At 41.2% G+C, this 119,370-nt stretch overlaps 4 protein-coding genes across 4 annotated transcripts; 2 read left to right on the top strand and 2 right to left on the bottom strand.

Annotated features, from left to right (window-relative positions):
• The first annotated feature begins 21,565 nt into the window (after positions 1–21,565).
• On the top strand, positions 21,566–61,069 carry senp5 (SUMO specific peptidase 5). Its single transcript, XM_060834427.1, has 10 exons — positions 21,566–21,706; positions 27,789–29,292; positions 35,437–35,542; positions 36,926–37,073; positions 39,186–39,233; positions 39,875–39,952; positions 40,556–40,693; positions 46,528–46,611; positions 53,241–53,291; positions 58,681–61,069. Exons 1-10 carry the CDS (start codon positions 21,566–21,568, stop codon positions 58,789–58,791), a joined length of 2,409 nt encoding a protein of 802 aa, XP_060690410.1. The 3' UTR covers positions 58,792–61,069.
• A 2,361-nt stretch (positions 61,070–63,430) lies between these two features.
• Positions 63,431–74,464, bottom strand: ncbp2 (nuclear cap binding protein subunit 2). The gene is made up of 4 exons (XM_060834097.1): positions 74,302–74,464; positions 70,021–70,202; positions 64,482–64,620; positions 63,431–63,771 (listed from the first exon to the last, which is right to left on the bottom strand). The coding sequence occupies exons 1-4, from the start codon at positions 74,374–74,376 to the stop codon at positions 63,673–63,675; spliced, it is 495 nt and encodes a 164-aa protein (XP_060690080.1). The 5' UTR covers positions 74,377–74,464; the 3' UTR covers positions 63,431–63,672.
• Positions 74,465–74,589: 125 nt separating this feature from the next.
• ncbp2as2 (NCBP2 antisense 2 (head to head)) lies at positions 74,590–75,586 on the top strand. The gene has a single exon (XM_060834096.1). It carries the CDS (start codon positions 74,827–74,829, stop codon positions 75,115–75,117), a length of 291 nt encoding a protein of 96 aa, XP_060690079.1. The 5' UTR covers positions 74,590–74,826; the 3' UTR covers positions 75,118–75,586.
• Positions 75,587–81,021: 5,435 nt separating this feature from the next.
• Positions 81,022–103,339, bottom strand: LOC132821719 (GPI mannosyltransferase 4-like). Its single transcript, XM_060834426.1, has 3 exons — positions 103,267–103,339; positions 91,697–91,826; positions 81,022–82,628 (listed from the first exon to the last, which is right to left on the bottom strand). The coding sequence occupies exons 2-3, from the start codon at positions 91,812–91,814 to the stop codon at positions 81,022–81,024; spliced, it is 1,725 nt and encodes a 574-aa protein (XP_060690409.1). The 5' UTR covers positions 91,815–91,826; positions 103,267–103,339.
• Positions 103,340–119,370: the final 16,031 nt, after the last annotated feature.

The raw sequence follows: 119,370 nt of genomic DNA, 5'->3' as shown, positions 1-119,370 counted from the left end.
GGGAAGCGAAAATCATGGATGAGGTGGAGGGCGTGGGTGGTGTCCCGAACGTAGGTGGGGAGTTCTTGGACTAAAAGGGGCAGAACCGTGTCGAGGTATGTGGAGATGAGTTCGGTGGGGCAGGAGCAGGCTGAGACAATGGGTCGGCCGGGGCAGTCAGGTTTGTGGATTTTGGGCAGGAGGTAGAAACGGGCGGTGCGGGGTTGTGGGACTATGAGGTTGGAGGTGGTGAATGGGAGATCCCCTGAGGTGATGAGGTTATGGATGGTCTGGGAGATGATGGTTTGGTGGTGGGAGGTGGGGTCATGGTCAAGGGGGCAATAGGAGGAGGCGTCCGTGAGCTGGCGTTTGGCCTCAGCGGTATAAAGGTCGGTGCGCCAAACTACTACCGCGCCTCCCTTGTCTGCCAGTTTGATGGTGAGGTTGGGGTTGGAGCGGAGGGAGTGGAGGGCTGCACATTCTGAGGGTGAGAGGTTGGAGTGGGTGAGAGGGGTGGACAGGTTGAGTCGGTTAATGTCGCGGCGGCAGTTGGCTATAAATAGATCGAGGGCGGGTAAGAGGCCAGCACGGGGTGTCCAGGTGGATGGGGTGTGTTGGAGGCGGGAGAAGGGGTCGTCAGAGGGTGGATGGGAGTCTTGGTTGTAAAAGTAGGCACGGAGGCGAAGGCGGCGGAAGAATTGTTCAATATCTCTCCCCATAGCTCAAATCCTCCAACTCTGGCAACATCCTTGTAAATTTTTTCTGAACCCTTTCAATTCCACAACATCTTTCCGATAGGAAGGAGACCAGAATTGCACGCAATATTCCAACAGTGGCCAAACCAATGTCCTGTACAGCCGCAACATGACCTCCCAACTCCTGTACTCAATACTTTGACTAATAAAGGAAAGCATACCAAACGTCTACTTCACTATCCAAGCTACCTGCAACCCCATTTTCAAGGAGCTATGAACCTGCACTGCAAGGTCTCTTTGTTCAGCAACACTCCCCAGGACCTAACCATTAAGTGTATAAGTCCTGCTAAGGTTTGCTTTCCCAAACTGCAGCACCTCGCAATTATCTGAATTAAATTCCATCTGCCACTTCTCAGCCCACTGGCCCATCTGATCAAGACCCTGTTGTAATTCGCTGTCCACTACACCTCCAATTTTGGTGTTATTTGCAAACTGACAAACTGTACCTCTTATGCCCATATCCAAATCATTGATGTAAATGACAAAAAAGTCGAGGACCCAGCACTGATCCTTGTGGCACTCCACTGGTCACAGGCCTCCAGACTGAAAAGCGACCCTCCACCAACACCCTCTGTTTTCTACCTTTGAGCCAGTTCTGTATCCAAATGGCTCATTCTCCCTTAATTCTATGAGATCTAACCTTGCTAACCAGTCACCCATGTGGAACCTTGTCGAATGCCTTACTGAAATCTATATAAATCACATCTACCGCACTGCCCTCATCAATCCTCTTTGTTACTTCTTCAAAAAAGTCAATCATGTTTGTGAGACATGATTTCCCACACACAAAGCCATGCTGACTATCCCCAATCAGTCCTTGCCTTTCCAAATACATGTACATTCTGTCCCTCAGGATTCCCTCAACAACTTGCCCATCACCAAGGTCAGGCTCATTGGTCTGTAGTTCCCTGGCTTGCCCTTACCACCCTTCTTAAACAGTAGCACCATGTTAGCCAACCTCCACTCTTCCGGCACCTCACCTGTAACTATCAATGAGACAAATATCTCAGTAAGAGGCCCAGGAATCACTTCCCTAGCTTCCCACAGAGTTCTTGGGTATACTTGATCATGTCCTGGGGATTTATGACCTTTATGCGTTTCAAGACATCCAGTACTTCTTCCTCTGTAATATGGACATTTTTCAAGGCGTCACCATCTAATTCACTACTTTCTATATCTTCCATATCCATTTCCAAAGTAAGTACTGATACAAAGTGCTCATTTTGTATCTCCCCCATTTTCTGTGGCTCCTCACAACAGCCGCCATGCTGATCTTTGAGGGGCCCTATTCTCTCCCTAGCTAACCTTTTGTCCTTAATGTATTTGTAAAAACCCTTTGGATTCTCCTTAACTCTATTTGCGAAAGCTATTTCATGACCCCTTTTTGCTCTCCTGATTTCCCTCTTAAGTATACTCCTACTGCCTTTATACTCTTCTAAGGATTCATTTGATCTATCTTGTCTATACCTGGCATATGCTTCCTTCTTTTTCTTAAACAAACCCTCAATTTCTTTAGTCATCCAGCATTCCCTATACCTACCAGCCTTTCCTTTCACCCTGACAGGAATATACTTTCTCTGGATTCTCATTATTTCATTTCTGAAAGCTTCCCATTTTCCAGCCATTCCTTTCCCTGCGAACATCTGTCCCCAGTCAGCTTTTGAAAGTTCTTGCCTAATACCATCAAAATTAGCCTTTCTCCAATTTAGAACTTCGACTTTTAGATCTGGTCTATCCGTTTCCATCACTATTTTAAATCTAATAGAATTATGGTCGCTGTCCCCAAAGTGCTCCCCCACTGACATCTCAGTCTCCTGCCCTGCTTATTTCCCACGAGTAGGTCAAGTTTTGCACCTTCTCTAGTAGGTACATCCACATACTGAATCAGAAAATTGTCTTGTACACACTTAAGAAATTTCTCTCCATCTAAACTTTTAACAGTATGGCAGTCCCAGTCGATGTTCAGACAGTTAAAATCCCCTACCATAATTACCCTATTATTCTTACAGATATCTGAGATCTCCTTACAAGTCTGTTTCTCAATTTCCCTCTGACTATTAGGAGGTATATAGTACAATCCCAATAAGGTGATCATCCCTTTCTTATTTCTCAGTTCCACCCAAATAACTTCCCTGGATGTATTTCCAGGAATATCCTCCCTCAGCACAGCTGTAATGCTATCCCTTATCAAAAATGCCACTCCCCCTCCTCTCTTGCCTCCTTTTCTGTCCTTCCAGTAGCATTTGTACCATGGAACATTAAGCTGCCAGTCCTGCCCATCTCTGAGCCCTGTTTCTGTAATTGCTATGATATCCCAGTCCCATGCTCCTAACCATGCCCTGAGTTCATCTGCCTTCCTTGTTAGGCCCCTTGCATTTAAATAAATGCAGATTAATTTATTAGTCCTACCTTATCCCTGCCTACCCTGACTGTATAGACAATAGGTGTAGGCCATTCTGCCCTTCGAGCCAGCACCACCATTCATTACGATCATGGCTGATCACCCTCAATCAGTATCCTGTTCCTGCCTTATCCCCATAACCCTTGATTCCACTTTCCTTAAGAGCCCTATCCAACTCTTTCTTGAAAGTATCCAGAGACTTGGCCTCCATAGCCTTCTGGGGCAAAGCATTCCACACACTCACCATTCTCTGGGTGAAGAAGTTTCTCCTCAACTCTGTTCTAAATGACCTACCCCTTATTTTTAAACTGTGTCCTCTAATTCGGGACTCACCCATCAGCAGAAACATGTTTCCTGCCTCCAGTGTGTCCAATCCTTTAATAATCCTATACATCTCAATCAGATCCCCTCTCAGTCTTCTAAACTCAACCGTATACAAGCCCAGTCGCTCCAATCTTTCAATGTAAGATAGTCCCATCGTTCTGGGAATTGGCCTCGTGAACCTACACTGCACTCCCTCAATAGCCAGAATGTCTTTCCTCAAATTTGGAGACCAAAACTGCACACAATGTTCCAGGTGTGGTCTTACCAGGGCCCTGCAGAAGACTGCAGAAGAACCTCTTTGCTTCTATACTCAATTCCTCTTGTTATGAAGGCCAGCATGCTATTAGCTTCCTTCACTACCTGCTGTACCTGCATGCTTGCTTTCATTGACTGATTTACAAGAACACCTAGATCTCGTTGTACTGCCCCTTTACCTAACTTGACTCCATTTAGGCAGTAATCTGCCTTCCTGTTCTTGCCACCAAAGTGGATGACCATACATTTATCCACATTAAACTGCATCTGCCATGCATCTGTCCACTTACCTAACCTGTCCAGGTCACCCTGTAATCTCCTAACATCCTTGTTTGACTCGCCTCTGTTCTCAGCTGTACCAGTCTCAGATTGATCTCTTTCCTCACTGTCTCCCTGGGTCCCCCCCCCAGCCACCTTACTAGTTTAAATCCCCCCGAGCAGCTCTAGCAAATCTCCCTGCCAGCATATTAGTCTCCTTCCAATTTAGGTGCAAACTGTCCTTCTTGTACAGGTCACTTCTACCCCAAAAGAGATTCCAGTGGTCCAAAAATGTGAATCCTTCTCCCATACGCCAGCTCTTCAGCCATGCATTCATGTGCTCTATCCTCCTATTTCTGCCCTCACTAGCTCGTAGCACCAGGAGTAATCCAGACATTACTACTAAACTTCATTGATTAGATTACTTACAGTGTGGAAACAGGCCCTTCAGTCCAACAAGTCCACACCAATCCTCTGAAGAGCAATGCACCCAGACCCATTCCCCTACATTTAGGGGAATGGGTCCGACATGAACCCGACATATCCCTCATTACACCCAGTGGAAACCCACACAGACATGGGGAGAATGTACAAACTCCACACAGACAGTTGGCTGAGGCGGGAATTGAACACGGGTCTCTGGCACTGTGAGGCAGCAGTGCTAACCACTGTGCCATCGTGCCATCCACTCTCAAGGACCTCCTTTTAAAATTCCTGCCTAACTCTCTGTAATCTCCCTTCAGAATCTCAACCTTTTCCCTTCCCATGTTGTTGGTTCCAATGTGAACAATGACCTCTTGCTGGCCCCTCTCCCCCGTGAGAACATTCTGTACCCTCTCTGAGACATCCTTGATCCTAGCACCAGGGAAGAAACACACTATTCTGATTTTTCACTGCTGGCCACAGAAATGTCTGTCTGTACGTCGGATTAGACAGCCCCCTAACACAATTGATCTCTTTGAACCCGACATATCCCTCATTACATTAGAGCCAGTCTCAATACCAGAAACTTGGCTGTTCGTGCTACGTTCCCTGTGAATCCATCACCCCCTACATTTTCCAAAATAGCATATTTGTTTCAAATGGTAATAGCTACAGAAGGCTTCTACACTAGCTACCTATCTCTCTTACCTTTCCTGGAGTTAACCCGTCTGTATGACTGTATTGGAGATGTTCCCCCCTTCCTATAACTGCCATCCATCACGTACTGTTGCTGTTGTAGATTCCTCATTGCTTCTGTCTCTCCAACTGATCCATTCAATCTGATAAGATTTGCAACCAACAGTATTTATTGCAGATATAATCCATAGTAACCCTTAAATTCTCTTTCAATTCCCACATCTGACAAGAAGCACATATCATTCTACTAAAGGCCATTTTTGCTCCTTCACAATCTACAGACCCAGAAAATAACACCATTTTATTCCTCTACAAAACACTGCCCCAGGTTAAATTAATAGTTATGGCTTATATTTTAAGTTTAATCAAAAGACATATCTCAAAAAGCATATAATCAAGAAAGAACCCATTCTACTCACTATTGCAGACTTTCTGTAAGTCCCACTTAAAAACAATACACTTATCTGCTTCTGTGCTGTGAACTTCGCCCAAACAGTTCCTCCGAGATCAGTTGTGAATTTCACTGTTTGTTCATTTTCCCAGAAGCACTTTGATGTCCAGCAATACATGAATTCAAACAGCAAAGACAGTGACTGTGCAGGTTCACTGCTATGTCAGTTTCTTTCTCTCTCTCTCTCTTGCACTGTCCTCACCAAGTGCTTCCTTTGTCTGTTCTTCTCCCTTTTAAAATTGCTGATGTTTTGACTTTATTTTTCCAAAGTTCCAAAACAATGCAACAGCATATAAAACAGTAATTGCTGCTCCTGGAATTCGAGGAAATCACCCCTACACCTAAAATACTTCAAAAAAGGCGTAGCTGTTACAGCCAGAAATTTTTCCTGTCCTCCATCTTGGATTACCCATCTGCAAGGAGACACAACACACCCTTCAAATTTCTCAGTTCTAAGGAGAACAATGCTACCTTCTCCAAACCATCTACAGAAGTGAAGTCCCTCACTCATGGAAACACTCCCAGTCAATTGCTACTGTACTATCTCTAAGACCTTCATGACATTACTATAATGTGGTGCCCAGAACTGCACACACTATTTCAATTGTAGCCAAACTAATATTTGCCATACGAGTACAGACTTTGGATTACCTCACTGCATGCTACATTTTCATCCCAACAAGGAATGCCTGTTTGTTGTCACTTGACCAATTTTGTATTCATACTGCCATTTCTCTTTCTTTCTTTTTATAAAGCCATATAGTATGGAAACAGATCCTTTTGTCCAATTCATTCTCGCTGACCAGACATCCCAATCTGACAACCACATTTGCTTTGAACCCATAACCCTTGAAACCCTTCCTATTTGTGCACCATCCAGATGCCTTTTAAATGTTGTACCAGCCTGCACCATTTCCTCTGGAAGCTCATTCCATAGGTGCACCACCGTCTGTGTGAAAACGTTGCCCCTCAGATCCATTTTAAAACTTTCTCTTCTCAAGTTGGACTTGCCCATCCTAGGGAAAAAGATCTTGGCTGTTCATCAATCCATAACCCCACCCCACCACCATAATTTTATAAACCTGATCATCCCTCAGCCTCCAACTCTGTAGGGAAAAAAGTCCCAGCCTATTTAGCATCTCCCTATAACTCAAACACTCTAGTCTCAGCAATATCCTTCTCCATCTTTCCTTTACCCTCTCAAGTTTAACAATGTTCTTTCTAATAGCAAGCTGACCAGAATTGTACACAGTATCCTAAAAGTGGTCTCACCAATGTCCTATTTGTTTGCAAAGTTGAATCCAATCATTTGGCACTTTATCCAGTACCTTTGGAAGTCGATAGAGGTATGTAAAACCATATCAACTGCACTATCATCATTACCCTTCTCTGTAAACATCTCAAAAACTCAAGATTCTTAAAAATGATTTGTCTTCAACAAAGTCTTGCTAGTTTGCATTAAACATTATTTATTTTGTTCATCATCAACAATGAAAATAAAACCACAGTCTGTTTGAATAGCACCATGTACACCCACATCTCAAGGCTTGGCTGCCAACTGTACATAAAGAAAAACATGACATCAAGTCAAAAGGTGGCGATATTAGTGAGGATACTTAAAAGATTGGTTATAGATGATTTTTAAGGAACTGAACACCTAAAAGTAAAGTCACCATATTTTTACCAGACCTTGGGGCTGTTCTCTCATTAGAGAGAGATGACTAATCAACACACCCTCAGGGAAGGGAGAGGTTAAGTCCTTCGTAGTAACCTCAGCAGGTGTAGAATTGAACCTATGTTATTAGTATCATTCATGCATTAGCACCTAGCCTATCAGCCAACTGAGCTAAACCAAACCCCATTGAACTGGTATGTGATTGGGAAGGGAGCAGAAGGCAAGGAGTTTCAATTTGACTGAGTATGGGTGAATTAAGAAATTGAGAAGACAGTGCTCCCAGTGAACCCTCCTCAAGATATTTGAAATAGAAATATTTGTTAGATACTCAGGCCAAATATATCAGAAGTGGATAGTTTAACATATTATTTGGAATATACAGTATTCATAATATGCTATTTTGTTGTGGATTTGTTTTATTAGTGATTAATAACTACTGGTACATTTAATTTGAGTGACAGAACATGACATTGTTAGTGTTTATATATTTGTCCAGGGCCTATAAGTGTTGTGCCTCTAATGTGCAGAAAATGCCTGCCTGATCTTTGAAGTGCTCAAAGTTCTGATATCTTTTCCTCTATGCCTATTTCATGCATGGAAGCATTCTGACAATAAATCCATTTTCATAAATTACAGACAAAAATATAACTAATTGGCAAAGGTACACTTCTGAAGCAAGAAAAAATAAGGTGATTGAAATTGTTTGATAGAATGGGAAAGATAAGTGAAGTATGCAGCACAGCAGCGGTCTGGAATGTTGTCACTTCACCTCGATGGTTTACTGCTACAATTCTCTTTAAGTGTAACAAAGTTTGCTTGGTTCGCATGTTTCCCTTTATTGATCAGTGCATTGAGTAATAGGTGTTGGGAGGTCATGTTGTGGCTCTACAGGACATTGGTTAGGCCAGTTTTGGAATACTGCATTCATTTCAGGTCTCCCTTTTTTCTGAAAGATGTTATAAAACTTGAAAGGATTCAGAAAAAAATTTACAAGCATGTTGCCATGGTTGAAGGCTTTGAACTGTACAGGGAGAGACCAAATAGGCTGCGGCTAATTTTCCTGGAACATCAGAGGCTGAGGGGTGACCTTATAGAGGTTTGTAAAATCATGAGGGGCATGGATAGGGTAAATAGTCAAGGTTTTTCAGCGACAGTTAGGAATTGGGAGGAATGACAGCGAGGACCAGAGGCCCAAGGGGAAGGTAAATTTAAAGTATATAAACTTACCTCGTGTGTAGGCAGAGTGCACACTGAGCAGGAACGGACACAGAACTGCTGGTTAAGTGTGGTTTTATATTTGGGCGGTTGCTTTACCTGAAACATTACTCAGGTAGTGTCTCCTACCCATCCTCCTCCTCCTCTAACCAAAGAAAAGGTTCTGTGGTAAGTGGATTAGTTCTTTTATTTTAGTTTTCAGCAGTCTCGTTGGGAATTTAGAATAGTAGGAATAGTGGTTACGACAGTTGAATGTTCCTCCTGCAGAATGTGGGAAGTAAGGGTCACTACTAGTGTTCCTGCTGACTGCACCTGCGGGATGTGCACCCAACTCCAGCTCCTTGAAAATCGCATTAGGGAACTGGGGCTGGATGAACTTTGGATCATTCGGGAAGCAGAGTGGGTTATTGAGAGGAGTTACAGGGAGGTAGTCACACCTCAAGTACGAGAAGAAAGTAGATGGGTTACTGTCAGTGGACAGAAAGGGAACTGGCAGGCAGTGCAGGGATCCCTTGTGGCCATTCCCCTCAACAACAAGTATACAATTCTGGATACTGTTGTGGGGGGGAAATGTCTTATCGGGGTAAGCAATGAGGCACCGGTCTCTGACACAGAGTCTGTTCCTGTTGCTCAGAAGGGAAGGGGCAAGATGAGCAGAGCATTAGTCATTGGGGCCTCCATATTTCAGGGGACAAATAGGAGGTTCTGTGGGAACAAGAGAGACCATGGTTGGTATGTTTCCTCCCAGGTGCCAGAGTTCATGATGTCTCTGATCATGTTTTCAGGATCCTTGAGGGGGAGGGGGAGCAGCCCCAAGTCGTGGTCCACATAGGCACCAAAGACACTGGTAGGAAAAGAGATGGGGATTTAAGGCAGAAATTCGGTGAGGTAGGGTGGAAGCTTAGAGATAGGACCAACAGATTGTTTGTTGGTTTGTTGCCCGTGCCATGTGCTAATGAGGTGAGGAATTGGGAGAGAGAGGAGTGGAACACATGGCTGCATGGATGGTGCAGGAGGGAGGGTTTTGGATTCCTGGATTATTGGGGCTCTTTCTGGGTTAGGTGGAACCTCTACAAACAGGATGGTCTTCACCTGAACCAGAGGGGCACCAATATCCCAGGGTGGGGGGAGTGAATTTGATAATGCTCTCCAGGTGGGTTTAAATTAATTCAGCAGGGAGATGCGAACCCAAATTGTAGTACAAGTATACAGGAGGTTGAGAGTAGTGAGGTCCGAAATAAGGTTTCAAGGTCATAAGAGGGCACTGGCAAGTAAGAAGATGGTTTGAAGTGTATCTACTTCAACGCCAGAGCATCCAGAATAAGGTGGGTGAACTTGTAACTTGGGTTAGTACCTGGGATTTTGATGTTGTAGCCATTTCAGAGACATGGAAAGAGCAGGACAGGAATGGTTGTTGCAGGTTCTGGGATTTAGATGTTTCAATAAGAACAGAGAAGGGTTAGTCAAGGACAGTATTATGGTGGCAGAAAAAATATTTGAGGAGTCGTCTACTGAGGTAATATGGGCTGAGGTTAGAAACAGGAAAGATGAGGTCACCCTAATGGGAGTTTTTTATAGGCCTCTGTATAGTTCCAGAGATTTAGAGGAAAGGATAGCAAAGATGAATCTCGATAGGAGCAAGAGTGACAGGGTAGTTGTTATGGAGGTCTTTAACTTTACAAATATTGACTGGGTATACGATAGGTCAAGTATTTTAGATTGGTCAATTTTTGTCCAATGTATGCAGAAGGGTTTCCTGACACAGTATGTAGACAAATCAACAAGGGGTGAGGCCACATTAGATTTGGTACTGGGTAATGAACGCGGCCAAGTGTTAGATTTGGAGGTAGGTAAGCACTTTAGTGATAGACCACAATTCGGTTATGTTTACTTTAGCGATGGAAAGAGATAGATATGTACTGCAGAGCAAGAATTATAGTTGGTAGAAAGGCAATTACAATGCAGTTTGGCAAGATTTAGGATGTATAAGATGGGGAAGGAAATTGTGAGTGGATGGATACTGAAATTTGGAGCTTATTCAAGGATCAGCTACTGCAGGTCCTTGATAAGTATGTACCTGTCAGGCAGGGATGAATATGTCAAGCGCGGGAGCCATGGTTTACTAAGGAAGTTGAATTTCTTGTCAAGAGGAAGAAGAAGACTTATATTAGGATGAGATATCAAGGCTCAATTAGGGTGCTTGACAGTTATAGGTTAGCCAAGAAAGGCCTAAAGGAAGAGTTAAGAGGAGCCAGGAGGGGACATGAGAAGTCATTGGTGGATATGATCAAGGAAAACTTAAAGGCTTTCTGTAGGTATATCAGGAATAAAAGAATGGCCCTAATCTTACTCTAGTCCATCAAGGATAGTAGTGGGAAATTGTGCTTGGAGTTGGAGGAAATAGGGGAACTACTAAATGAATATTTTCATCAGTATTCACACTCGAAAAAGGCAATGTTGTCACGGAGAATACTGAGATACAGGCTACTAGATTAGATGGGATAGAGGTTCACAAGGAGGAGGTGTTACAATTCTAGAAAGTGTAAAAATAAATAAGATCCCTGGGCTGGATGGGATTTATCCTGTGATTCTCTGGAAGCCAGGGAGGAGATTGCCGAGCCTTTGGCTTTGATCTTTATGTCGTCATTGTTACAGGAATAGTGCCAGAAGACTGAAAGATAGCAAATGTTCCCTTGTTAAAGAAGGGGAGGAGAGACAACCCTGATAATTATAGACAAGTGAGCCTTACTTTGGTTGTGAATAAAGTGTTGGAAAAGGTTATAAGAGATAGGATTTATAGTCATCTGGAAAGATTAAGCTGATTGGGGATAGTCAACAGCATTTTGTGAAGGGTAGGTCATGCCTCACAAACCTTATTGAGTTCTTTGAGAAGGTGACCAAACAGGTGGATTAGGGTAAAGTGGTTAATGTGGTGTATATGGCTTTCAGTAAGGTGCTTGATAAGCTCCCCATGGTAGGCTATTGCATAAAATACGGACACATGGGATTGAGGGTGATTTAGTGGTTTGGATCAGAAATTGGCTAGCTGAAAGGAGACAGAGGGTGGTGGTTGATGGGAAATATTCATCCTGAAGTTCATTTGCTAGTGGTGTACTGCAAGGAGCTGTTTTGGGGTCACTGCTGTTTGTCATTTTTATAAATAACCTGAATGAGTGCATTGAAGGATAGGTTAATAAATTTGTGAATAACATTAAGGTTGGTGGAGTTGTGGACAGTGTGGAAGGATGTTGCAGGTTACAGAGGGCTATAGATAAGCTGCAGATCTGGGCTGAGAGGAGGAAAATGGAGTTTAATGTGGAAAAGTGCGAGGTGATTCACTTTTGAAGGAGTAACAGGAATACAGAGTACTGGGCTAATGGTAAGACTCTTGGGTAGTGTGAATGCACTTGGTGTCCATGTGCATAGATCCCTAGAAGTTGCCACATTGGTTGATAGGATTGTTAAGGCATACACTATGTTATCCTTCATTGGTAGAGGGTTTGAGTTTCAGAGCCACGAGGTCATATTGCAGCTGTACAAAACTCTGGTGCAGCCGCACTTGGAGTATTGGTACAGGAAAAAGTGATTCCATTTTATGGAGCATTGGCATCAGTTCTGGAACCAGAGAGGATCAGTAGTGTTGGGACAGTCTCCACCTGAACCAATCTGGAACCAGTGTTCTAGCAAATAGGGTGGTCAGTCTGACTTTAAACTTCTGACTTAGGAGAAGGGAAAGTGAAAGCAACAGGGAGCATGGAGTTAAATGGAAAGACAAGCAGCAGGAATAGAATATGTGCAGGTGGGTTTAAGCTCGAGGCAGACTAGGAATGAAGCAAGAAGGAAGGATAACTGAGGACATCTTATGATTTCCAATATCTCGAATAATGATAAGAAAGTTAGCTTTAAAGCGCTTTACCTGAATGCTCGTAGTATTCATAACAAAGTAGAATTAATGATACAAATCATTGTGAATGATTATGATGTGGTAGGCATCACAGAGATGTGGTTGCAGGGGGTTCAGGACTGGCAGTTAAACATCTTATTTACAACTTATTGAAAAGACAGGGAGGTGGGCAGAGCGGGCGGGGTCCCCTTGTTAGTTAAGAATGAATTTAAATCTATGGCACTGAATGACAGATGATGTAGAGTCTGTGTGGGTAGAGTTGAGGAACCACAAAGGCAAAAAAAAACCAAAATGGGAGTTATGTACAGACCTCCTAACAGTAGTCAGGTTCAGGGGCGAAAGATGTACCAGGAAATAGATAGGGCATGTCAGAAAGACATGGTCACGGTGATCTTAGGGGACTTCAATATGCAACCAAGCTGGGTGAATAATGTTGCCGGTGGATCCAAAGAAAGGAAATTCATGGAATGCTTACAGGATGGCTTTTTGGAACAGTGTGTGATGGAGCCCACAAGGGGACAGGCTAATCTGGACTTAGTGCTATGTAATTAGCGAGACTTTATAAAAGATCCTAAAGTAAGGGAACACTTAGGAGGCAGCGATCATAATATGGTAGAGTTCAGTCTGCAGTTCGAAAGAAAGAGGGCAATATTGGATGTAATGGTGTTACTGTTAAATAAAAGTAATTACAGGGGCATGAGAGAGGAACAGATGAAAATTGACTGGAAGGAGAACCTTGCAGGGAAGACAGTAGAGCAACAATGGCAGGAGTTTCAGGGTGAAATTGAGGACACAGTACAGAGTTTCATCCCAAAGAAAAGAAAGATTATCGGGGGGCGGGGGGTGGGATTAGACAGCCATGGCTAAAAAGGAAGTCAGGAAACATCTCAAAGAAAAAGAGAGAGCCTATAACATGGCGAAGAGCACTGGGAATTCAGAAGATTGGGAAGACTACAAAACCAACAGAGGATAACAAAGGGAAAACTAAGGAAGGAGAGGATCAAATATGAAGGTAAGCTAGCCAGTGATATTAGAAATGATAGTAAAAGTTTCTTTCAATACAGAAGAAACAAATGAGAGGCAAAAGTAGACATTGGGCTGCACCAAATTGATGCTGGAAGGCCAGTCATGGGAGATAAGCAAATAGCTGAAGAACTTAATAAGTACTTTGCGTCAGTCTTCACAATGGAAGACATGAGTAATAGCCCAACAATTAAGGAGAATCGGGGGTCGAGTTCAGTATGGTAGCCATGACAAAAGAGAAAGTGGTAGAAAAACTAAAAGGTCTAAAAATTGATAAATCTCCTGGTCCCAATGGGCTATATCCTAGAGTTCTGAGGGAGATAGCTGAGGAAATAGTGGAGGCATTGGTTGTGATCTTTCAAAAGTCCCTGGAGTCAGGGAAAGTACCAGATGATTGGACAATCGCTGTTGTAACCCCCTTGTCCAAGAAAGGATCAAGACAAAAGATGGAAAATTATAGGCCGCTTAGCCTAACCTCAGTTGTTGGTAAAATTCTAGAATCCATCGTTAAGGATGAGACTTCTAAATTCTTGGAATTGCAGGGTCAGGTTAGAACAAGTCAGCATGGATTTAATAGGGTCATGCCTGACAAACCTGTTATAATTCTTTGAAAAGGTAACAAATAGGTTAGATCAGGGAAACTCAGTGGATGTTATCTATCTAGACTTCCAAAAGGCCTTTGATAAGGTGCCTCACGGGAGGCTGCCGAATAAGCTGAGGGCCCATGGTGTTCGAGGTGAGCTACTGGATGGATTGAGGATTGGCTATCTGACAGAAGGCAGAGAGTTGGGATAAAAGGTTCTTTTTTGGAATGGCAGCCAGTGACAAATGGTGTGCCACAGGGTTCAGTATTGGGGCCATAGCTGTTCACTTTATATCTTAATGATTTGGATGAAAGGACTGTGGGCATTCTGGCAAAGTTTGCCGATGATATGAAGTTAGGTGGACAGGCAGGTAGTACTGAGGAGGTGGGGAGGCTGCAGAAATATTTAGGAGAATAGTCCAGGAAATGGCTGATGAAATTCAACGTGAGCAAATACAAGGTCTTGCACTTTGATAAAAAGAATACAGGCCTGGACTATTTTCTGAACAGTGAGAAAATTCATAAAGCCAACATGCAAAAGGATCTGGGAGTGCTAGTCCAGGATTCTCTAAAGGTCAACTTACAGGCTGAGTCCGTGATTAAGAAAGCGAATGTAATGTTGTCATTTATCTCAAGAGGGTTGGAATGTAAAAGCAGCAATGTGGAGATTTTATAAAGCTCTAGTTAGGCCCCATTTAGAATACTGTGTCCAATTTTGGGCCCCACACATCAGGAAGGACATACTGGCATTGGAGCGTGTCCAGCGGAGATTCACATGGATGAGTCCTGGAATGGGTAGGCCTAACATACGATGAATGGCTAAGGATCATGGGATTGTATTCATTAGCGTTTAGAAGGTTGAGGGGAGATCTAATAGAACCTTACAAGATAATGCATGGCTTAGAAAAGGTGGACGCTGAGAAGTTGTTTCCGTTAGGCGGGGAGGCTAGGACCTATGGGGCACAGCCTTAGAGGGGGTAAATTTAGAACGGAAATGAGGTGACATTTTTCAGCCAAAGAGTGGTGGGCCTGTGGAATTCATTGCCATGGAACGTAGTGGAGGCTGGGACGTTAAATGTCTTTAAGGCAGAGATTGATAAATTCTTGATCTCACAAGGAATTAAGGGCTACAGGGAGAGTGCAGGTAAGTAGAGTTGAAATGCTCATCAGTCATGATTAAGTGGTGGAGTGGATTCAATGGGCTGAATGACCTTACTTCCTCTGTCTTATGGTCTTATTGTGTACAGTTCTGGTCGCTGCATTATAGGAAGGATGTGGAAGCATTTGAAAGGGTGCAGAGGAGATTTACCAGGATGTTGCCTGGTATGGAGGGAAGATCTTATGAGGTAAAGCTGAGGGATTTGAGACAGTTTCATTAGAGAGAAGAAGATTGAGAGGTGTCTTAATAGAGACATACGAGATGATCAGAGGATTAGATAGGTTGGACAGTGAGAGACTTTTTCTTCTGATGGTGATGGCTAGCTCTAGGGGACATAGCTTTAAAATGAGGGGTGATAGATATAGGACAGATGTCAGAGGTAGGTTCTTTATTCAGAGAATAGTAAGGGCGTGGAACACTCTGCCTTCAACAGTAGTAGACTCACCAACTTTAAGGGAATTTAAATGTCCATTGGATAAATATATGGATGATAATGGAATAGCGTAGGTTAGATGTGCTTCAGATTGGTTTCACAGGTCGCAGCAACATCGAGGACCAAAGGGCCTATACGGCGCTGTAATATTGTGTTCTATGTTAAGTAGTTCTCTTGTTAGGTTGCTTCACTTTAAATACAAATCTAGTTCTGGTGAGAAAGACCTGGGACATTCACACTGAGTGAGATTCTGCAGTGCACTCCAGTAAAGGACTGAATAACGGTGAAATATAGGAATTGAAAACTCAGAAGGAGCAATTGGGTCATGGCTCCAAAAGTCATAATGGATAGTAAACAGTATTAAAACACAAAACAGGCTGGGATAGGACAGGATGGGATAGGAGCATGTCTGTGCTGACCGTAATGCCATTCTAAACTTATCCCATCTGACTGCACACGGTCTGTATCCTTCTATTCCCTCCCTGTTCACATGTCTGTCCAAATGCCTCTTAAACATTGCTATCATATCTATTCCTACCATCTCCCCTGACAGCATATTCCAGACACCAACACTCTCTGTAAAATAATTTGTGTTGCACATTTCCTTTAAACTTTCTCCCTCTCACCTTAAATCCAATCCCCTGGTATTTGACATTTCTAGTCTGAGAAAAAGATGCCGACTATCCACCTGATCCATTCCTCTCATAAATTTATACCTTTCTACCAGGTCAACCCTCAGCCTCAATGATCTAGGGAAAACGAGGAAACAAAAAAGAACAATTTCTGAAGGCACTTAGGTGGCATGGCTGGCAAATTGTTGGAAACGGAAACTCACATTTGTACATGTATTGTTACTTTACATCATATCTGTTTGATCGACTGTCATTGTAACTACAGTACAAGTTCAAACAAAAATACTATGGGAGCATGTCAAAGGCGCAGTTAGGATTGATTTTTTTTTGTTCATGCGCAAGACGTGAGCATCACTGACTAGGCCTGCATTTATTGTCCGTCCTTGTTTGCCCCAGAGAAGGACGAAATGAACCACTGCAATCTTTGGGTTATAGGGAGACCCACAGTGTTGTTAGGATGGGAGTTACAGGATTTTGACCCAGTAACAGTGAAGGAACAGCGATATAGTTCTATGTCAGGAATAAGTGTTACTTGGAGAGGAATTTGCAGGGAATTCCATTGTTCCTTTTTGGTGATAGAGGTCACAAGTTTGGAATATATTTTCAAAGGTGCCTTTCTGAGTTACACCAGTGAACCTTATGGATAGTACATATGCTGCCACTGTGCATTGGTGGTGAAGGGAGTAAATGTTGATGGTAGTGGATGGGTGGCAATCATCCCAGTAGATGGTGGACAGGTACTGGGGAGAGAGATAGTTATATTTGCAGCAGGTCACAGGCTAGGAATCCTCTAACAGGTAACTCACCTCCCACCTCCCCCAAACCAGCCAGCATCTATTAGGGCTAAGTCAGGAATATACCAACATGCATGGGTGAGGGCAGCTCCAACAAAACTCAAGAAATTTAACATTATCCAGGCCAAAGTAGCCTGCTTAATTAGCATTTCAACCTTTCACTTCCTCCACCATCAATGCATAGTAACAGTAGTGTGTACCAACAACAGAGTGCACTGTAAAAATTCGTCAATGTTCCTCAGGCAGGATTTTCCAAATCCACAACTACCGCCTTCTAGATAGACAAGGGCAGCAGATAAATGGAACACCCCCATCTGCAAGTTCCCCTCTGGGGCACTCACCATCCTGAGTTGAAACTTCATTACTATTCCTTCATAGTCAGTGGGTCAGAAGTATGGAATTCCCTTCCTAACAGCACTTTGGATGTACCAGTATCAAATGGACAGCAGCTGTTTAAGAAAACAGCTCACCACCACCTTTTCAAAGGTAATTATGAATAGGCAATAAATACTGGCACAGCCAGAGAAGCCCAAATCCCCTGAATTATTACAAAAAAAAATTAATTTTTAGCCTCTGACGTGCTCATGTAGCTACAGTTCTGGTCAATGATTAACCCCTAAGGTGTTGATAATGGGAAGATCAGTAATGGAAATGCTGATGGAAGACAGGAGAATGGGTTGAGAAATATATCAGCCACGATTGAATGGCAGAGCAGACTTGAAGGGTCAAATGGCCTGATTCTGTTCCTATGTTTTATGGTCTAATGTTGCTTGCCATTTATCAGCCCAAGACTGGACATTGTCTGGGTCTGTTTGCATTTCAACATGCACTGCTTCAGTGTCTAATGATTCACCAATGGTACAATCATCAATAGTACAGCAAACATCCCCACTTCCAATTTTATAATGGTGGGAAGGTCAGTAATGAATCTGAAGATGGTTGGGCCTAGAACATTACTCTGAGAAATTCCTGCAATTATTAGTGTTGGAAAATGTTCAGAAACATGCATTCAAGACATTTAATTAACTTGACCTTGAAAGCTATGAACATAGAATCTAGAGTTGTTTTGAGAGGATGAATCATAGTTACAATGTAATATCCTTGTTCTTGTAAATGTTTAATAGGGATTATCTGTTTTACAGCACCTCAATAACGGATCACACGAGGATAGCATTTTAGATATTGCAGCCTAATTTACAGATGGTATCTAAAATCTGTAATGATAAGTTTTATCTTTTGAAGAATATACCTCTAGGTTTAGTGCAGAGCCAGTGCTTGAATTGGTAACCTCTGATTGCAAGTTGCAGATTTTGATAGAAATAATTTCCAAATGCAAGATGGCACATGGAGGGCAAGATAGGAAGAGACTAGTATGGAACACAGGTACAGATATAAACTACTTGTCCAAAATAGCCTATATCTGGTCTTTAAAATTCTGTGACACTTGCACCTTCTGTTATGTTTGAAGATCACACCAGAAAGGAGTGTGAAAAAAAGGAAGATACATTTTGGGAGCTAAGGAACATAAGTGATGTTACATGCTGATAAAGCACAATATTTTAAGCTTACAACATTCACACTAGAATTGCAACTGTACTCCACATATCTCAGGACATTATGTGCAATAATGTCCTTTCTTATCATGTTTATTGTTTGAGATCCACTATTGGCAGATACAATATTGTGGGGTCAACTGAGACGTGGCTTCAAGTGGACACGGCCTGGGAAATGAATATTCAAGGCTACACGTGCTATCGTAAGGACAGACTGATGGGCAGAGGGGGTGGGGTGGCCATGTTAGTAAGGGATGATATTCAGTCCCTTGCGTGGGGGGGACCTAGAATCAGGGGATGTAGAGACAGTGTGGATAGAGCTGAGAAATACTGAGGGTAAAAAGACCCTCTTGGGAGTTATCTACAGGTCCCTAACCAGTAGTCTGGATGTTGGATGTAAGTTAAATTAGGAGCTGAAATTGGCCTGTCACAAAGATGTTACTACAGTTGTTATGGGGGTTTCAACATGCAGGTAGACTGGGAGAATCAGGATGGTATTGGACCTCAAGAAAGGGACTTTGTGGGGTGCCTCAGAGATGGATTCTTAGAACAGCTGGTGCTGGAGCCGACCAGGGAGAAGGCAATTCTGGATCTGGTATTGTGCAATGAACCAGAATTGGTCTGGGACCTCGAAGTGAAGGAGCCATTGGGAAGTAGTGACCAAAATACAATAAGCTTCAATCTGCAATTTGAGAGGGAACAATCGGAAGTGACAATATTTCTGTTGAATAAAGGGAACTATGGAGCTATGAGGGAGGAGCTGGCCAAAATTCAATGGTGCAATACCTTAGCAGGGAGGAACAATGGCGGATATTTCTGTGTATAATGCAGAAGATGCAGGATCAGTTCATTACAAAAAGGAAGAAAGATCCTAGGAGGAGGCATGGGTGGCCGTGGCTGACGAGGGAAGTTAAGAAACATATAAAGTTAAAAGAGAAAAAGTATAACATAGAAAAGATAAGTGGGAAAACGGAGGACTGGGAAGCTTTTAAAGAACAACAGAGGATTACAAAGAAGGAAATATGCAGAGAAAAAATGAGGTACGAAGGTAAACTGGCCAATAATATAAAGGAGGATAGTAAAAGCTTTTCTAGGTATGTGAAAGGCAAAAAAATGGTTAAGACTAAAATTGGGCCCTTGAAGACAGAAACAGGGGAATATATTACAGGGAACAAAGAAATGGCAGAAGAATTGAATTGGTACTTCAGATCTGTGTTCACTGGGGAAGACACAAGCAATCTCCCTGAGGTAACAGTGGCTGAAGGACCTGAACTGAAGGAAATTTATATTTGCCAGGAATTGGTGTTGGAGGTTTGAAGGTTGATAAGTCCCGGGGGCCTGATGGTCTACATCCCAGGGTACTGAAGGAGGTGGCTCGAGAAATCGTGGATGCGTTGGTGATTATTTTCTAGAGTTCGATAGATTCGAGATCAGTTCCTGCGGATTGGAGGGTGGCTTATGTTGTACCACTTTTTAAGAAAGGTGGGAGAGAGAAAGCAGGAAATTATAGACCAGTTCGTCTGACCTCAGTGGTGGGAAAGATGCTAGAGTCTATTATAAAGGATGAAATTAGGACACATCTGGATAGTTGTAACAGGATAGGTCAGAGTCAGCATGGATTTATGAAGGGGAAATCATGCTTGACTAATCTTCCGGAATTTTTTGAGGAAGTAACTCTGAAGATGGACGAGGGAGATCCAGTAGATGTAGTGTACCTGGACTTTCAGAAAGCTTTTGATAAGGTCCCACGTAGGGGGTTAGTGAGCAAAATTAGGGCACATGGTATTGGGGGCAAAGTACTAACTTGGATTGAAAGTTGGTTGGCTGATAGGAAACAAAGTGTAACAATAAAACGGCTCCATTTCGGAATGGCAGGCAGTGGCCAGTGGGGTACCGCAGGGATCAGTACTGAGACCGTAGCTTTTTACAATATATGTTAATGATATAGAAGATAGTATTAGTAATAACATTAGCAAATTTGCTGATGATACTAAGATGGGTGGCAGGGTGAAATGTGATGAGGATGTTAGGAGATTACAGGGTGGCCTGGACAATTTAGGTGAGTGGATAAATGTGAGTTTAATGTGGATAAATGTATGGTTATCCACTTTGGTGGCAAGAACAGGAAGGCAGATTACTACCTAAATGGAATCAATTTAGGTAAAGGGGCAGTACAGAGAGATCTGGGTGTTCTTGTACACCAGTCAATGAAGGTAAGCATGCAGGTACAGCAGGTAGTGAAGAAGGCTAATAGCATGCTGGCCTTCATTACAAGAGGGATTGAGTATAGAAGCATAGAGGTTCTTCTGCAGCTGTGCAGGGCCCTGGTGAGACCACACCTGGAGTACTGTGTGCAGTTCTGATCTCCAAATTTGAGGAAAGACATTCTGGCTATTGAGGGAGTGCAGCGTAGGTTCACAAGGTCAATTCCTGGAATGGCGGGACTACCTTATGCTGAAAGACTGGAGCAACTAGGCTTGTATATCCTTGAGTTTAGAAGACTGAGAGGGGATTTGATTGAGACATATAAGATTATTAAAGGATTGGACGCTCTGGAGGCAGGAAACATGTTTCCGCTGATGGGTGAGTGCCGAACCAGAGGACACAGCTTAAAAATACGGGGTAGACCATTTAGGACAGAGATGAGGAGAAACTTCTTCACCCAGAGAGTGGTGGCTGTGTGGAATGCTCTGCTCCAGAGGGCAGTGGGGGCCCAGTCTCTGGATTCATTTAAGAAAGAGTTGGATAGAGCTCTCAAGTTTAGTGGAATCAAGGGTTATGGAGATAAGGCAGGAACAGGATACTGATTAAGGATGATCAGCCATGATCATATTGAATGGTGGTGCAGGCTTGAAGGGCAGAATGGCCTACTCCAGCACCTATTGTCTATTGTCAGTGGCAGTCCACTGAGGGTGTGCAGCTCCATTTCCCTTGAGCTTGCACAGCCAGTGCTGACTGTTACCAGCCGGTGCTGCAGGGGGCGCATTCACCGGCGCCGAAACCTGGACCATCATGCTTCCAGCCGGTGGTTCGTTGTTTGTGTGGATGACGCATGAATGGCGCGCCGAGGGGGCGGGGCGTGGACACGTGCGCGCGCGCCGGGGGCCGAGGGGCTGCAGGGCGGTGGGGCACATGGCGGCGGCCCCGGGGCACCGCCGGCGGAGGAGGCAGCAGCGCTAGCAGCTGTATTCAGGTAACGGCCGTGGCCGGGAGAAGGAGCCTTGTGTGGCAAGTGGCCCCAGAGCCTTGTCTGCTACCCGGCGACTGGGAGCTGGCCTGCGGCGACAGGATCCACAAGTAGACCCCTGGAGAATGGGGAGGGAGGGAGACAGAGAGCTGGACACTGAGAGGAACCCCAGAGAGAGAAAGGAGGATGGACAGAGTGTATACAGAGAGAGAAAGGAGGATGGACAGAGTGTATACAGAGAGAGAAAGGAGGATGGACAGAGTGTATACAGAGAACCACAGAGAGAGAAAGGAGGATGGACAGAGTGTATACAGAGAACCAGAGAGAGAGAAAGGAGGATGGACAGAGTGTATACAGAGAGAGAAAGGAGGATGGACAGAGTGTATACAGAGAACCAGAGAGAGAGAAAGGAGGATGGACAGAGTGTATACAGAGAGAGAAAGGAGGATGGACAGAGTGTATACAGAGAACCAGAGAGAGAGAAAGGAGGATGGACAGAGTGTATACAGAGAACCACAGAGAGAGAAAGGAGGATGGACAGAGTGTATACAGAGAGAGAAAGGAGGATGGACAGAGTGTATACAGAGAGAGAAAGGAGGATGGGCAGAGTGTATACAGAGAACCACAGAGAGAGAAAGGAGGATGGACAGAGTGTATACAGAGAACCACAGAGAGAGAAAGGAGGATGGACAGAGTGTATACAGAGAACCACAGAGAGAGAAAGGAGGATGGACAGAGTGTATACAGAGAACCACAGAGAGAGAAAGGAGGATGGACAGAGTGTATACAGAGAACCACAGAGAGAGAAAGGAGGATGGACAGAGTGTATACAGAGAACCACAGAGAGAGAAAGGAGGATGGACAGAGTGTATACAGAGAGAGAAAGGAGGATGGACAGAGTGTATACAGAGAACCAGAGAGAGAAAGGAGGATGGACAGAGTGTATACAGAGAGAGAAAGGAGGATGGGCAGAGTGTATACAGAGAGAGAAAGGAGGATGGGCAGAGTGTATACAGAGAACCAGAGAGAGAAAGGAGGATGGGCAGAGTGTATACAGAGAACCAGAGAGAGAAAGGAGGATGGGCAGAGTGTATACAGAGAACCAGAGAGAGAAAGGAGGATGGGCAGAGTGTATACAGAGAACCACAGAGAGAGAAAGGAGGATGGGCAGAGTGTATACAGAGAGAGAAAGGAGGATGGACAGAGTGTATACAGAGAACCAGAGAGAGAAAGGAGGATGGACAGAGTGTATACAGAGAGAGAAAGGAGGATGGGCAGAGTGTATACAGAGAGAGAAAGGAGGATGGGCAGAGTGTATACAGAGAACCAGAGAGAGAAAGGAGGATGGGCAGAGTGTATACAGAGAACCAGAGAGAGAAAGGAGGATGGGCAGAGTGTATACAGAGAACCAGAGAGAGAAAGGAGGATGGGCAGAGTGTATACAGAGAACCACAGAGAGAGAAAGGAGGATGGGCAGAGTGTATACAGAGAGAGAAAGGAGGATGGGCAGAGTGTATACAGAGAACCAGAGAGAGAAAGGAGGATGGGCAGAGTGTATACAGAGAACCAGAGAGAGAAAGGAGGATGGGCAGAGTGTATACAGAGAACCAGAGAGAGAAAGGAGGATGGACAGAGTGTATACAGAGAGAGAAAGGAGGATGGACAGAGTGTATACAGAGAACCAGAGAGAGAAAGGAGGATGGACAGAGTGTATACAGAGAGAGAAAGGAGGATGGGCAGAGTGTATACAGAGAACCAGAGAGAGAAAGGAGGATGGACAGAGTGTATACAGAGAACCAGAGAGAGAAAGGAGGATGGACAGAGTGTATACAGAGAGAGAAAGGAGGATGGATAGAGTGTATACAGAGAACCAGAGAGAGAAAGGAGGATGGACAGAGTGTATACAGAGAACCAGAGAGAGACAGGAGGATGGACAGAGTGTATACAGAGAACCAGAGAGAGACAGGAGGATGGACAGAGTGTATACAGAGAACCAGAGAGAGAAAGGAGGATGGACAGAGTGTATACAGAGAGAGAAAGGAGGATGGGCAGAGTGTATACAGAGAACCAGAGAGAGAAAGGAGGATGGGCAGAGTGTATACAGAGAACCAGAGAGAGAAAGGAGGATGGGCAGAGTGTATACAGAGAACCAGAGAGAGAAAGGAGGATGGACAGAGTGTATACAGAGAACCAGAGAGAGAAAGGAGGATGGGCAGAGTGTATACAGAGAACCAGAGAGAGAAAGGAGGATGGGCAGAGTGTATACAGAGAACCGGAGAGAGAAAGGAGGATGGGCAGAGTGTATACAGAGAACCAGAGAGAGAAAGGAGGATGTACAGAGAACCAGAGAGAGAAAGTAGGATGGGCAGTGTATATACAGAGAACCACAGAGAGAAAGGAGGATGGGCAGTTTGTATACAGAGGACCAGAGAGAGAAAGGAGGATGGGTGTGGTTGAAGAGAGAAAGGAAATTGGTGTAGTGTTGCTCTGCTGTGTGTATTGAGAACCCCAAGAGAGAACTGGCTGTACAGTCAATGTACAAGCCCGAAGAAAGGAGGATGCTATAATGTTTGTGTGTCCAGAACCCTGGAGAGAGGAGAGATATTAAGTTAGATAGGTAAAGTCATAGTTATTTTTAAAATAGTACCTTGTAGAAGGAGGAGAGTCATAGTAGGAGCATAAAGAGCCTGTGAGATAGAATAGGGATTCATGGTGTATCTATGGAAAGCCCTGAAGATGAGGTTGGTATACAATATGAGGTAGGAACAGTCCCATTTAATACAGGTGGTAGGAATCGGTGTGTACCAAGGAGATTCTGTTTTGATATGTTCCAGAATGAGTGGATAGTGTAGGCTGAATTGCCATGTCCTGTGCTGTACGATTCAAATATGAGTTAATAATATTGAATCATAGGTCTGGTTTCCACAACAAAGTATGAGCATATGGTCAAATTTGGGCAAAAAACTGAAATTCATTTTTGTAATTTTATAAATATAAGCCCAGTTTTCCAGGCCAATCAAATGTATAATGCTGGTTTAGATACTGGTTACTGGTACCTACCGTTCTGTATTTCTGATATATTGATTAAAATAAAATCCAGAGCTATATAATTTCTCATGCCAGCACTGCTTGATCTAAAGTTCTTTAACTTGCAGAATGTTGGTTTAAAAACTATAGAGTTTCAGTCCTCACAATTAACCTCTATTGCTCTGGCTTTCCTTCCAGTCACTAAGCCAAAGCAGAGTTTAAAATCTGAGCCAGATGCATGGGCTAGATGCGCTGCAAAAGGAAATCCTAGTGAACAGCACTACAAAATAAACCAGCTTCTACTCTAGCCTGCAAGTAAGGGTGGATATCTGATAACATGTTGGTATAGTATTTTCACAGATATTATTTTGTAAGCACTGTTTGCCAGTAAAATAGCCTATTTAGGATGTTATAGATAGTGGTCTCTAACAGCTATTAATTTCACAAACTAATATTGAATTTAAAAATATTTAAAATATCAGAATACCTTTCTTTAGTTAATGGGATGTGGGTGTTGCTGGCGAGATCAGAATTTCTTGCCCAACCTGAAATGATTTTGAAATGACTAGTAAACCAGTCATATTGCTGTGAGTCCAGAGTCATACATAAGTCAGACCAGGTAATGATAGCAGGTTTCTTCCCTAAAGGACATTATGAATCAGATGTGTTTTTAAGACTGATAGTTTTGTGCTTGCCATTAATAGATAGCTTTCAATCTCAGACTTAAATTAATAAGTTCCAGCAGCTACAATGATAGAACTTAAAGCTATGTCCACAGAGTATCAGCCTGAATCTCTGGATTACTAGTTCAGTAATATTACCATTATGCAATTGAAAGGTTAAGAGGGATTTAGGCCAAGTGCTGGCAAATGGAACTAGATCAGTTTCGGATATCTGGTCGGCATGGATGAGTTGAAACAAAGGGTCTGTTTCCATGCTGCACATCTCTATGACTATAAATAAGTATTTGGCATCAGTGCTTGATTAATTTGCAAATGAAAGAACAGCCATACTGTAATAAATCAAAATTAGTGTTCTGAGTAAACCACTGTATTGAGGTCTCATTGTACAGGTAATTTTGCTATAACCTGCACCGACGTGAATTCACTGTAATGCAGTTGACGAATTGGGGATGCTGTTTCTAAAGCACAAACTTTTAAAACGTGTGTTGATGTAATACTTACATTGCCAACACTTTAAGCGCTGCTTCTAAAGCGTGACACTTCTGTAATGCAGCGTTGCACAAGAATGCAACCATTGCATTATAGAAGAACTGTATCTGAATTTGAGAATAATTCTGGTTTAGTGAAAAAGGAAATTCTAGAAGATAGTTTCTCAGTTAATCACATTATGTAACATCTTTTTGCAAAGTTCTTTTATTCAATATCTATCTGGACACCTAGCTCTTACATTATTTCAACTTGGGAGTTAGACCAGATTTCATCCTATCAAAGAACCTACTGCACAGGAGGATGTCCACTCAATTTTTATATCTAAAAGCTTGCGGTGTGCAGCTTCCTGTAGCTGTTCTTTTGTCAGGGGCTGCTTGATTTGCTTCCTGTAACTAACAAAAACAAATGATATGTGCAATATCTGCTTTTGAAATTGGAGAAAGGTTATAGTGAAGTCTGTGGAGTGTTAATCTTCTGACTCTGGAATGTGTGTTGAAAAACTATCCAACATGACAGTTTGAAAGTCATCAATGATTGCCAGATATGAATCCCTTTTGAAATAAAGTTGTACTCGCTATCTGTTTGCTAATGAGTGCAGTCCTTCAACACAAAACTGCCTTTAATTTGGCAATATTAGTAACCTTACCTGGGAAAATGAGCTGGTACAGTAGATGATAGCACTTCTCAAGTCAGACAAGAATGCAGAGAACATTATGTTACTACTGACTGTTGCTGGAAATGACACTGGATACTTGAAAGACAGACTTCAAATCCCACTACTAAGCATCCACACTTTCCAACCAGGTGTTAAACTGTACTTTCATTTGCCCTTTCAGGTGGACGTTAAAGATCTAAGCCAGTAATTATCCCTTGCCAAACAGATTGGTAAAACAGATTGTGGAACTTGACTGTGTGCAAATTGTTTGTTTAATTTCCTTAATCACAACAGTGACTGCACCGCAAAAGCTGTGAAGCACTTTGAGACATTGAGAAAATGAAAAATGTATAAAAATGCAAACTTATTTTGTTCATTGAACAGAGTTTATCTCTGGTGAAATTTTTGCAGAACTGTAATCAACCGTTGTTAGCCCACTTCCCGCAATAGTTTCATAGAGTTCTTCCTATAATAGCCCTTCCATTTATTTAAAGAAGTGGTGAGTCCCTTGAACAGATAAAAGATCACGACAAGCTTTCCAGGATTCTTGTGGCAGAGTGGTAGTGTCCCTATGCCTGAGCTAGGAGGCTGGGTACAAGCTCCCCCTGCTCCAGAGGTGTATAATAACATCTCTAAATGGGTTGGTTTCAGAACAAAAAGCTATCCAATTAGAAATTGAAGAAAAATTAATGTTTATAAGACTCAGGCCATTTTCTGCCACTTTTAAAGATTGACTGAAACAGATTGTATCACTGTACTCTGGGATGAACAATATTTAGGCATAATTGATGAGCAGTGTAGGTAGGATGGGATTTGGGATAAATGATATTGGGAAGTGGTTAACTCTCTCAACTCACTCTTGAAATCTCAGACTGAGCTCAGTAAGCAGACCATAGAAAAGTAGATGAAGTTTTCAGTTGCCCAGATTAACGACTTTGTGAACTATATAGCAAATGTATCAAGTTTATCTTAAACAAAATGTACTATGGGGCCTTTGTTACTAAGATTTGGGTTGCAGTTATTAACGTGAGGTACTTATATAAGATCCAAGAAGCCAGTTTAAAAATGAGATGAGGCCTTCACTCTTTGGTTTGGGCTCAATTCCAGCTGAGGTTCATGATTTTAAAAAATCATTGTACCAACTTTCTGTTTCAAAACCAGATATTCAGACTGAAGCAATATTTAAGAATTTAATGTTTTTTTAAGCATTTTTATTTTGATTTTGTTTTCACAGCAAAACTGTCAGACTATGAAGGAGCTCAGCAATGGCAAATGCAGTAAAAGATTCTTAAGGGCAACCTTTAGAGAGCAACTGAGATCCCATCACAGCAAATGGAAACATTTCGATGGCTCGTTGTGCTCCCAAAGACAGTTTTATTATCAACAGAAGCAGCGTCTGTGGCTGTCAATCAGGAAAAAACGGGCCAAGTCTGCACTAAGGAAGGCCCTTTTGGATTGTCAACAGTGCAGATCTGTGAAAGACACCAAATGTTTGAAGGCAACATGGAAAAAAACTACGTTGTTGACCTCAAGAGTCAATGACACCCCAACCGAGGGAGCATGTACACCAACCTTGGTACCCCAAGCAGAAAGAGAGTGTAAGGGACGTGAAGTCAGTGAAGTTCGGAACAGCAGTGCTGTTGCCTCAGATACTGACTGTAAATCAACCATTTTATATTGTAAAGCAATCTCAAGAAAACTAACTGCAACTTCAAATGTTACTTGTCTCAAATCTCTACGGAAGAAGAAAAGTGGACTTCACGACAAGATTATAAATCAAAAACTATTAAATGGTTTTAAAAGAATAGACTTCCAAGGGAGCAAAGATTCTGTGTTCAACAGTTTACCTCGCAAGACAAAGCGTCAATTGAAAGGTCACAAAATCTGTCTGCTATACAGAAAACCTTCTCTCTTTAGCTTCCGTTATAGAATATTAAATAATCAAAATAGGTGGAAAAAATCTACCTGTCAAAAGCAAGAGAGGCTAAACTTGGTGCAGACTTCAAATCCGAAGAAGACTGGCCAATGTATGAATAAAATGGCATGTGATACGTCTTCTCTGTCTCCTCCCATAGACAAAGATTCTAGCCAAAATTTGGAGTTTGCATCAGATCAGAATAACAGTATATCAGAGACAATGAAGCAAGACAAGAATTCTTGCCTGATTAGTTGCTGTGAAGTTTCAGTTACACCTCGTGATGAAAGGATGGACATTTCGCAAATGCAGGAGACTGCATCTCATTTTGTTCAATCTAGTGAAAAACTTATTGAAAGTAATAATCAAGCAGTTGATGAAAACTCAGAAACAATGTTCCCTCCCTCAAGCCCTCTTGAATCTGATGCATCTTGTGCCAGTCAGCTTGTGGGTGCAGATAAATGGCCTAAAATTGATGGGGCACCCCAGACGTTTATTGTCTCTCAGGGGAGACTTAAGAACAAAACCCCAGTCTGTGACGGGGAGATGCAGGTCATCAATGTAGTAATGGATTCAAGTCCTGTATCATACAGATGTACAAACACTTCTCTAAATGAAACTGGCCAGTCAGTTTGTTTGCAGAGTGGTGAGCCATGTCCTGTGCTTCAGCCACAGCTATTAGATCACATTTATTATAGATCCACTAAGGAGCACGAATCGGTGAGGACTGAACCATTACCGAGAAGTGAAGCTGAAAAGGGAAAGGAGAATGAATCTCAGACCTCCTCTATTGCCAGCGAACAGTTAATATCCTGTATTCATGGTACAGTTGCTCGTTTAAGAAAATCTATTTCAATTTCTTACTAAAATTATATTACACTTTTTTTAAAACAATAGGTCAATGAAGTTTAATCAGGAGTGACCCAAGCTGTTGTACAGTATTAGTCCAATTTGCGGAGGCCTTGAGCCAATGAGAATGTCACTGTAAAAGTAAAGTGCTCCCCAAACCACCTTTATTTTAAGTGATGGACCTTTGGTACTTTTTAGGTGGATGTATTTATTGCCATTGCAACTTCAAGGATGCGCTCAGTGCCCATACAGTCAGTGTCTGACGTCACTGCCAGTGGGGCTGCTGGAAATAGCTTGCATCAAAGAATAGGATAAATAAAATAATTCAATTTTGCATGTTTTCAGCTAATTTAATGTACATCTGAGTTCATGGATTTCACACTGTCCCACTCGTGGCATTTGATTGCATCACTCCCAAATCTATGCTACCCCATTCTGTTATGGTTTTCTGTTCATCACAAGTGAGGGAGCAGGGTGGTCAGTGGTAGGATAGAGGGGGGGGGTTCAAATCAATGATTGGAGTGCTGAGTGGTGTGATAAATTACAGTGGCATATGGAAATCAGAAATGCATGCAGAAACAGCAAGTGTCATGTGACCAAGTATGGTTGGATGGACAACCGTTAGTGGCACAACACATGTGCCTGGGGTGGATTGGGTGCTGATTTCTGGTCCCAGACATGCATCAGTGGCATCAATAGTTCATACTTCCTCTTGCACTTCTGTGGCAGTTTGTTATTTATTTGAGTCTGAGGCAGCTGATTTCACTTCACTGCAGTTGGATGAACTATGTGCATGGTTAATTTATAGCGAGTTTTGAGAAGATTTGAAGCTCAGGCTAAGGTTCTGGATGTAAGTTTGCTCCTTGAGCTGGAACGTTTGTTTTTAGGCGTTTTCGTCACCATACTAGATAACATTATCAGTGAGCTCCAGAGAAGCACTGGTGTTAAGTCCTGCTTTCTGTTTGTGTTTAGGTTTCCTTGGGCTGGTGATGTCATTTCCTGTTCTTTTTCTCAGAGGGTAGTAGATGGAGGTCCAATTTGATGTGTTTGTTGATAGAGTTCTGGTTGGAATGCTATGCTTCTGGGAATTCTCATGTGTGTCTCTGTTTAGCTTGTCCTAGGATGGATGTGTTCTCCCAGTTGAAGTGGTGTCCTTCCTCATTTGTATGTAAGGGTACGAGTGAGAGTGGGTCACGTCTTTTTGTGGCTAGTTGATGTTCATGTATCCTGGTAGATAGTTTTCTGCTTGTTTGTCCAATGTAGTGTTTGTTGTCTTTGTAGAGAGTCTTTTATGTTCATTAGCTGCTGTTTTAGTGTGTTGGTGGGTTTATGGGCTACCATGATGCCAAGAGGTCTGAGTAGTCTGGCATTCATTTCTGAGATGTCGTTGATGTATGGGAGAGTGGCTAGGGTTTCTGGACATGTTTTATCTGCTTGTTTGGGTTTGTTGCTGAGAAATTGTCAGATAGTATGTGGTATTTTTTAATATGCTGTATAGGTGATTTTCCTCTGCTCTTTGTAGTTCTTCTGTGTTGCAGTGTGTGGTGGTTCATTGAAATCATGTTCTAATGCAGCTGCGTTTGTGCGTGTTGGGACACTTGTTTCTGTACTTCAATATTTGGTCCTTTTGTGTAGTTTTCCTGTAGACGCTGGTTTGAAATTCCCCATTGACTGTTTGCCCTACTATGACATCTAGGAATGACAGTTTGTTGTTGTTTTCCTCTTTTGTGAATTTAATGCCAGAAGGGACATTATTGATGGTCTTAAAGGTTTCTGCTAATTTGTTTCATTTAGTGATGATGGAGGTGCCATCCACGTAGCGGACCCAAAGTTTGGGTTGGATGGCTGGCAGAGTTGATTGGTCAAGTCTCTTCATTACTGCCTCTGCTGTGGATGTGGACGACTCCTTTGTCATCACTAGACAAAACAAATTAATGGATTATTATTATTACATTATATTAGCATATTATTGATAGTCCAAAGGCAGTAATGCAGAGACTCTAACAATCCACTCTGCCAACCATCCAACTCAAACTTTGGGTCCGCTACGTGGATGTGGATGACACCTTTTGTCATGACGAAACGAAACAAATTAGCAGATACCTTCAAGACCATCAATAATATCCTTACTGGCATAAAATTTGAAAAAGAGGAGGAGAACAACAACAAACTGCCATTCCTAGGTGTCACAGTAGAGCAAACAGTCAATGGGGAACTTCAAACCAGTGTCTACAGGAAAAACACGCAAACGGACCAAATACTGAACTGCACAAGCAATCGTCCCAACACCCACAAACGAAGCTGCATTAGAGCATTATTTTAACGAGCTGCCCACATACTGCAGCACAGAGGAAAATCACCTATACAGCGTATTGAAAAATAACTGGTACTGTCTGCCAATTTCTCAGCAACAAACCCAAACAAGTAGACAAAACATGTCCAGAAACCCTAGCCACTCTCCCCTACATCAAAGACATCTCAGAAATGAGTGCCAGACTACTCAGATCTCTTGGCATCATGGTAGCCCACAAACCCACCACTAAAACAGCAGCTAATGATCTTGAAAAATCCTATACAGACAATGAGCAAAATGAATGTCATTTACAAAATAACTTGGAAGAACAGTAACAAACACTACATTGGACAAACGGGCAGAAAAATATCCACCAGGATACATGAACATCAACTAGCCACTATAAGACGTGACCCACTATCACTAGTATCCTTGCATACAGATGAAGAAGGACACCGCTTCAACTGGGACAACACATCCATCAGAGATATACATGTGAGTTCCTAGAAGCATGGCATTCCAACTGGAACTCTATCAACAAACACATCAAATTGGACCCCATCTACCAATGAAAAGAACAGGAAATGACATCACCATCCCAAGGAAATCTAAATACATAAATAGAAAGCAGGACATAAAAACAGCATTCCACTGGAGACTCACTGATCTTACCTAGTATAGTGACGAAACATCTGAAAAATGAACCTTCCAGCTCAGCGACCAAACTACTATCCATGGTTAATGTATTCCTCACCTTATTTAAGGGAGAATGTTAAAGCCCTGGAGAGCGTTCAAATGAGATTTCTTAGAATGATATCAGGAATGAGGGATTTTAGTCAGATACAAATAAAAGTTAGAGACATTGGGCTTATTCTTCTTGGAGCAGAGAAAATTAAGAGGTGACCCTATTGAGGTATTTAAATTTATGAACAGTTTTGACAGGCTAAAGAAGGATATTCTGTTTCCACTAGTTGGAATGTGAGAAACTAGGAGTCACAATTTCAAGATTGTCAGTAAGAGAGCCAGGAGCAAAATGAGGAAAAACTCCTTTATTCAGTTTGTAGGATTTGGAATGCGCTGCCTGGGAGAGTGCTGGAGTTGTATTCCAAAAAAGGTTTCAGAGGAGCTGGATGTACATTTGAAAGTAATGAATTTTGAGGGTTGTGGAGATAGGGTTAGAGAATGGTCAGGCTGGGTAGCCCTTTTGGCAGCCAGATGGGTCAGGTGGCCGCCTTCTGTACCATAGAAGTCTGATTCTATCTGTTCTCCCACAGAAATATTCTAGAATGGGATTAGTCTGTATTGTTGCTGGTTCTCCACCTGCCAAAGTAGAAAACAGCCCTAAAATGCATCTAGGGTCTTGTGTGTGTGGGAGTGGGGGTAGAGATGGGAGAGAAATCTTTTCCTTGCATTATGCAGGTGGTTGGTGAAATACCTCTTGTATTTACACCATCCAGAACCCCATGCAGAGTTTAATATTGTGTGTCTATTTCTTGAAGATATTTTAATATGTTTGTTTTAATTTTGGCACTGATGGCATTGTGGAAGTAATTTAAGACAAGCTGAGAGGAGTTACTAGGGTTAAGTGCATTTGAAAGTTGTCTTGATACTTCAGATCCTGTTCAAATGAACTTGCTCTGGTGGGTACAGATGAGATTCACCAGAATGTTGCCTGGAAGGGAGCACTTTAGAGAGAGGCTGGATAGGTTGAAGTTGTTTGCTTTAGATCAGAGAAGACTGAGGGAAGACCTCATTGAGGTACATAAGATTGAGGGAGGTGGATATGAAGCAGCTGTTGCCTTTGGTTGAAGAGGCAATAACGAGTGGGCATACTTTTAACAGAAAGGGAAAGACGTGGAAGGGGATTTGAAGAGAAATCTTTCACCTTGGGGAGTGTCGAGAATTTGGAATGCACTTTCTGGGAGGCTAGTGTAATTGAGAAACTCCGCAATATTTAAAAAGTATGTGGATGAGCACTTGAACTGTCGTAACACTCAAGGCTTTGTCCAAAGTGTTGAAAAGGATTAGTGTGGATAAAATGGCACAGACTTTGAGCATCTTCTATATTGTATGACTGTTCACTTGAGTACTGCCTCAGTGTTACTTCCTATTGTTTAAACAAAAACATTTTAAAAGTGGAACAAGAATTGCTGTTTAAGTTAATCATAATTGCTTGTAACTATAATTTTTTTTAAAAATTGGATAGTGACCATTTTATTGTTAGCTTGTTTGAACAATTAGTTTTAAATGAAATTTCTGCCAGTTCTAATAATTACTGTCTCAGAATGAAAACTTGAAGCCTGAAATATCTTGAGCCCCGGTTCACTGCTAAACTTAGGAAGAGGGTACTTCAAACACTCATTCAGCATTGACATTGACCCCCATGTAAAATCTCAGAGCTGGACTCCATTACATGAAAAACATTTGTTTGGGTGCTAATGGTGGAGGCAGAGGATCTGGACAGCATTTCACCTCATTCAGTCAAAAACCACAACTTTTAAGTTATCTTTTTTATTGTTTTCTTAGTGTATTTGATTCCATAATGGATTGGTAAGTTTGTGAATCAAGTACACTTTTCAGAAAATATAGGTGGAATGTTGACTGGTTTGTGTTTGTGTGTGTGTGTGTGTGGGGTGGGGGGGGGGATGGCAGGATTTGCCATCCTGTTAGACTCACTCCTTTAGCTAACAGGCCAGAGGGTGTCAGGTGCATGATGTGTTCAACTCCTCATACTTTCTTTGTGTCCCTACGACACATACACTCTTGGGGAGCAAAGGGCAAAGATACAGCAGAACCAAATCATGCCCCAGTGCCTCCTTCAGAATGTAGAAATTTCAGAGTCATAAATCAGATTTGAGTAGTCTTAAGGTATTTCACTAGAGAGGCTAACTCCCCTTGCTTCCCCCCCCCTCATTTCCAAACCTTGATTCTTGACCAAAGGAATTTATTCTGCTCCCAAAGCAACTGATCTTCATGGTTCCCGTGGGCCATTAGTATTGAGATGTTTGAGAGCAGTTAAGAGTACCATCCGATCTACCATTCATGTGCTCATCCCTCGTTGTCCCCCTTAGCTGAAAACAATTCTTGCCCCACTTCTTAGCCAAGGGTACTTAAGGATTAATTATATTACCCAGCTGTCACTCAGGCTGTCATTGCGTTGACTGTGAGCTAAATCTTATAAGTTTGTAAGTACACTCGGGGCTTTTAATGATGGAGGGATCCCTGAAACCTTTCAGTTTAAAAATTGAATGGTGTTTAAGTTTGTCTTGATGGTTTTCAAAGTTGCATTTAAATCATTTCTCTTTCAGAATTGAGATGTGAGAAATAAGAGTAATCCATGTCTCTGAAAGATAAATCATAATTTTGTGTGGAAATGCGTGTATCCTTTTTACACTTGATATTTTTTAAGTCAAACAATCTTCGTCATTAGAGATCTTACAAGTTCTCACTCTGTCAGTTATGCCCTTGTGGGGGTATAGTTCAGGTATATCAATGCCTTAGTACCCAATCTATCTTCCAGTCTCACTACTGGTTCAGGTGAAGTTAAGGATAAAGTAGAACTAAACAGCATCTTTTAATGTGCAATGTACCATCTAGAAATAATGCCCGAGAAAACATAGCTACAAATTTGAAACTGTACTGAATGTTATCTGTCTCACTTCGGTCACAACCCAGTAAATATCAAGGTTTCTTTAACAAGTGATGAGTGATTTGTTAACTCTAGAAGTAGTTGTTTCTGTCACATGGTTTAGTGATTGATTGCTTCAAGACCTGAATAATTCTGGACCTTGTACTTCCCTGATCTGTATTTGGGTTTTTTTTCAGCTTTCCTGGATGAATTTTTGACAAAGTATGGGAGTCTTATCCCACTTACTGAAAATGATGTTCTGATGAATCTAGAGCAGATCTTCCATCAGGATTTCCATGACAGGTATGTGGGTAATATTAGGAAATCATTATGCTGGATTATTATCTTTTGTTAGTAATATTTTTCCCTTTCCATGTATTTCCCTTTTTTTACCTTATCTCCTTATCTTGTCAACTTGCCTTACAGACATGCTTTCTTGCTTGTTTTATTTCAACATTGATTTCAAATAACTCCCTCAACTCCCTTTCCAGACCCTCCAATTCTTTTGCACTCTTCCGATCGACTCTTCCTTCCATTTACCAACTGGATTCATTCTTCCCATCAACCAACCAGGTCATTCACCTATCCCTACCTTAACCCCCCGACCCGATTTTTTTTTCTCTCGCGCTCGCGTTCGCTCTTTCTCGTGCTCTCTCTCTCGCACAAACACACACACACCCAACCCCTTTATCTGCAGCTCCCCTTATACCCACCCCCAGTCCTGAAGAAGAGTTACATCTGAAACGTTGACTTCTCCACCTCCTGATGCTGCCTGGCTTACTGTGTTCTTCCAGCCTCCTACTTGTTTACCTTTTTTTGTGTCAATAGCTAGATTTTGTGCAAAATACTCAAAAAGTAGTAATGGACAGTTTTATTGGAATAGCTATATTCTGCATAAAGAAAAAGAAAATCACCTGTTCAGTTAAGATTTGCCTGAGATCATATGGCTCTCATTCTGTTATATGCAACTGTTATATTAACTGATAAGAATATATCTTATGATGAGAAAAGAGAACTTATTTACATCACACAAGCATTTGTTGTCTATCTTAATTGTCCTTGAACTGAGAGGCAGTTGAGAGTAAACCACATTGGAATCACATGTAGACTTTTCTCTTTCAAGACCATTAGTACATCAAGTGGATTTTTATGATAATTGATAAGATCATTACTGAAACTAGCTTTTAATTCCGTGTATACTGGTGAATGTATATTACCGCAACCATGGTGGGATTAACCTGGATATCTGGATTGCTAGTCAAGTGATACTGTCTCCCTCTTGTAAAATATGGCGCTATTTACAATTGCATCCCCGCCCTAACCTCCAAGCACAACAACCAATTGCAGCTGAAAAGTTGAGTTCTATTTGGCTGTGATTTTGTCCACCGTGAAACAACCTGGCATCATTTAAGATCCAGACTCCCACTTGTGTGAGATTATTGTAAGACTTCTGGTACCAGTGCAACTAAATCTTGGTGACATTTGGTGCTTTCAAGAAAGAAGAGATGATGTGGTTTTGAAAGAAAGACCCACTTTTTTAATGTATCCTTCATGCAAGTCTAGCAAACGACTGTTCTTTGTACTGCTGTTCTGGATATCTTTTAAATGCTCTGCTCATCCCAGATATGATCTTATGCAGTACAAAAGCGAAGTTAAAATGTATCTTCTGTATTCTGGGTGTTTCAGGAAAACCTTTATCCGGATGGAAATACGGAAGTATCAGAAAGCGCAGGTGAACAAGCCAGAACCCAGTTTCCAAGTAGTTTACAACAAACACGTTTTGACTTTGGATGACCTGGCTACACTATATGGAGAGAACTGGCTAAACGATCAGGTCAGAAAAGGGTCCAGCTATGCTCGAGATGTTTATCTCTGATAGATCGTTGCAAGGGTCACATGTATTTCAGAAAAGTGACAGCTACAGTGCTTTAATGCTGCAGTGATGTTGGGGTGTAAGCCTAGAAATGCGAGCTCTAAAGTAAAGTTTCAATAATCTTAGTCCTGCTTCCTGCAGACATTCTGTTCCATTATCTCAGTTCCTCCATCTGTCATATCAATCCAATGATATCACCACCACTATCCCACCAAGAATTAGTCTCCTTTTTCCTCAATGAAACTTTCCGCCTCCCTCAGCTGTCAGAGCCCTCAACCTGTCTGACCCATCTCCTGCAATTTTACCTTCACCCATCTCATTTCCTCCCCACACAATGGTTGGGTTTTCCTTGTCCTCACTTGCTACCCCCCTTCCCTTATTCAAAAGATCATTCTCTGTCATTTCTGCACCCTCCAGCAAGATACTGCCACCAAATGCATCATCCCCTCCCTTCTAGTATCAGCATTCTATTGGACTGTTCCTTGTCCAGTTCTCCATCTGTCCTAACATGTGCTCAAACACTACCGGCTGAAAGGCGGCTTCACAGAGGTCATGATTTGGAGGTACCAGTTGTGGACTGGTTTGGACAAAGTTAAAAAGCACACAACACCAGGTTAAAATCCGGCCGATCTGTGTGGAAGCATTTCTTTAGGTGATGAAGGAGCAGCGCTTTGAAAGCTAGTGCTTCCATATAAACTTGTTGGACGATAACCTGATGTTGTGTGATGATTAACTTCACAGAGATATAACACTTATCTAGTCACCACCTCTCTCTTCACTCTCCCAAGGCTGCAGGCACATCTTCCAGGTGAAGCAGTGCTTTGTCTGCTCTTTCAATCTATTCTACTGGATTTGCTGCTCACAATGCTGTCTCCTTTACAATGGTGAGACCAAACAAGGACTGGGTGATCACTTTGTGGAACAACTTTGCTATGTCTGGAAGAATAACCCAGAAATTGTTTGCCATTTCAAAAAGAGCCTTGCTGCCATACTAACACTTCCATCCTGGGCCTACTATAATGTTCCATTGAAGCTCAGCAAGAGCCAGGAGGAACAGCACCTCATTTTCCACTTGGGTACTTACACTCTCCAGGACTCTGTTCCACAACTTCAAAGCATGACACTTGTCTTCCATGAATTTCCACCCTATCCCCCTGTTAAAATCCTCAGAGGCCATGAATTGTTGACTTCATTTTCACAAGGGTGAGTCCTTGTCTCCTTTTTCGCATCTTCATTTACACCTTTTTTACATCCTTTTTTTTTCTTTACCACCATGAGCACTGTCTTTTCTAACTCTGTCAGAAGTCACATGACTCCAGGTTATAGTCCAACAGGCTTCTTTTAAATCACAAGCTTTCGGACTGCTGCTCCTTTGTCAGGTGAAATCAACTTGTTCACACTCCTGGTGTCATGTGACTTCTAATTTTGTCCACCCCTGTCCAACACTGGCCCCTCCACCTGAAAGCTTTTATGTTTTGGACATCCTCACTGTCTGTTCCATTTGTTCCTCCTCCCCGTGTATCAAAACATAAAAACCATCATTTTCCATCCACTTTCAGTTCTGAAGAAGAGTTCTGTTGGACTCTATGCTAACCATGTTTTTTGCTGAAAGGATGCTGCCAGATCTACTGAATTCCTCCAGCATTTTATATTTTTATTTCAGATATCTAGTATCTGCAGTATTTCATTTTTATTTAAGGCTTTGCTAACTTGCACCTAGGAGCAAGTGCTGTAGCAGTGAAAAATTTCAGATATATTTAAATAAAGATCTGATTAAAATATAATAGTTGAAAAATTAAATGAAATTGTAGAAAAAAATTAAGTAAAATTGAATTTATTTTTAAAATTTTAAAGCTAATTTTTCTAAAATCAGTGGTGAGCATTGCTGTCAGCATTTATCATAGGATTGTTGGTGTCAGCAGACATTTCATTTGTTTAGGTAACCACCACTACTCCCCATGTGTAGTTGTATAACTTCCACTAATTGGTATAATCTAGTTTCTATATTACTGTGTAGTGAAATCATCTTAGCCAACTGAAAGCTGTGGTGGTGACTGTTTGGTTTCCTTGCAGGTAATAAACATGTATGGAGAACTGATTGTGGATGCAGTACCAGATAAGGTAGGTTTATGAATCATAGCGTTAAGGTGGACCTTTGTTAGAAGGCTCATTATTGTATGTTTGATAGCATACCTCATTGTTTTAATAATTATTTATTTATATTAATTTCTTTAAATCATAGCAAAGTCATGTGTTGGAGCTGAGCTACTCAGCTAATTCATCTCCAGAAAATACCAAATATTGCCTTTTGCATTGGGAACGATGAGAGAAAAAAAAAACTTTTTTTTTGTAAAGAAAACACAGACCTCCCTTAGCTTTTGCAAGGAAAAGGCTTATGCAGAACAGGAAGGATCAACTCAAATCCCCAGTCTGTTTTGAGTTTGATCATATCTGGAGGAGTAGCTCTGCTGTTTAATGGTCCAGATTAAAATGGAGAAATCCACAAGTTTACCTCCCTTAATTGCCAGCCAACAGTTGCTGCTGGAAATGCATTTGTGTGGGTTTGTCTCTGAGGATTGGGTCAGGCTCAGCTGCCTTGCACTGCAAAAAATGGCCACTGAGATTACATTAGTTGATATTTGTATTGAAGTTTGGCTACTATTGATATCATCAGGAGGTGCATATCTGGCAGAAAGGTGAAGAGAGGAACATTCGTACTATACTAACTTATGCTTTTTAATTTTGCTTAATCTCCTCTCCAGGTTCACTTCTTCAATAGCTTCTTTTACAAGCAGCTTCAAACTAAAGGATACAATGGAGTGAAGAGATGGACAAAAAAGGTGAGTCCTTGAAAGAGTGGATTGTGGCAGCAAGGTGATGTTTGGATATTTAACAAGCTTTGGGATACAGCTGTTCATTCTTTGTGAAAGCTATTGATGTTTTGGTGAATCCTGTTCAGTACCCTTTGCTTTTCTTAAGTGTTGTAATGTGGTCTGGTATACATCTCTGCAAAGAGAGAATATTGCTCATCTGTATGACTGACTTGCCTTCTCCTTATGGAAGCATATCTTTACAAAATATTAGAAAGTCAACCTTCTCCAAAACAGATAAATTCGGATACAGGTGATTGTTCTGTCCCAAACCAATTCTGTAGGTAAAAATGAAGACTGCCACTTTGTTACATAGTCAATGTAAACTAGAGCTTCCATGTTTTAAAGTTTATGATTTTTTTTTTAAATCTCAAGTTCTCGTTATCCCTTCTATTTCAAAACAAGTTGTAGATCTTTGGTACCATTTTTGCTGATGCTTTTCTGCATTGTCTTCGCTTTTGCATAGCTTTTGTTCCATTATCTCTAATCTGTGTTACTCAAGCTGCCTATTCTGGTTTTCTTTTGATAGCTGTCTGCCTGACTGAAAGGTTCTATTTTTGTTTTTTTGTTCAGGTGGATTTATTCAGTAAAGCCCTACTACTAATCCCTATTCATTTGGAAATCCATTGGTCATTGCTAACAGTTGATCTTCCAAATAGGAAAATTTGCCTTTATGATTCTCAAGGCATCCATTTTAATTCCTGTGTTCAGGTAAGGCAATCTTTCAAATACTTTCTATTGTATTTTTTTGTCTTAGCCGTATTGTTCCTTCCTAAAGGCAGTGATGTGTTGCAATCTGGTTACATGAGTACTGATAGAAACCCTGAATAGTAGCAGATCATTTAGTCACAGAGCCTGAATCTCTCCACATATGCACGTTTTATGTTGCTGAATATTAACTGAATAGGAACTCTGCCTGACTTTTCATTCTTTTTCTTCTCATCCTAACATTGGAATTGAGGGCAGTTGTAGCATTCCCAACGTGAGCGTTTAGTCAGTGCAGGTAAGAGAGTGATGGCATGTCATTTCTCAGAGTAGCCATCTAGAATTTTCATTTTAAAATGGTGAAGTAGAGTTCTGACAAATGGGTGAAGTCTTTTCAGCTATTTGGATGTAGAAAATAGATGTTGATGCAATTTATGTGTGAGCATTTCATATTTACATCTAGGATGTAACTTCATTTGGTACTTTAAAATTTATCTGTAAGTTAAGGAATTTTACCAGACATTGCAAGATGCAATCAAATAACAATGTACCCTTGTTACAAGCACCATATAAAAGCCACTCAACAGAAAGTTAATATAAAATAAAATCTGCGATAGTCCTTGATGCATATACAGCTGCAGTTGGAGATTTGGGATCAGAGCACCTGTCAGATGGTTTAATGGCTAAAAGTCTTTGTTGGGCAATCACTGTTATGAATATATTATTAAATATACTGGCAATATTATAACTGAGGCTAGAACAGTGCATTGTTGCTCGAGTCCCACTAATCCATGACTCACTACATTTAAAAACATTTTTTGCAATGTTATTTCAATCACTCTTTCAAAACAAATTTGTTTTAACCTGAGCCCAACAAAATGATTTTCTTGTCAGAACTGAGAAGGATGGATGGGGCAGTTATGTTCTTTGCAAGTTTCCCTCCAACTTACCTTGTTCTTAGGGTTTTGCCCAACTCAGCCAAATAAAACAACTTTTTCCAAACCAACCCCAAAAAAGATCTACAAATAACATTGCCAGTAGCCTTGTTTTAAAAAAATTACCCATTTCAACAATGGGTACATTTTTTTAAAAAAAAGCTTCATGTATTTCCACAAAACTTGAAATAAATACATTTTCCCCAATTCTTCAAACTCTAGTCCCTCCAAGCAATATTAAAGTACCTTTTAATAATAATCCAACAATTTAATGTTATTTACTAAATTTTCTGTTGCATACTACAACAACAACTCAATGTTATGGTTCTTCTTTATTCAGTAAATGAACACAGGGTTTGTTCCAATTCAGTGCTACCATACAATGATTGATATTTATGTCAAACTTAATTGAACTTGCTTCTGAGTCATAAAGTTGTGGATTCAAATCCCGCTCCAGATTTTGAGCACAAAAGTCAGGCTGACACTTCCGCTTGAGGGAATGCCTCATTACTCATTTTTGCCTCTTGTCTAAATGGCCGATGTTCCTATCCAACTTTCAGAAGAGATGTTATGCCAAGACTGTGCTACCCTCTTAAGTAGAAGCAAAAGATTTAATGGCACTGTTTGAAAATGAGCTGTGAAGTTACTACCCAAATTCTGGCTGATGTTTTATTTGGAGAAAAATTACATTTCTATTTAGGGAAACTTTTTTTAAAACAATACATGACCTTTAGAACATAGAACAATACAGCTCAGAACAAGCCCTTTGGCCCTCAATGTTGTGCCGACCTGTGACTTAGTCCAAGCCCATCCCCCGACACTATCCATTCATCATCCATGTGCATATCCAGTGATTGGTTAAATGCCCCTAATGTGGCTGAGTTAGCTACATTGGCAGGTAGGGCATTCCAAGCCCTTACCACTCTGAGTAAAGAACCTGCCTCTCTGACATCTGTCTTAAATCTATCACCCCTCGTTTTGCAGCTATGCCCTCTCGTACAAGCTGACGTCATCATCCTATGAAAAAGACTTTCACTGTCTACCCTATCTAATCCTCTGATCATCTTGTATGTCTCTATCAGATTCCCTCTTAGCCTTCCTCTCTCCAATGAGAAAAGACCCAAGTTTCACGGCCTTTCCTCATAAGACCTTGCCTCCAGACCAGGCAACATCCTGGTAAATCTCCTGTGCACCTTTTCCAATGCTTCCACATCCTTCCTGTGATGGGGCGACCAGAACTGTATGCAATATGTCAAATACGGCCACACTAGTGTTTTGTGTGCACCATGACTCCAAAACTCAATCCCTCTACCAATAAAACCTAACACCGTGTGCCGCCTTAACAGTGCTACCAACCTGGGTAGCAACTTTCAGGGATCTATGTACATGGACTGCAAGATCCTTCTGCACATCCACACTACCAAGAATCTTTCCATTGACCCTGTATTCTGCCTTCCTGTTATTCTTCCCAAGGTGAATCTCCTCACATTTAGCTGCATTGAACTCCATTTGCTACCTCTCAACCCAACTCTGCAGTTTATCCAAATCCCCCTGCAACCTACAACATTCTTCCACACTATCCACTACTCCACCAACTTTAGTGTCATCTGCAAATTTACTCACCCATCCACCTAGGCTTAAGTCCAAGTCATTTATAAAAATGACAAACAGTAGTGGTCCCAAAACAGATCCTTGTGGCACACCACTAGTAACCGGACTGCAGGCTGAATATTTTCCATCAATGACCACTTGCTGCCCTCTTACTGAAAGCCAGTTTCTAATCCAAACTGCTAAATAATTGTCAATCCCATGCCTCTGCATTTTCTCCAACAACCTACCATGTGGAACTTTATCAAATGTTTTACTGAAGTCCATGTACACCAGGTGAACTGTCCTACCCTCATCCATATGCTTGGTCACCTTCTCGAAAAAAACTCTGAGGTTTGTGAGACATGACCTGCTCTTGACGAAACTATGTTGACTATCTGCAATCAAATTTTTGCTTGCTAGAAGATTTTAAATCTTATCTCTTATAATCCTTTCCAAGGCTCACTAGCCTATAATTACCTGGGTCATCTCTGCTGCCCTTCTTGACCAAGGGCACAACATTTGCAATCCTCCAGTCCTCTGGTACTAAACTTGCAGACAATGACGACTCAAAGATTTTCTCCCAGTGTTGCAGATTCCATTGTTTCAGTAATCAGTTTGTTGATCTGTAGGCGTGGTCCAGTGACAAAATATTGCAGTAGTTTTTCTTGTGGGCCCATAAGAGAATGAAGGGCGAGGGTTCAACGTAAGCATTAGTAGTGATCGCTCCCTAATGGAACTAAAGTAATTGGACTCAAAAAAAAAAAGAAGAGGATGAGTTTACTTGGCACTGATGCAATGCTGCATAGCATATATGGCATGAAAGCAGGTCACTCAGTACAAACAATCCATGCTGAATATTCTTTTATCAGGGTTGTCTCTACTGTCCTCCAATCCAGATGAGAACGCAGACACGTCCACAATTCACTGGTTGATAGAACACTGATTATTTTACTCTATATCTGAGAACAAATATTTTGTGGCCTTGAATGAAGGTTCATAGCTAAAGTATGGAGAATTTTACAATGTCCTTGGTGTCATCATCCATCCAAAAATCAAGCAGAGTACTAATTAAATGCAGAACAAAGCTCTTGCTATTTTCCTGCCTGACACAAAAAAGTGCCCTAATACCAAGCAAACTATTCACCAAATCAACTATTGAGGTTACTAATTGGTACTTGGTCATGTAATGTGAATGCTAACAATTTGGAACTAGATAACTGCTGCCATATCATTGGTAGAAAGCCGGATTTATATTTCATCAGTTTAAACTGGATTCAAATGGAATATGAGGAATTGTAAACTGCATTCCGTGGTCTTCAGTGTGCTGTTCACAAACATTGTAATGTTCTTTTCTTTAAGCAGTTGCTGTTCAAACTTTAGAAATGTGGATGATGTTACCTATCTGTGTAAAAGTAAGGCGAGTAAACGTTGTGTACTGAAATGTGAACTGGGAAGGTTTTAAAATATGCAGGAAGTTCCTTTGCATCACTTCCTGCAGTCAAATCAAAACTGTATTGCCATTATGACTGTTTTGTTTATAGGCTCCTTTTTGATGAGAAGAGGCTAAACTGCTTAAGATCTCTCAAATCTTTCCTCACGAAAGCATCTCTGATTTATGTTGCAGAATTATTTGGGCTGCTTTTCTCTATTGTTTAATGCACTACTAACAAAACTACAAATGGAACTAGGTCAGCCAGTCTGGTAACAAGTGTCAAGAGTCTAAATCCGGGACTATAATCTTCGTTCTAATCTCTGCAATGAACTAAATAAACATTATTTATTTAATTGCTACCACATTTGATTTGTGTTCCTCTCCATTTTAAAAATTAATAAAGTATACTATCTTGGAAAGAATTCAATTTAAATGACAAATGTAACAGAGGAATCCTAAATTGAAAGACCGATACTTTGGACTGAAAGAGGAGAATAAAAGATGCCAAAATGAGAAAAGGCAAAGCAAAAAGAAAGACTTGCCTCATCCTGTGGTTAAGACCCATTAATCTTTCAAAGTGACATGAGTGGAGGTCTCCTTAGCCCCATATAAGAATCCTCAATGCACCCAATATGCTTGAAAAAAAATGCGATTCATGTCCAAATGTAAAAACATTCCAGCTTTTTGGTTGGTTATTCCCAAAACAGGAAGTGGTGTAAAGGAACTAATGGGGCTGTGAAGAAGACAGGCCATATGTCAAGCATCGTGTCCAAAAACAAATCAGGTGAGCAGCAGGATTTTTCTTTAATGCTAATGGGCAATTAGATAAATTCTTGGAATCTAGGATTTTGATCAAATCACTGATATAAGTCGTTCCAATAGAAGGTGGACCAAGTTGTGAAGTCACCCTAGTATAGGCATCCTCAACAAAGCTACTCAGAATTTTGAAATGTATTTGGAGGAAATTCCTTGACAACAAGGAAAATTGTTGTTTGCTGAATACTTGTGTTTGCAATTACTGTACGGAATTCTGTACTTCTGTTCATAATGCTTGGTGATTTTTATTTGTGTGTTATTCACTTACTGTAAGTGCTCTCACTTCATAGTTTCTGCCCGCCTTTTACGTATGTTGTTTCTCTATGTTGCAGCTATGAGCAAGGACAGCTTTAGAATGTAATTATTGTCAAGCAAATAATTACCTTTAATCTTCCTGTCTCTTTGCAACCACTTAAGTTTAATATGCCAGTTTCCACGATGGCTTGGCCCAGGCTAGCAGTTTGTTATTTAAGGAATCCTGGACACAAACTAGGTATCTCCTTCCTTTAATATAGTGAGATTCCTCATTATGGCACAGCTTCACCATGTTATAATTTAGTTAAAATTGCTTATCTTTGAAATTACATATGTCCATAGTGAAATTGTTCTTGAAATATTTAGTTTCAAGGAATACTGTAGGTACTGCTGTGGTTTCCAAAAATTAGACTCTTAAGGTTGGTGAAGCCAAGCCATAATGCTGGAGAAACTTGGGTCCAGCAACATCTAGGGAGAATAGCAGTAATGTTTTGAATCCAATCTGAGTCTTGTATTAATATTCAGGATCTTGGTAAATATCTTGACCCACACACAACTGAACTTGGCTGCCATCTTCATGCAGCTAACTGGGGTAATGTGCTGGAGAATGACTCTTGCAGCTGTGGAAATATATCCCAGCCAAAAGCAAGCCCCTTCAGGAAGGAATTAACATTGTTGAACAGGGAGGGGGCTGGTTGGCCTGAGTTTGAGTCTTTGATTCTCAGCACAATAGCCAGAAGCAGCTTCAAAATAGTACATATTTTTAAAAAAGTCTTGCTGTCCATGATTTACCTAACTTTCTTGATTCACAGAACATTCTGAAATATTTGAAGACAGAAGCTGGTGAGAGGAATCGTCCTGCATTCCTGGAAGGATGGAAAGCATTTGCCACGACGGTAAGGTTTGAACTCACCTCCTTTAAAGTTCAATTTATAGCAAACTTCCGATTAGCACACACTTTGTATACCCTCGTTCATATATGAAGATTGTAAACTGCAGCTTTGTAATATGTTCATATAAACAAGTTGACTTCCTCCAGTACCCTCCACTAAAACAGATTACGTATATATTTATTTCTTGTGCTGATCTCAGTAGAGTTGATGATTTTATTGCAGTTAATTTCAAGGGAGAATATTGATTTATAAATCTGGCTAAGCAGTGCTTATATGTGGATGTGATTTGAAGACAAGATTTGAGTTGACTGTGATATCCTACCCTTCCCATGGGTATAATGGTAGTCTACAGCAGAAATTTGGAGTATGGGCTAGGCACATAGGAGTATGCTATTCAGCCCCTACAGCCTTCACTACAATTCTAGATCCTGGTTGATCATCTAGCTCAAGACTATATTCAACACTATCCCATTTCCTCTTGTTGCCACTAGTAGCTATCTGTCTCTCTTTGTCTTGAACTTTGTATCATGACTGAGCTTCCACAGTGCTCTGTGGAAGAGAATTACAAAGCTTCATCACCCTCTGAGTTGAGGTTTCTCCTCCTCTCGGTTCTAAAGGCTTGCCTTTTATTCTGAGACCATCCCTAGTTCTGATCCTTCCTGCTTATACACTCTCTGTTTTTAAGAATTTTGTAAATTTCTATGCAATTCATGAAGGGAAAAATTACGCCAAACAAATTGATTAGAATTCTTTTGAGGAAATAACAAACAGGATAATGGGGAAGCAGTGGATGTAAAGTATTTAAATTTTCAGAAAGTGTTTGATCAAGCACTGCATATTAGGATATTTAATATGATAAGATCCCATGGTGTCGGAGATATATTAACATGGCTAGAGGATTGACTAATTAATAAACAGTTGGAAAAAAGGAGGTATTTCTAGGATAACAACTTTATGGAGTGCTAGAGGGATTGGTGCTGGAGCCACTATTATTTACAAGTTACATTAATGACTTGAAGGAAGAAAGTAAATGTACTGCAGCCAAGTTTGCAAATAACACACACAATCTGCAGAAGGACGCAGACAGGTTAAGTGAGTAGGCAGAAAAATCAGTCGGTGGAATATAATATGAGAAGATATGACATTATGTAATTTAGCAGGAAGAATAGAGAAAATTAATATGATTTTAAAAGGTGAGAGACTGCAGAAATCTACAGAACAGGGGGATTTGGAAGTCCTTGTTCATAATCACAATAAGCTAGAATCCTTGAGAAAGCTTACTAAAACTATACAGGGCATTAGTTGGACCACAGCTACATTTCTTTAAATGGTTTTGGGTGGCTTTCAAAGAAAATATATTTTGGCATTAGAGACACTAGAGAATTCACTAAGCTGATTTTGGGTATTTTTAGATCAGATTAGATTCCCTACAATATGGAAACAGGCCCTTCGGCCCAACAAGTCCACACCAACCCTCCGAAGGGTAACCAATCCAAACCCATTCCCCTACCCTATACTTACGCCTGACTAACGCACTAACACTATGGGCGATTTAGCATGGCCCAGGGAATCCCTTGTGGACTCAGACCTGTAAGCCTCTCTTGGTTCGTACCAGAGATCGTACTCTTTGGTAGTCTGGAATAAAAGCCTCTTACAGTTTAGTTTAATTTTAGTCATCCCCTTTTTATTTACCAATAGCATCACTGTTACAACATAACACTGATACCTATAAGCCAAACTAACTAGGTTCTCATAATCAAGGAGAGTAAGATATCAGCTGTTTAAGAGCCCTGGCAGGCTACTCTGCTATACTGACACAATGGCTATCCATGTGGATTCCCTTATACAAAAAGCCTAAAAAAATACTGCATGTTCTTAATTAGGTGGATAACAGTGAAAAGCAATAATTTGTAAGGAAGAGAAGTTAATTGACAGGTCTGTGTGTGCTTGACTGATCGCTCCTACAGGTCATGAGCCATTCATCAGGAGGGAAAAACAAATCCAGCCGAGTTAGGCGTCTGCTGGCGAGATCAGTTCCTATCATAGAGGTACCAGTCTGAACTTGTTACAAGAGTTCATAAGGTACCCTTGCACAGCTTGCACAAGGGATACAATTGTTAGGTTTAGAATAATTTTTAAGCTACGAGCAGATTCCTGCTTTTGATTTAGGCACCGAATCATTCTGTACCTGAGGTGGAGATGTTACCATAAGGTTGCATTTAAACTGATTCATTAGTCTTGAATTAAACATGCGTTCTTTTCAGGGTTGTGATTCAAAATCAAATAATACATAAGATCTGACTAGTTAGAGTTGACAGTGGAGCAGTCTATAAGGTCTCTAGAATGGTCTCTCTCTCTCTCTCTCTCTCTCTCTCTCTCTCTCTTTCTTTCTTTCTTTCTTTCTCTCTTTCTTTCTTTCTTCTCTCTCTCTTTCTTTCTCTCTCTCTTCTTCTCTTTCTCTCTCTCTTTCTTTCTTTCTCTCTTTCTTTCTTTCTCTCTTTCTTTCTCTTTCTCTCTCTCTCTCTCTGTATCTCTCTGTATCTCTCTCTCTCTCTCTCTCTCTCGTTCTCTGTATCCCTCTCTCTCTCTCTGTCTCCCCCTCCCCCTCTCTCCGTCTCCCCCTCCCCCCTCTCCGTCTCCCCCCTCTCCGTCTCCCCCCCTCTCCGTCTCCCCCCCTCTCCCTCTCCCCCCCTCTCCCTCTCCCCCCCTCTCTCTCTCTCCCTCCCTCTCCCCCCCTCTCCCTCTCCCCCCCTCTCTCTCTCTCCCTCCCTCTCCCCCCCTCTCCCTCTCCCCCCCTCTCTCTCTCTCCCTCCCTCTCCCCCCCTCCCCGTCTCCCCCCCTCCCCGTCTCCCCCCCTCCCCGTCTCCCCCCCTCCCCGTCTCCCCCCCTCCCCGTCTCCCCCCCTCCCCGTCTCCCCCCCTCCCCGTCTCCCCCCCTCCCCGTCTCCCCCCCTCCCCGTCTCCCCCCCTCCCCGTCTCCCCCCCTCCCCGTCTCCCCCCCCTCCCCGTCTCCCCCCCTCCCCGTCTCCCCCCCTCCCCGTCTCCCCCCCTCCCCGTCTCCCCCCCTCCCCGTCTCCCCCCCTCCCCGTCTCCCCCCCTCCCCGTCTCCCCCCCTCCCCGTCTCCCCCCCTCCCCGTCTCCCCCCCTCCCCGTCTCCCCCCCTCCCCGTCTCCCCCCCTCCCCGTCTCCCCCTCTCTCTCTCTCTCCCCTCCCCCCCCCAGAATAAAGATACAGATGAAAAGGAATTTTATCGGAAGGTGATGTCGATTCTGTAGAATTCTTTACCACAGATGGCTACCAAGACTACACTGTTAAATGTATATGTGATAGATTTTTTTAAAATTAAAAGGCTTATGGAGAAAAGGCAGGAAAGTGATGTTGAGGATCATCAATTCAGCCATGAACTCACTAAATGGCAGCACAGACCTGAGCTGAATACCCAATTTCTGTTTCCACATCCTGGAATCTTAATGGAATGTTTTGTTTTGAAAACTAAGCATTTAATTCTTTAAATTGCGTATCAATTGTCAAACCGTTGTATTTTCCTCCTCATGCCTTCATTGTTGCCTTTCAATTGAAGATCCTTGTTTCACATTGAACTATATCTTTTTCAAGCTTAATGGAAAATTCTACCATATATCAATATTATTAATTAGCCCTTTCACATTGCTGATTACTAGATCTACAATAATCTTTTCCTAGTTAGTTTTCCTCAGTGTTGAGAAATCATGTCCAATACATTCCATGAATTCTTCCTCCATATCCATTGGTTTTCATTAGAATTACCCAGTCTGTATGTAGGTTGAAATCATCCATTCCCTTGCTACATGCAAACACCTAGTTTTCTGATTTGTACTGTGCCCTTTTTCTATTTTAAATTGCAACTTAAATTCTCATTCCAAGGTTTATTTGCTCATATAAAACTGTAACCAATGAGGCAAAAAGAGAAGGGCTTGCAGTAACTCAGGAAACGTTATTTCAGTTATGAATAATACTATGGGCATACTATGGCTGTTGCTTTCCAGTTCAACTTAAGAGTGTAGGTTGGTACTTGATCTTGGGTTTTCAGTTTCCAATTGGACAGCAGGTTAACTTTCATTTCAAACTTGGTGCGCAACTTAGTTAATAAGCAGCAGCTTTTAGCAACAGTTTCCAGCCTGCAACAATCAATTGTTATTACGTCCCGATTGTCCCAGGTGAAGTGAGACTCTTTTCTAATTGGTTTAGATGCAGTTAAGCAGAATATTGTAGTAATCAATGTGTAATAATAACTAAATTGATTATGAAATGTTAATTTCCCAACTAATCCTGAATGTACATTGCCACTATGGTTTGCAGACTTATAAATCTCTCTGACCAACACTTGCTGCCCCTTGCTGTTCCTTAGCTCCATCCAAGCAGATTCTACACCTTTTACTTCCTTTTCCTTTTAGGCTACTCCAAAATGCAAATATCCCATAATAATCAGTTCCTCTTGAACACTCTGTAGCTAATGTAAATAATACCCTTTAACATGTAGCGCCATGAATTCACTGATCATCCAATGTGTGCAAATGGTGGTAATGGTTGTTGAGGTCAATCATCATAGGAGAAAGTGAGGGCTGGAGATCAGAGCTGAAAAATGTGTTGCTGGAAAAGCGCAGCAGGAGCAGGAGAATCAACATTCCTGAAGAAGGGCTTATACCTGAATCGTCGATTCTCCTGCCTCTTTGATGCTGCCTGACCTGCTGTGCTTTTCCAGCAACATATTTTTCAAGTCAATCATCATAGCCCTAGGATATCATTACAGAGTGTCACTATCTGTAGCTGTCTCTCTGCATATGCAGCACTACTCAGACAACATCCAGGCTTGGGCTGATAAATGGCAAGTGACATTCATGCTACACAGCTGCCAGGTAATTACATTCTCCAACAAGAGAGAATCTAACCTTCAGCCTTGACATCACTGGCATTAGTCATTGAATTGACATCACAGAGATTGCCATATATCAGACACTGATCTGTACCAGGTTTTCCACATTCAGTTACAGCTTTTCTGCTTCTCATAACTGGCTTTTCTATCTGAAATCCCTCTTAAATTTCTGTCGCCCTGATAAACTGGTTTAAGCCCATCAGCAAAAATACTAATACATGTCTCTGGGAGGATATTAGTCCCAGTCCTGATCACGTAATCCTCATTGTCCAGGTTCCATCTGCCTCAGAACAGACTCAGTCCCCAGAATTCTAAAGTCCTTTCTCCTGCACCATTCCACCCAACATTTACTCAAGTTTCTTACTTCTATGCTGGCTAGCATTTAGTATTGAGAGCAATCCTGAGGTCTTGCTTTTCTGTCTTTTGCTTAGCTCCCTAAATTTTAACTGAAAAAAATTTTAATTTCAGGACTTTATCCCTCTTTCTGCCTATGTCATTGGTGCAAAGGTACAGCACAATCTCTGGCTTATCTCCCTTCCCCAAAAGAAAATCCTGCAGCTACACTGTGACATACCAGACCCTGGCATCAGGGCAGTGATGTACCATCCTGTAGACATGTCTACAGCCACTAAACAGCCTGTCTGGTCCCCAACTGTAAAATTATCCAGCATTCTTCTTCCTCCACCCACATGTGTGTGCCTCAGCTATTTGCAGTGCCAAAAGCTTGTCTTCCACTGCATTATTCTTATGAATTATTGCCATCATCAGTATCCAAAATGGAAAATCAGTTCATGAGTGAGAGATTCAGGATTTTTGCCCAACCTCCATGGTCTTTCTAAACAGCCTGGAAATCATGCATTCCCCCTCTGCGTAATCTACAGTATGACCACTTGATTAAACATACTATCCACATGGTTCACAGCTATGTGGGAGTGCCATAGACTGCAGTGTCACTTTCAAGTTCTGAACCCAGAGCTCAAGATTTTGCAGATGGACAATTCCTTCCACATGAAGAATCCACAACTTCCCACGTACCACAGCACAGTATTCCACACAGCTGAACTGTTCTGCTATGCCTGAAAGTGTACTTTCAGACTATTTACCTTCATCCAAAATTGAAAGCAAAAAAAACAATTACTCTGCAATCCAGTCCAATGAATATAGCTCTTCGCAAACAAATACTTCTCACCCTAGCTTATGGCTTTGCTGTGATGTAGTCTTTTGATTTTTTTTCAAACCTGGTATTTTAGAACACACTCGAAGCACCCTCTGCATACTCTCCCAGGTAAGTGTATGCCTTAACCCAATGCTTTGTCCCCTGTGCATTTCCTTCCAGTTATGTGCATTTTCTTGCAGTTATGTCCTGTGCAGGCTCACCGAATGCTGTGTCCTCTTTGTCCTCTCTGCATTTCCTTGCCGGTATGCTGACTACTGTCTCTCCCAGGTATGGGATGGACCTGATCCTTGTGCTCTGTTCATATATCTCTGCCCCGGTGTGTTTAATTGCAGGTCTGCTCTTTCTCCCAGGTAAAGGTGGGCTGCAAGTCCCACTCACTGTCCATATTCTCTCTATTCCTGGTGGATTTCTTCGCAGGCTCATGCTCTGCTTTCTCCCCAAGCTAAGTTGAGGGTTATTAAAGCAAAATATATTTTAAATGACTAATTTAGCAAATGAACTACTAATGTATTGTAATTAATGTCTGTGTTATTCTCTCCCATAGTGTATTCCTCAACAGAAAAATGATAGTGACTGTGGTGTGTTCGTTCTTCAGGTATGGTAATTTCCCATTTTCTTTTAGGATTTGGTTGTGAAAAGTGGTTGCGAAGCAAGATCACTCGTAAAATGTTCAAAACCATGTGAAGGCTAAGAATGGTTCCAAGCTAGCAAGGATTGAAACCGCTTTATAAAAGCAGAAAAGTCACAAATGGATTATCCAGGATCATGGGGAGAAGAATTTTCTCTTCATTTTTCAGTACATATGTAGTGGATTTCAAATGAACTTTTTAAAAAATATATTTGAGGTTTGAAATGGCTACTAGTCCAAATAAACCTGTAACCCAGAAATGGTTACCTTACCACCTTCACTGGAAGCAAAGTGGATAAACCTTTCATTTATATATTGCCATGCCAAAGCTCTGATAAATCTTAACACTTCACCCACAGTATTTCATTTGAAGTGATTTTATTAGAGAAGCAGTTGAGAGAGTCTAAAATTAATAAATTGCAGGCTAAGTATGGTGTAACTGTGTAACAATCATCAGTGAGCCTCCAGATGAAGCACTGGTGGTATGGCCTGCTTTCAATTTGTGTTTAGGTTTCATTGGGTTGGTGATATCATTTCCTGTTCTTTTTCTCGGGGGTTGTAAATAGGATTCAAATCAATTTGTTGATAAGAGTTCCGGTTGGAATGCCAAGCTTCTAGGAATTCTCAAGTGTCTCTCTATTTGGCTTGGTATCCTTCCTCATCTGTATGTAAGGATAGTAGTGAGAGTGGGTCATGGCTTTTTGTGGCTAGTTTTCTGCCTGTTTGTCCAATGTAGTGTTTGTTACAGTTCTTGTAAGATATTTTGTAAATGACATTAGTTTTGCTTGTTATCTGTACAGGGTCTTTCAAATTCATTAGCTGCTGTTTTAGTGTGTTGGTGGGTTTGTGAGCTACCATGATGCCAAAGGGTTTGAGTAGTCTGGCAGTCATTTCTGAGATGTCTTTGATGTAAGAGGTGAGTGGCTAGGGTTTCTGGATGTGTTTTCTCTGCTTGTTTAAGTTTGTTACTAAGAAATCGGCAAACTGTGTTCATTGGGTACTCATTCTTTTTGAATACACTGTATTCAAAGGGTCGTGTGAGGGAGCCGTGGTTTAATAAGGAATTGGAATCCCTTGTTAAAGGGAAGAGGGTGGCCTATGTAAAGATGAGGCGTGAAGGTTCAATTGGGGCGATTGAGAGTTATAAGGTAGCCAGGAAGGATCTAAAGAGAGAGCTAAGAGCAGCAAGGAGAGGACATGAAAAGTCCATGGTTGGTAGGATTAGGGAAAACCCAAAGGCTTTCTATAGGTATGTCAGGAATAAAAGGATGACTAGGGTAGGAATAGGTCCAGTCAAGGATAGGAGTGGGAAGTTGCGTGTGGAGGCTGAAGAGATTGGGGAGACACTGAATGAATACTTTTCGTCAGTATTCGCTCAGGAACAGCACATTGTTGCCGATGTGCATATTGAGTCACAATTAATTAGAATGGATGGCTTTGAGGTATGTAGGGAAGAGGTGTTGGAAATTCTGGAAAGGGTGAAAATAGATAGGTCCCCTGGGCCTGATGGCATTTATCCTAGGATTCTCTGGGAAGCAAGGGAGGAGATTGCAGAGCCATTGGCCTTGATTTTTATGGCCTCGATGTCTACAGAAATAGTGCCAGAAGACTGGAGGATAGCAAATGTGGTTCCCTTGTTCAAGAAGGGGAATAGGGATAACCCTAGTAACTATAGGCTGGTGAGTCTCACTTCTGTTGTGGGCAAAGTCTTAGAGAGAATTGTAAGGGATAGGATTTATGAACATCTGGATAGGAATAATGTGATCAAGGATAGTCAGCATGGTTTTGTGAAGGGCAGGTCGTGCCTCGCAAACCTTATTGAATTCTTTGAGAAGGTGACTAAGGAGGTGGACGAGGGTAAAGCGGTTGATGTGGTGTATATGGATTTTAGTTAGGCGTTTGATAAGGTTCCCCATGGTAGGCTACTGCAAAAAATACGGAGGTATGGCATTGAGGGGGAGTTGGAGGTTTGGATTAGGAATTGGCTGGCTGGAAGAAGACAGAGGGTAGTAGTTGATGGTAAAGGTTCATCTTGGAGCGCAGTTACTAGCGATGTTCCGCAAGGATCTGTTTTGGGACCATTGCTGTTTGTCGTTTTTATAAATGACCTGGAGGAGGGGATGATATGAAAGTCAGTGGAGTTGTTGACAGTGAGGAAGGATGTGGCAGGTTACAGCGGGATATAAATAAGCTGCAGAGCTGGGCAGAAAGGTGGCAAATGGAGTTCAATGTAGGTAAACGTGAAGTGATTCACTTTGGTAAGAGTAACAAGAAGATGGGGTACAGGGCTAATGGTTGGATACTTGGTAGTGTGGATAAGCAGAGGGATCTTGGTGTCCATGTTCACAGATCTCTGAAACTTGCCACCCAGGTAAGTAGTGCTGTGAAGAAGGTGTATGGTGTACTGGCTTTTATTGGTAGAGGAATTGAGTTCCGGAGTCCTGAGGTCATGTTGCAGTTGTATAAGACTCTGGTGCGGCCGCATCTGGAGTATTGTGTGCAGTTTTGGTTGCCATACTATAGGAAGGATATGAAGGCATTGGAATGGGTGCAGAGGAGGTTTACTAGGATGTTGCCTGGTATGGTAGGAAGATCATATGAGAAAAGGCTGAGGCACTTGGGACTGTTTTCATTGGAGAAAAGAAGATTTAGGGGTGACTTGATAGAGGTGTACAAGATAATTAGGGGTTTAGATAGGGTTGACCATGAGAACCTTTTTCCACGTATGGAGTCAGCTACTACGAGGGGGCATAGCTTTAAATTCAGGGGTGGTAGGTATAGGACAGATGTTAGGGTAGATTCTTTACTCAGCGAGTCGTGAGTTCATGGAATGCCCTGCCAGTAGCAGTGGTGGACTCTCCCTCTTTATGGGCATTTAAACGGGCATTGGATAGACATATGGAGGATAGCCCAGATGGCCTCCTTCTTCAAGGACCGCAGATTCCCCCCAAACGTGATCGACGATGCCCTCTATCGCATCTCCTCCACTTCCCGCTCCTCCGCCCTTGAGCCCCGCACCTCCAACCACCACCAAGACAGAACCCCACTGGTTCTCACCTACCACCCCACCAACCTCCGTATACAGCGTATCATCCGCCGTCATTTCCGCCACCACCAGGGATATATTTCCCTCTCCTCCCCTATCAGCGTTCCGCAAAGACCACTCCCTTCGTGACTCCCTCGTCAGGTCCACACCCCCCACCAACCCAACCTCCACTCCCGGCACCTTCCCCTGCATCCGCAGGAAATGTAAAACTTGCGCCCACACCTCCTCCCTCACTTCCCTCCAAGGCCCCAAGGGATCCTTCCATATCCACCACAAGTTCACCTGTACCTCCACACACATCATCTATTGCATCCGCTGCACCCAATGTGGCCTCCTCTATATTGTGGAGACGGGCCGTTTACTTGCGGAACGCTTCAGAGAACACCTCAGGGACGCCCGGACCAACCAGCCCGTGGCTCAACACTTTAACTCTCCCTCCCACTCCACCGAGGACATGCAGGGTCCTTGGACTCCTCCACCGGCAAAACATAACAACACGACGGTTGGAGGAAGAACGCCTCATCTTCCGCCTGGGAACCCTCCAACCACAAGGGATGAACTCGGATTTCTCCAGTTTCCTCATTTCCCCTCCCCCCACCTTGTCTCAGTCGGTTCCCTCAACTCAGCACCGCCCTCCCAACCTGCAATCTTCTTCCTAACCTCTCCGCCTCCACCCCACTCCGGCCTATCACCCTCACCTTGACCTCCTTCCACCTATCACATCTCCATCGCCCCTCCTCCAAGTCCCTCCTCCCTACCTTTTATCTTAGCCTGCCTGGCACTCTCTCCTCATTCCTGATGAAGGGCTTATGCCCGAAACGTCGAATTTCCTATTCCTTGGATGCTGCCTGACCTGTGCTTTAACCAGCAACACATTTTCAAATATGGAGGATAGTGGGCTAGTGTAGGTTAGGTGGGCTTGGATTGACGCAACATCGAGGGCCAAAGGGCCTGTACTGCGCTGTATTTTTCTATATTCTATGTATAGGTGTACAGGGGAACCTCGATTGTTGGAACGAGATGGACAGGCACTATTTCGTTCAATTAATTGATTAAATGCCTTTCCTCTGGTGCTCGGAGTTTTTAAAGTCTGCTTCCGTTCAGGAAACAAAGCAGTTTACAGCGTGCAAGTCACCGCCCTCGCCGCCCCCCCACCCCCGAACCCTGTACACTCCTGCCCCCTCTCCGGGGCAGCTGGACTGGACACCAACAATAAGACTGCTTTTGTGGGATAAGTCTCCAAATAGCGTGCGCGCACACATAACTTTTTGAGGTTCCACGTTTGCCCTGTACAGTGCTGATTATCTGGGGAAGGGTGGGTTAGGGTACATCCCTCTGTAGAACTCCAGGTAAAGTGTGGGGAGGGAGAGACAGCGAGAGAGAGCAGGTCAGTCATTTAGAGACGGTGCCTGTTTAATCACTGTAAACAAAAGACGCGATCACTATTGGAAATTTCTCTTTGATGTAATGTTTCTGTCGGGACCTTGAGATCTCCTTAGGATAATCCAATATTCAGATAATCGAGGTTCCTCTGTATACACATCCATCCACATACAAACCACTGGAAGTGACGTCACCAATCCAAGGAAACCTAAACACACAAATAGAACATAGGCCATACCACCAGTGCTTCATCTGGAGGCTCACTGATGATGTTACCTAGTATGGTGACGAAACGTCTGAAAACAAACCTGCCAACTTGTGGAAATGTTCAACCAAGAGAATTAAAGCAATGTTCACTGTAATGAAATGAATGGAATGTTAAGGTTCATTATAGACAAGTATACTAATGCGATGAGAATTTAACTACCCTGGTAATAAGTACTAAACCTAAATGGTACATCTCAGCTTGGATCATCAGCTTAGCAGCATTGTGTCTCATAATTATGATTAAAGTCCCATTCCACTGCAGTGTAACTGCCTTCAACATCTCTTCCATTGTTCCATGTTACAGAAGCAATTACAGGGACTTATTCCAGTAATCTAGTGGAAGTTCTGCCTTCAGCCATCACCAAAAAGGAATTAGTTAATTTGTATTGCTGATCCCTTGTTTTTGGTGTGCACAACATAGAGGTCACGTGATCTTCTGTACTGGTTATACATTTGTTTCTGCAAATGTGCTCAGGGATTATATAATTTTATTTTCCTGTCTTGGTTCCTCTGTTCTTTGTTGAATCAACATGTTAAGTTGGTGGTATGTTTTCTCATTTTCTACCAATATTTCCACACTCCAATTCTCTGTGTGTATATATATTACATATATATATATAGAATTTATGTGCTGATGACATATTTCCATTGCCTTTCTAGTACTGCAAGTGCCTGGCTCTTGGAAGACCATTTCAGTTTTCTCAGAAAGACATGCCTGAAGTAAGAAAGCTGATCTACAGAGAACTATGTGAGTGCAAACTGATGGAGTGAGCTGCCAGGTGATTAAGACTCCTCCCAGGAAATTTCATTCCAGGAAATTGGTCTGCCAGTTCTGTTACATGATGTACAGAAAGCAGGGAGGAAGTACTGAAGAAACAGTTGCGGTGTTTACCTCTTTCCAGGTGCATGCATGGCCTGAGCACATTCAGACTTAATAAAAGCACAACTTTGCTCGAATGGCCTGTTGCTGACAAATTGCATGTAGCAGTAGAGTAAAAATTTAGACTTCCTTTTTGTCTGCATATTTTGAGAACCTCTAAAGTAAAGGAAGTGGTTAAATTTACATTAAGGGGGAAACTGAAGTCTTAGTGTAGAAATTGTTCCAGGTATTATTAAGTGAGAATCCCCTCTTTGTATCCATTGGGGAGATTTTCACTTTTCCCACAGATATTTAATGACCATGAGGTCATTGTGTTAAGCTGCAGCATGTTTAAAAATGAAGATGTTTTCATTAACAAGAAAACAGGAACTCTGGGAACAGGACTGTGAATGCCAGAGGCAATGATCACAGTTGGACATCAATGCTAAAATTTAACCTGTTTAACCCAAAGCATATTTTTTAAATTATTTCTGAAGTTTTCTCTCTCTCATGTTTGATGGGCTGTGCTTCTCCAGTTTATTAGTAAAACAATGGAATGGATTTTCTGGAGTAACATAGTTATAATTTGATCTTTAACTTGGTGCATGTTTTTGCCTTGCATTTTACTGATGAAAAGCCTTTTCCCTTACTGTTTAAACAAAGTATTATTATTTTGTAGTTTATTTCAGCTATATCATCTCTGGAAAATGAAAAACGAACTAGGCTCCGTGCAGAATTTATTTCATTTTAAACATCAAATATTGAGGCATATTGAGATATTGCAAACTTGGGTAATGCCAACCTTTCGCTTTTAGTTTGACTGTGAACATTGCTAGCTAGATTGGCATTTGTTGTCCATCCCAAAATTGGCCTGAAATGGTGGATCTCCTGAACTATTTGTGATTTGTGTTGGGATGAGACTGCAGTCACATTATATATATAAAATTAGGCAAGGACCCACAGGTTCATTACTGGGCTTTTTAATGTCTTCAATCCAACACCTTCATACTCATTTTACTGCTATCTTTTTTAAAAACAAAATTTGCAAACAGCAATGGAGGAATTTAAGCTTGTGCTCAGAATAAATAATACTACCATTACACTACTGTACTTTTATAGTTCCACTTTATTTAATATTTTTCACAGTGGTCAAATCATGTGACTTTTAACCTAGAAAACTAGTGTCTGACCAATGTTAACTTTTAATTTGCCTTTCTAAAACTAAACGATGGAAACTAAAACTAAGTGCAGAAATTTTTAAATAAATGCGTATTTGAGAGTGAGAATGTTTCTAGATGTGCTCAGTTTTGAAATATTGGGGAAAATGTAGACAGCTAGCCTCACACTGCTCTGCAACAATACTGCAAATAGATTTCAGATTTTATGTTTGATTTTCTTTCTCTCCCATAGTTAAATCTTGTAAAATTTTGCTCTTTGCCATCTGAACCCAGAGTAAACCTAGAATCTATATATTCAATGTTTTGGTAAAATATGTATTCCATTGCAACAGTAAATTGTCCCAATTACTTGAAATGAAATCTGTAATTGAAAAATCATTAAAACTTCCTTCTATAATAGTCCAGTGCTTTTAGCTAAGTATTTAAATCAGAAACTGATCTTTATCTTAACTGCTGGGTACTTGCAGATGGAAGTTCTGGTTATGATTCTGAAAATAAACTGCCTTATCTGGTACTGTGGTTTCACACTCCTTGACACAACTTTAACTTAGAATGTTCAAACCCTCATTGGCACCAAGTAGTTGCGCTCAGCCTGCATTATGGTGTTGAACAATGTACCATAGGTCCAGTACCCTTTAGGAGGGTGCAATGATGAAATTAAATATTAATAGCAGCTATTTTGTACTGAGATAGAACTATCTTAGTACAATATATTGTGCTGTGTCCTGAATCCCACCAAGTCTTTTACAGATTAGGAGATGAAAGATGTGTTAAATTATAAACATTAGTGCAATAATAGAAGCTGTAAGTAGGAGACTTTTTTTAATTGCTGCAAGGAGAGCTGTTGTAATTAGTTCTGTGTTATGAAGATTGGATAATAAAGTATTTGAGGATGATTTGACCCTTTCTTACTGGCTTCTTTGTCCTCCCTATAATGTTTTCTTTTCCTTTTGGTGTGCAGTGTGATGCTCCTTTTGGGAGATGTTTTTGCCAATTAATTGCACTGTATATAAGAGAATAAAGTAGAACATATTGCCAAGATGTATTTGTGTAATGCTGTTATCCATGTGATTCAATTAAGTTGCCCTAAATCTGAATTAACATAAAAATGCATACATTTTTGAAGTGCATGCATATTAATTTCATTTTAAATAGTAGCCTACATATGGAAGAAAATTATTTTTCTTGATACATGCAGCCAATTTCTGTGAGATAAATTCCCTGAAATTGATAATGGTCTAATCTTTTAAAACAATTTCATACATTATTGTAATGTCATCTCCAGGTGGGCATCTCTGATCCTTAAAAAAAAACATTTTCTCATCAACCAACATTGTGCAATATGATGTAATTGTTAGTAATCTCTCATGGTAGCTAATAACGCTCAAATTGTAATTATCATCCTGAATATATGCCACTACTCTCCTGGCTTGCAAAGTGATATTGAGCAACTAAAGCACTGAGATGATTAGTCTTTCTGCCATGTTATTTTAATGTTAGCTATCTGATAAAGAGGAATAGGTTTCTGAGCAGTTAAGTGGGAAAATAAATGCACACTGGCTTCCTGGTGTCAAGTCTGTAATTTTGCCATTTTAAAAAAAAACAAGTCACAATGTTTCAGAGTATGTACCTTATTTTCTAAAATTGGGAACATGTTTTCAGGTAAAGCTTATTTGAAAAATAAATTTGAGAATGAATTTACATGAAATGGCTGTCTTAAAAAAAAATAAGCAATTTCTCATCTTGCAGGAATATGGGAAAAATGCATTTATATAATACTTACTGCAACTACTGGATGTCCCTAACTATAGCCAATGAAATACTTTTGCATTGCTGTCACTGTTGTAAAATACAATTATGTTCAGTGACTCAACATTCCATTCAATCATGGAATCCTTCCACTCAAATCTATTGTCATTTGCCATTATCACAATACAATTACATTGGGATCAGAAATCTTATGAAATTAGACTGGGCCCAGTCAGTTTTGAGCAAAGGTGTAAAGGCAAAACATTGATAAGTTTGAGTTCAGATTTTCAGTGAGAGGCAGCAGGGTGGCTCAGTGGTGAGCACTGCTGCCACATAGTACCAGACTGGGTTTGATTCCAGCCTTAAACAACGATGTGAAGTTTGCACATTTTCCCTTTGTCAGCATAGGTTTCCTCCCACAGTCCAAAGATGTGCAAGTTAATAGGATTAGCCATGGTAAAAACCTCATGCAGGATTACAGGGATGAGGTGGGTCGAAGTTGGTACAAAATTGATGGGCTAAATAGAACTTTTAGAATCATGGAATCTCTACACAAAAAACAGGAACAGTGAAAGTTGAAGCATTCAAACAGTTATAACTTGAGCTGAAAAGTTCTAAATAGAAAGCTTGTCACTAAGTGTGGTAGAATGATTTCCCTATGTCTACAGTGAGAATCAAATGTTATGAGACTCTAGGACTGCACTGGGTGCCACCAAAGATTTGTCACTTAAGTGTGCTAAGGGAAATGCAGGGTTCAAGGGAAGAGATTGGTCTGGGTGAGATGCTATTTGGAGGGTCAGTGTGGGCCTGTTGGACCACCACATGGTCTGTTCCCATACTGTAGGGATTTTATGAATTAAACCTTCTCTGATCTCTGCATGACTGAAGTCCCTCATCTTTGGTACCATTCTACGAAATCTCATCTAAAGTACTGTGCTCATAATTTAATGCCATTTTAGCAGAGGTGAGCCATCTTTGAGTAGCTGCAATCATTGTGAATGGACTCCAACGTTACACTAAGCAAATGCTACATCAGAAGCCACTGATAAAAAGGAGGTCCTGGTATTGCGACATACCTCTGTTCCCCACAAATCCTCAGAGTTGCAGGTATATCAGACAACTGTGGAAGCCAACACCAGTCAACTTTAGTATCAGACTATAACAGTGCTTACGTAGCAGTTGTGCTGTATAAAAGAGCTTCCAATCTAAGTAAACGTGGCATCTTCACACTGTGAAGTAACCTCTCTGCACCGTGTAGCCAAAGCCTTTCACACAAGGTAAGGAAACCATTGTGAATACTGAGTAATTATTAGCATATTTCTGTCAAGGCTCAGCACCCGTGCAATTGTTCCAGGAAACTTGAACACAGTGCTAACAGAGTTAAGTCAAACTTCAAAACCCACATATCACTAATATTGAGTAACTAACATTAAAATTAATAACTCACTTTTCATGTGAAGGCTGTCAGATTCAGAGCAAAGGTTCCTACTTAAAGTTCACTAAAAACATCCAAATTTTCCATTTGCCACAGTATGGACATGGATTTTGGTGGCTTTGAAAAGTTCAAACTGTTATTTCACAACTTGTCCAAGAAAACAAATATGAGGTTTACAACTTTCAAAAATGCAGGCATTTTAGATTTTTATTAGAATTGACAAAATTACAAGGAACAAAAAAACAATGATTTCACCTCAGAAGCAAGGCAGCTTTCTTTTGCAAGTATGAAAAAAAAGCTCAATAGACCTATGAAAGAATGAACATCACAAAGCCACAGGCATTCAAGTAGTAGCTACTTGCTTCAAGCCCAAGCTTTTATTAAGGTTCTAGCTTAATTATCTGAAATATATCAACACAGCCTTTGAAACTTTAGAATTTCTGTCTTGGTTCTGGAACCCTCTGCATCTGGACCAGTTTCCCAAATCCACCCCTGCCAGCATCATAATCAGTCCTATATTCATCACGTACCTGCAAAAAAAAAAAGTACAAAGGAAATAAAGATGTATTGTGTCCATGATCTTCTAATAGAATTCTCACATTATTGACTTGTATTAGAATAAAGACACTTGTTCACTAAAGAGTTCTTCTGGTGTCCCAAGCTAATAAGCATAATTGATCACATTATTCAAATTCCCTTGGCTTCTGTAACTCCTGGTATGGACAACTAATTGAACTTGGTGACCAATACCATACTGCATAGCAGTCAACTAACTTAATCAATAGACAATATCAGTTCAGACCTCCCATTTAAAAATATACCTAGGAGTACTAAACATCCACTCACTTGGATTCAGTTTTGAATTCCATTATACTGAAGTCTGTCAATGCATTATTTAGATTTTTATAAATACTACAGCAAGTGACATCAGTTACAAAACAGTCTGGTTTTGAGGGGTGATACAAAAGGGAATTAAAACTCATGAATTCAACCAAATAATTCTATCCCACTCTTAATGAGCATAAATAATACAAATGATTCAGATCATAAATTGTTTGAGCACATCATGACAACTTAAAATCATCAACATGTGGCTACCTTTTAAAACAGTACTTTTTCCAGGTACTAAAATTCTCAATGAAAAAAAGTACACCAGATAAAAATACACTTTGATCTTGTGTCTTTATTTAAAGTTTAAAAGATGTGATTGCACATACCATATTATAGAGAAACCACTTACCTGACCCCCAGATTTGCCTCGTCCAAATTGCCTGCCTTCTCTGAAACCAGTATCCCAGTCTGTTCTGATGATCCGATCATCCAGGCGTGTTCCATTAATAAATCTCATGCATTGTTCAGCATCAGCTCGTGTGTAATATCTAATTAACGCATTAAGGATAAACCACCACTTAAACTACATTGCAGAAGCTGGAGACTTGAAGCAAAAAAACATGCAAAATATTGGGAGAAACTCAGGTGGTCAGGCTGCATCTGAAGAGAAAACCTAGTTAACATTTTGAAGAGTCACAGGACTCAATTCAACGTGGTTTATAAAAAGGAAATCATATTTGAACAATTTATTGGAGATCCAGTGGATGTATTTAAATTTCCACTAGTCAGTTGATAAGGTGCTTACATCAAAGATTCTTGCAGAAATAGAAGCCCATGGTGTAGGGGTAACATTGACATGGACAGAAGATAGGCTGGCTAACTGGAAGCAGGAGGCATTAATGGGTAACTTTCTGGACATACAAGGATAGGAAAGTAAACTGAATTGGACTGGGGCAACCATAGGGATATATAAATAGGTTTAAGTGGGCAAAGAACTGGCAAATAAAGCATGAGGTGGGAAAATGTGAAATTGTCTATTTTGTCAGGAAAAATAAAAAAAAACGCCAATCTGACAGGCAAGAGATTGCAGAATTGAGATACAGAGAGATATGGCTATCTCAGTGTACAAAATCACTAGCTGTTAATATGCAGGTATAGCAAGTAATCAGATACTCTAGTAAACTGCTTGTAACTCATTTGTCTTTCCTTAATTAAGAATGTCATTGTTTATTTAAGGAAATGTAACATATAAGTAGGAACTAATTCTTCAGTTACACTGGGTATAAGTGAGACCATGTATAGTATTGGTGTCCTTAGTTACAAGCAGTTTACTAGAGTAATACCTGGAATGGGTTGGTTGTCTTATGAGGAATGGTTGGTTAGGCTACAAACATACCCACTGGAGTTTAAAATCACAGCTTAATTGAAACACAAGATCCTGAGGGATTTCAACAGGTGTACGTGGAAAGGATGTTTCCTCTTGTGAGGGAACAAGAACTCAAGGTCACAATTTCAAAATTATGGGCGTGTCCATCTAAAACAAATTAGCAGATTTGTTTTTCTCGCAGAGACATGAGTCCTTGGAAGTCTTCCTCAAAAAGAACATTACACGCAGAGTCCTTCCAAGTTTTTAAGACCAACAAAGATAGCAAGGTTATCAAGGGTAAGCAGAACCAATATGAAAGGTACAAAATTCTTGAAACACATTCAAGGGAATGTTTTTAAACAGCATGTCCAACAAGGCACAAGTCTTAGAAAATGAAGGTGGCAGCTAGTTGTAAAAGCAGTGGGTGACCACTTTGGAGATAGAGTTCTTAATAGGTAGATTTAGCATCATCATGGAAAGGGACAAGATAGAACACAAGTGTACAAGTTTTAAATTGAAAGAAGGCAAATTTTACAAAACAGAGATGATCTGGCAAACGTGGACTGCATACATCTACCTGAAGGTAAGCCAGTGCAAATCAGTGGGGCAAAGTGAAAGAACAGAAGATGACAAGAAATAGGAGCAGTAGAAGGCTGCTCAGCCCCTCTGCCATTCAATAAGATTATGGCTAAAATGACTAAGGCCGCAACTCCTCTTCGTGCCAGCTCCTCATAGTACTCAACCCCCCCAAATTTTCAAAATAATTTATCACCTCTTTCAAAGACTTGCAGTGATCTAAGTTTACATGACTCCCCCATAAAAATAAACCGATTCCGCCAAATCTAGTCTCCTGGTTACCCAGGAACAGAAAGAGAGGGGGCTTATGACAATCTCAAAGGAAGTTTAATTTTAGGAGGAGTTCAGAATGTACAGGGGTGAGGTTAAAAAATAAAGTTAGGAAAGCAAGAGGATATTGAAAAAAAAGGCTGCTAAAATTAAGGAAAATCCAAAAGATATATTATCAGTAGTTTAAGAGTAAAAGGATGACGAAGAAAAGATTAGGACCTATCAAAGGTGTACATGGTAACTTGCGTACGGATGCAGAAGATGTGGGGAGGGGTCTACACAATACTTTGTTCCTCTCCTATGCGAATGGAGACAATCAGACATTCTAATTAAAGAGAAGTGGTAAATAATAGGGAAAAAAATAAGCATGATGTGAAGGTAAGTACTAGAGGGACTGACCTACTTGAAGGTGGACAGATAACCAGAACCAGATGAATTTGATCCGAAGCAAATAAAAGGAAGGCAGGCAGCAAAAAGCGGGTGCTGAACATTTCTTTCCCACAAATATTCACCAGACAGGTGAGTACCAAAGGTCTGAAGGTTTGTCAACATTGTACAATTATTCAGAAAAGGTACAAGAGATAGGCCAAATCATTATGTCAGTCAGTGGGAGGCAAATTTCTAGATTCAGTACAGAGACTGTTACTTAGAATGGCATGGTATAAATCAAGAATAATCAGCACGGTTAAAGGAAGATAATTTCCTCCAACCCAATTTAAATTTCTAAGGAAGAAACAAGGTGAATTGATGAGGGTAGTGCAGTGGATATTACCTATATGGACTATAGAAATAGATATAAAGTCTCACATACCTCTTAGGTCAAAAAAATTAAATCCTGTGGGATACAGAGAAATGCAGAGAGTTGGATCCAAAATTGCTTTGTGACAGAAAACAAAGGATAATGGCTGATGGACACTTTTGTGAATGGAAAGATTTCCAGTGGTTTTCCATAGAGCTCACATTAAGGTCCCATGCCATTTGTGGCATTTATTAATGATGTAGACTTAAAATGAGGGAGGCACGATTGGGAAATCTGACAATACAAAAGAAAAGCCAGGTGGTTGACAGCAAAACGTATTGGCTGCCAACTGCAGGATGATACAGTGGTTTTGCAGAATAGGTGGCAAAGTGGAAATTGGAATTCAACCTTGAGAAGTACAAATTTGAGTTTAGGGAATACATAATAAATGAGAGGATATTGTGATTTGTAAGGGTGCAGACCAGGCTCACGAAGCTAGGATTAAAATGGGCAGCTAGTTTATTCAGTCAATGCAGAGACAGTGGGCTGAATGATCTCTTTCAGTGCTGCATCGTTTCTTTGGTTCTACTGGGCTTGATTGATTCATACATAGCCAAATTGTGAATGATTATAGAGCATATCCACCCTGACAGTACATGGTTGGAGTTCAAGCACCATTCAAGGTAACAGTGAAATAGAACACCATTTGTCTCCTAAATTGGGGAGTGTTGTCAAACACAGAAACCTAGCGGTTAAGGCATATAGTTCCTTGAAAGTGGCATCACAGATGACGAAGGCATTTGCCTTCATTGGTCATAGCATTGAGTATAGGAGTTGGGAGTTCATGTTGCAGCTATACAGGAAGTTGGTGAGGTAATTTTTGGAGTACTGTGAACTGTTCTGGTCGTTCTGCTATAGGAAGGGTTGTATTAAATTGGAAAGGGTGAAGAAAAGATTTACAAGGATTTTACTGGAACTGGAGGATATGAATTCAAAAGAGAAGCTGAATAGGCTGGCACTTTTTCCCCCCGGAGTGTAGGAGTTTAAGAAGTGACTTTATTGAGGTTTATAAAATCAATGAGTGACACAGACTGGGTGAATAGCAACGGTTGTTTCCGTACGATAGGGAGTTCAAAACTACAGAGCATAATGTTAAGGTGAGATAGGAAAGATTTAAAAGGGACCTGAAGACAATTTTTTCACACAGACGATGGTTCATATGTGGAATTAACTGCCAGAGGAAGTGATAGATACAGACACCATTACAACACTTATGACATTTGGTCAGGCACACAAATTGGAAAAAGTTGAGATATGGGCCATATGCAGGCAAATGGGAGTAGTTTAGTTTGGGAAACCTGGTTGGCATGGACGAGTTTGATCAAAGGGTCTGTTTCCATGCTGGGGGACTCTGACTAGTACACCAAACCACCCAATCAATTTCATTATGGCACTTTTTAACATTTTGCAGATTTTTAATCAGTAAGTGTATCAAGGGTTATGGGATAGTTGCAGGAAAATAAGAGTTCAGGATTCCTGATCAGCCATGATCTTACCAAATAGCAGAACAATTCTGAGGGGCTGAGTGGCCTACTCTTCCTAATTCACATAGAAGACATGGGAATGTTAGTGGATGTCATTTTTACAGACGATAATTAAGATTCCACCTGAAAGAATATCTGAAATGAAGACTTGTGGAATTGAAGAGAAATGATCAACCTGTTTAGAGATTAAGCAGTTAAAGACAGTGTTGGGATAATAAGTATGCACTGAAATTAGAAGAAAGTGACTAGTGGTACTTCTGAAGTATCTGTGCTCGAGTATCAACAATTCACGAAAGCAAAATATCCACATTTGCTTTTAGAAGATATTGGTTTCACAGGCAGCCGTTAATACAGGAGCATAAACCAGAGAGGTAGGTAAATTGAATCAGCAAAGCTGTTGCTGACAGATTCTAACAGTGCAAGATCATTCACTTTGAACAAAACAAAAGTTAATGCATGCTTAAAAGTTGGGAAGAGTAGACGTCTGAAGGAATTTAGGGATCCATGTGCACAAAAATATAAAAATCACTGAAGTGTAATGGGCACATACAATAAAACATAATCAAATAGGATAATACAATGTTTGTCTTCAGAACTGAAAGACAGATCATAAAGAGGCAGAAATGTTGCTGCTGGCTAGACCATACCTGAAGTAATGTTACAACTCTGGGCATTATATTAGTCTTGCAAGAAATGCGCTGCAGAGTTACCAGAATGTTAACAGGGCTCCAACAATCAGATTCGGAGGAGCAGATATATTAACCTATTCCAGCAAATATAAGCTTAATTTAAGGGCAATCTCGTTAAGCTTTTTAGGATTTGAAAATAAATGATCAGATAGATAATTGAAACCTTTTCCACTGCTACAGCCGTCTAGGACAAGGCAATATACTGTAAAATCAGACCCAAATCAAACCATTCAGGAAAGAAGTTGGAAAATATTTCTCCATATTAAATATGAAATATGGACTGCCCTAATAAAAACAACTGATGTCAACTAAAGTAAGAAAAATTTAAATCAGAAATGAACAGATACCTGCAAAGGTATTAAGGCATACACAGTCAAGGTGGATGAACAGAATTAGGATAAAAAGAAAAATCAGCCATTATCCAATTGCATGGCAGAGAAGATCTATGGGAGCTTCCTTAAACCATTTACTTTCTTGGTGGAAGTGACAGATGCCCTGGCATTAGTTATCTATATTGTCCTGGCTTGTATTTATTGTTCAATTAACACTATAAAAATTGATTCGAATCACTACCATACTTACATTGTTACAACAGCGAATACACTTCAAAACATATTTCATTTCCTGTAGAGCACTTTGGGATGTCTTGTGGTCATGAAAATCACTACAGGAGTGCAAGTCTTTTTTTAATACCACTACTCTGAGTTATGTCAAAACAGACAACTGAATTTAAAACTTAACAAGACTTAACACGTAAAAGATACTCCACAAAACAGAATCCACATGAAGTTTTCTTGATTTTGTCTAATCCCATGATGATTCTCTTAACATCACCACTTTTTGAGAAGAGTTCATAGATCTGTTCCTCAGTTGTGTAAAATGACAAATTCCCGACATAGAGAGTGCAGCTATATCTCAGCAGTTTGTCTTGCTCATATCGGCTTCCCTTTAGAACGAAGATTTGAATTTAAGGACAATAAAAAAACATTCTGCACTGTTGCATTTCTCTATAATCTAACAATATTATTTGAGAAATTCAACATTGCACTTCATTTTTGGAGGGATGCATTTCCGCTCTCAAACTGGCAGGACCAAAGCAAGCCAGTGACCAGGTTGGAATCTGGTGCCTTCGAGGTAGTAAGGCACTCTCAGGAAACTTACACCATCTTTGTCAAATTGGGAATTAAATCACGATGTTTTGAGGAAAATATACAAATCATGATACATTTCCCATCCAAAATCAGCAAATGTTGAATTTTTCCTCCATTACCTGCTCATTCTGACATTAAGTTCTCAAGTGTGGTGGAAAAGAAATAAGACTTTCAGGCTTAACAATGCAGTCACCTTCCAGAGTTCATTAGCCATGTATTCAAGCACCTGAGAAGCATTTGAGTACATAATAAATGCTGAGACTTCAATCAGTACTGAGGGAGCACTGCATTGTCAGAAGTACTTAAACACACATCAAGATTAACATTAAAGATTCAATGTCATTATTTGAAAAGGAACAGTGCAGCTATTTCTCAATTACCACCATTATAATTAAGTTATCCCATCATTTAACCTATTGCTTTTTATGGGGAATGTTACTATGCAAGTTTCAGAAGAAAAGTACACTATGAAATGAATTAAATGGCTATGAATTGGTTTGGTATATCAGATTAGAAATAGTTATTTTGGTTCCTAAGGCTTTTTCACCATGCTACCAAATCATAGTCGATACATTCTTCAATTTACTAATCAATTTTTCCCAGGTACATAATTAGAATAAAAATTTGTGGTATTCACAGAATTTTAGCCAAAGAGTTCCACATTTCCATTTTTGAAAACCACTCCTTGATTTAAGTCTTGAATGATCTAGCTCTAAATTTAAGATATTGTTCTGATTTATCTCAGAAGGAATAGAATTTCCCATCAACCTTTCAAATTCCTCCACCAGTTCACCGAGTCATTATGGTGCTGAAGGATGTCATTCAGCTCATCATACCTGTACTGGTTTTTTTTGAATGACCATGATTTAGTGCCATTTTCCTGTCCTCTAACACTGTACATTAAACAATTATTTAAATAGAAATAATGCCTTCATGAATATTCAATTAAACCTGCATTTCCATGCAGTACATTGCAGACTCAAACCATATTTCACCCCCATGTTCCCTCTTTTTGTCTCCTTCTGTGTGTACCTCTGAGGTCTGTGTGTGGCAATGACTTCCAAAATCTGAAATCAATGCCTATGTTGGAGTGTGTGGATTCTCCAAGTGGCTGCACAGCTTAGAGGTAATCTTGTTGACATCACTATACTATTTTTGCAAATTATATTTTTGTCCTGTTCTTGATTTGTTTACAAGAGGGAACAGTTTCTCCTTGTCTATTCTGTTTGGACCTCATGATTTTGAGAACTTCAATCAAATCTCATCTCCAGCTCTTCCTAAGAAAACCAGTCCCAATTTCTTCAATCTATTTTCATACTGGAAAGGTTTCACCCCTGGAAAAAAATGTTGTAAACCACTCTGTTCTCTCCAATGCATTATATATTTCCTAAAGTGTGGCATGCAGAACTAGACATATTAGCCCAGCTGAACTAATTCATGTCTCATGCACTCTGTATAACTTAATAAAGCCTCAGACATTGTCTGCTTTCTTAACCATGAACTCCATTTGTCTTGTCAGATTTCTCTGCTCCTCCAACACATTACAGCAGTACTTTATTTTATATTGTTTCTCCACATCCTATCAAAATGAACAGAACTGAATATTGACCACTTGTCAATAATCTTTTGAAGTTTTACACTTCCCAGTTTAAACATCTGAGTTACACAATCTCTCAACAATCAGAATTACAATCAGTCCTCAAAATATAACTCCTTTAATCATAATTAAGGAATTTGCACTGCTTCCCTACCAAGGCTTTCCTGCATTGTTGCGCCCATGAATTAAACTTGGTCTAGCAAAGGCACTGCACAAATAGAAGCACACCTGCCTTTTCCAGGTCTTTTTGAGTGGACGACCAATATTCCATTAGATTAGATTACCTACAGTGTGGAAACAGGGAATTGAACCTGGGTCCGTGGCGCTGTGAGGCAGCAGTGCTAACCACTGAGCCACCGTGCGCCCCCTGTTAGCGATCGTTCTATTCCCCCTCCACCCCGTGAATTAGCTTTAAGAGTATACAGGGTATATGCGCATACAAATCCTCCTACTCTCCAATTCCTTAAAATAGTTCTGTTTGTCTTTCTCAGACCCAAAATCAGTGATCCCCCAATGAATTCCATCACCGGTTTTACCCACTCACATCAGAGATCTTTTCCATCGTGATCTATTTCCTCACAAATCTTCAAACTTACAGTACCTCGCAAGTATCAAATACAAACTCTAATACTTTACATGAGTCAAGTTAAGGATGTAAAAGTTTATATTGATAGAAATCAACATTTTCTTTTCAGGAAATTGGTTTCTCGAGACAAGAGGAGCAGACCTCAAAAATTACAACAAAACGCAGGGGTATTGTCCCAACTTGTTCCGGGCACCAACAACGTTCACTTGCTGTCTGTCTGTAACTAGAATGGTTGATCTTCCGTAATTACACCGGCACCACTCCCCACCTCTTCCTCCGCTACATTGATGACTGCATTGGCGCCACCTCGTGCTCCAGCGAGGAGGTTGAGCAATTCATCAACTTCACCAACACATTCCACCCTGACCTTAACTTTACCTGGACCATCTCTGACACCTCCCTCCCCTTCCTGGACCTCTCCATCTCCATTAATGACGACCGACTTGACACTGACATTTTTTACAAACCCACCGACTCCCACAGCTAGCTGGATTACACCTCTTCCCATCCTATCTCTTTCAAAAATGCCATCCCGTATTCCCAATTCCTCTGCCTCAGCTGTATCTGCGCCCAGGAGGACCAGTTCCACCATAGAACACACCAGATGGCCTCCTTCTTCAGAGACCGCAATTTCCCTTCCCACGTGGTTAAAGATGCCCTCCAACGCATCTCGTCCACATCCCGCACCTCCGCCCTCAAGACCATACCCCTCCAACCATAACAAGGACAGAACGCCCCTGGTGCTCCTACAAACCTTCGCATAAACCAAATCATCCAGCGACATTTCCGCCACCTCCAAAAAGACCCCACCACCAGGGATGTATTTCCCTCCCCACCCCTTTCCGCCTTCCGCAAAGACCGCTCCCTTCGTGACTACCTGGTCAGGTCCACGCCCCCCTACAACTCACCATCCCACCCTGGTACTTTCCCCTGCCACCGCAGGAACTGTAAAACCTGTGCCCACACCTCCTCTCTCACCTCTATCCAAGGCCCTAAAGGAGCCTTCCACATCCAAAGTTTTACCTGCATATCCATTAATATCATTTATTGCATCCATTGCTCCCAATGTGGTCTCCTCTATATTGGAGAGACTGGGTGCCTCCTAGTAGAGCACTTTAGGGAACATCTCTGAGACACCCGCACCAATCAACCACACCGCCCCGTGGCCCAACATTTCAACTCCCCCTCCCACTCTGCCGAGGACATGGAGGTCCTGGGCTTCCTTCACCGCCGCTCCCTCACCACCAGACGCCTGGAGGAAGAACGCCTCATTTTCCGCCTCGGAACACTTCAACCCCAGCGCATCAATGTGGACTTCAACAAGTTTCCTCATTTCTCCTTCCCCCACCTCATCGTAGTTCCAAACTTCCAGCTCTGCACTGTCCCCATGACTTGTCCAACCTGCCTAGCTCCTTTTCCACCTATCCACTCCACCCTCTCCTCCCTGACCTTTCACTTTCATCCCCTCCCCCACTGTACTCTATGCTACTTTCTCCCCATCCCCACCCTCCTCTCACTTATCTCTCCACGTTTCAGGCTCTCTACCCTTATTCCTGATAAAGGGCTTTTGCCCGAAACGTCGATTTCGCTGCTCCTTGGATGCTGCCTGAACTGCTGTGCTCTTCCAGCACCACTGATCCAGACCAGGGAGGTACTGCCTGGTTAACTCGGGTTATAACAGGTCGGGAAGAGAACACAATAGACGCATTACCCGGAAATGTTGATCCCGGTACTGGCTCAGCTCCACATGAGAATCACTGTTGAGGGCATTCAGTACAATAGACATGACACCACAGAAATAAAAACAAACAGCAACCTCCAACCAAACGGACCCGAACTGCCGGGAGCAGCACGTGACTGGAAAATCCCGTCCTCTTCCGGTCCGTCCACTTGAAACGGTCCGGGCTACCGCCGCCTCCGGGCTGATCGTTCCTGAAATTAAACCGTCTTTTGGCGAGAATTGTCGTCCGATTTAGAATCAGAAAATGCACAATGGTTCGTGTTTACATTCAGTTTCCGTAAAGGCAAAATATGAGCAAGATGCATAGTCTTGGTTTTTTTTTAAACAAATGATTTCTCCTGCCCGCCGGACAGTGAAAGTGAGGGAGCGTCGCAGCCGATCGCCGAGGTGATCGAGTGGTTTCCATGGTGATTGGACGATGGAGTCGATGGCCGAGTAGCGGGGAGGTCAGCCCGGGAGGTGAGCGGGGGAAGAGCACGAGGCTGAGTGCCCGCCATGGTACTGCGAAAGCTGCTGCAGTCGGTGTTGAATAACGCGCGGCTGATCGAGAAGCTGTCGGAGTCTATGCCGATGCGGCGAGCGGCCCAGATCACCGTCTATGTGATAGCACGGCTCCAGCTGAGAGGCCAGAATGTGGCCGAGCGACTGAGTCAATTCAACGCCCTGCGGCAGCTCCTGGAGAAGGGGGACATTCCCCGCGACCTCAACAAGAAACTGGCCGAACTGAAAGACGCCATTGCGAAGGAGCTGAAGGACTCTTTGGGGAAGAAGAAAGGTGAAAAGTGAAACATACATTAAAAACTGGAATCTCCCTGGAGTTGATTCTCCGCACTCTCCGACACCTGCTGTGGTGACTGGACCAAAGAGGAAGACTTTGAAAAGTTATCCTATTTTAAAAGCACCACGGTAAAGATCTGTCCTGGGGATACTCCAGCTAACATTTGGGTAAATTCCCTTTCAGTATTCATGGTGGTTGGATTCCGATGTAGCGACACACTGACTTTGAAATTCTTTTGAAATGTTATGAATATTTATTGTCATCAGCACAAGGTCAGAATCGTGACACTTTTTCACCAAATTGTCAGATTAAATAGATGCCATCTGACAATTTTCCTATGTTGGCCGCAATTGTGCTGTAACTATTTGGGATTCACTTTAAATGCTGTGCAAATTCATTGATGACAATGTAAATTGTGCACACAATTCGTCAGAAATGTCCTGTGATAGTCCAAAGAATTAAAGAAAACATTGTTAATTGTTATTTGCCTTATTACTTGGACAAATCATTTTTTATTTATAAAGTGGAAACCTTACATGGTGCCATTTATGTTTAAATATATTTCACAGGAAAATAACCTCAGGCTACACTTGTTCATGATAATGCATTAATATCAGACATTTCAGGCCTTCTTAAAATCTAGGTCCCTAATGAGAGAGCATTATTGAGAAAATAAGCTGAAAGAACACAATCTGGAACTTTTAGATGTTTTAACAACTTGTATTCATATAGTACCTTAAATGTCCCACCCAAACCATGTTGTGGATTGCTCAACACAACTTGAGACTGAACCGTGCAAAGAAATTTTAGAAGTAATGATCAAAACTTTTTGTAGGAGTGGCATTTTAAAGTGTGCAATGTCAGGTTAGAGTGGGAATTTCTAAGCTTATACTTTACCAAACCTGCTGAAGTTTTTCAGCACTTTGTTTTTATTTCAGAACTCCAACATGCACAGTCATTTTGTTTTTATATGCAGCAACAGTGGTGTCTTGAGATTGGTCCAGATCAATTGACCTGTCTTTTTAAATATTCATGCATGGTAAGTGGGTGTCTCTAATACAGCCAGCATTTATCTTCCAGCCCAAGTTGTCTTGGAAGGTTGTTATGAGTTGCCTTCTTGAACCACTTGCATCCAGTTGCTGAAAGTACACTCATATAATGTTGGTAACAAGTCCTAGGATTTTGACCTAGTGACATTGGATTTCATACATTATTTGTTGAGCAGCATCAGGGAGATCTTGCAGGTGTTAGTGTTCTCATGTGTTTGCTGCCCAATTTTTTGAGAGGGTAGTGTTCAGATATTTGGAAGATGATGTCTGAGAATCTTGTTGAATTTGTGTAGTGCAGCTTGTGTCCACTGCTGCTACTGTGTGTACTAATACTGTGGAGGGTGTGAATGTGATGCCAATTAACAGGACTACTTTGTTCTCAAATGAAGTCAAGTTTCTTGAGTTTTATTGGAGTTGTACTCAAAGTGAGGACTGCAGATGCTAGAGATCAGAGTTGAGAGTGTGGCGCAAGTCAGGCAGCATCCGAGGGGCAGGAGAATCGACGTTTTCGGACATGCCTGATGAAGGGCTTATGCCCAAAACCTAGATTTTATTGCTCCTCGGATGCTGCCTGACCTGCTGTGCTTTTCCAGCACGATATTCTCGACTCTGAAGTTGTATTCATACAAGCAAATGGGGAGTATTCTGTCACGTGCCTGACTGCGAGCCTTGTACATGGTGAACAGTCTTTGGACAGTCACATGAGTTAATCACAGCAGGATCCCTATACTCTGGCCTACTTTTGTAGCCACAATATGTATATGGCAAGTCCAGTTCAGTTTCTGGTCAATAGTAACCCCAGGATGTTGATAGTAATTCAGCAATCGTAATGCTTTCTCTTTCATTAGAAATGGTCATTGCCAGGCACTTACGTGGTTAAAATGTTACTTGCGACTTGAAACTGACCTCCAACAACCATAGCCATCTTCCTTTATGCTAGGTATTACTCCTATGATTCCTATTTTCTGTGGTTTTGCAAGGACTTCTTGATATCATAATTGGTCAAATGTGGCCTTGATGTCAAGGAATTCTCACCACTTGGGGATTAGATTACTTACAGTGTGGAAACAGGCCCTTCGGCCCAACAAGTCCACACCGACCCGCCAAAGCGCAACCCACCCATTCCCCTACATTTACCCCTTTACCTAACACTACGGGCAATTTAGCATAGCCAATTCACCTGATCTGCACACCTTTGGAGTATGGGAGGAAACCCACGCAGACACGGGGAAAATGTGCAAACTCCACACAGTCAGACGCCTAAGTTGGAGTGACTCTTCAAAGGATTGGAAGGGAAATAATTGCAGTGGCACTCATGGGAGTAGAACTTGTGGAGGAAGTCCCTAATGTTGAATGAAGGTCGTTGATGGAAGTCCCACTACCCACCCAAGATTTGAGTGGGGCGACTTTCTGAAATTCTTTCCTGCTCCTGAATTCCTCTCGCTAGCCTCATAATTGTGTTCTGTTGGCAAACAGTCCTTAACTAGTCATTAGTTGCCCACTTAAAGGCTTCAATTGGGGTAAGGCAAGCAGGTTCCTAAATTCTAGCTAAATTGTCCATATTATTAACAACAGTGTTCATATCCTGGGTGTTCTGCACAAGTTCAGTGACATTTATATCCCTGACACCAGAGAAAGAACTCACCATCCTGGATTCATGCCTGTGGCTGCAGAATCCCCTCTTTACTCCTTAACTATTGAATCTTCTATTACTGTTGTTCTTCCAGTATTCCTCATGCCTTCTGTACAACTGAGTCAGCCAAGGTGCCACAGACCTAACTGGCTTCACTCTGCAGATGAACCATCACTTACATCAGTATTCCATGATGTGGAGGTGCCAGTGTTGGACTAGGGTGGACAAAGTTACTAAATCACACAACACCAGGTTATAGTTCAACAGATTCATTTGGAAGTACTAATGCTTCCAAATAAACCTTTTGGACTATAACTTGGTGTTGTGTGATCTCTAAATCAGAATTACAAAGTAAGTATTGATTGGAAAATGAGATGCAGGACTCCTGCATGATCTGCCTGTTTCTCCTTGATTGGCTAATGGTCACCCATTCTCTATTTCCCTGTGTATGCATAAACTGTGTGCTGACTTCATCTATAATAGGCTATCCTTGAAGGCATGTTGCATGATGCCAACTGCTGCTCAAGCTCTGAAATCTAGAGTTTGAGCTGTTATCCACAATAGGATCACATTGACAGGATGTGAAGTCCAAACATTTGAGATACTCTGCAATTCTTTTATTTGGTAATAAACCTTAAAGCCTAAAAAAGAAAGCCTTATTACCAACTAACTTCAGTAGAAGAAAATTAACTGAAATGTTTTATTTCCCCCAAATTTGTCTGAAAAAAATTGAAATTTCTACTTTCCCATCCGTATAAATTAATTGTATAGTTATAAATAGAAAAACACAGCTGCAACATTCTCAGCCTTTCTGTAAGATCACTATTTTATTCTTGTTTTCTCTCTTTTTCAAACATAAGCATGCCTAGGTCTGCTGATGGCATCAAATCTCTCTCCTAATGAGTCATGGCTGACAAACTTGATTTAAGTTGTGACCCATGGAGTAGCGGGACAAATCCTAAAAGGTGATAGGATAAAATGGTGAAAAAATTGATTGCTTTGGTTTATAACTAGGGGAAAAAGAAAATAACAAATTATTCTAGAGCATTATAAATCACTAGGTGGACTTCAGCTAGACTGTCATGATGCATTCTGGATAATTCACTTCAAAAAATAACATAAAGGGATTTAAGATGTGCAGAGTCCATTTATTAGAATGTATCAATGATACTTTTGAGTTATGAGTGGGTTACAAAAATATGGTCAACTGTTGTAACAAAGGTTAAGAAATTACTTGTTAAGAGATTTTAAGATGAGAGATTTTGATAAATGGTGAAAGAAAATCCAAAATCATTAGAAAATGTCTTGAAGAGAGAGAGCAAGATAATTTTCTTTTTTCTTGAGAAAGTTGAGATCTAAATTACTGTACTTGAAATGGAAACTGTTCCTACTAAATACTTTTGAAATATTTGAGGATGATGAACTTACATGGCTGTGGAAAAATGGTGGGATAATGTGGAACAATACACCATTGCTGTTTCAAAGAGCATGTACTAGCACAATGGGCCAAATGACCTCTCTCTCTGCTATAAGTTTCTAAAATTATTACATTAGTTACAACCGGGTGTCACCCTTAGTAGCCCCTGCACAATATTTGGGAAAGACATTTGAATACCAGATGTTAGCAGTACTGATAAGTATCTGCTTATTGAGATGGTTCATCATATTAAATATAGTTTAGACAATTAGCTTAGTTACTGTTATACTTATGATTTAATCAAATTTACCACCTGACCCACATCATATCACAAGTTAATGTACTGGTCTATGAAAAACTACACAGTTATATCAAATGATGTGACAATGAAAAGACATTAGATCTACAATATGAATACAGTGTAAAGAGAAGCATCACCTGATTTCTTAAACCATTTTAGTACTTTATTGCGTACATATTAACAGCTGTGAAACTGAGATGGAATACACATTAAAGTAAATGGTTAAAAATAAACAATTTTACGACTGGATTTCTTAATATTAAGTTAATATATTTCTACTAGAGGCTTTGTCTGCAAAAAGTCATATTTTAAATTTCTTAATGAGAATATGACAGAAAGTTACAAACTAAGTGTAGAAAATATTCTGATTTTGAGCTCACATTTGTTCCCCAGAATCTGCTAAAATTAACAGGGGCCTGTGTAGTAAATGCATAAACCACAATTTCTATTTTCAACCACATTTTAGTATTTGAAAGTTACATAATAGTCCTTTGGAACTGAGGTAATCAGAGCACAGAGATGAGCTGTATTTCCGTAGGCTCCACCAGTGTCGGAGATCTTAGTGCTTTTGGAATTCTGGCCTGATAATTCCTACGATTCATGACCCTCTTGTTAAGCACAGCAGGATGTTTCACTATGTTCATAGAATCCCTACAGTGTGGAAACAAATCCTTCAGCCCAACAAGTCCACACCGACCCTCCGCTGCTCCTTGGATGCTGCCTGACCTGCTGCGCTTTTCCAGCAACACATTTTCAGCCCTGACAAATGCACCCAACCTACACATCCCTGAACACTGGACAATTTAGCACAACCAGTTCACCTAACCTGTACATCTTTGGATTGTGGGAGGAAACCGGAGCACACGGAGGAAACCTGCACAGACACGGGGACACACACTTGGCTCAGGCTGGAATCAAACCTGGGTCCCTGGTGTTGTGAGGCAACAGTGCTAATCACAGAACCACTGTGCTGCCCTAAATATGTTAAATGAAGCATATAAATAAAACTCATTCTTGTACTTTTAATACCTAATCCTAACCTACATTGAACTTGATCTACATTTCTTACCAACAAAATGCCATATATGGTACCTTTTGTAAATCACCTGAAAGACTCTAATAATTTATAGTCACCTAGAGCCAGCATTTCTGCAAATGTAAGTATATAAATAAATACTTGCATTTACAAATACATCACAGAAGAAGCTAGAATGACATCTTCAAAATATAGTTGCTCTGGAGTTTAGGAAAATGATGTGTGGTCTCAACTAATCTTTTAAAATTCTGAGTAGACTGGACAGTTTGGATGTTTACATGTTGTTCTCACATCCCGCTCCTCCCCTTACACAGAATACTGTGAATCTTTGAAATTCTCCACTGCATTGTGGATGCTCAGTCTTGAGTGTATTCAAGACTGAAATGCATTAGTATTTGGTCTCAAGGGGAATAAAAGCATGTGGCCTTTTTGGAAAAACAGAACTGAGTTCACAAATCAGCTGTAATCTTAATATTCTAAATCTTTGATTTTGTGTGCACTTTGAAAATGTAAAGACTCAGCTGGTTCAATCCATCTTCATAAAGAAAAGAAGAAATATCAGGTGGATCTTCCATAGTTAAATGAGGGAAGAATGATACAACAGTTTTCCAATGAAAGCCACAGCTTTTGATATCATCTTGAACAGTGCCAGGTGCAATAATGTAAATATTTGTCAAGTGCATTGAGAAATTGTCGTGCAATCCGTTCACTGTGTTATTGAGTATAGACACATCAGACCCTCCCAAGTCAATGATTCTGATATACTCTTGGTCTGATTTGATGTTCAAGAGATATCTAGGAGGCATGTAGGTGTGATAAAATATCAAATCATGCTCAGACTGGTTAGCTATGGGATCTTTTGAATGCAAAACATTTTCTAAATAGGACAAACAAGGAATTAAGCCACCCTGGTGCAGACAGCCAAAAAATACAGAACATAAAATGTTAAACACAACAATTACAGCTTTCCCCCTCAATATCTCATAATTTAAAACACTATGTATAACAACTGGTATAATAAGTGGACTAAGAAACCGTGCCTCCTGATGACTGAACAAGGACAAGATGATTAGAGGAACAAAATAGACCAAAATTAAATACTTAGTAATTGGAGGGGGAACAGGAAACTGCATTCGTAATCTCTTTTCAAACTGCTGTTTCTTTGGGTCATGACGCCTACCTATGCCAACAGACTTCTGAGTTGTAATTCTGATAACAGATACAAAAGCTGACAAGTGAAGAGCACCAAACATTGTAAAACCATTAACAGTCAGATGTGTAAACCAGGGATGCCTCCCATGTACAGAAAGATTGTCTGGATCCAAGTTATACAAAATGAAATTAAGTGGAGTTAAAACTAGGCGTTTACTTAGATTAATGATATGTTTGTGTATAGAATTTCTATCTTCCATAAACCAATCAATTTCAGAAACCAATAAATTAAAATATAGTGTATCAATAATAATGAAAACAAAACTGGTTACAATTACAGGTGAAAAAATGCTAAATGATGTTTTCAGTATTGTTCTTAAGTTGAATTGAAACTTTTCTTTCTGATCATGAGAAAGCCACAAGAGCATTGGCATTAAAGCGTAACTAATGAATGTGGGCCTATTAAAAAATCCAGAGACCAAAACAACCCCAATAAGATATTTATTGTTCGTTCTTTCCTCCTCCTTAGGATGTATTGCCACACTTGTTTGCTGTACGTCCATAGCCACAAACAGCAGCAGTAATGCAAATAGAACTCCTTCTATAACATTTGAAAATGGTCTTGTGTAAAAAACCAACATCACATGTGACCCACTCAGCAGTATTAAAGAATGCCAAGGGTCTGCTCCCCAGAGACAGGCTAAATGGTATATAGAGTAATCCAATATAAAGGATAGGCATGTCAGGTATAATCTGGGAAAAATCAACAAACTGTAGCTGTTTAGGATACTGCCAAATAATCCAAAATTGTGTAAAGTTTTCAGGACAATGAAGGAAAATCCAGTTGTGGCCATTGGGAAAAGGATTGATCTGCTCGGATAGCTGGTATTGAATTCCCAAGAACGAAAGATCTTCAAATTCAAAATGTCACCTGTGAAGAAAAGATAAATGTTTTTGAAATAAAATACATTACATAAGGAGGATGGTGGCACTGACCTAAATTGGGTACATGGAACCCCAACAAAGCTGTATCCTCCCTTTCTTATAACAGGCTGCTCCTGTTTTGAGGAATTATAGGTGCTGGAGGTGAGTTCCTTGAATCCCAGGAGCAGCAATTCCTGTTCTATATGATGTTGCATTGTTTTGAAACTTTGGAGGAAAAAAAATGTCAAAACAATGGGACTTTTAAAAGAAAGAGGACAGACACAGGCAGCACATGGTCAGGTCAGTGCAGGAGAAAGAAAAGAAGAAACCCACTGCTAACTGACACAGCAGTGAATCTATGCAGTTACTGCTTTTGCTGTTGAATTCATGTATCGCTGAACATCGGAATGCGTCTAGGAAAATTGACAAACAGTGAAATTTACAACTGATCTTGGAGGAACCTGTTTGGGAGAGGTCACCGCACGGAAACAGGACAAGTTGAATAGTTTTAAGTATAGCCTTGCTGCGAGTCTACAACAGTGAGTAGAGTGGGTTCTTTCTTGATTAAGTGTTTTATTGAGGTATGTCTCTTGATTAAACTTAAAAATATAAGCCATAATTATTAAGTTAGCCTGGAACAGTGTTTTGTAGAGGAAAAAGACGGTGCAATTTTCTAGGTCTGTAGATTGGAAGAAGCACAAATGGCCCTGAGTAAAATGACACGCTCTTCTTGTTGGATCAGGGAGCTTAGGGAGGTTTACATGTTACTGGGGATTATATCTGCAATACATGCCTTTGGTTGCGAATCCTATCAGATCTAATGGATCGGTTAGAGCGACAGTTAGAGGTAATGAAGAATTTACAAGAGCAAGAGGGTGTGATGGATGGGACGCAGTTATAGGAAGGAAGGAAAGCCACAGATACAGTCATAAAAATGGGTTAGCTCCAGGAAAGATAAGAGAGATAGACAGGCAGTGCAGGAGTCTTCTGTGGCTATCCCCATTTCAAACAAGCATGCTGTTTTGGAAAACGTAGGATTCTCAGGGGAAAGTAGCATGAACAGCCAAGTTTCTGGTATCAAGACAGGGGCACATCAGGTTCCAGGAGATCAATTATGTTAGGGGAATCTCTAATCCGAGGTACAGACAGACGTTTCTGTGGCCAGCAGTGAAAAATCCTAATGGTATGTTGCCTCCCTGGTACTAGTATCAAGGATATCTCAGAGAGGGTGCAGAATGTTCTCAAGGGGGGAGAGGGACCAGCAGGAGGTCATTGTACAGATTGGAACCAACAAAATGGGAAGGGAAAAAGATGACATTCTGAGGGAGAATATAGAGTTAGGCAGGAATTTAAAATGGAGGTCCTCAAGCATAGTAATATCTGGATTACTCCCAGTGCTACTAGCTACTGAGAGTAGGAAAAGGAGGATAGAGCAGATGAATGCATGGTTGAGGAGCTGGTGAATGGGAGGATTCACATTTTTGGATCATTGGAATCTCTTCTGGGGTAGAAGTGATCTGTGCAAGAAGGACAGATTACACCTGAATTAGAAGGGATTAATATAGTGGCAAGGAGATTTGCGAGAGCTGCTCAGGAGGATTTAGACTAGTAAGATGGGGGGGGGCGCGGGGTGGTGGGACCCAGGGAGAAAGTGAGGAAAGAGATCAGTCTGAGACTGACAGTTGAGAAAAGAAGCAAGTCAAACAGTCAGGGCAGGCAGAGGCAAAGTGGAGAACAAAGTAGGACTGGTAAATTAAATTGCATTTATTTAAATGCAGGGGGCCTAACAGGGAAGGCAGATGAACTCAGGACATGGTTAGGAATATGGGACTGGGATATCATAGCAATTACAGAAACGTGGCTTAGGGATGGACAGGACTGGCAGCTTAATGTTCCAGAATACAACTGCTACAGGAAGGACAGAAAGGAAGGCAAGAGAGGAGGGGGAGTGGCGTTTTTGATAAGGGATAGCATTACAGCTGTACTGAGGGAGGACACTCTCGGAAATCCATCCAAGGAAGTTATTTGGGTGGAACTGAGAAATAAGAAAGGAATGATCATTTTTACTGGGATTGTATTAATGGTTGTATTAGTCAGTGGGAAATTGAGAAACAAGTTTGTAAGGAGATCTCAGTTATCTGTACTGATATGGTGGTTATGGTAGAGGATTTTAACTTTCCAAATATAGACTGGGACTACCATAGTGTTAGGGCTTTAGATGGAGAGGAATTTGTTAAAGCATGTACAAGAAAATTTTCTGATTCAGTATGTGGATGTACCTACCAGAGAAGATGCAAAACTTGACCTACTATCGGAAAATAAGGCAGAGCAGGTGACTGAGGTGTCAGTGAGGGAGCAGTTTGGGGCCAGCAATCATAATTCTATTGGTTTTAAAATAGTGATGGAAAAGGATAGACCAATTCTAAAAGTTGAAGTTCTAAACTGGAGGAAGGATCATTTTTAGGATATTAGGCAAGAACTTTCAAAAGCTGTATGGGGGCGGATGTTCGCAGGTAAAGGGATGGCTTGGAAAATGGGAAGTCTTCTGAAATGAGATAACAAGAGTCCAGAGAAAATATATTCCTGTGAGGGTGAAAGGGAAGACTGGTAATATAGGGAATGCTGGATTACAAGAGAAATTAAAGGTTTGGTTAAGAAAAAGAAAGAACCATACGTCAGGTATAAACAGAAGATCAAGTGAATCCTTTGAAGAGTATAAAGGCAGTAGGAGTATACTTAAGAGGGAAATCAGGAAGGCAAAAAGGGGACATGAAATAGGGTTAAGGATAATTGAAAGGGTTTTTACAAATACATTAAGGACAAAAGGATAACTAGGGAAAGAATAGGGTCCCTCAAAGATCAGCAAGGCGGCCTTTGTGTGGAGCCTCAGAAGATGGGGGAGATATGAAACATGTATTTTGCATCAGTGTTTACTGTGGAAAAAGACATGGAAGATATAGAATGTAGGGAAATAGATGGTGCCATCTTGAAAAATGTCCATATTACAAAGGAGTAGGTTCTCAATGTCTTGAAACGCATAAAAGTGGATACCCCAGGACCTGATCAGGTGTACCCCAGAACTCTGTGGGAAGCTAGGGAAGTGATTGCTGGGCCTCTGGCTGAGATATTTGTATCATCTATAGTCACAGATGAGGTGCTAGAATACTGGAGGTTGGCTAACATGGTCCCATTATTTAGGAAAGGTGGTAAGAAAAAGTCAAGGAACTGTGGACTGGTGAGCCTGACATCGGTGGTAGGCAAGTTGTTAGAGAGAATCCTGAGGGAGAGGATTTACATGTATTTGGAAAGGCAAGGACTGATTAGCGATAGATTAGAGTGGTGCTGGAAAAACACAGCAGGTCAGGCAGCATCCGAGGAGCAGGAAAATCGACATTTTGGGCAAAAGCCCTTCATCAGGAATCTAGTCAACATGGCTTTGTGCAAGGGAAATCATGTCTCATGAACTTGATTGAGTTTTTTGAAGAAGTAACAAAGAGAATTGATGAGGGCAGAGCAGTGGACATGATCTGTATGGACTTCAGTAAGGCGTTCGTCAAGGTTCCCCATGGGAGACTGGTTAGCAAGATTAGAGCTCATGGATTATACGGAGAACGAGCCATTTGAATACAGAACTGGCTGGAACGTAGAAGATAGAGGTGAAGGTGAAGGCTTGTTTTTCAGACTGGAGGCCTGTGACCAGTGGAATGGCCACAAGGACCGATGCTCAGTCCACTACTTTTCATCAGTTAAATAAATGATTTGGGTGTGAGTATTAGAGGTATAGTTATTAAGTTTGCAGATGACAGCAAAATTGGAGGTGTAGTGGACAGCGAAGAAAGTTACCTCAGATTACAATGGGATCTTGATCAGATGGGTCAATGGGCTGAGGAGTGGCAGATGGAGTTTAATTTAGATAAATGGGAGATACTGCATTTTGAGAAAGCAAATCTTAGCAAGAGACCTTGGAGTGCAGGTTCATGGCTCCTTGAAAGTAGAGTCACAAGTAAATAAGAAAGTGAAGAAGGCATTTGGTATGCTTTCCTTTGTTGGTCAGAGTATTGAGTACAGGAGTTGGGATGTCATGTTGCGGCTGTACACGACATTGGTTAGGCCACTTTTGGAATATTGCATGCATTTCTGGTCTCCTTTCTATCGGAAGGATGTTGTGAAACTTGAAAGAGTTCAGAAAAGATTCACAAGGATATTGCTAGGGTTGGAGGATTTGAGCTATCGGGAGAGGTTGAATAGGTTGGGGCTGTTTTCCCTGGAATGTTGGATACTGAGGGGTGACCTTATAGAGGTTTATAAAATCATGAGGGACATGGATAGGATAAATAGACAAAGTCTCTTCCCTGGGGTGGGGGAGTCCAGAAATAGAGGGCATAGGTCTAGGGTGAGAGGGAAAAGATATAAAAGAAACCTAAGGGGCAACTTTTTCATGCAGAGGGCGGTACATGTATGGAATGAGCTGCAAGAGGAAGTGCTGGAGGCGAGTACAATTGCAACATTTAAATGGCATTTGGATGATTGTAGGAATAGGAGGGGTTTGGAGGGATGGTGCCGGGTGCTGGCAAGTAGGACTAGGTTAGGTTGGGATATCTGGTTGGCATGGACGAATTGGACCGAAGGATCTGTTTCCGTGCTGTACATCTCTATTATTTGATGACTTCTTTACCCTATTGAATAAAATATTCACACTGATTGTCTTTCTTCCACCTTTCCCAACCAGTTGTACTATCATGGTAAAGTTGGAATTATGTTCTTCAGTGGCTATTGACCATTTAAGCATCTCAATGAGTCTAAGGGCAGGAAGGCTGCCTGATGCCTCAGCTACCTTTGGTAAAATGGAGGACCGAGTGGGAATGTTTCGAGTAATATGTGCCTAATGGCTGCCGTAGATTGTACACAAAGACTTTTATAGCAGAGGAAAAATTTTCATGACTATAATAAGCAAATCAGGACAAAAATATTTCTCCAAACAGCTGCCTTTTCATGAAAACAAACAGAAATGGATGCAATATCATTTGCAGATACAAGTAACACAAGTTACCCAATATACATAATCATAAAGAAAATCATCATTCAAAACTGTGCATTAACTCTAGCCAGTTCCACTTCTACTTCGACCATATCTATTACATCCAAATTCTTTGTATCATGCCATTCTTCTAATGGTACAATGTTTGTCTTTTTGTTGGCTGTACCTCTGGTATTGCTCAATCCCAAGTTCTAAGTCTTGGGAGATCCATTGCCGTGGTAAGTGTTATTGCCATGGTAACTGTTGTTGGTGAACTGTGGACATCTAGGAGTGATGTTTGTTCCATATTCTGTGCAGGTGGTAAGATCACTTATTCCTGATTCAAGGACTGGGTTCTCAAATTGAATGTAGGTGCCTGCAGTCCAATGTTCATGCATACAATTGAGATGACAATTGCGCAACACAGATTCCGAGTTGCCATGTCGGCAGACTTTTGTTGAGAGTGCAATCATTTGTACTCTAGTTATCCAGTGCTGATCCCTGGTAATGACTGGGGAGTTTTATCAAGGTAAAAGTGATTTTTGTCACTCACACCTGTTACTATTTCTGGCTTCCACTGTTTTTTCATTTTTGGAACAGTAGTTTGGGTGCAGTCTGACATTGGTCATTGCTCTTTGGACTGGACTATTTTACATACCTGAAGTAGCTGCAATTCTCTTTGAATGAATGATGATTTATTGTTACTTGTAACCTACAATGAACAACACAGTAGAATACAGTGAAAAGCTTCAACTGTCGCCACAGACTGTCACCTTTGGAATATGTTCTGCCTCCTTCGCCAGTGCTGCCATCTTGGGAGGTCCTTTAAGGATTGATTGGATACACTCAATTTCTTTATGGTCCCTTTGACAAGCTTAACTGCTACTTTGACCTTCCCATTTAACTGGGAATAATATGGAGATCATATATGGTGTTGAATTTCCAAATCCTTTTCTGATGCATCTGAATTCTTCACTGGTGAATTGGGGGCCATTATTACTTAACATCACTTGCTGTAACAAATGAAGTGTACTTTCATGCATTCTAGACTTTCACATCAGTTGATCTAACTCCTAGTGGTCAATGTTGACAGATAATCTGGTCCTATGAGAGTGAAGAAGTCTGCTGTCATCCTCACCCATAGTCAGTCTGGGATGTCATGAGTCATAAACAATTCTTTAGCTTGCTTAGCCTGATATTCATTACAAGAATTGCACTGGCTGATGTGGCCCCATAGTCTCATATCTCATATTGTTTGGCCAGTAGAGAATTTATCCCGACTTTTCACACTAGACTCAATTCCTTGATGGCTTTATCATTGTGCTTTAGTGTCACTTTTTTTTAATCTCTTCAGGGATAATAACTTCCTTTGTTTAAGATGCTATCTTGTGTTATCACATCATCTCTGTAAGCCCATACTCCCTCCCCCAAGTATCAGGTGAGACCTTGATGCGTTCAGGCCGAGCTTACATCACTAATTACTGTAGCACTTAGAGTTGCATCTTGTGTCGTTTGCTTGATTTGAGCAAGCTGCTTGTTTTTGAGATTTAATGTCTCTCCTGGTTTGATGATGCTTAGAACTTGTTGAGCTGTTGTTTCTCATTGCATCTGGAGAATATCATATTCTGTCTTTGCATCCTTAACTTTCTTTATATAGGGGCTGCTCTTGACTGCTTGGCAGCAATGTCCATTTGTTTCTCTTGCTTGCATGTCATATCCAGAGGATATCTTTGAAAATGAAGTAACTCGTCTTACAGACATTTTGGATCAGATAGAAGCAGTTTGAGGAAGATGCTTTTTAAGTTCATGTTATTGGACTGCACTGTGACTTTGTTTTTCCCAAATGGGCCTGATATAAAATGTTCAATCTGAGTATACCACCAAGTAGTTTGCATTAAAAAAACTTGGTACAAATGCAACTGATTTATTGTCCTTGCTGCATTAGAATAGCTGCAAATCCTGACCCACAAGCATCAAACTGCAAGATTACTTCATCAGGGTATAGCATTACCTCAGCACTGGCATTGTTGCAACTCGTTTAATTGTAGCGATTGCTGCTTCTTGTTCTGTACCCCAATACCAATACAAGTCCTTCGCAATGAGCTTAAAAACACTGACAGATTAGGCAAGAAATTTTCTATACAATTCAAATTCATTGCTTTCACATCTTTTGGACCAGGATCCAGCCGAAGTTATTTTTGTTTTGTTAGTACATGACCTAAGTACTTGATTTCAGGCATGTTTAGTTGCATAATTTTCTTGTTCAGCATCAGGTTCTGTCTAGCTGTCATACAGATTATGATTGTGTTCAGTGATATGCTCTTTCATTGTGCCTCCACATCCACAGACCGCCAGGTCATCCACAATAGCTTTCTCTCTGTGAAGATCATTGAATATTTTGTGCTGTTTGCAGTAACACTCTTCTGGAATACTGGAAATGCCAAACAACATGCATAGCCATCTCCTGAATAGTACAGAGGTAGTTAGAAAACTGCTTTCATCCAGCTTCACTTCCTAGTAACTATCATTTTGCTTGAAGGTGGTAAAGACTTCTGGCATGGCAAGCTGTGGCAAAATTTCTTTAATGGTTGCCACTAGGTAATGAGACCTCTTCAAAGCTTTGTAGAGATCCTCTAAAACTGCACATACTCTGTGTTGTTCAATTTTTTCTTTACTGTCACTGTGCTGCTAATTTAAATCTTTGGGAGTTGTGAATTTCATCAATGTTGACAAGATAATCTGGTCCTATGAGAGTGAAGAAGTCTGCTGTCATCCTCACCCATAGTCAGTCTGGGATGTCATGAGTCATAAACAATTCTTTAGCTTGCTTAGCCTGATATTCATTACAAGAATTGCACTGGCTGATGTGGCCCCATAGTCTCATATCTCATATTTTCTATATCTTCCAACTTGACTGTTACGATACAGTGGTAAACTCTTCTGTTAATTAAAAAAACACCCAGAAAAGTTCACCTTGCCTCATAATCTGTTAAAATATGAGTGACAGAGAACTCCCCAAATTCCACTATTTAAAGAAAATAACATCAATGCAATTCTTTAACTCTAAAAGTGAACATTAAAAACCACCCATTCGCAACTCTAAGCCCCCTTTCTCTTAACTGCTTATTATATACCTCCAACTCTATAACAATGTACTGTTCCAATAAAACATTTATTAAAATTATATCAACTTAATTTCAAACCAGACAGTCATCTTCGGTGTCTGTCTTCTTCTGGCTAAAGATCTCCCTGGGTCATCTTTCTTTTTACTGCAAAGATGTTTCATATGGAAAGGTACCTTTGACAGGGAATAATTTTGATAGAAACTTATTTCTTGGATCTGTGTTGATAACAGTTGCTCTGTCTGATTTTCAAAATGCCTGCCTTTTTTTATATCTCCAACATCAGATCATCTCATTGGTTTGATGTTGGAAAAACAATAAATTCAAACTTGATTGGGTTTTAGTATCCTTGGGCATAATTTAAACTGATTAGTTAAATTCGAATTGTTGTCAGAACAGCAACCAACTCATTTCATAGCCAAATGTTACATATTTTCAATTTTCCAGTACACTCTGAGACTGCTATCTAGTCATCAAAAGTGCATGTCTGCTCTCAGTTCAGAACAGCATTCACTCTCTCTTAAAGGTACAGTCCACGCCTTCAACTTCATAACATGACTATCAGCCTAAATGTGAATGTGAGGGTAGCTGTAAGCTTCCTCTGAAGTTGCCATGTTGGTCTTACATACTTATCCACTTCAAGCTGATAATCCCCATAAAGACATTCAAGACTCATAAAAACATATTTATAATCCTGTAGGATGTCTTTGGCAGTCAATGGTTTTAAGGCCTGTGAATTGAAGCAAATAAAATGTGGCATGTTTAGGGTCACTAGTTCAATTTTGGACTCATTTCAGCTGAGTTAAATGCATTTTGCTTAACACCTACTATATGGAACTCCAGATCCTAGTGCTTCCCATTGCACTGAGGTTTGACTTTGTTTATCCCCCTGGATTTGTAGAAAACAGATTTTTAAAAATTATCAGATTTTCTTACCTGCCATGACCTCAGGTGACTGAAAAAATTCATCAGGATGTATATAGCCAGTTTGTGGAGCCAGGCACCACAGTATCCTGAATAATGCAAGTGCCAACCATACTATTGAGAGTGCCATTTAGAAGATGCACTAGAATTGCAAAAAATATATATTTCAGTTCTTTGATAGTAAAACAGATGCATAGCAAAAGACATTAAAAAGTAAAATATTTTATAACAAATAAATTTAATACATACTGTAAAATCTGTGGCTACTAATTAATGCCAACTGTAAGAGTGACTTGTGATTATGTCTCGGAAGCACTAACAAGTTGACACAATGTAAATTAATGTAGTAATCAATAGCTGATTATGGAAAATAGAACAGTTAATATACTAATTATAGTCTATGCAGAGCTTAACCAATATCATTGCAAAAAGTCTTAATATCTTCCCAAATTTGGAAACCATTATATATATATTTCCTTTCCATAGAGTTCTATAAATTGAATTAAATTATCTATGTTAAATTTTGCCAACTTTATAGTGTTTATTGCTCAAGTCTGGAAAAACTATACCACATAAAGATTTACACAGGATTGTGTAAAAGTGGTGACTGCAAAGCAGCAAACCAAGTAATAATTAGTGGATATTTTGGGGCTAAAATGACATAAATAGGACTAGGCAGATAGTATTTGGAAACTATTCCCTTTCAATATATTAAAATTAAAATTTGTAGGTGACATGAAAACAGGGACTATGGCTAGCGGACATTTGATTATCAACAGGATGTTAGGGGATTACAGGGTGACCTGGACAGGTTAAGTGAGTGGTCAGATGCATGGCAGATGCAGCTTAATGTGGATAAATGTATGGTTATCCACTTTGGTGGCAAGAACAGGAAGGTAGATTACTACCTAAATGGAATCAATTTAGGTAAAGGGGCAGTACAAAGAGATCTGGGTGTCCTTGTACACCAGTCAATGAAGGTAAGCATGCAGATACAGCAGGAAGTGAAGAAGGCTAATAGCATGCTGGCCTTCATAACAAGAGGGATTGAGTATAGAATCAAAGAGGTTCTTCTGCAGCTGTACAGGGCCCTGGTGAGACCACATCTGGAGTATTGTGTGCAGTTCTGGTCTCCACATTTGTGGAAAGACATTCTGGCTATTGAGGGAGTGCAGCGTAGGTTCACGAGGTCAATTCCTGGAATGGCAGGACTACCTTATGCTGAAAGACTGGAGTGATTGGGCTTGTATACCCTTGCATTTAGAAGACTGAGAGGGGATTTGATTGAGGCATATAAGATTATTAAAGGATTGGACACTCTGGAGGCAGGAAACATGTTTCCGCTGATGGGTGAGTGCCGACTAGAGGACACAGCTTAAAAATACGGGGTAGACCATTTAGGATAGAGATGAGGAGAAACTTCTTCACCCAGAGAGTGGTGGCTATGTGGAATGCTCTGCCCCAGAGGGCAGTGGAGGCCCAGTCTCTGGATTCATTTAAGAAAGAGTTGGATAGAGTTCTCAAGTTTAGTGGAATCAAGGGTTATGGAGATAAGGCAGGAACAGGATACTGATTAAGGATGATCAGCCATGATCATATTGAATGGTGGTGCAGGCTCGAAGGACAGAATGGCCTACTCCTGCATCTATTGTCTATTAACAATATATTAAGGTTTTTACAAAAATGTGATGGACTGGGTGTTTTTACTTTTTTAAAAAGCAAGCATTTAGTTACCTTCGACATCTGTGAGCAATTCACATGATCAGTGAGCAGGCAGTGCATAAGTCCATAATATGATAATGCATAACATCAGGTTGCTTGACTAAACAATGCAACTGGAACTAGTTATGACATTTGATCCAAGCAAGGTTTTGGTAGAATTTCATTTTTTGTTGATTAAGTGTTTCATAAGTTATGCTGTTCGCACCAAGGATTTTTTTTTATATCTGATGTCAAAAATTAGAAACATAAGTAGTTAGCTACTTTCTAAAATTGAAGAGAAAAAAAAGGTTTCTTCAGTCAAGGTTGGCAGTCCCACAAGAATCTTTGATCCATAGTTTGCCAACCCAGGAACTGGTCACTTACCACTGTCATTGGGTTAGGAGATTAATATATTATGATGTGCTGTGAAAGATTCTAAGGTACCCTTTATGTTTTTTGCATCCCTATGTTTACTCTTCACTTCCCCAACATTCAACTTCTCACTGTCCTTCACACCAGTTGTCCCATGATTGGTCATTCATTTCACTTTAGCCTACTTTACTGACATCCTGTTCTGCAAAACTAAAATGTCCATCAATTAAACATTCAGAAGCTGGAATCCATTGTCCATTCCTTGCTAGGCTGCTTATTCTCGCTGCCAGCTCAAATCACTCCATGGCAACCATGTTATGCTGAATCAGATTGTTTGTAACACTGGTGTCCTGTTTTGCTATGAGCTGCGCCTCTGGCTCCACAGATTCCATTTCACAAAGATTCCCTATTGCTCCTATGTAATATTTCCTGTCTCTATTCAGTTAGCATTGACAATCCTCCATGTTGTGTTATCTGGAGTTTGATGATTCTGTTAATTTCCTGGGCAATTACCCATTTTCTACATTAACTTCTCATCTCAAACGCTGCTCCCTGTACCTTAATTTGCATCAAGTCCCAGTCACCGTCACCTCTATGCTTATCGAACTAGCAAGACTCCAGTCTAAACAAAATCTCATTATAGTTTTCAAATACTTCTGTGGCCATTCCCAAGCCTTACTCTGTGATCTCCGCTGGCCTAACAACCATCTGAGAAATTTGATTCTTCTCACCCTAGCTTTTTGTGAATTCCTCACCTCTACTACTCTAAGACAGCCAAGACCTAAGTCCTCTAAGCATTATGCCCTGGAATTTGCTCCTAACCCTCTCTTTCCTACTGTAATTTGCTCCTTAAAACCAACATCTCCCCAAGTTTTTAAATTACTTGTACTGATGCCACCTCCATTGATTTACTGCTTATTTCACTTTGAAGCATTCAGTTACATTAAAGATATGACGTGAGTTTAAGTTGTTGTTGCATTACTGTGGAATTGGACTGGGTGTTGTTGATTCCTACAAATTCCTTGTATTTTCTAACACCTCTGGGAGAGGAAGAGTAGAAGTGTTTGCCTATGACACTTAAATTGGTGGTATAGTGAGCAGTGAAGAAACCTATCTAAAATTATCTAAGAGATCTTGATCAATTAGGTCAATGGGCTGAAGAATGGCAAATGGAGGCTAATTTGGATAAATAAAAAATGTTGTATTTTGGTAAAACAAGGGCAGGATTTACACAACTAATGGTAGGGCCCTGTGTAGTGTTGTAGAACAGAAAACCCTTTGGGTGCTTGAAATTTGCGTCACAAGTAGACAAGATAGTTAAGAAGGTGTTTAGCACACTTGCTTTTGTGGACAATGCTAGGTACTTGCTGTTCCTTTCACTTTCATTGGATTTGTCACATAGTTAAGATCATGTCTGTAGGGCACACTGATGGACAGAAACAGCACAGCAACCCTAAATGAAGCTTGGCAGTCACTGGGAGGTGGCCACTGAAGAGGAAGGGTCCTTGCATCAACAGATATTGCATGTGCGGTATGTGGCTGTGATATAACTTCAACTGCAAAATTATTAAAAATGATCATTGATAGAAATGAACATACAGAAATTAAAGTCCTTTCCAAAGCTATGACTCGATGACTTCTGAATTTTCTCGCCATTTAGAAATAGTCCATGCCTCTATTCTTCCTGCCAATCCCCATTCTCTGCTTTCTGCCAGACAGCCAAGCTTCTATCCATGCTAACACCTTGCCTCTGACACCATGGGCCCTTATCTTACTCAATAGCCTCCTCTGCAGCACCTTGTCAAATGTCTTTTTGAAGTCCAGGTAGATAACATTCATTGGCTCTCTTTGATTTTACCTTCCTCAAAGAATTATAGCAGATTTGTCAAGCATGACCTCCCTTTGATTAAACCATGCTGACTTTGCCCTATTTGACCATACACTTCCAAGTATTCAGAAATCTCATACTTCACAATGGATCTCAGGATCTTACCCAGCCTTACTGCCTTTTTAAACAGAGGTGTCACGTTAGCGATTTCCCAGTCCTCCGGGAGACTCCCTGATTCTGGCAATTCCTTAAAGATCACCACTAATGCCTCCATTATCTCTTCAGCTATGTCCCTTCGAACTCTGAGGTGTAGTCCATCTGGTCCAAGTGATTTATCCATCCTCAGGTCATTCAATTTCTCTAGCATCTTATCCTTGGTGATGGCCACCATAACCAGCTCTGCCCCCTCACTCTCTTGAATTTTTGGTTTATTACTCATGTCTTCTGCCATGAAGATTGACACGAAGTAATTGTTCAGTTCCTCAGCCATTTGCTTGTTCCCCACTATTATCTCTCCAACAGCCCACTGTCCACTTTTGGCTCTCCTTCGCCCTTTATGTATCTAAAGTATGTATCCTACAGTCTTCCCTTATATTACTTACCCTCCTATTTAATCTTCTCCTTCCTTTTTTTGTTGCCCTCTGTTGGCCTTTGTAAGCCTCCCAATTCTCTGCTTTCCCACTGCCCTTCACCATGTTGTATGCTTTCTCCTTTGATTTTATGCTATCACTGACTTCCCTTGTCAGCCCTGGTTACCTCATTGTCCCTGAACCATGTTTTCTTTTTTCTTGGGATGAATCTCTGCTGTATCTTCTGAATTACTCCCAGAAATTCCTGCAATTGCTGTTCCACTGCCTTTTCTGCTCGGTTCATCTCCCAGTCAACTCTACCCAACTCCTCTCTCATGCCTCTGTAGTTGCCTTTATTCAGCTGTAATACCATTACCTCTGATTCTACCTTCTCCCTCTCAAATTACAGTGGAAATTCAATCATATTATGATCACTGCCTCCTAAGGATTCCTACACCTTAAACTCCCTTATCAAGTCTGCCTCATTGCACAACATTAAATCCAGTATTGCCTGTTCCTAAGTGGGGTCCACCACAAGCTGCTCCAAAACGCCATTTCTTAGACATTCCACAAATTCCTTTTCTTACAATCCACTACCAACCTGATTTTCACCTGCATACTGAAATCTAGCAAGGTCACTGTAACTTTGCCTTTCCTCCTCATTTTTTCTACCTCCTGGTATATCTTGCACACGAACTCTATCTACTGTTTGGAGGCCTGTACATAACTCCACTATGATTTTTTTTTTACCTTTGCAGTTCCTCCATTCTACCCACATAGATTCTACATAGATTTTCTAAACAAGAAAAATAGTTTGTTTCTTACTATTGATTTAATTTTGTTTCTTACTAGTAAAGAAACCCCACCCCCTCTGCACACCTGCCTATCTTTTCAATAGGATGCATATCCTTGCATATTCAGCTGCCAATCCTCATCCCCTTGCAGTGGATGTTTATTCTGAGGGAATTCAATGATGATAATAAATGAATATCGAAGGGAGATGGTTCTTTCTTAATAGAGCTAATCACTGTCTGGTGTTATGACAAGCCCAAGCTTGAATATCAGGCAGAACTTTCTGAATGTGCGCATAGACAATATCAGTGTCTGGGATGCTACAAATGGTATTGGACATTGTGCCATCGTCAGCAAACATTCCTAATTCTGACCTCATGATGAAAGGAACACCATTGGAGGTCACTGATCTCCAAAATCACAAAGACAGTTGTGAGAGATGATCTAGGTTTAGATGACATAGACTCTGTACTGGCATAGGTAAAATAAAATAAAGCAAAGGATAGAAGACATTGGTTGGAGTAATGTATAGATTCCCAATGGTAGTCACTCTATAGGATATGCTATAGTTCAAAAAATAAGAGGAACATGTTAAAAAAAATAGAAATTATGGGTGACTTTAATCTTCATGTTGATTGTGTTAATCAAATTGGAAAGGGTAGCTATGACAGTAAATTCCTAAAGTGCATTAGGACAGTTAATGTGATATGATAGAGCAATATGCTATCAATCCAACTAGGGAGCAGGCTATCTTGGATCGGGTAATGGTTATTAAGGCAAGCTTTATAAATGACCTTAGAGTAAAAGATCCCTTTGGAAGTAGTGATCTTAACATGATAAAATTTAATATTCAATTCATTGGAAACAAGTGCACTTAACTTAAATAAAAGGAATTACAATGAAAAGTGGATAGAATTACCTAAAGTGAACTGCACAGATAGATTAGCGGGAATGACAGTAAGCAATCAGTGGCAGACATTTAAGGAGGTAATTTCTTAAGATACATTCCAGTAAGGAAGAAAGATTCTGAGAGAGATAAACCAGAGATAAACCAACCATTGCTAACCAAGGGAGTTTTTTAGATTAGATTACTTAGTGTGCAAACAGGCCCTTCAGCCCATAAAGTCCACACCGACCCGCAACCCACCTAGACCCATTCCCCTACATTTACCCCTTCACCTAACACTATGGGCAATTTAGTATGGTCAATTCACCTAACCTGCACATTTTTGGACTGTGGGAGGAAACCGGAGCACCCGGAGGAAACCCACACAGATATGAGAAGAATGTGCAAACTCCACACAGTCAGTCGCCTGAGGCGGGAACAGAACCTGGGTCGAAAAGAGAGTATTAAGTTGAAAGAAAAAGCGTATATGGTAGCCAAAGTCAGTGATAGCCCCAAAGACTGGTATAAATTCAGAATCTAGCAAAAGTGGACTAAAAAGATGATAAAGTCAGAGAAAATAAACTATGAGGGCAAACTAGTAAGTAACTAAAAACTGACAATAAGATCTTCTTTATTGTATAGAAAAGGAACTCAGAAGTTCAGAGTGAACATAAAGCCCTTAGAAAATGAATCTGGGGAGATGTTTTGAGGAACAAGGAAATGGTAGAGGAGTTAAACCAGTGTTCATATGGGAGATACTTCGAACATTCCGTTAATGCTATGAATATGGGGGAGGAATTAAGTACTGTCACATCACTAAAGTAACAATATTAGACAAACCATAAGGGCTGAAGGGAGATAAATCCTCTGGCCCCAAAGGCTTGCATCCTAGGATTCTAAAAGAGGTAACTACAGAAATAGTTAACGCTTTGGCTGTAATTCTCCAAATTCTTTTGGATTCTGAAGAAGTACCAGAGGATTGGAAAACTGCTAATGTGACACTCCTATTCAAAAAAGGAGGGACGCAAAAATCAAGTACAGGTACCTATTACGCTGTAGTTGTGTTCCAGCGAAACCTCGCTTAATAGAAAATTGTTTAATAGGAATAATGGGGCCTACAGGAAAAGTGGGGTTAGAGACAGACCAGCAAAAGATATCACTCACAACATCACCCAAAAGTCTAACACAGCCTGAATGAAGGTTTAAATCATAATTATTAACAAAACAAAAGTAAATTTAACACATTACATTGACAAAATATTGTTAATGCAAGGACAGAGGGTCTTCATTATCACCACCTTCAAGTGCAGTTGTAGTTGCAGAAGTTGATGGCTGTGGTTATCTTCTGACTGTTTCTTGGAGGTTGGTTTAAAAAAGACATCCAGCTTTTGCTGCTTTGCCCATTTTCTTCTGTCTTGAAGAAGCTGTTCATAGGCTGCCAGATTATATCTTATTGAACAAACTGCTATCCTGCTGTGATCTGCATTGTAATCGTTGTCTCTAAGAGCTGGAACTGCCTCTCAATTTCCCTCAGGAAAGAAGACAAAAGTGAAAAGTTCTCATGGTACTGCACCCTGAACTTCATCTTTTTCATCTCCAGCTTGCACATCCCTCTCAGCGACAAGCTGTTGTAGATCAGCTGTAGAGAGGTCTTCACAATTGGACTCAAGCAGCTCTTCAATATCCTCACCTGGATGCTTTTGCTAACATTCTTGTCACTATGCCCCTCAATTTTTTGCAAAAACAATGGATAATCCAGGAGTAGATTGTGTGATATGCAGGTATAAGAACAAATTAGAAAGACAAATATAAGAATAATGCAGTCCTGCTTGTATTATACAGGGTATGTACAGGAACTAGGAGAAAGTGAGGACTGCAGATGCTGGAGATCAGAGTCGAGAGTATGGTGCTGAAAAAGCGCAGCAGGTCAGGCAGCATTCGAGGAGTAGGAGAAATGACATTTTAGGCATAACCCTGGAGTTTTCAGGAATCCCAAAACATCGATTCTCCCACTCCTCGGATGCTGCCTGACCTGCTGTGCTTTTCCAGCAGCACACTCTCAACTTATACAGGAATTATACAAGAATATTGTTGTCTCAGAGGGAGAGCAATGAACATTTGTTAGTTTAATTTTTGAGATGAAGCTGCTCAATGTATCGTATTGTACCTCTCACATGCACTGCTGGCAGCTGACATTGATGAATGCACAGAATGGTGCGGAGACTTCAGTGCTGATGTTGGCAGATCCGCAGTATGAACTGTGCAAAACGATCATCGCTGGAATTGCGATATTGCAAACAGAGGTAAACATTCTCAGAAATACCATTCCCAAATTCTTCATCAACGTTATAGGCAAATCATGCTGCCGAAACACATTTTATACGAGAACTACCTGTAACTATAGGATGATTAGCCCATCAACTATGGTTGGAATCAATCAATAAGGAAGTAATAGTAGAACATTTGGGAAATCATAATCTAATTAAGCAGAGTCAGCCTGGCTTCATGAAGGAGAAATCATATTGAACTAATTTAATGGAATTTTTCAAGGAATTCTCAGAGTGGATAGAGACGAATCAATAGGTGTGTTGTAATTGGATTTTCAGAAGGCAATTGACATTCATGAGGTAAAAACAATGACTGCAGATGCTGGAAACCAGATTCTGGATTAGTGGTGCTGGAACAGCGCAGCAGTTCAGGCAGCATCCAAGAAGCAGCGAAATCGACGTTTCGGGCAAAAGCCCTTTATCAGGAATAAAGGCAGAGAGCCTGAAGCGTGGAGAGATAAGCTAGAGGAGGGTTGGGGTGGGGAGAAATTCGACATTCATGGCCAGGAAATAGCAAGTGGGGATAAGAGATTCGTTTTCAGGTTGGCAACTGCGACCAGTGCTGGGACCACAACTTTTTGCAATATATCAATGACTTGGATGAATAAAGTGAATGTATTGTAGCCAAATTTGCAGACTTTACAGAAACAGCTGGAAAGACAGATTGTGAGAGAGTGGACAAATAGAGTATATAGGAAGTTGTTCATTTTGGAAGGGAGAACAAAAGAACATAATATTATTTAAATGGTGCGAAACTGCAGAAGGCTGTAACACAAAGGTACTTTGAAGTACTTGCGCACAAAACAGAATGCTAGCACACAAGTAAGCAGGAAAGCTAAGAGCACTGGTGCTTATTTCAAGAAGGTTGGTGTATAAGATTAGAAACTTCTTTCTGGAACAGTAAAAGATGCTGGTGAGACTACATCCGGAGTACTGTGAGCAGTTTTGGACTCCTTTATTTAAGGAAAAATACCATTTCATTGGAGAAGTTACACTGAGATGCCTCACAGCACCAGAAACCAAAGCTTGATTCCTGCCTCGGGTGACTGTCTGTTTGGAGTTTGCACATTCTCCCACTGTCTGCGTGGGTTTCCTCCGGATGCTCCGGTTTCTTCCCACATTCCAAAGATGTGCAGGTCAGGTGAATTGGCCATGCTAAATTGCCTATTGTGTCAGGTGATTAGGCAGGGGTAAATCTAGGATCGGGGAATGGGTCTGGGAGGGTTGTCTTGTGAGAGTCAGTGTGGACTAGTTGGGTCGAAGGGCGTGTTTCCAAACTGTAGGGTATCTAATTTAATCCCTGCTTCTTTATGAGTAAAGTCTAAACAAGTTGGGACTCTACTTATTTGAGTTTGGAGCAATGTGAAGTGACCTCATTCAAGCATACGGGATTCTTAAGGGGTTTGGCAGAGTAAATCCTGAGAAAATGTTTCCCCTCATGGAGAAGTCTAGGAACAATGAGCACAGTCTCAAAGTTTAGGGGCATCAATTTAAGATTAAGATGAGGAGGAAATTCTTATCTAAAGGGGTGACAGTCTTTGGAACTCATTGCCACAGAGAGCTTAGGGTCACCCTAAAAGAAACGTGTTTCTGAGAAGTAGAAAGACAGCCAATGGATATGGACATGGAGGCAGACTGAAACTGCCGTGCACTCTGGGAATTGTAGTCCAGGTGAAAGTGGGTACTGCTGGAGGTTAACGGCAAGATTAGAATAATGCTGGAAAAGCACAGCAGGACAGGCAGCATCCGAGAAGCAGGATGCAGAACTTGTAGTCTAGACCCACTTTTGCCTACAAAGTTAAAAACCACAAGACACCAGGTTACAGTCCAATAGGTTTATTTGGAGCACTGTTCCTTCGTCAGGTACACAACCACCTGAAGAAGCAGCACTCTGGAAGCTAGTGCTTCCAAATAAACCTGTTGGACTATAACCTGGTGTCTTGTGATTTTTAACTTTGTACACCCTAGTCCAACACCGGTGTCTCCAAATTTTGACTACATCAGACCGCCCTCAAACGCCCGCCCTCGGGAGGTCACCTCCATGACAGGGTAAAAACAATGACTGCAAATGCTGGAAACCAGATTCTGGATCAGTGGTGCTGGAAGAGCACAGCAGTTCAGGCAGCATCCAACGAGCAGCGAAATCAATGTTTCAGGCAAAAGCCCTTCATCAGGAATAAAGGCAGTGAGCTGGAAGCATAGAGAGATAAGCTAGAGCAGGGTAGGGTGGGGAGAGAGTAGCATAGAGTACAATGGGTGAGTGGGGGAGGGGATGAAGGTGATAGGTCAGGGAGGAGAGGATAGAGTGGATAGGTGGAAAAGAAGATAAGCCGGTTGGACAAGTCATGGGGACAGTGCTGAACTGGAAGTTTGAAACCAGGATGAGGTGGGGGAAGGGGAAATGAGGAAGCTGTTGAAGTCCACATTGATGTCCTGGGGTTGAAGTGTTCCGAGGCGGAAGATGAGGCGTTCTTCCTCCAGGCGTCTGGTGGTGAGGGAGCGGCGGTGAAGGAGGCCCAGGACCTCCATGTCCTCGGCAGAGTGGGAGGGGGAGTTGAAATGTTGGGCCACAGGGTGGTGTGGTTGATTGGTGCGGGTGTCCTGGAGATGTTCCCTAAAGCGCTCTGCTAGGAGACGCCCAGTCTCCCCAATATAGAGGAGACCGAATCGGGAGCAACGGATACAATAAATGATATTGGTGGATATGCAGGTAAAACTTTGATGGATGTGGAAGGCTCCTTTAGGGTCTTGGATGGAGGTAAGGGAGGAGGTGTGGGTGCAGGTTTTACAGTTCCTGCGGTGGCAGGGGGAAGGTGCCAGGATGGAAGGGTTGGTTGTAGGGGGGCGTCGACCTGACCAGGTAGTCACGGAGGGAACAGTCTTTGCGGAAGGCGGAAAGGGGTGGGGAGGGAAATATATCCCTGGTGGTGGGGTCTTTTTGGAGGTGGCGGAAATGTCACAGGCCGCACCTCAGAGCGGCACTACAACAGTTACCGTTTGTTTCCGTCCTCTGCCGCTCTGAGGTGCGGCAGGTTGGTGCTGTCACAACGTGTGTTTGTGGTAAAGAGACCGAGATGATTATTATTTGAGTAATTATTTCAACCCACCCTGGTAAATGCTGCGAAAACACCAGTCTGCTGTTTGCGGTTCGGGTTATTCACGGCGCAGTTTGGCCGTTTGTTTTTCACCTGTTTGAGAAACCACGCTCCAGCCGCCAATTCAAACAGCACTCGGAGCAGCGCGCGCTCAACGGCAGGCCTGGCAAACACCTGCACTGGATTGGCTAGCCGGCCAGGCAAGGCAGGCAGCCAATCACGGCGGCTCAACGACAAATTTAAAGGCAAAGACTTGACGTTTTTAAAGGGGCACAGTATCCTCCTACAATAAATCGATATTAACCTTTTCAAACCAGACTGAAGATGTGGGCATACATCCGTTCAAACCAAAATACTGCGGATGCTGTAAATATGAAATAAAAACAAAATTCCAGAGAAATTCAGCGGGTCAGGGATAGCATTCGTGGACAAATTTAAAAATCACACATGAGGTTATAGTCCCAAAAGTTTATTTAGAAGTACCAGTTTTCAGAGCTCTGCTCCTTCATCAGGTAGCTAGTGAAGCAGGATCATAGGACACATGACTTATAGCAAAAGATCATAGTATCATACAACTGATTCGATATATTGAACAAACCTAAATTGCTGCTAAGTCTTTCATCTTTTAGAATGGTTTGCAGGTTTTGATTCATTAATATGTAAATCCCAGAACTTCTTTCAAGTAATCTAGATTTGTTTAACTTATTGCATCAGTTGTATGACACTATGATCTTTTGCTCTAAATTCTGTGTCCTATGATCCTGCTCCACTAGCAACCTGATGAAGGAGCAGTACTCCAAAAGCTTGTACTTCCAAATAAAGCTGCTGGACTATAACCTGGTGTTGTGTGATTTTTAACTTTGTCCACCCCAGTCCAACAGCGGCATCTTTACAACATTTGTGGAGAGAGCTACACTGTTAACATTTTGAGTCCAAACACTGTTCTTTGGACCTGAAGAGCACTATGAATCTGTTGGTCTTCTGGTTCTCAAAAGATCAAAGCAATCACTTTTACTGAAAATTCAGGTATATCTTTTAAAGCTGCTTATGTAGCTGCTGTATTGATTTCAGGTTTGTGGAATGTTTTTGTTAGCTGTCAGCCAGTGGTGCTCTTTGAGGAGGATGTTTTCCCTGTGGACATAAGGATGTAAAAATGTTAGCCATACAAACTGCATTTGAGATTTTGGAGAAGATTTGCAGCTCAAGTTATGAAATCAGATTGTCAGTTTGCTCGCTGAGCTGGTTGGTTTCTTCTCAAAAGTTTCATCACCATGCCAGGTAGCATCATCAGTGAGCCTCCAATGAAGCATTGGGGTTTGTTCCACTTGCTGTTTATGTGTCTTGGTTTATTGTGGTGTGTGATATCATTTCCTGTTCTGTTCCTGAGAGGTTGATAAATGGGGTCCAAATCTATATGTTTGTTAATGGAATTCCAGTTTAAATGCCAGGCCTCTAGGAATTCCTGCGTCTTTGTTTGGCCTGTCCCAGGATGGATGCATTTTCCTAGTCAAACTGGTATTTCCCTTCATTTGTGTGTATGGATAACTGTGATAGTTGTTCATGTCTTTTGGTGCTAGTTGGTGCTCATTTTTCCTGGTGGCTAGTTTCCTGCTGATTTGTCCAATGTAATGTTTGTGGCTGTCCTTGTAGGGTATTTTGCATCTAGATTGGGTTGGTGTATCCAGTCAGCATGGACGAGTAGGACCGAAGGGTCTGTTTCCATGCTGTACATCTCTATGACTCCATGCTGGCTGTGCATATGTTTCCTTTAAATTCATCAGTAGTTGTTTCAGTGTGGTAGTAGGATTGTGGGCTACCATGATGCCTAGGGGCTAGATGTAGGGTGACGAGAGTCTATGGGCTTCCTGTTTAGGTCCGTTGTGTAGGAATTGACGGAATGCGCTTATTGGGTAACCATTGTTCCCAAATATGTTGCATCAGGGTTTCTCTGCTGGTTAGGTGAATTGGCCATGCTAAATTGCCCATAGTGTTCAAGGATGTGTAGGTTAGTTATATTAGTTGTGGTCAATGTAATAGGGTAGGGGAATCGATTTGGGTGGAATACTCTTCAGACGATTGGTGTGGACTTGTTGGGTCAAATAGTCTGCTTCCACACTGTAGGGAATCTATCTATGATGTCCAAGAAGGGGAATCGGTTATTGTTCTCTTCCTCTTCGGAATTTTATACCGGCTGGGGTGTTGTTTATGTGCTTGTGGGTTTCTTCTAGTTTGTCCCATCTCGTGGTGATAAGGGTGTCATCCGAATAGCAGATCCAAAGCTAGGCTGGATCGTAGAAGGGCTACTCGTTCTAACCTCTGCATAAGTGCTTCTGCTATAAGTCCAAATATTGGTGATCCCATAGATGTCCCGTTGATTTGTTTGTATATCTTGTCATTGAAGATCAAGTGGGTTGAGGGGCACAGGTCAAGAAGTCTAAGGATGCTTTCCTTGCTGATGGAGTTGGCAGTGTTGGGTGTTTGTATCCCTGGTTTGTCTAGCAGTGAGGCTAGTGTTTCTTTAGCTAGGGTGATGTTTATTGATGTGAATAAGGCTGTCACCTCAAAGGAAACCATGATCTCATCATCCTCTACCTTGGTGTCTTTGATGATGTTAAGGAATTCCTGGATGGAGTGGATGGAGTGGGTTGAGTCTTCTACTAGGTGTTTTCATTTTCTTGCAGTTCCTTTGCTAGGCTGTATTTTGATGTGCCAGGAAGTGAGTCCATGGGTCTGAGGAGGGCTCCTCGTTCATGTACCTTCGGTAATCTGTAGAAACAGGGTGTGTTGAACCCTTCCGGTTTCATTCTTTTGAAGATCTGTCTTGTTAATTTAACGTGTCTTGTGTAGTTTCGTCAGGCTAGCTGTAGTGTGGTTTTCTAGCTGCAGAGAAACTGCAATGGTCTCAACATCCGAGAAGTAACTCTCATGCCTTCCCAGAAGTGTATATCCAACATGTTTGTGGGCTGGTTCCTAAGCCCGTTGGAGCAGCACTGCCCTGCTGAAGGGTAGACAAAGGTAAGAGTGAAGCAGTCCATAGCATATTAGCGTTGCCATCCCATGTGATACCTACAAGTTCCCAAAGCTAGAAATGGAGTGGAGACTTATAACATATAACATGGGAACATTTTGGGCGGCACGGTGGCACAGTGGTTAGCACTGCTGCCTCACAGCACCTGAGACCCGGGTTCAATTCCCGACTCAGGTGACTGACTGTGTGGAGTTTGCACGTTCTCCCCGTGTCTGCGTGGGTTTCCTCCGGGTGCTCCGGTTTCCTCCCACAGTCCAAAGATGTGCGGGTCAGGTGAATTGGCCATGCTAAATTGCCCGTAGTGTTAGGTAAGGGGTAAATGTAGGGGTATGGGTGGGTTTCGCTTCGGCGGGTCGGTGTGGACTTGTTGGGCCGAAGGGCCTGTTTCCACACTGTAAGTCTAATCTAATTCCCTTTTCGTATCAAGGAAACCGTTTGTGAACTAAAATTTTGGATATTCAATAAAATTCAGATGTGAAAACAGTTTCCTTCATTCTTTACCAATACAGTACAATTATTATTTCAAAAAGGAGATTACAAATAGGCTGGCTGCTGGACTTCAGAGATATATTCGGACAGATTACTGCATTCAAAACAGCAGTTCTGCAACAACCAATGAATGTCAAGGACAAGTAGTTAGATTGTCTCTTATTGTGTTTGCCAGAGATTTGTGCACTATGAATGTTACTTGCCACATCCTCCAAACCTGCATATTGTCCAGATCTTGTTGCATTTGAACATGGACTCCTTCAGTATCTGAGGAATCATAATTGGTGCAATCATTAGTGTAAACCTCCTTATGATGGAGGGAACATCATGAATGAAATAGCTGAAGATGGATCACCCTAGCACACTAACCTGAGAAACACCTGGAGCTGAGATGACTGGCCTCCAACAGCCAGCTGAGATGACTGGCCTCCTAAGTGCCAGGTATGACTCTAACCAGCAGAGTTTTTTTTTCCCAGATTCTCATTGATTCCAGTTTTGGCTAGGGTTATTTGATGCCACACTTGGTTGAATGTAGCCTTGATGTCAAAGTTTGTCACTCTCCCCTCACCTCTGGAATTCAGTTCTTTTGTCCTGAGGTCAGGAGCTGAGTGGCCTTGGCAGTACCCAAACTGGACAATACTGAGTGAGTTATTGCTGAGCCGGTGCTACTTGACAGCACTGCTGATGACATTTTCCATTACTTCAGTGATGATCGAGACTGGACTGATGGGTCAGTAATTGGCTAGGTTTGATTTGTCCTGTTTTCTATGTACAGGACAGACATGGGCAACTTCCCACATGGTATGACTGTACTGGAAGAGCTTGGCTGGGGAGCAGCGGTTCTGGAGCACCAGTCTTCAATACTGTTGCTGGAATGTTGTCAGGGCCTTTGCAGTATTCAGTACTTCCAAGTATTTCTTGATATCACATGGAGTGAATCTAATTAGTTGAAGATTGCTATCTATGATGCTGGGAACTACTGGGGGAGACTGAGATAGATCATCCACTCAGCCCTTCTAGCTGAAGATTGCTGCAAATGCTTCAGCCTTATCTTTTGCACTGATGAGTTGAACTTTTCCATCATTGAGGATGGAGATATTTGTGGAGCCTCCCACTCCAGTGAATTGTTTAATTATCCACCACTATTCACAACTTGATGTGGCAGGACTGCAGAGTTTAGACCTGACTGTCCGTTGTGGATCACTTAGCTCCATCTACCACTTGCTGCTTATGCTGTTTGGCATTTAAGTATCCTGTTTGGTAGCTTCATCAGGTTGAACCTCATTTTTAGGTATGTCTGATGCTGCTCCTGGCATGCCCTCTTGCACTATCTGTTGAACAAGGATTAATCTCCAGGCTTGATGGTAATGGTTGATAATGTAATTAAACTATACCAAGCAACGGTAAATCAGAGATATTTAAGAAAATGAACAGATGCACAATCCATAACAGCAGCAGCGAACTCGTTGTGTATATTTAAAGCCATCAGAAATTCCACAACCAAAGGTTATCAAGAGAGAATAAAATTAAGATGAGTTCAAAAGAGGATGAGAGAATCTATTATTGGGCTTCTCTAAGGCCAATCAAGCTAAGTTTTAATTGCTTTTAAAAGATGCAGTTCTGCAACTTACTGTAATAAGCTCTAGTGAAGAAAGTAATGGTAAACCAATTCTTTTTACTCTATGAATTAAATCACTGACTTTATTTTTTGGTTGAGAGACCAGTATGTGCCTTCTGATTATTTTAAGTATACACAGTGGGTTTGATGCAGCCTTTTCTGGCTGCTGAGTTATGGTTATGTGAACACATCATGCTGAAGCCGCTGAAGTTCTGTTTCAATCACATATTGAATACTGCATTTAGTTCTTATTACTGAGGCACAGCCACTCATCCCAAAACGTGCAAAAATTGCTGAAAAGGGTCACTATGCTGCTCCCTAGTGACAATTCATTGAATTATGAGAAAAGTTATAACATTGAACTTTTCAATCCGTAAAAAGAATTTGATGGAAACTTCTCAGTATATGGAAAATTCAAAGGATTAATTCTGAACATGATTCCAAATTAGACACTGTAGGACAAAAGCACATTGGCATACACTAAGAAAAAGAAAACTTCAGGCCCCTAACTCAAACACTGAAATTATTTTAAAAATAATTGTTCTATACTCCTGTATTCTCCTTGCTGCTTTTTCATTCACCCTCAATAAATTACAACATATTTAAAGTTCTGTTCCTACATTCAATTCCATATTAAATTCCACATTCCCATCATCCCTGTCCTTGTTCATTTACAATTCCTCCATTCCATATCATTGTTATAAAAGCTCTCCATAAATGTGCTGCACCCTATCTTTGCAATCTCCTTCATCATTATATATACCTAAATAACACTCCATGATATTTTGTGCATCACTTATTTTCCACTGCTTTAAGTACCTTCTTATTGCATCCTACCCCTGGAAACTTGTTCTTTCAATCTCTCCATTTCAACTCTAAATCATAAATGTCTTTCTGGAATTTTCCTTTCTCATTTTAATGCATTTTTTTTCTCATCCTTTCTGTGAAATATCTTGGGAAGACTTAGACTTGGATATATATGTCGCAATTCTAAAATCTTTGGATGACACAGAAGTAATGGTAAACCGATTCTTTTTCCCTTGTGAATTAAACCACTGACTTTATTTCTTTCTTGAGATACCATTATGTGCCCTCTGATTATTTTAAGTATACACAATGGGTTTCATGCAGCCTTTTGTAGCTACTGAGTTATGTTAAGTGAACACATTATGCTGAAGCTGCTTAATGCTTTATTTCATGCTTTGGAAGTATTGTGAACTGTGAAGGACAGCCAGCTGCTGGAATTACCAGATAACTGGTAGATGAATTTTAAATGTAAGTGATTCATTTTGGTATGCAGAACAAGAACAAATTTAAAAGAAAATTACAATTCTAAAAGGAACACAGGAACAGAGGGACCTGGGGAACATGTGCACAAATCATAATGAAGACAGGACACATTGAGAGAGCAGTTAAAAAAACACAATTCTAGGCTTTATAAATAAATGGTACAACAGCAAATAAGTTATGATAGATATGTATAAAACAGTGATTCAGCCTCAGTTTGAGTATTATGATGAGCAAAGGCCTCCTGTACTTCCTTGTTGTATGCATGTTATTACAAATTTTTATAACTATCTGGTTTCTCTCCTTACAGATGAGAGTCCACAACTTTGCGCAGAGGCTGAGACCCAGCAGCAGGGTGCATCTGTGAGAGCCATCACAATGACCATGTGTAATGCTGGGTAATTCAGAAGGATGTCTTGTTTCAGGTGTCTGCAGATGTTTGCAACGCCTTGCTGTGAAAATTTGATTCTCCTGAGATACTGGTGCTCACAAATGTTGAGACACCTAATCTTCTGTCTGTATTTAGGATCTCACCTTCTTGGAGGTGATCTCTATCCATCTCCTCTGCCTTTTGCAATGGCATGTGATTGAGGAAGCTGCTGGTCTTCTTCCTGGTGTTGCTGTTCTTCGTCAGATTTGTAAGGTAGAACTGCAATGGTAGCTCCATACTGTGGTGAAGGCTGGCATATAGGGAAGTGAAGTGAAGGGGAAGACAGGTGAAATAATTTCTAAGAGCATGAAAGTTCTTTGTGTGGAAAGAAGTGCATTGAGCAGCACACTTTCACCTTTGCAGGCTGGCATTCTTCAGCTTCACACATCAAAGGCTTCTCAGCCAACCAGTGGAAGGGCAAGGTGGAGGATTCCCTATTGTCTTCAAAACAACCTGGATGTAAGGTGAAACAGAGCAAGGCGATGTTAGGAATATTACTCTTAATTCTTTGGATTTGATTCTTTGGATTTGATTCTTTGGATCCACCCATCACCCTTTGGCTGTAAAGTCTGCCCAGTTCCTCTTAAACACCAATATGTTTTAAACAGATAAGTGTTCATTATCTCTCAATCCAATGATTTGATGAAGTGAATTTTACAAAAAAGGGTCTTTATTAAAAAAAATGTCATGTACAAAGAATAATCCAGTAGATAATCATAGAAATTAGGGAAGTTTAAGATGGAGTTGAACACTACAATAGGTGAATAAAACATTAAAGTGATGGCAGAATACTCTTTTCTTACCCATGACATTTTGTTTTTAAATTTCTAGTTGGGTATTTGTGATTTACAAAAGAAAATCTAAAATAAAGTGATAGAAAAAAAGCAGGGAGATAGTGAGGAAAGATTTCAATCTGAGACTGGTACAGTTGAGGACAAAGGCAAGTCAAATAGTCAGGGCAGGCAGGGACAAAACAGAGAACAAGGTAGGACTGATAAATTAAACTGCATATATTTCAATGTAAGTGGCCTAACAGGGAAGGTAGATGGACTCAGGGCATAGTTAGGAACCTGTGACTGGGTTATCATAGCAACTACAGAACCATGGCTCAGGGATGGACAGGACTGGCAGCTTAATGTTCCAGAATACAAATGCCATAGGAAGGACAGAAAGGGAGGTAAGAGAGGAGGAGGAATGGCATTTTTGAGAAGGGATAGCATTACAGCTGTACTGAGGGAGGATATTCCAGGAAATACATCCAGGGACGTTATTTGGTGGAACTGAGAAATAAGGAAGGAATGATCACTCTTATTTTGATTGCATTATAGACCCCCTAATAGTCAGAGAGAAATTGAGAAACAAATTTGTAAGGAGATCTCAGTTATCTGTAAGAATAATAGGGTGGTTATGGTAGGGGATTTTAGCTTTCCAAACGTGGACTGGGACTGTCATAGTGTTAAGGGTTTAGATGGAGAGGAATTTGTGAAGTGTGTACAAGAAAAATTTCTGATTCAGTATGTGGATGTACCTACTAGAGAAGGTGCAAAACTTGACCTACACTTGGGAAATAAAGCCGGGCAGGTGACTGACTTGTCAGTGGGGGAGCACTTTGGGGCCAGTGACCATAATTCTATTAGTTTTAAAATAGTGATGGAAACGGATAGACCAGATTAAACGTTAAAGTTCTAAATTGGAGAAAAGCCAAATTTTGATGGTATAAGGCAAGAGCTTTCAAGGCTTGGGACGCAGACGTTCGCAGGTAAAGGGACAGCTGGAAAATGGGAAGCCTTCAGAAATGAAATAACAAGAGTCCAGAGAAAGTATATTCATGTTATGGTGAAAAGAAAAGCTGTTAAGTATAGGGAATGCTGGATGACTAAAGAAATTGAGGGTTTGCTTAAGAAAAAGAAGGAAGCATAATTCGGGTATAGACAGGATAGATCAAATGAATCCTTAGAAGAGTATATACTTAAGAGAGAAATCAGGAGGCCAAAAAGGGGACACGAGATAGATTTGGCAAATAAAGTTAAGGAGAATCTGAAGAGATTTTACAAATACATTAAGAACATAAGGGTAACTAGGGAGAGAATAGGGCACCTCAAAGATCAGCAAGGCGACCTTTATGTGGAGTGGCAGGAGATGGGACAGACACTAAACAAATATTTTGCATCCATATTTACTGTGGCAAAGCACATAGAAGATATAGAATGTAGGGAAATAGATGGTGACATCTTGAAAAATGTCCATATTACAGAGAGAAGGTGCTGGATATCTTGAAACGCATAAAAGTGGATAAATCCCCAGGGTCTGATCAGGTGTATCCTAGAACTCTGTGGGAAGCTAGAGAAGTGATTGCTGGGCCTCTTACTGAGATATTTGTATCATCGATAGTCACAGGTGAGGTGCCAGAAGAGTGGAGGTTGGCTAATGTGGTGCCACAGTTTAAGAAAAGCGGTAAAGACAAGCCAGGAAACTATAGGCCGGTGAGCCTGACGTCAATGGTGGGCAAGTTTTTAGATTAGATTACTTACAGTGTGGAAATAGGTCCTTCGACCCAACCAGTCCACACGTACCCGCCAAAGCGCATCCCACCCATACCCCTACATTTACCCCTTATCTAACACTACAGACAATTTAGCATGGCCAATTCACCTGACCTGCACATCTTTGGACTGTGGGAGGAAACCGGAGTACCCGGAGGAAACCCACGCAGACACGGGGAGAATGTACAAACTCCACACAGTCAGTCGCCTGAGTCGGGAATTGAAGAGAATTCTGGGAATGGGAGAATGGTGAGCAAGGTTAGATCCACGGAATACAGGGAGAACTAGCTATTTAGATACAGAACTGGCTGAAAGGTAGAAGACAGAGGGTGGTGGTGGAGGGTTGTTTTTCAGACTGGAGGTCTGTGACCAATGGAGTGCCACAAGACTCGGTGCTGGTTCCACTACTTTTCATCATTTATATAAATGATTTGGATGTGAGCATAAGAGGTATAATTAGTAAGTTTGCTGATGACACCAAACTTGGAGGTGTAGTGGACAGCAAAGAAGGTTACCTCAGATTACAATGGGATCTTGATCAGATGGGCCAATGGGCTGAGAAGTGGCAGATGGAGTTTAATTCAGATAAATGTGAGGTGCTGCATTTTGGGAAAGCAAATCTTAGCAGGACTTATACACTTAATGGTAAGGTCCTAGGGAGTGTTGCTGAACCTAGAGACCTTGGAGTGCAGGTTCATAGCTCCTTGAAAGTGGAGTCGCAGGCAGATAGGAAAGTGAAGAAAGCTTTCCTTTATTGGTCAGAGTATTGATTACAGGAGTTGGGAGATCATGTTGCAGCTATACAGGATACTGGTTCGGCCACTGGTGGAATGTTGCGTGCAGTTCTGGTCTCCTTCCTATCAGAAAGATGTTGTGAAACTTGAAAGGGTTCAGAAAAGATTTCCAAGGATGTTATCAGGGTTGGAGGATTTGAGCTATAGGGAGAGGTTGAATAGGCTTTGGCTGTTTTCCCTGGAAAGCCAGCGGCTGAGGGGTGACCTTACAGAGGTTTTTAAAATCATGAGGGGCATGGATAGGATAAATAGACAAAGTCTTTTACGTGGGTTGGGGGAGTCCAGAACTAGATGGCATAGGTTTTGAGAGATAGGGGTCAGATATAAAAGAGACCTAAGGTGCAACGTTTTCACTCAGAGGTACGTGTATGGAATGAGCTGCCAGAGGAAGTGCTGGAGGCTAGTACAATTGCAACATTTAAAAGGCATCTGGCTGTATATGAATAGAAAGGGTTTGGAAGGATATTGGCCAGGTACTGGCAGGTGGGACTAGATTAGGTTGAGAAATCTGGTCAACATGGACGAATTGGACCGAAGGATCTGTTTCCATGCTGTACATCTCTATGATGCTATGCATCAATTACAACCACTTAAGCTGTCAACTAATTAATTACTCTTTCAATTTTATTGGTCTTCATTACAATACTGTGTTTCTTCCCAGTACTCTCCGTACATTATTTCATTTTTTGTTGCATTTTTCATAAGTATTAGATAACTTACAATCCACAAAAAAGTACTTTTGGTAAATATCAGCTATTTCTCTAATAAATTCTTTGTTTGAGGGAATAACAACATTGGTCTAAATTTATCTAATCAAGTTAGAACTTACAAAAGCTGATTGGGGGCAGATGTTCGCAGGTAAAGGGACAGCTGGAAAATGGAAAGCCTTCAGAAATGAATTGAGAGTCCAGAGAAAATATATTCCTATTAGGGTGAAAGCAAAGGCTGGTGGGTATAGGTGATGCTGGATGGCTAAGGAAATTGAGAGTTTGGTTAAGAAAAAAAAGGAAGCTTATGTCAGGTACAGACAGGATACATTGAGTGAATCTTTAGAAGAGTATAAAGACAATAGGATTATACTTAAGAGAGAAATCAAGAGAACAAAAAGGGGATATGAGATAGCTTTGGCAAATAAGGTTAAAGAGAATCCAAAGGATTTTTACAAATACATTAAGTACAAAAGGGTAGCTATGGAGAGAATAGGTCCCCTTAAAGATCAGCAAGGCGACCTTTGTGTGGAGCCGCAGAAAATGGGGGAGATACTAAATGAGTATTTTGCATCAGTAATTACTGTGGAAAAGGACATGGAAGGTATAGAATGTAGGGAAATAGACGATGACATTTTGAAAAATGTCCATATTATAGAGGAGGAAGAGCCTGGATATCTTGAAACACACAAAAGTGGATAAATCCGGGGGAACTGATCAGGTGTATCCTAAAACTCTGTGGAAAGCTAGGGAAGTGATTGCTAGACTTCATACTGAGATATGTGTATCATTAAGGAGAATCCCAAAGTATTTTATTCTTATATAAGAATCAAGCAGGTAACTAGAGAAAGGATTGGCCAATAAAGCATAATGAAGGAAGGCTGTGTGTCGAACCTGAGAGAATGGATGAGATTCTGAATGATTACTTTGCATCAGTGTTCGTTGAGAGGAATATGATGATTCTTGAGATTAGAGATAGAAACTTGATTAGTCTGGTTCACGTTGTCATAAGTAGGGAAGATGTGTTGGGTAGGCTAGAGGTTATTAAGGTGGACAAATCCCTAGGACCAGATGGGATCTATCCCAGATTGCTGAGGCGAGACAAGAAATAACTAGGGCCCTGACAGATATTGTTGTGGCATCCTTAAATACACGTGAGGTGCCGGAGAACTGGAAGGTTGTTCATGTTGTTCCCCTGTACGAGAAAGGTAATAGGGATATTCCGGGTAACTACAGACCAGTGAACCTGAAGTCGGTGGTGGGAAAGTTTGCTGGACAGGGTACTGAGGGATACAATCTATTTATATTTAGAAAGGAATGGGCTTATCAGTGATAGGCAACATGGTTTTGTGTGGGAGAGATTGTGCCTTACCAATTTCATAGCGTTCTTCGAGGAAGTGACCCAAGTTGATAGATGAAGGAAAGGCTGTTGATGTTGTAAGGTGTTTGATAAAGTTCCCCATGGTAGACTAATGGAGAAAGTGAAGTCACATGGTGTGCAGGGTGTTCTAGCTAGGTGGATAAAGAACTGGTTGAGCAACAGGTGACAGAGAATAGTAGTTGAGGGGAGTTTCTTGAAATGGAGAATGGTGACCAGTGGTGTTCTGCAGGGGTCGGTGTTGGGGCTACTGTTGTTTGTACTATACATAAATGATCTAGAAGAGGGCACTGTTGGTATGATCAGCAAGTTTGCAGATGACACAAAGTTTGGTGGAGTAGCAGAAAGCATAAGGGACTGTTCGAGGATACAGGAGATTATAGATAGACTGGAGAGTTAGGCGGAAAAGTGACAGATAGATTTCAATCCAGACAAATGTGAGGTGATGCATTTAGGCAAGACTAATTCTAGAGCAAATTATACAATGAATGTTGATGGGCAGAGAGATCCGGGAGTGCAGGTCCATTGTACCCTGAAGGTAGCTGCACAGGTGTATAGAGTGGTCAAGAAGGCATGTAGTATGCTTGCCTTCATTGAACAGGGTATTGAGTATGAGAGTTGGCAAGTCATGTTAAAATTGTACAAGACATTGGTTCAGCCACATTTAGAACACTGTGTACAGTTCTGGTCGCCACACTACCAAAAGGATGTGAACGCTTTGGAGAGGGTGCAGAGAAGGTTTACGAGGATGTTGCCTGGTATGGAAGATGCTAGCTATGAAGAAAGGTTCAGTAGGTTAGGTTTATTTTCATTAGAAAAAAGGAGATTGAGGGGGGACCTAATTGAGGTTTACAAAATCATGAAGGGTATAGACAGGGTGGATAGAGACAAGCTTTTTCCCAGGGCGAAGGATTTAATAACGAGAGGTCACGCTTTCAAGGTGAGAGGTGGAAAGTTTAAGGGGGTTACATGTGGCAAGTATTTCACACAGAGGGTGGTGGCCGTTTGGAAGGTGTTGCCAGCAGAGATGGTAGAGGCAGGCACGGTAGATTCATTTAAGTTGTGTCTGGACAGATGCTTGAGTAGGTGGGGAGCAGAGGGATACAGATGCTTAGGAATTGGGTGGCAGGCTTAGACAGAAGATTTGGAACAGCTAAGGTTTGGAGGGCTGAAGGGCCTGTTCCTGGGCTGTAAACTTTCTTTGTTCTATCAATAGTCACAGGTGAGGTGTCGGAAGACTGGAGGTTGGCTAACGTGGTGCCACTGTTAAGAAAGATGATAAGGACAAGCCAGGGAACTATAGACCAGTGAGCCTGACGTAAGTGGTGGGCAAGTTTTTGTAGAGAAACCTGAGGGACAGGATGTACATGTACTTGGAAATGCAAAGACTGATTAGGGATAGTCAACATGGCTTTATGCGTGGGAAATCATGTCTCACAAACTTGATTGAGTTTTTTGAAGAAGTAACATAGAGGATTGATGAGGGCAGAGAAGTAGACATGATCTGTTGGGACTTCAGTAAGGCATTCAACAAGGTTCCCCATGGAAGAATGGTTAGCAAGGTTAGATCTCATGGAAAACAAGGGAGAACTAGCCATTTGGATACAGAACTAGCTCAAAGGTAGAAGACAGAGGGTGGTGGTGGAGGGCTGTTTTTCAGACTGGAGGCCTGTAACCAGTGGAGTGCCACAAGGATTGGTGCTGGGTCCACTGCTTTTCATCATTTATATAAATGATTTGGATGTGAACATAAGAGGTATAGTTAGTAAGTTTGCTGATGACACCAAAATTGGCCAGCGAAGGTTACCTCAGATTACAACGAGATCTTGTTCAGATGGGCCAATAGGCTGAGAACTGGTAGATGGAGTTTAATTTAGATAAACGTGAGGTGTTGCATTTTGGGAAAGCAAATCTTAGCAGGACTTATACACTTAATGGTAAGGTTCTCAGGGGTGTTGCTGAACAAAGAGACTTTGGAGTACAGGTTCATAACTCCTTGAAAGTGGAGTCGCAGATAGATAGGATAGTGAAGAAGGCATTTGATATGCTTTCCTTTATTGGTCAGAGTATGGAGTACAGGAGTCGGGAGGTCATGTGGCAGCTGTACAGGACATTGGTTAGGCGTGCAATTCTGGTCTCCTTCCTATCAGAAAGATGTTGTGAAACGTGTAAGGATTCAGAAAAGATTTACAAGGATGTTACAGGATTGGAGGATTTGAGCTATCGGGAAAAGTTGAATACGCTGGGGCTATTTTCCCTAGAGCATCGGAGGCTGAGGGGTGACCTTATAGAGTTTTACAAAATCATAAGGGGCATGGATATGATAAATAGACAAAGTCTTTTCCCTGGGGTGGGGGGGGAGTCCAGAACTAGAGGGCATAGGTTAGGGTGAGAAGGGAAAGATATTAAAGAGAGCTAAGGGACTTTTCACGTGGAGGGTGGGACGTGTATGGAATGAGCTGCTACAAAAAGTGGTGGAGGCTGGTACAATTGCAACATTTAAAAGTTAAAAATCACACAACACCAGGTTATAGTCCAACAGGTTTAATTGGAAGCACACTAGCTTTCGGAGCAACGCTCCTTCATCAGGTGATTGTGGAGGGCTCGATCGTAAAACACAGAATTTATAGCAAACATTTGCAGTGTGATGTAACTGAAATTATACATTGAAAAATTGATTGTCTGTTAAGCCTTTCATCTGTTAGAATACAGTGATAGTTTCACTTCTTTCATGTGTAAATCACAAAACTTTTTTTTAAGAAGTTGCATTCTCAGGTCAGCTGTTAACAATGGTGATAGCTAGACAATATGTGAGAATGTCAGATTGTGGACATAGATACCACTATTACTCGTGGGAACACCTCCCACCTTGTACATGGCAGGTACTCATGTGACTCAGCCAACGTTGTCTATCTTATACGTTGCAGGTAAGGATGCCCGGAGGCATGGTACATTGGGGAAACCAAGCAAAGGCTACGACAACGGATGAATGGACACTGCACAACAATCAATAGACAGGAGGGTTTCCTCCCAGTTGGGGAACACTTCAGTGGTCCAGGACATTCAGCCTCGGACCTTCTGGTGACCATCCTCCAAGGTGAACTTCGGGATAGGCAGCAGAGTAAAGTGGCTGAGCAGAGGCAGAGTAAAGTGGCTGAGCAGAGGCTGATAGCTAAGTTCGGTTGGGTTCATGTCACATTACAGGTGATCACCATTGCACTACACACACACACACACGCACACACACGCACACCTGTATAGACACACACACTCTCACATGCACCCCCTCACAGACTTAAGACAATCTGCACTCACTACACATACACACAGACATTTTCTCACACTCACAACCCCCACCCCAGACAGAAACACACACAGACAAAGGCCCACATGCACACATATATTTTGTGTTGTAAATTTGTACTTGCAGAGTTACATTGCACTTTGCTTAAAAACTGCATACATTCATGTAGAACCTCTGAGCTCAAACTCTGCATGAATTTATGTAAAACTCTGTTATCTCACTTTTTAAGATTAGAATCAATCTAAACATCAGGTCATAGACAGAGAACACAGGGGGCTAACACCTTCAACATATTGTCTCGCTATCATCATTGTTAACAGCTAACCCGAGAATGCAACTTTAAAATAAAGGGTTTTGTGATTTACACATGAAAGAAATGAAACAATCACTATATTCTAACAGATGAAAGGTTTAACAATCAATTTTTCAATTTATAATTTCAGTTACATCACACTGCAAATTTTTGCTATAAATTCTGTTACGATTGAGCCCTCTACTATCACCTGATGAAGAAGCGTCGCTCCGAAAGCTAATGTGC

The sequence above is a fragment of the Hemiscyllium ocellatum genome, chromosome 13 (assembly GCF_020745735.1).
Source record: "Hemiscyllium ocellatum isolate sHemOce1 chromosome 13, sHemOce1.pat.X.cur, whole genome shotgun sequence".
Taxonomy (NCBI): Eukaryota; Metazoa; Chordata; class Chondrichthyes; order Orectolobiformes; family Hemiscylliidae; genus Hemiscyllium; species Hemiscyllium ocellatum.
The sequence above is the reverse complement of the archived record's forward strand: the minus strand, read 5'-3'. Positions and strand labels throughout refer to the sequence as shown.

Coding starts and splice junctions, on each gene's coding strand:
- senp5 (XM_060834427.1), top strand. CDS start 21,566: ATGAATGGCGCGCCGAGGGGGCGGGGCGTGGACACGTGCGCGCGCGCC. Junction 39,234..39,874: donor TGGATGCAGTACCAGATAAG/GTAGGTTTATGA, acceptor TCTCCTCTCCAG/GTTCACTTCTTCAATAGCTT. Junction 53,292..58,680: donor GTGGTGTGTTCGTTCTTCAG/GTATGGTAATTT, acceptor TTGCCTTTCTAG/TACTGCAAGTGCCTGGCTCT.
- ncbp2 (XM_060834097.1), bottom strand. CDS start 74,376: ATGTCTATTGTACTGAATGCCCTCAACAGTGATTCTCATGTGGAGCTG. Junction 64,621..70,020: donor TGTGGATTCTGTTTTGTGGA/GTATCTTTTACG, acceptor TGCGTTAATTAG/ATATTACACACGAGCTGATG. Junction 63,772..64,481: donor GAGGCAAATCTGGGGGTCAG/GTAAGTGGTTTC, acceptor TTTTTTTTGCAG/GTACGTGATGAATATAGGAC.
- ncbp2as2 (XM_060834096.1), top strand. CDS start 74,827: ATGGTACTGCGAAAGCTGCTGCAGTCGGTGTTGAATAACGCGCGGCTG.
- LOC132821719 (XM_060834426.1), bottom strand. CDS start 91,814: ATGGCACTCTCAATAGTATGGTTGGCACTTGCATTATTCAGGATACTG. Junction 82,629..91,696: donor GTCACCTGAGGTCATGGCAG/GTAAGAAAATCT, acceptor TTTTCTTCACAG/GTGACATTTTGAATTTGAAG.